Consider the following 112460-nt stretch of genomic DNA (forward strand, 5'->3'; position numbering starts at 1 on the left):
TATGCTAGTTCTCACGAGAACCAAGTTTTGTTTTGCTCTATCCTCAGCGCTTCTGCGTTCGTCACTGGAACTTACGCTACGCCTGCATCCGTATGGCAGCGGAAGTTAGAGATTACAGTTTGTAAAGTTTTAAATATGGATATTTTTCTTACACAAAAGCATCGCCTCACTTCAGAAGGCCGTTATTAACCCCCCGGAGCCGTATGGATTACTTTTATGATGGATAGATGCACTTTTATGGATTTCAAAACAGAAACAGCCATTCACTGCATTTATAAAGCTTGGAGGAGCCAGGACATTTCTTTTTATATAGCTCCGATTGTATTCGTCTGAAAGAAGAATGTCAGATACACCTAGGATGACTTGAGGGTGAGTAAATCATGGGCTAATTTTCATTATTGAGTGAACTATCCCTTTAAGACATACTTTGTGATATTTCTGTCTCTCTCACGTGTGAGTTGGAAAATATCTATGATGACAGATAAGTAACAGTATAAGCAATTAGGTGTGTATGGCATGAATGATGTGCGTGCCATGAATGCCTCCGACTCCTCAGGTGAGGCCAGACCTGTCAGTTCTGTGGTCGTCTGACTGGTCAAACTGTGTGAGGAGAGATTGATGACATGGGGATTCGAGAACTGGGCTGTGGTGTGGTGATGTCATAGCTGAAGGGATAGTGTGACATGGTAAATGAGAGACAGAGAAAAAAAAGAGAGAGAGAGCCTGACTGTGTGTGAGGGATCTCAGGTTCACTATCCATTAGGCAGTAGAATACAATCTGCCTCAAAGCATTGTGACGTATAGCATTCTGGGATCTATGAATAAAAAAAAACTTAGGCTTTGTCACACACGAACAGAACAGAAGCAGGACATAGGCATGTATCCACACAGCATTTAGAGTTGGGATGGGACAGGATGGTCAACTAGTCATTAAACAGCTAATGAGTCAATTAGTGATTAGTGCAGATGACTTTCTTTTTTCTTCTTTGGTGATTGTAGTGTTTCAAAGTACTATGCTAAGTCTTTGCTGAGTGACAGTCTCCAGAACCATCTGGGGAAAAAAGTGCTGCTTGGGCAAATTACTACAAGGTGGAAAGGGGTTTGTACAATGGAATATTGCAGCAAGATTACGTCTCCTTATCAAACCAATTTACAGCCATCAAAGTGCCGCATCTGTAATAAATTCTCTGCTTCGGTATATTTCAAGACAATTACTGTCAGGCTTCAAATGCTATTATTATGCATAATTAGTTTTGTAGCTAACTGACTACTTAATTTTTTTAATCTCTCCTTAATTTCTCTAATTTAATTCCTCTAAAGTCAATCATTTTTCCTAATTTAATTTCCTTAAAGCTGCAGTCCGTAACTTTTTGCGCTCTAGCGGTTAATAAACAGAACTGCATGCGTCTTGCAGAAGAACATTGCAGCCGGAGCTACTTCTCTCTGTTTATGTCTATGGCGAGTCACGCAGGGACTGTGCTCCTACGCAGCAGTTCCTACCAGACCGGTATGAAATAGTCCCAATATAAACACTTATTATAAGTGTACCATAATGATTCAGGGTAAGACAAAAACACGGTTTGGAAAATGGATTCATGTTGTACATTCTCATTATATAATTTTTGTCAATCTTGAACACAAAAAAAGTTACGGACAGAAGCTTTAAAATCAATATTAATAACATTTATTTTACTATATTTAATTGGGGATAAATATTGTACATTTGTTTCATTTTAGTTCTTTGTTTTTCTTCTGATCTCATTTTTCTCTACATAGTAAAATATTAAGGATGAATCATATGTTTATAATCCTGGGAAACTAATAATTTTCTTTAATTTCCCTAAAATGCTCAATTTAGAAGCATCAACAGTCTTCCCTTTAGTAGTGTGCTCTGCACTCCACATGTCTCTGATGTGAAGGTACAAGAAAACCTCTACGAGATGCTGTGCACACGCAAAGGCACATACGGATTTCTCCAACATTTGAACAGTGTTCCCAGAAGAAGAAGTTCCGAGTTTAAACACCTGTTTGTGTAGGCTAAATTAAAAGGCAAATAGGCAACTCTTTATGGGTCTGTAAAAGAGAGATAAAGCGAGAGGAGAACAAGATGGAGAGACAACCATTAGGCAGCAGATGAATGGGCAGGGAAATGCGATCAGTGCAGTCCTGCGATCAGTGAGAACTTAAAATCAATGCAGACACAGAAATCCTTAAGTGAAGGACACATCAATCTACTCAATCAGCTGTGCATTAGCTCACTCTTTTCAAACAACAGAGGCCTGATCTAATTGCACAGCACAAGATCCTGTGAATCTGTAGTCATTGCAGCCACTGGTCTCTTCATTTAGTAACTGTGTAGTAAGCTTGAACCAGTCACAGGGACGTAATCCTTGTTTAGTATGTCTCCTCTTTTATTGCCCTGTGCCGCATCTTCGAAAGAAGTAAAGAATGTTTCATGTGGTCTAGTCTCAATGTATTGCCTACATCATATTCATGTTGTCAACGTGTTTATTGTGCCCTATAAGGCCATACAGTACTGGTCCAAAACTGTGCCACAAGTTGTTTTTCCTTACATTTATTCAATCTGAGAAAATGCACCTGTCAAAACTGATTTTATTTGGCACATTTTGCAAGGATTATGCAAAATGTGTTCTTCACAACATTGGGTTTGTTCAAGTTATATTTTTGGCCTTTTTCAGCTTTGTTGGGATAGGACAGAATTGGATAGGAGAGCAGGGAACAGGAATGGGAAAGGACTACGAGCTGAGACTCGAACACAGGTCGACCGAGGTGCAAATGCGCAAGATATCGGAGCGCTTCCCACATGGCTATGGCTTCGGTGAGAACACGGTGTTCTGAAGAAAAAAAATCTGAAACATCAATCAATTTCTGATGGTAATATTTTTGTGTGCCTTTGATTATAATCACACAACTTACATCGGCGAGAATGAGACTATTGTCCTAAATATTTACCATTCAAGTTGAAAGCATTTAATTCTAGATCATCCGTACATCCGTACACACACACACACACGCAGACTTGTGTGCATGTCAGGGAAGAGAGAAGGAAACAGCCAGCACTTGATAATGTTATAATGTCCAACAAAGATTCTCTACCATCTGATCCATGATCCTATTCTCCTATTCCTTTCATCTCTCAGTGACCATTCTCTCTCTCTCTCTCTCTCTCTCTCTCTCTCTCTCTCTCTCTTGGACTATCCCTTTCTTTTATTACAATCTCTCTCTGTCGCTGAAAAAGAATAAATGAGTCCCTATATGCTTTGTGAGACAATAGAGCGATAATCTACTGTACACAATCTGTGCCCTTGGTGATTTCTGACATGATTACTAAAGGAAAATGGGCCAAAGTCATGATTTATTAGCACTATTATGTGCATCACTCACATAACATAGACATATTCAGCCTGACCCTTCTCACACAGACACACACACCAACCATCCAACTGCACACTCATCTCTTTGTTTCCAGGCTGTAGATTCTATTCATTATAGAGCATACAGACCCACAGACATGGGAATAAAATCAGAGTAATGTACTGTAGATGGGGGATGAGAAAGAAGGATAGATAGAGAAATAGATAGAGCACATTTATGACAGTCCTTAGGGAACCTTCTAATCAGCTGTGAAGGGGGAAATAGGGCTGTACCTACATAAATCTTGGGTCAGGGGAAAGGGGGAAGGCAAACAGTAGTGTAGCACCCCACAAACACAATAAACAAAGACAAAGAGTCCCATTGTGTTCACATCCAATGAAATCCTCAAATAAACCTCAAAAAATTACATTAAAAGAAAAATAATATTTAAAAGAAAGTCCTGTACCATAGTTGGCGCATATCTGTTGGCGCACTAACTGTATAATACTTAATCCATATACGAGTTAGGTGACTGTGGCAAGCATAATTATGCTCTAATGAGTGTTTGCTGTTTCAACATTCCATGACATCAATTATCTAACAACATTATTAGTGTGTATTAGTCTAATTATACCTTTACATTATGTGCACATAGGCGTAGCTGGGTGGATAAAATTGGACTTTTTTTGCTCAGGGTGCATCACAATATTGTCCTGCACATTCTGCTGTCAGAGGTGTGTCGACAAAAGTCACAACAAAAGTCAAAGGGCATAAATGACCCTGTATAAATAGTTTTTGTTTTTTATAACATATGGCCAAGATTGCAATTTTTCCTGAATATCAGCATGGTTGTAAATGTGATACTTACACAAAAAAAATTAATTTTAGACACAATACTGTCAATATTGTCTGTTTCGCAACAAAAATATTTCCAAAGAAAGATACACCAATGCTGTATCCATATAAACTCCGACCAAAACACACTGGTGTTTTGATACTGAACGAATCTGTGTTTTCAAATGAATCGGTTGAGTAAATGATTCAATAACGCATTCATAAAGGCAGTTACTTGCTTCGGTCATGAATGAATAAACTGTTTTGAACAAATCAGTTGAATGAATGATCAATGACTCACACATTAAAACAGTGATTTGCAGCGACCTATTGGCAGTTTCAGTTTCATATTCCCAAAAATTATTAAATTTTTCTATAATCAAAATTTTATTTAAAGGAACACGCCAACTTTTTGGGGACTTTAGCTTATTCACCGTATCCCCCAGAGTTAGAAAAGTCCATACATACCATTCTCATCTCTGTGCGTGCCATAACTCTGTCCGACGCACACACCGCTAGCCTAGCTTAGCACAAAGACTGGAGGTAAACCAGCTAGCCTACTGCTCCATAAGTGACAAAATAACGCCAACATTTTCCTATTTACATGTTGTGATGTGTATAGTTACATTGTGTACTAAGACCGACGGAAAATGAAAATTTGCGATTTTCTAGACCGATATGGCTAGGAACTATACTCTCATTCATACGTAATAATCATGGAACTTTGCTGCCGTACCATGAGTGCAGAGGCACAATGATATTACGCAGCAGATAGGAAAATGTTGGCGTTATTTTGTCACTTACTGAGCAGTAGGCTAGCTGGAGCCATTTACCTCCAGTCTCTTGTGCTAAGCTAGGCTAGCGGTGGGTGCATCAGACAGAGTTATGGCACGCACGGAGATGAGAATGGTATGTATGGACTATGTATGTATTTAAATGCCTTTTCAGATGCAGATTCTGTGCCAACTTTGCAGTGCAAAAATGGATTGGTAACAGCCCTATAATAATCTTTTTATTGTAACTGAATTTGTTGATTACATTTAAGAATTGGACAAACAAAAAATAAAAAGATTCATACATTTAAAAATGCCCTTGGAAATCAGTTTAAGGGGGTACATATCGCCCCTTAATAGAAAAGTACATTTCTGTCACTGCTATCATCACTATATTCTACCTCAAATTCCATCCCATCACCCTTCACCCACCTCATCTTGTGCAACCGGAACTGGATTTTGAAATATATAGAACCCCACTCAGAGCTCACAGAAGAGAGAAAGAGTGGGTGGCTGGCATTTCTGGACAGCACTGTAAGCAGATGAGTCAATCAGCAGTCTGTCGTCACTGGGTCATAAAAAAAGCCACTCTGTTAGAAAAGAAAATGGCAATGTCAGCCGCTTGCCTTGTTCTCACTATTTTTCTCTCAGCAAATACCACATATAAGTATGTTAGATGGAAGAGACAAATGTTTCTCAACACAACATGGAACTCATCTATATTTATGTTCACGTTAATATATACATAGGTTCATTTACATCAGGTTTATATATACCTACATACACGCAGAGATCCATTCCACCATTGGTCAGAGCACTCCCCACAAGGTTATGGCTCCAACAGCAATGCCATTTTTATCCAAACAATCTATCCTGGCTTAGTGTACATGCTTGACCGTGTGTTTTTATTTAAGCTGAGCAGGCTAAAACATGTATGGTACACCACAGGTATATTTATTTATGTCAAGCAAGGTGGAAGAAGTGATTGAGTATGCTGGGAAGTGGGAAGAGACAATGACAGCAATGTATTCAGGTATTTGGTTACTTGTACCACTGAGGCATGACAATCTGAACAGTCTCCAGCTTGGAAGTGACATTTCCAGCCACGTTTGTTGTCCTCTATCCTACATTCACGGATCAAACACAGATAAAGAGGCTAAGCACAGTAAGCAGCATATGATCTACAACAGCCAGTGAGTTAAACAGGCCTACAAGTGACAGACCTTAATTATCCCATTAAAGTCGGCATGAAATGGAAGTCGAGATCTTCCTTTCTTCCTTTCTTCCATATTGTGACATATATCAGAGTGAAACAAATAAATAATGTATAATAATAAACACTGCAAAATTCCATAAAAATAAGAATCGTCAAATTTGATTTCATGGTATCCTCAATTAAATATAGCATAGTTCCTATTAGAGCGTTAGTTCACCCAAAAATTAAAATTAGCCCATTATTTACTCACCCTCAAGTCATCCTAGGTGTATATGACATTCTCTCTTACACAAACGCATCAATTCGCTTCATAAGGCCTTTGTGAACCCCCCGGAGCTGTGTGGAGCAGTTATATGATGGATAGATGCACTTTTATGGACTTCAAAAAATAAGCAACATTCACTGCCATTATAAAGCTTGGAAGAGCCAGGACATTTTTTTATATAACTCTGATTGTGTTCATCTGAAAGAAGAATGTCATATACACCTAGAATGACTTGAGGGTGAGTAAATCATGGGCGAATTTCAAGCGGAAACCTCCCGCAGTTTCTCTTGAAGCCAATACGGAAGTGACATATACTGCAATTCATCGACTGGCCGCTAGGGACAGGCTCCAGAAGGGAGCAGAATCTCATTGAGCCCCATGTTAAAATGGCCAACTTTACAGCAGATTAAAACACAGCCTGGTACAAATTGTGGTTTTGGTCTATACGGCTAATTTTGCCCTTCATGACAACTGTGAGGGGGTGAATTTTTTTATAACTCATTCGTTTACATTATATAAAGCATTAATGTTCTGCATAATTAAGGGTGTGGCCACTTTGAGTGACAGGTGGATAGCCATTTATCTGCTGTCTGACTTAGTCAAGGCGTCACTTCAGCTCTGCCCACGTCCCGCCTCTTTGCCCATTTTCTCTTATCCGGGAGGGAGGCGTGATGACGCGCTGCCAAGATGGCAACGGCCATCTCGTCCATACTTTGCACTTCAGAACGGCTCATCAGAATCCTATGGGTGACGTCACGGACACTACGTCCATATTTTTTTACAGTCTATGGCTAATTTTTATGTTTGGGTGAACTATCCCTTTAAGTCTGCAAGAAAGCAAATGTTGAAATCTCTTTGTGCATGGCCAAAACAAAAACTGTAGTGCTTCTTGACCACATGTTGACACAAGCTCAAAGTGTTTGACAGTTCTTACTTTGTGTAAAGTCTAAGCAAGCACATTGCTTAACCTCCTCATCATACATTCGTGAGCCATCAGGAGGTGATGGTTCTCCTTATCACCAGGGGCCTCATTTATAAAACTTTGCGTAGGATTTGCGTCAGAAGTGGCGTACGGATGAAACATAGGATGTGCGTACGCACAGAAATATTCGGATTTATAAAACCGTGCGCACGCACATCCTACGCAGTTTTCCCTTAATAAATCACAATCCATTCTAAATGTAGCGCAGCTTTTGCGGCTTCATGTCACGCCCATAGTTGCCCATAAATAGTCCGTGAAACGCCCACAAGTTAATATTCATAATTTGCGAAATCATGGCAAATACAGAGAGGAAATAAAAAAAACGTAACTTCACTCAATGTGAAGTAGAAATTATCGTTGGCGAGGTGGAAAAGAGGAGAAAAATATTTTTTGGAGGGCACAGTGTGGGCATTATAATGCCAAAAAGGCACTTGAATGGCAAAAGGTTGCAGACGCCGTAAATGCTGTAGCCTCACAACCTCGGACCGTGGCCGAAAAAAAAAGAGAGAAATGGTCGGACATCAAAGTCGAGGCAAAAAAGCGTCTAACGCTCCATCGCCAGAGTGTATCTGCCACGGGTGGGGAAAGGGGACACCGGAGCGGACCCCTCTTGATGAGAGACTGCCGGCAATTATTGGGGAATCCCATTTATCCCAGTCCCTATTATCTACGTGGAAATGGGAAATAGTTCAGTGCAAATGTAATTTCTTGCAGCTTTCTGAATGGTTGAGACATAGCCTACGTCATATGTTATTTTATCGAAAATAAAACAAACTAAAGGCATTTGCATGAATACCATGATTCCCTAGCGGATGAAATTTTTTTTACTATGAAAACAACTTTCCCCAGTGGAAAATTAATAAATCTATCTATCTATCTGTCTATCTAATTGCATCTATATCTGCTCCGCCAGACGGACACATTGACGAGAATATCAGTTTTGTACATTATTTCGTTCTGTTTACCATATTATTTATGAGGATGAATTGCATAACATGCCAATATTGTTGCAGAACATATTTCACTTTTTTCTTTTTTTTTGTTGCATTTCTGTTGCAATTTTCGTTTGATTTTGTTTGTTTTACACTGCAGATCGATCAAACGGGTGTTCGTGTAGGCTGTTAATTGTAAGACTTGCTTTGTGAAGTCTTCAAGTTATTTATGAGAGGCAGTATTGCCATTTCTTTTACACAACGTTCTACAGTTTCACACACTTTCACGTGTTTCTTCCATCTGCCGACGGTGTCGCCATTTCTCATTTCACCCGTTTTTGTGCGTACGCCTGGGTCAGAGCTTGCGTGAAGGACCGCACATTTTCCCGTCAAGTTTGCTTTTTATAAATACCAATTATTGCGTAGAGAGCGGCGTACGCCTTCTTTTGTGCGTACGCAACGTTTATAAATGAGGCCCCAGGTGAGGGAGTCAATGCGTGTCCAAAGACTGCCCATAAGGAACGGGTTGCCAAGGAGACAGCAGCCAGAAAAATGATGGTCCTTGCAAAGCAAACCAATTTACCTCAGTGACATAGAAGAGCAGCCAGCATCAGTGGTGTATGTGCGTATGTTTCAAGGTTCACAAGATAATTAAATTTACACCATTCATGCAGCCCTCTAAATACAGATGTGTGCACCTCATATCCAGAATCTGACAGGCAGAAAAAAATGCAGTACACTTTACATAATGTTATCAAAATTGCCATCCTTAGCACCACACTCCCCTAGTGACAATGAAAGAGGGCAACCATATCTATGCAGCCATTGGCCAATGCGCACTCTAGTACTAACTCCTTATTGGCCAGCTCCTCCAATCTCATTACACCAATGAGGCTTCTTGTATCCATGAGAATGAAGCTTGTAGAGTTATTTAAATCTAACCAGAGCCAAAAGATGGCTCATATGTGGGTTTTACTTCATGATGAACAGAGAAATAGGTTTGTATATATAGTGTGTCAGACAAACCATGTCAGTCTTGCTTACAGAGTACAATGTGAGAGGATAATTTCAACATTGCATGAATAAAATGTTCTTATTCCTTCATGTATGTGGATTTTCTTATTAATATTATTAGGGAGTCTAAAACAACATGCCAGTTAAGATGTTTGACGTCTCTAATATATAATTTAGATCCCATAAATGGGTGGACAGATTCTCAGAAGACTTAAATGACAGGACAAGCTCTGTGGGAAATGACTGTTGAAACCACAACAGACAAAATAGATGTCTCAGTTTCAAAAGACAAGCACGTTCTCCACTATTTGCATAATGTATCCTCCATTATAGTCCCTTCAAGAAATTTGAGAGATTTCTGATGGGATGATACTGTCCTCATTTGAACAAAGCTACAAATTTGTTTTCTGTGTCAGAAAATCTTTTATGTGTCATTCTGGGTGGGTAAGTATCAGCTCACTTGTTATGTCTCCTGGGTGGTTACTGTCGCCTCGCGTCTCTGTGGGCCTGAATCTTTGGATTTTGCATTGAACACCGGGCAGATGAGTTTTGGTGAGGAATATAAATGAAGCCTTAATTAACTGTCATTCTAAATAAAAATATATATATATTTTTCGTTACAATAGGACAAAGTTTGAATTGTCTCACCTGTTTTCCCGTTGGAAATATTTTGGTTTCACACAACAAATGCTTCCGTGTGTCACGTGACCATGCGCGTGGCCGTGATTGACTCTGTGGTGTGAGTCCCTCTTTCTGCTGTTATACCCGCTCATCTTTCTGGATTAAAGATGATCTCTTTAAAACAGTGAAACCAAGACTCGTTTGGAAATCAAGGTAAAGGGCAATATAGTTTGTTTGTGCTGTTTACATCACGCACTGCCTAAAAGAACACGTTTTCCGATGAAGTAGGCAGTCAACGCATGATACTAATAGTGTCGTAGATTATTATTGTTTTGTTGGTTAACGTTACCTGAATTTAAGATCACGAATCGAGTTGTTTATTATACGAGTTTGTATCCTTTGGTTTCTTTTTACGGTATATGTTTTTAATGTTTTGTTTTGCTACACCCGAGCTACTGTTACAGCGTTGTGTGTTTCCATGGTGACGGTGCGTGGACGCGCATTCTTGTCTTGCACTGAATGATAGGGTTTATAAACAGTTGAACACGTGTGTGTGATGTGCATTTAAAATTACTTTTAAAAATGTATAAAATATAAAATATTGAAAACTAGTCTTACACGGCAGCAAACCACTGCGAAGACTGAAGTAATATGAGAATGTCAAAAAAAAATATGCAATGTAGTCTGCTATAGATTTCTGGGAAAGCTTAATTTTTATATTTTCAAGAGATAGTTAATGTTGTTCAAAAGATAAATTCTCCTTCTTCCTTTTACCATAGTTATGCATCTTTCCAACCAGTTTTGGTTATAGAATACTGGTCAAGGTCTCAGGCTTTTGATACTGGTACACATCCCTATGGATCAAGCATGTCTGGAATGGAGCTTCAGCAGGACAAAAGTGAGCGTGTCCACATGAGCACTGGCCTCAGGAAACAGACAAGTGCTGAGATTGTGTCTGAGGCTCGTCGCTCTCTCAGAACTCTTCCCACACAGCGACCTTTCACACCTCAGGAGAAGCATCGGCAGCTCTTTGGAGAATCATCTTCTCGTGCACATGATGGACGACCACCATCTGCATTCAGGTAAAACAACAACGGAGATGATAATTTTGTGCTTATCCCTTCTTTTGCATGTATTTAATGCTTATTATAATATTTTGAATGGATTTTTATTATAGAGTGCAACAGTACCCGCCTACGTTTTCAGCGGCCTTGGTTCTAAAATAATTTTTCCTCTAGGGATTTTTTAAAAGTCTTAATTTAAGAGTTATAAGTCATGATCCAAACCAACCAGCTACAAGGTGAATCACTCACAACATTACAAACTTTAATTGAAAGCAAAAAAAGCATTTGAAAATTAGACAAAAAATTAAAAGAGTAGTTAACAGCTTTTATGTGGGAAAGAACTACAGACCCATAAAGCATTGCAAACAAACATCTTTGCAGAATAATGGGTTTACTTAATTTGGGTTACTTATGGGTTTATTGGGTTACTTATGTTTTTTTTTTTTCATAAATTGCTATTAAACACAATAATTTAAAAATGAAGTTATTCTGTATTAATAACCCCTTAATTTGGGTTACTTATGGGTTATTAATAATGGGTTTACTTAAAATAATGTTTAAAAAAAATTATTTAGCTGTTAAACACAATTATTTAAAAATTAAGTTGAAATAATGTAGGCTAATGGCTTTAACAAAAGCATATACTGATTAACAACCTCATAGTTCACAGACAGCTCATATTATCATTATCGATAAAAAAACTATTTTCCTATGGGGAAAATTAATGTTTTTTTTTTTTTTTACTTCCAGAACCCCACTGTTGCACTCTATAAAGTACTTGAATCATATATTAAAGGGTTAGTTCACCCAAAAATGAAAATTCTGTCATTTATTACTTACCCTCATGTCGTTAGAAACCCGTAAGACCTTTGTTCATCTTCGGAACACAAATTAAGATATTTTTGTTGAAATCCGATGGCTCAGAATGGCCTCCATTGGCAGCAATAACAATGTAACAAGACCTATAAAAGGTACTAAAGACGTCGTTACAAAGTCCATCTCACTACAGTGGTTCTACAATCATTTTATGAAGCGACGAGAATAGTTTTTGTGCGCAAAAAAAAAATTATAATAACGACTTTATTCAACAGGTGCTTGTCTTCCGTCTAGGCCTCAGACGTGAACTCACGAAGCACCACGACGCATGCGCAAGAATAGAGCCGGGGTTCTGACACATGACCCGGAAGCGAGGAGCTTTGTTTACAAGCAGAGGAAGAAGCGCCGTATCTAAGCTATTGAATTCTACATTGATCATGCTTTAGGTCTTGGCGTAGTGGTCAAAATGGGGCTAAAGTGTGCATTTCCTGGATGCCCGAACGCCGTCATATTCTCGCGCATGCGTCGTGGTGCTTCGTGACTTCACATCAGAGGCCTAGACGGAAGACAAGCAACTGTTGAATAAAGTCGTTATTTTTTTTTATTTTTTGCGCACAAAAACTATAGCTTCATAAAATTATTGTAGAACCACTGTAGTGAGATGGACTTTGTAACGGTGTCTTTAGTACCTTTTATGGGTCTTGAGAGTGTAAAGTACATTGTGCCAATGGAGGCCTTTTTGAGCCATCGGATTTCAACAAAAATATCTTAATTTGTGTTGCGAAGATGAACAAAGGTCTTGCGTGTGTCGAACGACATGAGGGTAAGTAATTAATGACAGAATTTTCATTTTTGGGTGAACTAACCCTTTAACTGTTTACTTATTCATACTATTAAACTGGTATCCTGGTTTAAATTGCCTTCACAAATGTCTTTTCTAGTCTTCATGGCCGACATTTTGAAGTTCCTGACTCCAGGCCCAGCTCTGGAACTCGTCTCAGCCCACTGGAACATGTAAGAGACTTTTCAAAACTTTATGTCTTACTATACAAATGAAAACAGGAAACCGTAATCGAAGAGTTCTTTCAATCCTAGAAACCCAGGCTGTCCCTGGATGTGGACGGCTGTAACGATGAAGCAACTCTCCCCAAACCCCCAGCTGAACGAGGAAATACCAGGATAGGATCAGGAGGTTCTCGAGCCAGACTGCTTAGAGCATCATCCATCAACCGACTACCACCCATGACACCACACACAAAGAGTAAGAAAATAAATAAAAGTGTTTTATTAATCTATATTAGGTTTTTTTTCACTTTTGAATGAATATTCCAAAGAGTAAATATATTGAATCGCAAGATAGCACAGGGATACTTCATCTTTCAAAAAGTAATAGTGCATATTCACTTGTCAGGCAGAGTGGTAACCCTCTATAACTTCATTGTGTCCTCTGTCAGTGCCTATGAAAAGATGCTAGCTGTTAAAGTGTTTCACACCAAACCGAAATGAATAGACTCTTCCAAAAATCAGATATAAATCAGTTTACAACATCCCTAGGATGTAACTCTGCCATGTGTGCCTTGAGTTTGTCTGCATTGAGAAAACAGAATGTGTAACTGTACGGGGTCAGTAAGACTTTTGAAAGAAATGAATAATTTCGGTATACATTAAATTGATCAAAAGTGAGAACATTTTTCAAATAAATGTTCTTTTGAACTAAATATTTATCAAAGAATCCTGAAAAAAAATTATCACAGACTCCACAAAAATATTAAACAGCACAACTGTTTTCAACATTGATAATAAGAAAAATTTCTTTAGCACCCAATCAGCATATTAAAATGATTTCTGGAGGATCATGTGACTGAAGACTGTGGTAATGGTTGCTTTTAGTATATAAAAATAGAAAACGGGGATTTTGTTAAACAGTAGTTTAAACTGTAATAATATTTTGCAATATTGCTGTATTTTTTATCAAATAAATGCATCATCGTGAGATTTCTTTTAAAAACATTAAAATGTGTGTTGAGTCAATCTATCAATCTATGGGTTTTTGACTGTTTAGTTAAGTTGCATTCTTGTGTGCCTGTTCAGATATATCTCTAGGGGCAAGGATCGGAGTAGACCAACCAGACGACAGAGAAAAGCTACATTGTGCTGATGTTACAGAGCATAAAACAAAATCATCCTCCGAAACTGACCTGCACGCACTTATCAAACACAGGTATGCTTTTTGAGCATAAGAGTTTATTTACTTAAAGGTTACACATCAATTTAATGTATTCTATTTTTTTGTACATTTAGAGTTTTTGAAACCTCTGTAATTGGGTTCCCTTTTTCTATTTTTTGCTCTGTGCCTAAGAACCGCAATAAACCATTTTTATGTGTTGTTGACTCACAGGACACCAAGTTCAGAGAATGGACTTGTTTATTGTTAACTATTTTGAGGATCAGCAGCATTAATCCTTTCGTTACCAATGTTTTCTGAGTTTGATATCCTCTTTTGTGTACATCACAGAATTGTGTAATCTATCAGTAAGACCACATTTAAAGGTTCGCTTATTCAGATCCAAGTGCTCTCATTAATACATTGCCCAGAATGCCCACTTATGAAAATCGTAATGCAATGCATCCAATTTGGATCCATTTACGGACACTCTGGAATTTAATAGTAAGTTAAAGTCAAGCAGCAAGCCTCTCTCTCCTTCTTTCTCTACCATATCCTTGTTATAGTTGCTAATGGAGCGATATTAGATTATGCTGGCCGTTTGTGGCTGGCCGGCTCACTGGTCTGTTGACCACCAATACAGTCTCATTTGAGATTCACACGATGAGATCACGTCTCGGCCGAGGCATCCCATCAACAATGAGGCATTATCGAGACAGTACAAAGCCCAAACATGATCGATGCCACAAAAATGCCTCGCCGTACCATCACTTCTTCACAATCCTTAGGAAATACCCATTCGATATATGATAAAGATGAATGATTATGAATTTTAAGCACATTTAAGACATGCGTTACATTTAAGAGTGCGTTTAATCTGCTATTTATGATAGCACAGACTGAAACCCTGCAAACGGATATCTTGATTTTTGAGATAAAATTTACTGTGACAGTGCATGACAAGCTCTGAGACAATCACGTGAACCTGTGGTTTCCTGTCTGTTGCAGTAGCCCTCAAATACACGCATGTTTTAATGAACATTTACACAAGCACATTTTGAAAGATATCTATTTCCCACCAGTGACTGGTTTTGACACAACTGACAGTAAAAGAGATAATCAAACAAAAAAATTAGAAATAAAATTCTGCATCAGGATATCACAACAGTGACCTCTTGTGTCTGCCAGGAAAATTCCATGAGAATACTTTACTGAAAGCCATGTGTTTAAAAAGTACCCACATTTATATCTGCATAAATGCCATCAAGACTTTGTTAGTTCATCTAACCACTGTTTCAAACACAATTATGTCATTTATGCTGTTTGTCTGCTCTGTATGTACATGTTTACTGTATGTTTGTGATTAGCAGGATACCGCGAACTGATGTATCCAGTGAAAGAGAATCGAAACCAGGTATATTGCTATTTCTGTACACTTGAAACCGCTAACTTGCAGTCAAACACGTGATAAACAAAGCAAAGTTCTCACAACCTTGTACATCTTGCTCCTGACACAATCTTGCCAGTGGCCGCAAACATCTGATCGGATTGGAAACCTTAACCACTTTTGCTGCAGCAGTTTCTCAAGGTTCTTCTGTAGCCAGATGTTAGTTGATCGTTTGATCTGTTGTTTTCGCAACCCACTGCTTCCTGCAGCTCGTCCACAATGCAAATGCTCACAGAGGCATTTGAACAGAACAGACAGTAATGAAAAGGCGTGTGGGTGTGAAGCTTTGACCTTTTCATGCTTTGTTGAACATCCTGTATTACATTCATATGCTTTAAGAACTGCTGGGGTGAACTGTCTGAATTTCCTTTCCACTAGGATCAATAAAGAACATCTACCTGTCTATTTAAATATTTATCTGTCAGTCTGTCTAACACCTCCTCAATGTCTTTCTGCTGTAGAAGCCAGGCTTGAGTATGGAGACACAGGCGATGACAACATGGATGAATCTGTGTTCTGGAACACTAAGGTCCTTCCTGTCCTTCAAGAATTTGAATCCTTTGCACCAGGTGATGATAAAATTACTTATGTATGTGCTTAATATACACAAGTAATGATCTGATGACCTTAAAGAGCAAAGGGCCACATTCTGTTTGGCTGTACATCAAAAACCAACAATACGTTTAGTCATTTCAAATGAACATGGCTTTTCATTATCTTATGAGAACTTTATGAGTATGATTTTCTGCAGTAAACCGCTAGCAGAATATTTTTAAATAATTTCAAGAGAAATAATAAAGCAATTCCATTTTTTTTAATACATGCAAACACCCAAATAGTCAATCCCAATATAACAGCTCCGCTTTGTATTTTCCATTCACCCTAGTACTGATTCTTTTAGTTTATTCCCTCTATTACTGACTTTAAATTTAGAAAGATAGTCCTAATTCTGTGGTTATTGGATTGTGCTTATGCAAGTTCCTACTAAGGAGCGGCAGTTCTGCGCTTGAATGTGTCCCAGAGTGAAAGCAAAACTGCAGGGAGAAAGAAAACACAATATCTGAATGCAGAGGAATATAAACAAAGCTTGTGTTGAGCTTGGCTCGGTTTACGCTTTTAAAGTCAAAGCATGTGGGAGAAAAGAACCGTGAAATGCAATCTAATAGCAGTAAATATTTAAGCACTTTGAAAATTCAATAGAAATTCATTTGAAAGATAAATATCAAATATTTATTGTGCCAGGAGCCTCTCGCTTCATGCATAAAATACCATTCATATTCTCCATGGCATCTTCAGAGGGTGCCGTTGGGGAGAATGCCAACCATCTTGGAAACAGATTTGAGAAACATTTGTTTTAGCAAAAATAGCTTTGGAAAAATGCAGCCCCTGCCTTATCCCCTAAAGGCAAGTTAGATCCAGCAAGAATAAGGCATTGCCAGTGCACAGAATGGTTAAAAAGCATGTAGAAATGGATAATTATTTGATATGCAACAGCTAGTCTAAGATGCAAAGATGAATAGAAAACAAAATGATTAAAATTGAGCTCAGGAGAATTTGGAGATATTGATACTCTAGTGAAGTCTAATACAACTTAAAACTGGTGCCAAAACTCGTGTTGTCATGCCAGAGCCAGAGCATACAGAAAGACAGTAAAGTGCTATTATATACGCACTAATGATGCATACCATAGAGAGGGAGAATTTGCAGCCATGTTAACCACGCAGTGGGTGTTGACATGTGGGTCAAATGTCACTGAAATGTCAGTAAGCCTACTCTGTGTACACATCAGTTCAGCTGAATGAAAGAGTCTGTGTATCCCACAGACTACTTATCTTTCACTGTCCTTCACAGGGACAGTTGAAGGGTGACAATGCTGCAGTTAATACTGTACGAGACATTCGGTTTGAAATGCGACCATGACACTGTTACAAATTGTGTGTTCTGGAACATACAGAATACTGATTGGATTTTGTCTTTTTCCAAAAAAAAAAAACTATCCTTTTAGGTGATGGCGTGTCAGAGGAGATTGTGGGACGGCTGTGTAACTCATGCAATGGTCTCCATGACGCATTAGCAGAGAAAGACATGCTGGGAAGGCAGTGTAAAAAGAGGTCTGCCATCCTTAGAATACTCTTCAGACTTATAGATGCGGGATCGGACCAACTTAACCTAACATTAGCCAAACTTATTCTGGCAGTGAGTATATGGACACACACACACACACACACACACACACACACACACACACACACACACACACACACACAATATGGCCCTTAAACCTTGTATTTGGTTAAAAGTCTGGATATGATTGTTATGGTCTGGGTCAAATTTACCCTGATTGATTTCAATACACTTACCTATGAAAAGCTAACAAATAAATCAGATAAAAACAGAACTTCCTTAAAAACATTAATACTTTGTGCACATTACAAAAAGTAAACATAAGAAAAGAACACATTTTTTAAAACTGTATTTAACAAAACATTTTTAATTGAACATTTTTTTTCATCATTGTTCGCTTTCCAGTGAACTAACATCTGAGCACACATAAATGTGTACGCCTTCAATGCAGTGTAAGTTTCTCTAGAGCATGCATAAATGCAAATGCCTTCAGAGGGGCATTGACAAGTTGACATATTTTATATTTTAGTTCTGTGCCTTTAACAATGAATTAACAATGGTCAAACATAGTTTGCATATTCCGCAACACATTAGAGTATCAACACTTTGCATGCATGTTCATGACCCTAAAAGAGAAAAAGTCACAAAATGTCAAGAAAAATATCATGGTTAACCTATTTCAGACATCCCAAAAATCGAAATAGGTCAAACTGACCCACAACATAATCTTTTACATGGTCTGATCTTAAACAGCCTCTACTTTATAAGATAAGTGTCGGAATGTGAAATAGTTTACAGTATCTTATTGCTGTTGTCTATATTACAAGCTCAATGTGAGTGGAAACAACTTGCTGAACATCTGCAAACTCGTCTTCAAAATCAGCCGGAACGCTAGTAACGACGCCCTGTTCCTCACCGACTCCATCCTAGGTTAGACCTGATTATTGTATAACTTACCCAGACTCTCTAAGCTCAATCAGGCATTATCTCTAACATCAGCCCATTGTGTGTTTGTGCTTCCACACAGACTCCATTCTGTCTCTGCTACAGTGTGAGGATGTGTGGAGTAAAGGTGAGGCCGTGCTGTACTGTGTCGGCTCACTGAAGCTCCTCTCAGGAAACAGTGCCATCTCCAGGCTGCTGCTGGCTAAAGGCTTCATCGGCATACTGCTGCAGCTGTCCAAGAGACTGATGCATGGTCCATCTACAACGTCAGCTAATGTAACTACTCAGAGTTCAGAGGAAGAAGGCCAGCGTGCCATCGCAGGACACATACTGGTACAGGTGGGTGGTTCTTTATGGTTGCCTTGTTTGGGCAGGTGTTAAAGGTCAAAGTTGCCTTATTGTCATCTCTATTGTCATCTTTTAGTATGCCAATCATGTTCGCAATCATACACATACCCAGAGCTGGCAACCCACAAACAAACTGAAGCATTTCAGTGGATCAAATGTGACATCTTAAAGGGATACTTCACCCAAAAAATGACCTTTATGGCTTTCTTTCATCTGTGGAACAAGAGAAGATATTTTGAAGAACAGTAGTTTTGGTTAACATTTGGTGCGTCCCAATTCGCATACTATCCATCCTAAATAGTATTCGAAAATAGAATTAGTATGTCCCAAATCGTAGTATGTTGAAAAGAGTATTCCAAAGATACCCGGATGGTCTAATTTTTCTGAGATCGACACGCACTCTAACGGCTGATATTGCCCACAACCTTTGCGAGTTGAACGAGGATTCGATTAGAACTACAAAGTGTTAAAAAACTACAAACATGACGGATGTGCGAGTCTGACGGTTAAGTAGAGAGGTATAGATAAAGGGGTTTGAGTGATTATCAGTATTTAACCTGACAAAAAAAGATTTTTTTTCCACATTATATTTCACCTGCAACAGTATTGTGAACTTTTCTGATACATTTGGTCATTAACTTTTAAATGCATCATTATATTTAAACTGCAAACACATGAGGAGAGCATTAGAGACCCACAAATGGCAGATCGACTTGCTACTAACTACATTTCTCTCCGATGCGGTGGAAAATGAGGAATGTGGAGGATTTTAACTGTGACGATGATTGACGGGGCAGTTTAAACAGTGACGGGATGCACGTAACTAAGCGACAGAGTCTGTTAAAGATGACGAAGTAGTATGTCCCAAAGCTTGCATAATCTTCTGTTACACACTCAAAAGTGTGTACTTTTTCTTCACAAAAAGAGTACATACTTTTAGGTCATAGTATATGTAGAATTGGGACGCAGCACTAGTCTTTCATTGTATGGACCAAAAAAACAGAGACATTTCTTTTGTTCCGCAGATGAAAGAAAGTCGTAGTTTTGAAGTGACATGAAGTTGAGTAAGTAATGACAGAATTTTAATTTTTAGGTGAACTATCCCTTTAAAAAACGCAGAGAGACTTTAATGTAGGATAATATGTCTTCCTTCTCAAAAACACATAAGATCCCATCATACATTTCCACAGTGACCGAGGACATGTGCTTCCCATATGTGCTGGAATAGTGCTTTGTGCAGCACACTTACACCACCATAGATACATACCAATAGGTTTGCATTGCAAACATGGTAAATCTGTGTCTTTAAGACTTAAAAAAAGGAGGAATAGAACATGCTTAAACCCCACCCGAACATTTCTCAGAACTCTGCTCTGGGAGCGAAACGGAACAAAATGTGAGCGCTTCACAAGGGTGGAGTTGCATAGGGTCGAAAAAAAGGGTGGATTTGAATGTGCTTTTCCTCTGCTTTTGTTTTTGCTTTTGTCTGGGAGGATGCCCTTTTTCCACTTCTCTGTGTCCATATTTTACTTTATGCACCTTTTTTACTTATATACACAAAGGAGAATTATTTAACTCTGCCCAAACAAACTTCCTGAACTCGGCACGCATGGTTTGATGTTCAGCGCCAATTGCCATGGCACTCATTAGCCTGTTGGCAGACGGAAATGAGGGTTTTTATGAAAGCACAGCCTGATGGGCCAAGAAGCTCTAGCAGGCACCCTCCATGTACCCTAATCAGTGTCCTAAGCTCTTGATGGAGAGATTTATGAGGCCACTTTTTATAAGCCATCTTTTATTTCTTCTTGATTATAAGTGTTTCCTCTTTTATATGCATCTCTACTCATTATGCAATAATAAACACACACGCACACCTGCTGCATAGTACCTCATTCTCACTTAGTGAGTTAACAAACACACATACAGTTGCACACAGTCTTTACCTCTTCCCCCTTTCTAGGTCACAGCAGCTTTGAGAAATATAGCTGACCAGTCTGAGTCTCGGCCTTCCTTCCTGTCCAACAAGGCATTCTTTACTCTTTGCTTGATTCTGGAGAACCATCGTAATGACCTCGACATCTGCATTAATGTGGCCCGAATATTCAGGTGAGGATCGAAGTAAGTTTTTAGAGCAGTGGTTCTCAGCCTTTTTGACTCTCCCATTGGTAAAAATATAATTTTATCTACATGATAAAATATGGTAGAGCTTGACATAACTACAACCCCAAATCAGAAAAAGTTGGGACAGTATGGAAAACGCAAAAAAAAAGAAAGAAGTGATTTCTAAATTTACTTTGACTTGTATTTCATTGCAGACAATATGAACAAAAAATATTTCATGTTTTGTCTGGTCAATTTCATGTCATTTGTAAATATGCATCCTTTCCTGTCATTCAGACCTGCAACACATTTAAAAAAAAGTTGGGACAGTAAAGCATTTACCACTTTGTAATGTTGCCATTCCTTTTCACAACACTTAAAAGACGTTTAGGGACTGAAGACACCAAGTGATGAAGTGTTTCAGGTGTAATTTTGTCCCATTCTTCCTGCAAACAAGTCTTAAGGTGGGCAACAGTACGGGGTCTTCGTTGTTGCATTTTGCGCTTCAAAATGCGCCACACATTCTCTATTGGAGACAGGTCGGGACTGCAGACAGGCCAGTCAAGTACCCGTACCCTCTTCCTCCGCAGCCAGGACTTTGTAATGTGTGCAGAATGTGGTTTTGCATTGTCTTGTTGAAATATGCATGGACGTCCCTGGAAAAGATGTCTTCTTGAAGTCTCAAGTACATCTCTATGTACTTTTCAGCATTAATGGTGCCTTCACAGAAGTGCAAGTTACCTTTGCCAAGGGCACTGACACAACCCCATACCATGACAGAACCTGGCTTTTGGACTTGTTGCTGGTAACAGTCTGGATGATCCTTTTCTTCTTTGGTCCAGAGCACATGGCGTCCATTACTCCCAAAAAATACCTGAAATACTGATTCATCTGACCACAGTACACGTTTCCACTGTGTGATGGTCCATCCCAGATGCCTCCGAGCTCAGGGAAGTCGACGGCGCTTCTGGACACTGTTAACATAGGGCTTCCTTTTGGCACAGTACAGTTTTAACTGGCATTTGTGGATGTAACTACGTATTGTGGTACTTGACAAAGGTTTGCCAAAGTAGTCCTGAGCCCATGTGGTGATATCGCTTATAGATGAATGACGATTCTTGATGCAGTGCCGCCTGAGGGATCGGAGATCACGGTTGTTCAGCTTAGGCTTGCGCCCTTGTCCTTTACGCACTGAAATTCCTCCAGATTCCTTGAATCTTTTAATTATGTTATGCACTGTTGAATGTGAAATATCCAAATCTCTTCCTATCTTTCTTTGAGGAACATTGTTTTTAAACATTTCAATAATTTTCTCACGTATTTGTTGGCAAACTGGCGATCCTCGGCCCATCTTTGCTCCTAAAGGATTAGACCTTTCTTGGATGCTGCTTTTGTACCAAATCATAATTACAATCACCTGTTGACATCACGTGTTTCAAATCACATGATTATTTAACCATTTTACCTCATTACTAGCCCTAAATTGCTCCTGTCCCAACTTTTTTTGAAATGTGTTGCAGGTCTGAATGACAGGAAAGGATGCATATTTACAAATGACATGAAGTTGACCAGACAAAACATGAAATATTTTGTGTTCATATTGTCTGCAATGAAATACAAATACAAAGTCAAAGTATTTGACTGTTTGTAGAAAATTTGGGGTTGTAGAAAACGTGAATGCATATTCATTATAAAAATGAGCCATGGAGTTATAAGATTTTATTCATTTACAGTACTTTTCCAGGTCTAGAAATCTTTTTTTTTTATTAAGTAAACTACCTATATATCCAAGTTTTACAAGACCGTGGGAACAAAAAACACACACACACAAAAAAACAGTTGAATTAAAATAATACATATCTTGATTTTAGTAGTTTAGTTGTAGTAGTAGTAGTAGTAATAGTTGAGAACCACCGGTTTAGTGTTTTATAATGCACTGGTATAAAATGCATGAACCCATCATTTGATTTAATTAGAGCTTTCTGATTACTGTTGGTAAAGTTGTGCCATGTGATGTGTGAGAATATGTTTGTGTGTCTCCAGCAAGCTGTCCACCTACACTGAATGCTGTCATGCACTAGCTGAGATGCCACGCTGCTGCAGCCTATTTTTGGACCTTCTAGGCAAACACAGCAGGAAACAGGTGAATTTAGCTCAAGAATATGTGCGGTGTCCACGCACACTTTGATGAAACAAGCACACGCATGCAGGCATATAGGCTGCTGTTCCGCTTTCTGCTCTCAAGTGAAACTTGAGCAATGGTCTATGAAGGTGTGTGCGTGTTGCTGTTCATTTTATTTCGGTACAGACCGTTCAGATGTTCTTCTCTCGCTTTCCTTCTGGCACTGAGAGTAATGAGATCATGTGCTCCTAATCTCATAAAGAATAAACACGGTTCACACTGTGTACTAGGTATCATAAACAGAGTCTCACACACACTGTGCTTCAAATAGGGACATACTGTCCACTAGACTACTGGCTGCACCCTGCTTTTTTTCATACATTCTACATGAAAACAGAAAAGAGTTGTCTGAAAGTGTCTGAAAAAATAAAGTTCCCTTTCAGTCGGTCACTACGACGTACGTCGGTAATACCGACGAATCGGGATCACTTCAGAGAGCCCCTATCAGCTTCGAGAACTTAAGAACAGGCCAATGAACAATTGGCGTGCGAGATTTGCATCTCGCGCTCCGCCCCGCGCCGCGGGTATAAACAGGAAGCGAGAGCATCGCACTGACGTCATTCACTTCGGAGCCGAACCGGCGTTTGAAGTACAGACTGCTTTCCTGATTGAATTCAGCAAGTATCAGAGAACGAAGAGGATCGTGTGTTGGTGTGACGGCACTCTCCAGCGGGACCGCGAACTCAAGCTGCAAAGAAGGAACAACTGCTGTTATCACAGCACCCTTTTGGTTTCGGTGGGTGTTCCATTTTTTGAGAGCAAACACAGGCTGCACTATCCCCTGTGTGTTGCCGCGGTTTCCCTGGGTGCTTCAGCACTCTCTAAAAGAGCGTTTCCTCACAAAAAGAGCAACACGGGTGTGACTGCGTCTTTCTCAAGATGTCATTCCACCCGTGCGTTTCTGGATGCGGTCGTTCCCTCTCGCCCGCTGACGGCCACACTCACTGCATCACGTGCCTGGGCTTACAGCACGCTGAGGCAGCATTTGTGAATAGCTCGTGTTCTCACTGCGGGAACATGACTATTGCGGTGCTTAGATCCAGACTCTCCTACCTCCGGGAAGGCGGAGTCCCCCTCCCCATACCTCGATCTAGAGCTATCCCTAACCAGGATAGACCTACTTCGACGGATGACCGGGGTGATCTGAGGATAACGTTCAGGACAAACCCGCCTAGTGTCCCTACGCAGGTCCCTGAACCCTCACAAGCACCGCTGCCGGTGGCGCCACCGGAAGAGATCGCTGGTCCCGCCCACGGGCGCCCAGTCATCTCTTTCGGAGCGCCCGCGGACGAGCAGATGTCGATCGCAGCATCGGAGGGGGAGTTCCAGTCCTCGGAGGATGAGGACTCAGTTGTACTGCCTCCCTCTGGGAGAGTGGCAACGGTTGAGTCGGACCCCGAGTTGACGGCTATGCTTTCCCGGGCCGCCGAAAAGGTCGGGCTTGTGTGGAACCCTCCACCATGTCCCGAACCTTCTAGGTTAGATGATTGGTTCCTGGGGGGGGGGTCGCGCTGGTTCTCAGCGTCCCGCCCCAGTGCCATTCTTCCCGGAGGTGCATGAGGAGCTTTCCAGGTCGTGGACGACACCCTTCAGTGCCAGAAACAGACCTGGAGGCTCCTCCCTCCTCACTACCCTTGACGGTGGACAGGCCAAGGGTTACGAGAGGATCCCGCCAGTCGAACGTGCCGTCGCGATGCAGCTGCGTCCGGCGACCGCCTCCGAGTGGCGTGGTGATCCTCGTCTCCCGTCCAAAGCCTGTAGACTTTCGTCCAGTCTGACTGCGAAGGCCTACAGGTCCTGCGGACAGGCCGCGTCTGCCTTGCATGCCATGGCGTTGCTCCAGGTGCACCAGGCCCAGGCACTCATGGACATGCACGAGGGTAGGTCTGACCCAGAGCTCCTCCGGGAGCTCCGGGCGGCGACGGACCTCGCCCTCCGGGCGACGAAAGTTACCGCCCGTTTCGTGGGTCAGGCGATGTCCACCTTAGTGGTCCAGGAACGGCATCTCTGGCTCAACCTGGCCAACATGAGGGAGACTGACAAGAACTGGTTCCTGGACTCCCCCATATCGTCGGCCGGGTTGTTCGGCGACGCGGTCGAGAATTTCGCCCAGCAATTCTCGGTCGCCCAGAAGCAGACGGAGGCCATAAAACATATCCTGCACCGGCGGCCCGCTGCTGCCTCCACCCAGCCGCCGGCTGCAGCACCTCCGCCTGCCCGTCGCCGAGGACGTCCTCCTGCGGCCGCCCCCGCTCCCGCCCCAGCCCAGCAGCAGCCTTCCACCGGCCGTGGGCGTGGAGCCGGTCGCGGGAAGAACGTCCAGCCCGCTCAGGCCGCTGCCAAGCCAGGTGGCAAGCGTCGTCGGAAGAGACCCTGAGACGGGCCGCCCAGAGATGGAGGAAACTGCTCTTCAGGAGATGGCTGCAGCACCACTCCTTCCCCCGGTGGAGGGCCGGGGGAACACTATTTGTTTGTCTGTTCCGCCACTGGCCTCAGTGCCAGTGGCACCCAAATTTTCAATAAAAGAGCAGTTTCCAACATCTCTGGGTGCCAAGAGAGCGCGTCTGGCGGTATGCGACGCTACCATGCCTCGTACCCCTCAGACACCTCTCTCCTCGCCAACAGGGGGCGTCGGTTGTGCGGACGCACACAATGTGCCACCCCACGCTGTGCCGTCCCCTCAGCGGATGCAGGTCGTGTGTCAGACCCAGACCCCTGCACGGACCACTCCCATGTCGTCCTGGGGCCCCTGCGTTCCGCTGCGCTGCCCCGCTCCGGGTACGTCCGTGGTGCCGATGATCCCGCTTGCTCGGTCTCTGGGGACTGGCTAGCGCTCCCCAGCCCGTCTCGCTGGATCATCCGCACCATCAGACTCGGCTATGCGATTCAGTTTGCCCGGCGTCCCCCGAAGTTCAGGGGTGTCCACTTCACATCTATACCGAAGGAGGGCGCCCCGGTGCTTCAGGCGGAGATCGCTGTCCTATTGGCGAAGGACGCGATAGAGGATGCCGTTCCGAATGCTAACGCAGAAACGCATCTTCAGGTGCATCCGTCCCCAGGATTGGTTTGCGGCGATTGACCTGAAGGACGCGTACTTTCATGTCTCGATTCTCCCTCGACACAGACCGTTTCTACGCTTTGCTTTCGACGGACGGGCATACCAGTACAAAGTCCTGCCCTTCGGGCTGTCCCTGTCGCCCCGTGTCTTCACGAAAGTCGCGGAGGCGGCCATTGCTCCCATGAGAGAGCGTGGTGTTCGCATCCTCAACTATCTCGACGACTGGCTGATTCTTGCCCAGTCGCGGGAGCAGTTGTGCGAACACAGGGACATGGTGCTCCGGCACCTCAGCCAGTTGGGTCTTCGGGTCAACTGGGAGAAGAGCAAACTCTGTCCCGTACAGAGGATCTCTTTTCTCGGGATGGAGATCGCTCGGTCGCAATGACTGCGCGCCTCACAGAGGAGCGCTTCCAGTCGGTGCTGAGCTGCTTGAGTACGCTCAAACGCAGTACAGCGGTTCCACTGAAACATTTTCAGAGGCTCCTGGGGCATATGGCAGCAGCAGCTGCAGTAACGCCGCTAGGGCTGCTCCATATGAGACCGCTTCAGCACTGGCTACACGACCGAGTCCCGAGACAGCGGGTCCCTCCGTGTCCAAGTGACGCCGAGATGCCGCCAAACCCTCACCCCGTGGTCGGACCCTTCATTTCTACGGGCAGGAGTTTCTCTAGAAGAAGTGTCCAGGCATCATGTTGTCTCCACGGATGCCTCACCCACGGGTTGGGGTGCCACGTACAACGGGCTTGCAGTATCGGGTCTGTGGACGGGGCCCCAACTGCAATGGCATATCAATTGCCTAGAGTTGCTGGCAGTTCGTCTTGCTCTCAGCCGCCTCAAGGGGTCGCTCAAAGACAAGCACGTTCTGGTCCGGACGGACAGCACGACGGCCGTTGCGTACATCAACAAACAAGGTGGTCTACGCTCCCGCCGTTTGTCCCAACTCGCCCGCCATCTCCTCCTGTGGAGTCAGAAGCATCTGAGGTCCCTTCGTGCTATTCACATTCCGGGCCTGCTCAATCGTGCGGCCGACGAGCTGTCACGGTTGCCAGTGCTCCCCGGAGAGTGGCGACTCCACCCCCAGGTGGTCCAGCTGATTTGGAGTCGCTTTGGGGCCGCACAGATCGATCTGTTTGCCGCCCACGACACGACCCACTGCCAGTTGTTTTATTCCCTGACCGAGGGGACCCTCGGCACGGATGCACTGGCACACAGCTGGCCCCGGGCCCTGCGCAAATATGCGTTTCCCCCAGTGAGCCTTCTTGCACAAACACTGTGCAAGGTCAGGGAGGACGAGGAGCAACTCCTCTTGGTAGCTCCGTACTGGCCCAACAGGACGTGGTTCCCGGAACTAGTGCTCCTTGCGACAGCACCTCCTTGGCCCATTCCTCTGAGGCAGGACCTCCTGTCTCAGAGACGGGGCACCCTATGGCACCCGCGTCCAGACCTCTGGAAACTCCATGTCTGGTCCCTGGACGGGACGCGGAGGTTCTAGGTGACCTACCGCAAGCGGTAGTCGACACCATCGCTTCCGCCAGAGCCTCCTCTACGAGACGGCTATATTATATATGCGTTGAAGTGGAACCTGTTCGTCGACTGGTGCTCTTCTCGCCGAGAAGACCCCCGGAAGTGTTCGATCAGATCTGTGCTATCTTTTCTTCAAGACGGGTTGGAGCGAAGGCTGTCTCCCTCCACCCTCAAGGTATATGTTGCCGCTATCGCTGCAAGCCATGACCTCATTAATGGTGAGTCCTTAGGCAAGCATGATCTGATCGTCAGGTTCCTGAGGGGAGCGAGGAGACTAAATCCTCCTCGCCCCTCCTCTATACCCTCTTGGGACTTGACTCTGGTGCTGACCGCACTGCAGAGGGCGCCCTTCGAGCCTTTACAGTCAGTAGAGCTTAAGATCTTGTCTCTAAAGACAATCCTCCTGCATTGGCCTCAGTTAAGAGGGTAGGGGACCTGCAGGCATTTTCGGTCGACGAATCGTGCCTGGAATTCGGGCCGGGTGATTCTCAGGTGACCCTGAGACCCCGGCCTGGATACGTGCCCAAGGTTCCCACTACTCCCTTCCGGGACCAAGTGGTGAGCCTGCAAGCGCTGCCTTCGGAGGAGGCAGACCCAGCCCTGGCTTTTCTCTGTCCAGTTCGCGCTCTGCGCGTCTATGTTGACAGAACGCAAAGCTTTAGGACCTCAGAGCAGCTCTTCGTCTGTTACGGAGGACAGCAGAAGGGAAAGGCTGTCTCCAAGCAGAGGATGGCCCACTGGATAGTGGATGCCATCGTCTTGGCGTATGAATCCCAAGACGTGCCCTGCCCGCTCGGGGTTAGAGCTCACTCCACCAGGGGTGTAGCTTCTTCCTGGGCGCTGGCTCGTGGCGCCTCGCTGACAGACATTTGTAGAGCTGCGGGCTGGGCGACACCTAACACGTTCGCTAGGTTTTATAGCCTGCGTGTAGAGCCGGTGGCTTCTCGTGTGCTCGCTTCCCATAGTCAGCTTCACTGAAGTGCCCGTTCTAGTGTCAGCTTGCTGCGCCATTCCCTTCCCCTGGAACGGATACGTGCGCTTATTTTCTCCAGTCGAGTTCCCCAGGATTGGCGAACCCTGTTGAGTCCTCCGCACCCCTCGGCAGTCGGATGTTGCGGAGCGTCCGACGCCAGGTCTGGCACTCGTATGCATTGGTGGAACTTGTGTCAGACTGGGTTCCGTATGTCGTGACCCCCACGGCGGTCCCATACGTGTATTTCCACGGTACAGCTCCCTACGGCGAGCTTGTGTCTTTCCCTTGGCAGAGTTCCTCTGCCGTCTCAGTACGGTGTCGTCCCCCGCCTGCATTAGGCCGGGGCCACCCCTGGGACTTTCGTATGTCGAGCTGCCCACGGCCAGCCCATACGTTTCTTTCCACATGGTAACTCCCTCTGGGCATGATGTGGCTCCCGCAGCGTCCTTCGGGCACGCTTTCCCAGCGTTATCCAATCAGTCTGCTGAATGGGTCTTGCGGAACAGCAGTATGACTCTCCTGGCGTGAATCTCCCCGCCCGCTTCAGAACGGGGTCTGAGGGGCTCTCGCTGGGCGCTGGTAGTGGTAGTAACTGTGGCGCTTTCCATAGGGATCCCAATTCGTCGGTATTACCGACGTACGTCGTAGTGACCGACTGAAAGGGAACGTCTCGGTTACGTATTGTAACCCTCGTTCCCTGAAGGAGGGAACGGAGACGTACGTCCCGTCGCCACAGTTCCTTCCATCACTGCATGGCCGAGTCACTGGTTCGGCTCCTCAGTGAAAAACGTCAGTGCGATGCTCTCGCTTCCTGTTTATACCCGCGGCGCGGGGCGGAGCGCGAGATGCAAATCTCGCACGCCAATTGTTCATTGGCCTGTTCTTAAGTTCTCAAAGCTGATAGGGGCTCTCTGAAGTGATCCCGATTCGTCGGTATTACCGACGTACGTCTCCGTTCCCTCCTTCAGGGAACGAGGGTTACCATACGTAACCGAGACGTTCACCAAAGGCTGCTGGATTCACAGGAATGTTTTAGTGGACCATCAAAGCACTAAACACTAGGCCTGTCAATTAATTTAAATATTTAATGAAAACTAATCTTGTAATTTTTTCATAGTTAACATTATCATATTAATTTTATTAATTAGTCTGTGTTTAATTATAAGGTTTAAGGAGTTTTTTACTTTTTTTTATTTCTCAAACTGCTTCACAATGCACAAGAAATACAACATGGGGCTGAAAAGGAAAATATGCAATGAAGAAATAAAATATTCCCCCAATTTTTTGGTACACATTTTCAATATTTATGACTCTGGCCTGCTCTGCAGTCCTGGTGTTTGCATTAATATTTATATGAGTGATGGTGCTTTGCTTATGGGTGCCCCATCCACATGGAGACTCGTTTAGCTTGATACGTAAAAAATTTTGTATCGTATCGGCGTTTTGTCCTCACGGATCTGGCGTTTTGGGAGCCTGAAACCGATATTTTTTTAAACTGGGTCCCAGAGTGGATAAATCTGAAACCAACACGTTTATTTTGTGCACGGTGATGTAATCACACCACGTCCCGCACGGTAAAGACTAGAAGGGATACAACTACAGCCACTGGGCATGCGCACATCAATATTGCCTCATTTAATTACTATTAAATGTTTTTGCATTATTGTAAGGGTAGGTTTAGGGTTGGGGTAGGTGTAGGTGTTAATAAAACACAATCCTGCAAGTAGCAAATACATTTATTGTTATTTTATCGTGAGATTTTGCTTCACTTCCTACCATTGCTGTACCCCTTCTAGCCACGTCTCTTCTTCTCGGTTTTTTGTGTATTTCTGAGGCAGAATTACAGTGCCACATACTGGTCTGGCATGTATACTACATCGTTTTGAGTTGGTTTCAGTGGTTTCGTGTGTATGCAGATATTTCTTGAGACGAGGGGGAAAAAAAGATCGGATAGGGAAAGCTCTGGCTTTGTGTGGATGTGGCCTAAAATGTGCATTTTTACTGTATTGGGGGGGGGGGGAAACCAGTCAGTATCTGGTGTGACCACCATTTGCCTCACGCAGTGCAACACATCTCCTTCGCATAGAGTTGATCAGGTTGTTGATTGTGGCCTGTGGAATGTTGGTCCACTCCTCTTCAATGGCTGTGCGAAGTAGCTGGATATTGGGAGGAACTGGAACACACTGTTGTATACGCCGATCCAGAGCATCCCAAACATGCTCAATGGGTGACATGTCCGGTGAGTTTGCTGGCCATGCAAGAGAAATTGTGTACAGATCCTTGCAACATGGGGCCGTGCATTATCATGCTGCAACATGAGGTGATGGTCGTGGATGAATGGCACAACAATAGGCCTCAGGATCTCGTCATTGTATCTCTGTGCATTCAAAATGCCATCAATAAAATGCACCTGTGTTCGTTGTGTATAACATACGCCTGCCCATACCATAACCCCACTGCCACCATGGGCCACTCGATCCACAATGTTGACATCAGCAAACCGCTCACCCACACGACGCCATACCTGCTGTCTGCCATCTGCCCTGTACAGTGAAAACCGCGGGATTCATCCGTGTAGAGAACACCTCTCCAAAGTTTCAGACGGCATCGAATGTGAGCATTTGCCCACTCAAGTCGGTTATGACGACGAACTGCAGTCAGGGTCGAGACCCCGATGAGGACGACGAGCATGCAGATGAGCTTCCCTGAGACGGTTTCTTACAGTTTGTGCAGAAATTCTTTGGTTATGCAAACCGATTGTTGCAGCAGCTGTGGCTGGTCTCAAACGATCTTGGAGGTAAAGATGCTGGATGTGGAGGTCCTGGGCTGGTGTGGTTACATGTGGTCTGCAGTTGTGAGGGCGGTTGGATGTACTGCCAAATTCTCTGAAACGCCTTTGGAGAAGACTTAGAGAAATTAACATTCAATTCATGGGCAACAGCTCTGGTGGACATTCCTGCAGTCAGCATGCCAATTGACCGTTCGCAAAGACCCGCCCCCTTTAGTTACTGTTGCTATGCCCGACAAGCCATGGTGCTCTCATACCACACACACGTTCTCACGTAGAGAAAATACATCACTGAAGAGGACACTGACAACATGCCGACAGACAGGATAGAGCAAGTTACTTTTGATATGAAAAAAAGTCTCAACTTTAAAATGTTGTCATTTTTTAAAGAAATGTAAACAACAAATACCGTTTTGTGACTCTTTAATTTGTTGTGATTGCTGTAGCGCCTCAGTTAAAGCTGCTCGAGAACCGATCATCTCTTCCTTCTAGTTCATTGATAAGCATAAAATTAACATGAATGAACACTAAAAGAAATGTAGTTTAAACTGCGGAAAGACGTCAGTAAACACCGTTTTTCAAGCTCAAGTCCACCAACATTAATCTACCAACTCTCCTGACTGCTTTGTCGGACAAACCGCCAGATTCTGCGATGTGATTGGTCAGATCGCCTTTCAATCAAATTTGCGGCGAAGGGTGAATCGCATGCTCCCTCAAAACTTGCGACATCTGTGGAATTGTGCTGTGTGATAAAACTGAACTTTTTAGGCCACGTACAAGTTTATTTTTATAAAGAGTTTTTCCCTCCTCGGTTTAAAAAAAAAAAAGCGTCCACATGAAAACACAAAACACACTATGATGCGCTGTCAAGAGCATGCCAACCCAACAGGTGGCAATATAGCCCTAACCGTAAAGCCATGTTGGCCAATCAGAAGCCTGGAGAAAAAAAAGGTTATTTCCGGTTCTGACGCAACAAGCCAAAATCTCCGGTTTCACTGTCCACACGACACCACTGCAACTGGAGTTTTTTTTTTAATTTTCACCCTGGCAGGAGTTTTCAAAAAAGTTTTGTTTCAGTGTCCGGATACTGCTTTTGCGTGTGGACGAACGGCCAAACCGCATAGAAAAAGCTGCGGTTTTGAAAATACCCATGTTTGTGTGGACAGGGCCTTAGAGTGGCCCTTTATTGTGGCCAGCCTAAGGCACACCTGTGCAATAATCATGCTGTCTAATCAGCATCTTGATATGCCACACCTGTGAGGTGGATGGATTATCTCGGCAAAGGAGAAGTGCTCACTAACACAGATTTAGAAAGATTTGAGAGAAATAGGCCTTTTGTGTACAAAGAAAAAGACTTAGATCTTTGAGTTCAACTCATGAAAAAGTGTTGCGTTTATAATTTTGTTCAAATATATGTAAATAATTGCATGTGTTAGCACTTTAACTTACAACGAACTACTAAACACACTTGTCCTCTTTCCTTATGTGCAGGATCTAGTAGTGCGTCTCCTGTTCACACTTGGAAATCTGACAGCCAAGAGCATTGAAGCCAGAGAGAGAGTTTATGAAGAGGAAGGAGGGATAGATGTCCTCTTAGATCTTTTCCGGGCCTACCAGGAAACACTATCGCCACCTGAGAAATGTCATGAGAGAGAGGACGTCCTGGTCAAACTGATCAGACTGCTGGCCAACCTGGCCATCCACCCTACCGTGGGCACGGCACTAGCTGCCAACACATTGTGTGTGCAGCTGTTACTGGAGCTACTGGGTAAAAAAGACATAATCATATTATATACACACCCACTCTTTTGAGCACTTAATTCGTTCAGTTTTACATTCTACTACCATTCAACAAGTCATATTTACAAAAATCCCACACGTAATATACTTTATAGGTACTGTAGTGTATTCACTCATGCATTTAAATGCGATCATCACTCTCAAAGCATTGTACGTGTGACCAGTGGTTATCAGAAGTGATGTGACTTTAAACACAGCAACACAGATGTTTACTTCCTTGAACTTGAATGCATGTGCACTGTACAAATCACATGCTGTTCTCTTCACGTCAGTTACTGGCACAGACCCTCAAGTTTCTGCATCCTCTCCAATGACGAGAACAGCCAGACTGTAAACTGTTTGTTTTTCTTATGCCTAGCTCTTTATTTGAGCAGCCTGGTGCTCTCAGAGATGTTGTTGCAGTGTGGTTTGCTGGTGATAGTTGCAAGCTCTGTTTTGGTTCTGCATGTGGAAGTTTCAGAAGCAGGCATGTTAGGGTGAAAAGGTGGTTATGTATTTCCTTTTTGAAATAGAGAAGGAGATTTTTGTCCTGTGGAAATATCTGTCCTATATAATTTTTAGAATGTGAGAAGATAAAATGAAACCTTACTGTTAGATTCCTACAGAAATGACGGTTAGTTAGAGGATGCTGTCGTTTTTTAGATCAGATATGTGGACCGTTGGAGAGGAAATGGGTGGGAGATTTATTCTTTCTCACTGATCTACCTTATGTCTGCTATATTAAAATTACATCCTGTTATGATGAAAATAAAAATCAAGAAGGAAAAGAAACTGAGAAATCAAGGGTAACAATGACAGAGCATTCGCCACAACAAAAGGTGTTTCGAAACAATCTCACATTATGCAGCGTGACGCACAAAAACTGACAGAGCAAACCGCACTTTGCAAGGGAAATACAGGATATTACTACAGTTACAGGCACTTGTCAGATTCTGACTACCTCAAATTCGAATTTATCATGAAGTTCTCTGAAATTCACACGAATGGTTTTGAAACTTCTAGAGGTGGAAGTGATACCTTATTAACACTCTGTGCAATCTTATCTTCAATACCAAGAAGTGAATCATCTGGCATCTGCTATATTGTATCTTGCCTAGTCCGGTAAATGTGTAAAGTTTTTTCATAAAGTAAATAACCTACTTTTAAATAGTCTTATTACTAAAGTGAATAGGTCGACTTAAGTAGACAGAATTTTTAATTTCACACATACGGATACGTGAAAACTGACGCATTTGTTTCACGTTAAATGTGCCAGGACAGTGGGATGTAAATAAAAGGATTTAGTTACTCTCTGTTTTTGTTCTGCCAGCTAAGATAAAGTTAAAACAAAGCCACAGCAGATCTGCTGGAACACACAGAGCCATTTGTTTTTGAATGAACCGGTTGAATGATTCAATGACTCATTCATAAAGATAGTCACTTGTTTCGTTCCTGATTGAACGAATCATTTAAATTAATGATTCAAGGCCATAAAGTCAATCATGTGTCGCCCTCTACTCTCATAACGATGTATCCTGCTGAACAGGGGGCTACGAACGAAGACAAGCAAAGTGATTTTTTGTATGAATGGCCGATATTAATGTTCTATCCCATCTTGTCTAAATAAATAAAAAATAAAACTCTACAAACCAAAATCAATTGTTTAAATCCTACAAGTAAATTTTAATGTGTAATATGAAAAATTAGAAAAATATTTATTTATTTGTTTTCATTTTAATGTTAGTCATTTTTTAGTTTTTTTCAAATAAATGAACATTTTTCATTTATTTGAACGATGTAGGCTACTAAAATAACTAAAAGTGAAATAAAAATGAATGATATAGACCCTTTATAAACCATAAAGGGTCTATATCATTCATTTTTATTTCACTTTTAGTTATTTTAGTAGCCTACATCGTTCAAATAAATGAAAAATGTTGCCTTGTCAGTTATCTGAAATAAAATTCCATTTCAAATAATTTTTGTTTTGTTTTTGGTTGCTAGATTTAAGTGTTATTAAATTATTAGTGTTTTTGTAAAGAGTAGGTTTAGTAGCCTAGATGATGGCAAATGTAATAAAAAATGAATGAAATGGACATGGATAATAAATTATTCATAATCATAATGGTGCATCTCTAATCTGTAATATGTCATTCTATCAGTTCTAAATTAGATGTCCTGTAACTGATCAAGTTTTCTGTGTCCTTTGCCCTTTTCTCTTAGAGTGCAGGTGTGTGAAGACGAGTGAAGAGTTGGTGATTAATGCTGTGGCCACCATCAACAACCTGTCTTTCTACCAGGGCGAAAGCTCAGTGGTCCGTTCCCAGCACACACACATCTCACAATGTAAGATGAGTTGGTGTGTGTGTGTGTGAACACAGCCTGCATGTTGTATCTGTCTTTGTCCTTCAGTCATTTCCCCTTCCTGTCTGTCCTTCTGTCATTGCAGTGCTACTAAAGCTCTTGCTGGGCTCCGGTATGGATGCTGTTTTGGAGGCCACACGTGTTTTTGGAAATCTGTCGCAGATCAAAGACGTGAGACACTTCATCATGCTTCACAAAGGTGTGAGAAGTTCTCTCTGCTACTTTGTCTGTCTCAAATTCCCCGGAGGCTGACGTTGTGCTTGTGTTTTGTGTGCCAGTGGATCAGTTTGTGGTAACCCTCCTGGACTCCAAGACCCCTGATGTGTGTTTCTCAGCATGTGGAGTTCTCATCAACTTATCTGCAGACCCAGACAACAGGGCCGTACTGAGGGTCGAGGGAACCGTTCAGAAGTAACTTAACTCTCTCTTCAGTGTGCTCTCCTCTTTTGACTGTACTGTGTAATGTATAGGTATTGTGCTTTCTCTGACTCTCCTTACTGCAGGCTTATTGACTGTCTGCGTGATTTCGGGCCTCAGGACTGGCATCTGGCCGCTGTGGTGTGTCAGACCCTGTGGAACTGCTCTTTAGATGGAGAGCTGCAACACTCTCAAAAGCTGCTGGAGATCTTACGGCTCTACACAGGTACATATAAACAACACACAATCACTAACTGGACTATATATATATATAAGTATTTGATACACTGCCAATTTTGCAGGTTTTCCTACTTACAGAGCATGTAGATGTCTGTAATTTTTATCATAGGTACTCTTCAACTGTGAGAGACGGCAAAAAAACAGAAAATCACATTATATGATTTTTAAATAATTAATTTGCATTTTATTGCATGACATAAGTATTTGATCACCTACCAACCAGTAAGAATCCCAGCTCTCACAGCCCTGTTAGTTTTTCTTTAAGAAGCCCTCCTGTTCTCTACTTATTACCTGTATCAACTGCACCTGTTTTAACTCGTTACCTGTATAAAAGACACCTGTCCACACACTCAGTCAAACAGACTCCAACCTCTCCACAATGGCCAAGACCAGAGAGCTGTGTAAGGACATCAGGGATAAAATTGTAGACCTGCACAAGGCTGGGATGGGCTACAGGACAATAGGCAAGCAGCTTGGTGAGAAGGCAACAACTGTTGCCGCAATTATTAGTAAATGAAAGAAGTTCAAGATGACGGTCAATCTCCCTCGGTCTGGGGCATCATCCAAGATCTCACCTCGTGGGGTATCAATGATCATTAGGAAGGTGAGGGATCAGCCCAGAACTACACGGCAGGACCTGGTCAATGACCTGAAGAGAGCTGGGACCACAGCCTCAAAGAAAACCATTAAACCATTAAAATCCTGAAGCGCACGCAAGGTCCCCCTGCTCAAGCCAGCGCATGTCCAGTTCCGTCTGAAGTTTGCCCATGACCAGAGGAGGAATGGGAGAAGGACATGTGGTCTGATGAGACAAAAATAGAGCTTTTTGGTCTAAACTCCACTCGCCGTATTTGGAGGAAGAAGAAGGATGAGTACAACCCCAAGAACACCATCCCAACCGTGAATTGACTGCACTGTATTGAGGGGAGGATGGATGGGACCATGTATCGCGAGATCTTGGCCAACAACCTCCTTCCCTCAGTAAGAGCATTGAAGATGGGTCGTGGTTAGGTCTTCCAGCATGGCAACGACCCGAAACACACAGCCAGGGCAACTAAGGAGTGGCTCCTTAAGAAGCATCTCAAGGTCCTGGAGTGGCCTAACCCAACAGAAAATCTTTGGAGGGAGCTAAAAGTCCATATTGCCCAGCGACAGCCCTGAAACCTGAAGGATCTGGAGAAGGTCTGTATGGAGGAGTGGGCCAAAATCCCTGCAGTGTATGCAAACCTGGTCAAGAACTACGGGAAACGTCTGATCTCTGTAATTGCAAACAAAGGTTTCTGTACCAAATATTAAGTTCTGCTTTTCTGATGTATCAAATACTTATGTCATGCAATAACATGCAAATGAATTGCTTAAAAATCATACAATGTGATTTTCTGGATTTTTGTTTTAGATTCCGTCACTCACAGTTGAAGAGTACCTATGATAAAAAAATTACAGATTCTACATGCTTTGTAAGTGGGCAAACCTGCAAAATCGGCAGTGCATCAAATACTCGTTCTCCCAACTGTATATATACAGACATGCTCAAATTTGTTGGTACCCCTCCACAAAAAAATGAAGAATGCACAATTTTCTCTGAAATAACTTGAAACTGACAAAAGTAAGTGGCCTCAACCATTGTTTATTCCATATTTAATAGAAATCAGACTTTGTTTTTGATTTTTTTTTTATTCAACATAATACAAATGAAAATAGCATGGACAAAAATGATGGGACCCCTAACCTAATATTTAGTTGCACAACCTTTAGAGGCAATTAAACATTTTCTGAAGCTCTCAATGAAACTTTCTGCACCTGTTAACAGGTAGTTTGGCCCACTCTTCCTGAGCAAACTGCTCCAGCTGTCTCAGTTTTGATGGGTGCCTTCTCCAGACTGCAAGTTTCAGCTCTTTCCATAGATGTTCTATAGGATTCAGATCAGGACTCATAGAAGGCCACTTCAGAATAGTCCAATATTTTGTTCTGATCCATTCTGTGATTTTAGCTGTGATTATCCTGTTGGAGGAACCACGACCTGCGACTGAGAGAGAGCTTTCTGACACTGGGTAGTACGTTTTACTCCAGAATGCCTTGATAGTATTGAGATTTCATTGTGCCCTGCACAGATTCAATGTGCAACAAAGCAGCCCCAAAACATAACCGAGCCTCCTCCATGTTTCACTGTTTTCACATGTTCTTTTCTTTGAAAGCTTGATTTTTTTGGTCTGTGAACATAGAGCTGATAATGACTTGCCAAAAACTCCAGTTTTGGACTCTCTCAAAGGACATTCTCCCAGAATGATTGTGGCTTGTCAGTATGCATTTTAGCAAATTCCTTCTTCCATGGAGCCCACTTTTGCTCAAAAAGCGACGGATGGTGTGATCAGAAACTGATGTACCTTGGAGTTCAGCTTGTATCTCTTTGACAGTTATCCTTGGTTCTTTTTCTACCATTCGCACTATCCTCCTGTTCAATCTAGGGTCGATGTTCCTCTTGCGTCCGCGCCCAGGGAGGTTGGCTACAGTTCCATCGTTGGACCTAAAACTTCTTAATAATGTTTGCAACTGTTGTCACAGGAACATCAATCTGCTTGGAGATGGTCTTGTAGCCTTTACGTTTACCATGCTTGTCTATTATTTTCTTTCTGAGCTCCTCAGAGAACTCTCTCCTTTGCTTTCACTGGTCCATGTTCAGTGTGGTGCACACAATGATACCAAACAGCACAGTGACTACTTTTCTCCATTTAAATAGGCTGAATGACTGATTACAAAACTGGAGACATGTGTTGAGAAATCATTGAGAATTCATTGAGAAATCAATATTAAGTGGTCTCTTATTTTTTCCAGAGCTGTATATGTAGATACTGTATATAATTAATATATATTGTATTAAATGTATTGTGTAAACTTGTAAACTAGTAAAATAGTTTAATTAATAATCAAATTGTAATCACATATACATTTTTGTGTGTGTGTGTGTGTGTGTGTGTGTGTGTGTGTGTGTGTGTGTGTGTGTGTGTGTGTGTGTGTGTGTGTGTGTGTGTGTGTGTGTGTGTGTGTGTGTGTGTGTGTGTGTGTGTGTGTGTGTGTGTGTGTGTGTGTGTGTGTGTGTGTGTGTGTGTGTGTGTGTGTGTGTGTGTGTGTGTGTGTGTGTGTGTGTGTGTGTGTGTGTGTGTGTGTGTGTGTGTGTATATATGTGTTTTTTTTTTATTAAATTTTTTTTTTTTTTTTTATAATAACTTAATCTAGAGGAACGTTCCCATTTATGTGTTTATTTTCTATTCTGTCTTTTTTAACCGGACACGGGTTACTTCCTTAATGGAAATGTGTTCTGTTTTTTTTTACACTTCATTCACTCAGTTGCAGCTTTAATTAGATGCCGGATGGGGAGGTCAGACTCCAAAGTTGGATGACAAAATGACATAAAATGTATACACTAGATGGTAGTGTGCATAGTAAAAGTGCATAGTGTATAGTGCGTCAATTGAGTCACAAATTAAATGTTTTGTCTTCTGTTTTGGGCAGACAGAGGAGCTTTGCAATGGCCTTCTGATGACGGATTCAGACAGGTTCAGGAAGCATGCTGGGAGCTGCTCTTTTTGCCTGTTGCTGAGAGGCTAAGACAACGTTTACATATTGAAGACGCTACTGGAATCATTACGTAAACTCCACTGGTGTCTGTATGTACACATTTTGGCTGAGGAGTGTGTATATTGCACTTTACTACAATATCCTTTATGATGTTGTGAACAAATTTGTTGTGAATGGCGATAAGGAATCTGACAATTACGACCAACATATTTTTTTAATAAAATACATTGCAGATGTTTATTATTCAACCTGATGCTGCTGTATTTACAGTAGCTAATATGGGAAAAAGCATGAATTGTGTCCGACACAAATGTACAAATCACTCATGAGCATCTCAGTGATCTCAAAGACTTTATTAAACAGACACTTCCAGAAAAGTCTGTAAAGAGCACAGAATAGAAACACTGTCATACTTACTTAATACAATCACATCAAACTGATATAATATGGCACTGGCTTCCCTCCTCTTATCCCGACGGTTACACTTCACAGCTACAGTCTATACATTAATATTGTTTACACAGCTTCCCTAGAGGTGACATGCTTAAAAACCAATGACCAAACCATAATTTTGTGAATTTTATTTAATTATGTACTGTGATTTTTTTTTTACTTGTTCCTCTCAATCTTCAGTGTGTAAAGACGGAAGCAATTTAACTCCTGCGCAATCACTAAGGGACTTTTTCAGAAAAGAGCAGTTTACAAGACGGGCACCCGACTTCTCACGTTATTATTTATGGTGATTTCCATGTAATGATCCTTTACTGGCACTGAATGGCTACCAGCCTCACAACCACAGATAAAACAGGGAAATTGCCAGCAACACAAGGGAAAATTTCATTATTTATGCAAACAGGGATTGTTCTCAGGTCAACAATGTTACTTCCTTTAATCCTCGCTGTGAGAAGACAAATTGCTGCCTTCAACACTGTGTGTTTAAGTCATTAGTGCACAGCAGGAGATGCTTTTCTATAGGCCTAGTGTCTCTGTGGTGATGCATTGTGGTGTGTGTGCAAGGGTCTTTGGAGATGAGTGGATGTTTATGGACATGAAAACATTGATTATGTGACCTAAAAGCTACATCGATGATATTTTAAAGTGTGTTATTCTTAAGAAACACAAAGATGAGTGGATGTTTATGGACATGAAAACATTATGTGACCTAAAAGCTACATTGATGATATTTTAAAGTGTGTTATTCTTAATAAGCACAAAAATAAGAAGACCTTTAATTTCTGTGGTATGAGGTGTTTAGACTGCTCAAATCTTTTAATACTGAATAACAATGTTTGTTTGGTGTAATGTATCGTCTTAATGCGACTTTATGAGAAGAAAGAAAACTTTTGATTAAATTACAAATCATACAACCAGTGAAATACCATGTTTTATTTTTTTAATCAAATATTTTCTTATAAAAGTGTCAGTAACTGACATCAGTCTCTCAAGTCTGACTTAAAACCTCCTCATTTCCAAAGGAAAAAGTACCATCCCTCTAGTCCTGCCATCATCAGAATGCAGTACTGGTTTTAGTAAACAAAAAAAAAGACAGCAGAGAATCCACCCCGCTTGAAAAGAAACACACACACACGCACACACACACACACACACACACTCGAAACAAAACTGCTTAGTTACACTGGTTAAAGTTCTGAGAATGAGAACAAGCATCGTTTAACCCCACAACCGTGAAGTCGTGCGGGTTGCCTGGTTCTTAGCGTCTAGGTCTGTACAGGCAGCCACGTAAGACAAAGTTCTGCTCACCAGACAGCACTTAGATATTTAAGGATACATGACAGGAGGTATTTAGTTATAATAAACCTCAAAATAAAAACAACAAAAAGCTTGAGGACTTAAGATGACCGTGCATTAAAAGGAAGACAGATAAGGCGGATGGTTCAGAGCAACAGGAAGCACGTCACAAAAGGAAGACCTTTTCACTAACACAAATAAAAAAAGATAGAAAACAGTCATTGAAACAAAATGGCTACATAACAGCTGAAGCTTAACATTTTTTTTAAAAAGTGCTTTGATATTTGTAATTCATGAAAACCCAAAAAGAGCCAATGGATTTTTTTTCCTATCCCCTCCCCCCATTCACACATTGAAAATGTCAGAGACAAAGTGGTGTCTTACAGTAAACTCTAACAAGGGCTCAGGCAGCGATTAATTTTGAATTGCGCTCTTACTCTCTCTCTCTCTCTCTCTCTCTCTCTCTCACTCACACTAACACAATCGTTCCTGGATTAGCTTATACAAATGGGTGATGGTTTGGGTGTCTTGAGGCCTCTCAGTTGAGAAAAGCAGCATGAACAGACGGCACCTCAGCATCTGTTGCCAGTGCTGCGCATGACTAGGCACGCGTTAATGCAAAATCAGTAATGCTTCTATCTCTAGCCAATGCTGGAAATAAAATATAAACAATAAAAAACGATATGGGGGAAAAAAAAAACACTAGTAGATAGGCATATCAGTGCAGTCTATCTGCACCGGTGCTGGAGTTGCTATTTGTGTGTGTGTGTGTTTTTTTTTTTAATCTCATCTCACAAAAAGAAGATATGATTATATGGCATCTTATCGCAGATGCATTTAAAATACTAAAAGAGGTCTGGCCTCCAGAAGCTCGCAGTCTCAGCTTGACCTCTCGCACACTTGAGGGATTGAGTCTGCTCAGACGACCCTCAGTGGCCAGTTTTGGCACTGCAGGCTGAGCAGCCACAAGTTATGCAGCAAGTAGGTTGAGTTGACAGTTGTTTTTGTCCTTCTTTTAACAAAACAATCTTCTCGTCCTCCACCGCCGATCCTCAGTTTTCTTTTTCCTCTTGTTTTTTTTTTATTTTTTACATTTATTGAAGTGTCCCACTGTAGCAACATCAACAACAGTAAAAAAAAAATGATAAAAAAGGTCGACAAGAACAGCACTTCATGTCATGTAGCGAGTGATAGCTCTCAGAGCGTAGAGCAGTTCTGCCTGCATGCGCGCTTCCATAAGAAGCAAATTAACGTGGACCTGAAAGACAGAATAAAAGAATCCTCATTAACACATTTGACCTTTAACCAATCCATTTCTGTTCATTTTTGTGTTATCGAAGTGCTTCGTACTTTCTCAGAGTGCCGAAACTGCCTCCAGAAGCTCTCGTACATCCTCTTGGTGATCTTCTCCGGACTGCACACCATGGTTTTGATGTAGACTTTAAAACTGCGGTCTAACAGTTGGTTAATTTCTCCATAATCGTAATCATCATACCTGCCATGACAGAGAGGGAAAGATACCTTAGCACTTTGATTTAATAACTGGAGAGGAAAAACTAAATAATAACAAAAATCGAAATACAAAATTAGTGACATTACATAAATAGAATGACAAACAATAAACTATATTTTAAAGCACAAATGAACAAATGTGAAACAGCGAGCTGTGGAGAGACTGACCGTATTCCGAACATGCAGTGGATGTAGTTCCAGATGGCTCTACGGAGCATGGAAGTGTCCACGCCCTGGTGTGTCGCCATTGTATTGTATGTCAAATTGTATGCGATCTGGAACTTTTCATCCAGAAGCTGTCCAAAATCCGGATACAGCCGATTCACAAGGGAAAAGCCATGGTCTTCCCAACTGTAGTCCTGTCGAGGGCAGAAAACATACCGCTGTTATTTTAATCCTCCATTTCCTTTGACTACCATAGCCGACAAGCAAGAAATCTTCACTTCGTTCTCACCTGCACTCTGAGGGTGGGTACATGTTCTCCTCTCCTGGAGAAGTCTTTGTAGCCGTAACTAGGGTCTTCGAAGTGCCGTGAAACATCTCTGGATGGTACACACTCTTCATCTTCTGTTGACCAAACATAGTGATTTAATACACGTCATCCTGCTGTCGCATTTTTACATAATAATCGTAAACTCGCTTACCAGAGGTGACCACCAGCATGCTCTCGGACTTTTCCCTCTCAAAACGAGTGGCCATTTCCTCCTGACTGGCTTCCTCTTCGTCACGGCATTCCTGGAGTTGCTTCATTCTCTCCATCAGCACTTCCACCTCGCCAGACGACTCTGACACCTAAACACACACGTACAGGAAACTAGGTTATTACACACTTTATGTACACTGTATGGTCTGGAATCTAAAACTTGCACTCCCTTTTCAGGACAAATATCATAAAATCACAATCATTTTCTCACCTGCTGGTTCCCAAAAATCTCCTCTAAGGTGCCGTTGCCATTGGCAATGTCACAAACGCAGTAACCGCTGAGCGAGGGCGGCCTGAATGTATGTCCTCCATCTGTTTGGATGTCAGGGGTGATGCCGCAACCAAACGTAAAGGAGGCCAGAGAGTGATAGTGTGTGAGTAGCACCACAACGTGGATCAGTTCGGCCAGGGACCAGCTGTGCTCCTCTGCCTTCAGTAGACGCTGTTATTTAAAAGAAAGAACAGCAACATTTATAAGGGTCAATGACATAAGAGTGTCTCTGTCTAAAATCTAGGTTAAAATGTGCTAGGTTCATTGAAATGTACTCTTAATATTCACGGAATAAAAAAGCGTTTCATTTTCAAGTTTCATTTAATGACTCATGTCATGTGGTGTAACCATCAAGTAAAAGTAATCAAATTGTCCTTGCACCTTTAATGCACGCGTCTTATTTATTTAAATACTTTTATTAAGGTAAAGGCTTTTCATTACAAATATCATAAATTATGAATTCATAAATATCCCCATTTTTAATACGGCTTCCTTTTCAAGAATTTCATTCTTTTAATTATGAAATTAGGACTGTTGAATCAGCCTAAAATATAAAAACTCTTAATTTATTTAATTATTATGCTTCAAACAAATTAACAAATTATAATAACTTAACATGCTCATCATCGAAGCGGTGCACTCAAATCACTGTATTTTTTAATAAATGAATAGATTTGTGACAAAAAAAAAAGTAGTGCCATGTCATTGGCACATACATTATTATGAAATCTCCATTAAAGCTAATTAACTTCATATCTAGTGAAACCAGCCTGACCTAATAGCCCACAGCATTATAAAACTTCTCTGCGTTCATTACAGTTGCATAACAGTTGTGGGCGAGTGTCCATGAGTGACTGAGGTTGAAGTCATACCTCAATGTGTTCTTTGGTGAGCAGCCAGGGGCGGTGGGCCAGGATCTTATTGAGCTCCCCAAGAGCCTGCAGCTTCTGTGGGGCTTCTCCCAGACCATTCAACCACTTGGGATCACCTCCGACCTGCAGGAAGTCATTCACGTGCAGGTTGACCAGATACGTGCACTGGTGCCTGGCGGCAGCCTGTTGGACGCGAATGTGCTTTTAGAACAATCTTGCACAGTGTTTTTTGGAATGGCATGCAAAAATATAGTCTGCCATCTCACCATTATCCCTATATAATGTCTGCAGTGCAGAGACAAGGGACCGTCAATCTGAAGCAGGTAATGCTGTGTCTTAAGAAAGGTCTCCAGATACTGAGGATGGAACCCAATCACCAAGGAAATGTTGTCAAGGCGACCGAGCACTGCAAAGGCGTCCTCAAAAATCGACTGTGTTCTTTCATCCAATTTACTGACTTGAAGTATCTGGGACAACAGGGGAATAAAGATGAGGTAAACCTGGGGAATTCAGTGCCGGTAAAATACCTTCACTAGACTGTGATGATAAACGTTAATGCAAAAAAACAGAAGTGCAATTTGTTGGTTAAATCGGTTAGAGTAAGATTCAGCAGGGTAGATGATAACACTAACCTCTTTCTCTGGTATGAATCTACTTGGTCCATTTCCCATCGTTCTGGGGATTCGCACTCCAACATCCTGAGAAAGAAATCAAAACCAATAACATGATTACATGATTGACAAACATGTCAAAACCTGAGAGAAGCACTTGGCATGAAACTTTGATTATATCAAAGACATTCTGGCATCAGACCCAGAGCTCTTAAAAACAACATCCTTCCTCAGCTCAAATATCAATGGCTGGTTCTAGATTTTTCTCTGCTTTGGCTTTAAATTCTAAAATTCATAACTCAATGCAATCAGCAGGTAGCAACAGTCAGAGCTTGAACATCATTCATTGATCCTATAGAAGCTGTCAAATGCACAAAGAGAATGATTCAAAACAACCTAGATTGCCTAGGAACACAAAGGGTTGCCCGAGTTAGCAATACACCAGTGACATAAAAATGCCAAAACAGCTGACTTAGGAATATGCAAGAAATGGTGTAAAAAGATATTATTAAACGCTAATAAACCTGACACAGTGAGCAATGCAATGTCCCTTTGCCGAAGCATACAGCAGTTCTACACAATGGCAATCTTGCATATATTATTTCTGAGCGATGATTGAAAAAAAAAAAAAAAAAAAAACCCAACAAGATCTTTTAGACAATGTCACACTAACTTCATACTGTCAGTTATTGTTTAAAGACGAATGTCTATTGATCTGATGACAACAGGCTGAGAAACAAACAAGCTAGCAGTGTTTATGGTGCGAGTACAAAGAACTGACTGCACTGCAGCAGACGAGCTAAATGAACGGATATTATTTAAAATCAATGAAAAAAAGTACACTAACGAAACAGGCTAACGAAAAATACATCTGTCATTAGTTAAACTCGGCGTCAAGCTCTTATCCGCTTTCTTACCTTTTTACTAAGCCGCTCGCAGTTTGTGCAAATTTTACACAAGTCTGTCATGGTGAGAGAGGAGTTTTCAATAGTTTCATTAGATGCCGATGCGTGCCTCATATTGCTCTTTTCTGCTTCTAATTTTTCAAAAAATAGAGCGACTATCTTGTATTTGCTTTAACTCCCGTTGTTCCTTGAGGCATTGGGTTACACTACCCGTTCATATCAGCTGTTGAAGCTCCCGAGCAGAATACCAACTCTTTACTAGCCCTCTTGTGGTAAATAACAGGCTGTAAACATAACTGACGCGCCCAAGAGCCAATCGCGTTGCGAAAACAACCTACGTTGTCCAATCAGTGGCAAGTGGGCGGGGCTAAAGGAGCGACTTGCTCCGAGAGTGGACTTAAAACGGGTAGTTCACGCAAAAAAGAAAATTCTGGCATCATTCATACATCCTCATAACGATTTGACTGATTATATTGTGAAAATTTTACGTTTTAGGTAGAACGACAGCCATTTTCTTTGTGTGGGGAAAATGGAAAGACCGTGAATAGTTCCTCAGATTCTGCCTGTTTCCTTAGTGTTTCACAGAAGAGTACAGGTACTACAGTAAGCTACATGTGTACAAGTAAATTATGACAAATTTTATTTTTTGGGTGAACATTTAAAGCTTCTATTTGTTTGTTTATCTATTTTATTGATTAATATGCAAACTGTCTATGAATGGTTGCTATCCAACATACATAGATCTCAATGCGCTTTTGATCGGAAGCTTTTTTGTGGGGGCTTTCAAATGCATGCCTGGAAAAGCTTTCTAACATTGGTTAATACTTAACAGACTTTTAACTTTGTCTTCCAATAACCCTATTTACATAATCATGATTTGTCTAGTAGTCTATATATGACATTGTTACCTCCTGCACTTCCAATTGCCCAAGTAGCCCTAGCAAGTGGGAGGGGATGTTTTTCCTTGAGCAAATGAGAACTGCAGTAAACAAGCCCTGCAACCTGAATGAGGATGACGGCATGGACTACAGTGAAAAACAAGCCAAGATCAATTCCTGCCCTCAGCTTAAAATCCCCCACAGGGGACAAGTCAAGGCACCTAATAGATAAAGTGACGCTTTTGGCTTAGAGATTGATCATTTTAGGGGGGCGAGGGGAGGGTAGTTGGTCAAGATGATGCAATGCAGTGCACTTCAGAATTTTGTTCACAATGTTGAGTTTCAATTGCAATCTTACCAACATATTCACAACCCGCATACATAATGTCTTATTTTTCCCTCTGAAATGCATGATGGAGTACTGTGGAGTAATAAAGTCCAACGAACATGAATTAAATATTAGTTTTCTAATAATTATTAGGCATCGCTCATGAGATGAATAGTAGCTATTCAGCATGTTCATTGTGTCTGAAGGGACCGTCCTACATCGGGGGGCTGAGGGGGGTGTAAACAGACCAGAGCAGGAGTCAGCACTCTCTCTGGTGATAGGGGGTGGTCAACCAGGCCCACTGAGCCCTATGGCTCAGCAAACCTACAGAAGAGAATGGTCAGCGTTTGCCTTGCGCCCACCTCCCCCAGGGCACCCTTTCCTCTCTTTATTAAAAAGAGCCATAACTCTTATAGGAGAACAAACTTCAGGCTTTACTGTACCCACTATCATAACACTGGGCTCGAATGCTTAGTTAGACCAGTGCACTAATGTCACTGTGGAAATAGAATGCAAAAAAGGGGTTACTATAGTACGCAGTCATATGCAAAATACAAACAATTACTAAAAAAAGCTTTCGAAATAGCTGACAGACACTTAAATCCTACTTTTAGAGGTTTTTTTTAAAGTCATTTTTCTGTTGTATTAAGAGGAACATGTATGGACATATGCATCACATCTACTTAGAAGTAGATGTGATGCATTTTTTTGCATTTTGTTTTTGTTTTTTGGGCACCAGTAACACGTCAATCATTTAACAGCTGCAAGCTTTTGAACTTTTAAGGATTATTTTATTAAAAAATATTTTCATATTCTTTATTGAACAGATAAAACTTCAAAACTTAATTTAATCTAAGTCTAAAATAGAGACTGCAATTCCAGCTGGGGAAATCTCTTTAGTATTTCCTCAAGTGTTAAAGTCCAGGTTTAAGCCATGTTCATGTAAGACTATATGTGTGAGTTAGATTAAACAGGCGATTTCTTGGAGCTGTGAGGAAAAACAGCCAACATCTTCCAATAACTCTGTCTCTGTTCGTGACCTTATGCTGGTGAACATTTTTTCATTATGTGTGAACGCTTTCTGAGTAACGGTGTGTTTGTAGAAGTGCTTCTCTGTGTGAATGTGTGTCTCTGCGCTGTTGTTTTTCTTGCGCTGAACGAGCAGCCACGCTAAAACCACAAGCCTTCGGATGTTCAACAAGTGGCAGAAAAGTTGCCTGACACAGCCCTAGTCTGAACCAGTTCTATCCTGACCTATCAGAGAACAGGGGGAAGAAAGACTGAAAAAAAAAACACAAAAGACCAGCCTAGCAACAGGAGTCAGCCAATCAGAAAGCAGAACAACAGTTTCAGGGTCCAATCTGTTTTTTTCAACCTCACTCCCCCACCGTAGTGCCTCTGAAAGAAAAAAAGAAGTCTAACTTCAAAATGAAGTTGTTTCTCAGTCTACTCAATGTCTAGGAGTGATATGTTTTTATGGCCGAATGTATCTGCTGTTTTGTATGCAGAAAAAGTGTTGCAAGTCGACTAAAGTCTTTGCAGCCTTGAACTTTAGACCATATGGTGTGACAATAACCACAATGTAAAAAAAATTAATAAAAAAATGTGCTTTCCGTGACCCACACTGAGCATTTATTGTTTTTGCAATTTGTCTCATTCACTCTGACATTGATTAAAGTCTAATTCTGTCACTTTTAGAGTTAATATTACAGCAAGAAAGAGGAACGCAAATAAACACCAATTCTGCATTATTCTGGGGTCTTTCTTTTTCTCACTTTGTGTAATGATTATCTTTTCACTGTAAATGCATGTGCAAATGAAGCAGTCGTGACCTGCCCGGGCATGTCCCCATTGTTCCAGAGATCAATGCAAGTATCCTACTGTATGTGTGACCCATAAGAACTGCAAAAAGGTAGATCAATATGTTTATTAAGAAAATGTCTTAAGAAATAGCCTTAAACTCATTAATTACTCACCTTCATGTTGTTTCAAACCCGTAAGACTTTTGTTCATCTTTAAAACAGAAAAGATCTTTTTAATGAAATTTGAGAGCTTCCTGTCCCTCCATTGACAGCCTGCGCAACTACTCTACCACTTTCAAGCCCCAGAAAGATAGTAAAGACATCATTAAAGTAATATGTGACCCAAGTGGTTTAACCTCAATTTTATGAAGCAACGCGAGTGCTTTGTTTGCAAGAAGAAAAAAAATCAGCTCTCAAATTTCATTAAAAAGATATTCATTTGTGTTCTGAAGATGAACGAATGTCTTACGGGTTTGGAACGACATGAGGGTGTGTAATATTGTTTGGGTAAACTATCCCTTTCAAAATTCACTGCCATTCTAATTCGTCAGACAAACTATTACAGACTAGTCGAATATTTGCTTGCAGGGTTCAAAATAAACCATGGCGAGTGAATAAAATATTATAAATATATGTATTTAAATGATAATGTCATTTGTATTTCAATGTATTATATATGCCGCATATATACAGTGTATCAGATTATTTACGTAATGGTGCAGGTAACTGTGTCAACATCAAAAACATCATAATCAAACAGCACCTGGCATAAAACCATTAAAGGGTTAGTTCACCCAAAAATGAAAATAATGTAATTAATTACTCACCTTCATGCCGTTCCACACCCGTAAGACCTCCGTTCATCTTCGCAACACAATTAAGATATTTTTGTTGAAATCCGATGGCTCAGTGAGGCCTGCATAGCCAGCAATGACATTTCCTCTCTCAAGATCCATTAATGTACTAAAAACATATTTAAATCAGTTAATGTGAGTACAGTGGTTCAATATTAATATTATAAAGCGACAAGAATATTTTTGGTGCGCCAAAAAAACCTAAATAACGACTTATATAGTGATGGCCGATTTAAAAACACTGCTTCATATCGAATCGGCGGTTCGGAGCGCCAAAGTCACGTGATTTCAGCAGTTTGGCGGTATGGCACGTTATGCGAATCATGATTCGACACGCTGATTCATAACGCTCCGAAGCTATGGCCTCACTGAGCCATTGGATTTCAACAAAAATATCTTAATTTGTGTTCTGAAGATGAACGGAGGTCTTACGGGTGTGGAACGGAATGAGGGTGAGTAATAAATTACATTATTTTCATTTTTGGGTGAACTAACCCTTTAAGATGACACACCGTGACTCCTAATATAGCCTCTTTACTTTGGTTAATTCAAGAAATATTCCACATCATTTTCCAGTAAGGTAAAGATCTTAAGAAGATGCAGAACAGAAGCTGGGACATAATCTTTATTTTTATTATAGTAGACTTTGATTTGAATCAACATGTGTCAAACTATCATTCGTACAGTTAAATCATTTACCCCCGGTTTCTCAGACAAGGCTAGTCCCAGACTAAAATGCATGTTTGAGCTGTTTTAACTTAAAGCAACTTGCACTGGCATATCTTAAAATATATCAGTGGCATTGTTTTGTCTCAAGATGCACACCAGTAATGTTTAAGGGACGTTTCTAAAAGCTAAACTAATCCTGTGAAACCAGGCCATACAGAATTTTATTGCTGTTCCATTTTATAACATTGCCATTTCAGCATTAATTTTGAACCTTGTTTATGTCTTCTGAGTGAGCGTCTTTTGCCTGGTGGAGGTCAATGAACTTGCAATACAGTGAGAGTTCAATGACTGTGAGAAGCTGCTCAGGCTCAATAGCTCTTTTCATGACACTGAACATATAACCATTCAACAGCGTTTTCCTCCATTATCAGATCCACCTTTCCTCTCACTCTTTCATCCTTATATCCTCTATGTCACTGGTCATTTCTCCTACTCGACTTCCCTTGTTCCTCTCTCTCAGTCTACTCGGGAATTCTGAGAACTGGGCTGATTGGAGCAACTCAGTCTTGCATCTGTCTTCCTGAAAGAGGTGCGGTCCACTAAGAACACCGACACAAATGTACACACATACACATCCAGACAGTCAGAGGAAATGGCACTCCCAAAGCACAAACTACAGAGCATGTTAGCACGCATAAGCATACACTCAGGATTCAACAATAAGGATTGTTTCTACCGGCCAGGCCAACAGTTCAGATTTTTACCTTCCCTATGGCAATATATAGTAATAACGAAATATTATTAAAAAACGTAAATGATGATGCAAAGAAAACAACATGCACTGGTTGTCACGACAGCAGCAACTTTTAAGAGGGGTGTACACAAAGGACGCGCTCCTGCATTCCTGTGTTATTTTCTATCTATCATCCATATTGGAAAGCAATCAGATGACATCTTTGGCCATTATAATGTGCCTCTCTAGTGTGCTCTCACACCATGAACAACTTAAGATTAGTACCAACCTGTTGCATGCAACTTCGTCTAGCTGTTTTTGAATGCAAGAATGAGTCATATATGTACACTACCATTTAAAAGTTTGGGTCATTAAGAAATTGTATACTTTTTTATTCACTGGATGGATTAAATTCATCAGAAGTGACAGTAAAGACATTGGAAATGTTACAAAAGATTTCTATTTCAAATAAATGCTGTTCTTTTGCAATTTCTATTCATCAAATCAGCCAAAAATGTATCATTGTTTCCACAAAAAAAATATATTAAGCAGCACCACTGTTTTCGACATTGATAATAATAAGAAATGTTTCTTGAGCACCAAATCAGCATATTAGGATTTCTGGAGGATCATGTGACTGAAGACATAAAATATGTTCAAACAGTTACTTGAAATTGTAATAATATTTCACAACATTACTGTTTTTACTGTATTTTTGATCAAATAAATGCAGCCAAAACAAAAAAATTTGAACGCTACACTCTCTCACAAGCAACACAAATAAATGCAGTGTCCCTAAAACGTGTCTGGAGTCACACATTTAAATGTCTGAAAGAAACTGCATTAGATACATCTTTTTCTCAGAACTTACTGTACTTCTGTTAGTCACTATTGTAATGATTTTTAGCTTGTAACAAGGTCAAATAATAATAATGTTTAAAACAATGACATTTAGATATTTTTTTATTTGAACCAAAACCATTTTGAGACCATTGTTATACATTAAAAACATTTGAAAAAAAATCTCTTTTTTTGTTCTCTTTCTATGTCCTGCTCCCTCCCGCTTGCTGTATAGCTGCAGATCTGCTGCTCGCTTTGCGCGTGAGGAAGCAAAAGTTCCCGTGGATGTTATGTTAACAGGGAGTGCTCACAGCTGTTAAAATACACGGGGCACAGCGCTCACACACAAAATTGAATACGTATATCTAACATAAATAAAGGCAAGAACCTCCTCTTCAGCTATCTTTAGCAAAACACGAACCACAGTGCCACAGAATTAATGACTGTCTCTTATCATTTGATGTGAAACCCAAGCAGACTTTGCTTTATAACAGTGACGATCAATACATAAGGTTTAGTGGTCATGACTGATAAAGATGTGTGGTTTGCCATCACTGAATGTTACCCTGCATGAGCTCTTGACTGAACTGTCATATAAATATGATTGTTTATTAAAATCGGTCCACTATATGCCAAGTTATTACCATACCTTGGACATTCTGTACAGACTGCTTGCTTATGTCGCGCAGTGGTGTGACAGGCTCAACAAACAACACTTCCTCATGCAGACCGCAGAACACGGTTCCTCAAAACAAAAATAAATATCTAACAAAGTCAGAGACTTATCGTTTTTATCATCCTTTTTATAACCACAGTTCCTAGCTGTGGAAAGGTAACATGATCTTTTGAATGCCTGTCTGTTCAGTCAACCTATCACGCCTTACATAACCAGTCTTGGAACAAAACAATAATGATGTCAGTGAACTTGTTTTCAATTCAGAATCTGTATCATACAACATCATACCTGGGGAGAGAGACTCTAAACAAGACGTTCACAGCCACTCGATTCACTGGGCACTAGGGCAGGGCAGAAGATAAAGAAAATGATAGGATGAACTCGAGACATATTCTAATATAATCTAATAAATATAAATTCAACTGCTCCTATATGAGTTTACGATTTTAATGAAAAAATATACAAGAATGTTACCTGCATGAATCCCAAGAACATGTCATGAAAACTATTTTACATTCAGAATATCTTAATGGTTGTATAAATAAGCTTAATTGTCTTTTATTTCGACAATATATGAAAAGCATCAATACTGAAATACTAAAGAAGTTTGTTTTTATTAATGACAATCAACAAAAAGGACTACTTCACCCCAAATATGTGTGTGCTATGCTATGTATGTTTATGCATATTAGAGTATTGCATCATTCCTCTTCCGTCACCACTAATTAAATCAAACAAATATTCCAAAATTGTATTACTTCCTTCTGTGGAAGATATTTTGGAAAAAATTTAGTGTTTATTTGGTCCATACAATGGCAGTCAATGGTCACCGAAACAGTCATACAGGTTTAGAACAGCATGAGGGTGTGTAAAAGTTTTTATTTTTGGGTGAAAGTATCTGTCCATGTAGAATGTTTCAAATAAGTCATTTATGACGTTCCATTTCAGTTAGAATACTGCCTCAGAGGGCAGCTGCCTGTAGGTCCTGTTTTGGAATAGGGCCATTGTTTGTGACTGATATAGATCATCTGAAATTCTAAAGAACTGTGCAGTGGTGAAGAGGAAATGCATTTGCAGCCCAATAACATCGCAGCATCATAAGCTCCTGTTAACAAATTTTACTCACCGTGTCCTCTTTCTTCATCAATATAAGATGAGGCCCGAGCACAACTGGATGGCCAAACAAAACCGCCCAGGCCTGGGCCTCGGGCCATGCCACAGTCAGAATGAAACCTCTTAATATTTCATTTTTTATGAAAGGCCTGTACGGGCAAGCAGAGACTGAATACTCCTAGATTTCCCCTGCCCAGTAGTAGAAATTTCCATCCTTGAAAGACGGAAATCATTTACAAGCACTAAAACCTCTGCACACGGCCCTTTCTCTCTTTCCTCGAAAAGTAATGTAATTCGGATTTGTTTAATGCACTCAGGTGGAAAGCTTTACATGATAACACACAAATAAACAGCCCCTCTCTCTTCCCCATGATTCAGAATGTCACGGCACGATTACAGTGCAAATGACACAAGAACACTGTGAGATCCTCAGAACACACCGTACAGTTTGAGCACATTTGCATAGAAACTGTACGTGTGAACAAACATACATACTAGCAGTTATACTGCAAGTCAGTCGCTTATATGTAAACAATTCAAGGTGAGCAGGTTCACAGTCTTTGCTTATTATGCATGTTTTTTTTAATGATCCTATACATTCTGTATGTTCTAGAGACACACCCAAACAGGATCACTTGTGCAATATTTTTCGCTGAGCAGTTAATTAATAATGGAGCTGCAAGGAGTCTTTAGAAAATCTCAAAGTGAATACCAATTTTTCATTCTGCACATTATAGCCTTTTGTGTCCAGTTTTATTTTTAGCATTTCAAATTGTTGCTTTGATTTTTTATTTATTCATACAAAAGGGTATTTTAATATCTATTTTCTTCCATTTATCAGTTAATAAATAAATGAATTATTATACATAAATAATAAAAACAATTCTAGATCATACTAATAAAACATTCTCACCCTTCCATAACAAACACTGACTTCTAGAAACTGACTTCATCTTGACTACAGAATGATTCTGTAAGATTATTTTATTCCCAGACACACTCAAACTCACATATTCTAGTCAAAGGTTTCGAAACCACTTCTTAAGTTCTTCTCTTTTTTAGTATAGCAGAATCACTGTTGTTCCACTAGTATAACTTGCAAAAGAGAGAAGAAGGTAAGGAAAACTGTTATTTATGAAGACAAAATGAGGAAGTGTGCCAAAAATTCCCCCTAAGCCAGCCCCCCGCCCAGCTCATTCTTTTTTATCCTTCCATCCGAGAGAAGAGGAGAAACAGGTTCTACAGACTAGCAGCTCGCTGACTGAATAACATGTTGCAAAACTAAGGCAGATTGGGGGGGGATAAATGAGCATGATAAATCATTGACAGACTCATAAACTGAACAACATGTGGAAATTACTATAAACTATTCAAATTACATGTAACTGCTGTGCACTGGTATGTTGGTTATACTAAACCGGACAAAGGGTGAAATGTACACGTGAGCCAAAAACTCTGAATGCTAGAGAAGTGTTTAACTTGGTTTTGGACATGCTTTCGCAATGAATTTAATGAGAACAAATGATGCCCAACTCTCCTTTATGAATTCACTGGCTTCATATACATGGCCGTCTGTTAGGGAGCCCATTTAGGGGAGCCATATGGTCAGCAGCAGGAAAGACTAGACCTGTCGAGCAACGGCCAAATTAAACTATATACAAACACAGCGCCTCTACAGAAGATACAGAATCTGTGAGAAAGCAAATCAAGCTGCCATGGAAGAAAACAAGAAGCAGCAGTGTAAAATACACACCCATTATATAGTTATTATATAGAATTTTAGTGTGGAAAATGATAAAGATGAAAAAGAAAAGAAAAAATGGTCCAAGCAGATTGAAAAAAGGACCATAGTTGTCAAAGAGAACAGATATATAAACTAATATTGTAACAATTTTCCACGGCACACTTTTGAATGGTAGTGTAAATATGCGTATTATTAGAGCTAATTTGTATGTATCTGCAATTTATGGTTGCTGGCAGTTTAAAAATGTATCGCAAAAAAAACAAAACAAGAAAAAGAAAAAGAAAATCAGGACTATAGGGGTCGCACAATAGCTTCGCTGCTTGAACCTCTAAAAACAACAGATAAGATTTGCAGATAAGCGCAATAAAACAAGCAGGTCAATAAATATGCCCATCATGAAGGGCTGTGTTTGGATTTCCGAATATTTTGTTATCTCCTCAAACGTCTCCTCCACAGCTTGAAGAATAGAAATGATAGGGTGAAACATTCATTGCTCTTTTCATAATCTTTGTGTTGAGCTCAAGCAACCAGACTGTCCTCGGTCCCGTACTGTCTAGGGGGGAGACAAAACTGTCCTATGGGATTCTCAAAGGAAATAATCAGACAATGCAAACCCCCCTTTACAAGGGCCACAACCTCTTTTCACAATGAGCAATGACCATGGTCAATGAACAAACACACACACACACACACACACACACACACACACACACACACACACACACACACACACACACACACACACACACACACACACACACACACACACACACACACACACACACACACACACACACACACACACACACACACACACACTCATACACAAACAAATACACATGCGTATTTATTTATTGATCCACTTGCACAAGGGTATTCAATGAAAGTTCCAAAAGGTCTGGGGCCGTATTCACAAAACATCTTAAAGCTAAAAGTAGCTCCTAACTTGCCGATTTAGGAGAAACTCTTAAAAATAATGGCCGTGTCAGTCCTAATTTTAGGACTCCTAATTTTTTGCTCTAAGAGGATTTCACAAAACATTTTAGCTCCTAAATCACTAGTCATAGTCATAGTCAAGAGGACTCCGAAGTCACTAACACCAAATCACAAACAATCCTGATGACTGTTGCGGACATTTCTCCCCTTTCTAACTTCCATTTCGCTTCCTGTCTACTCACTGTCCTATCATAAGAAAAAGGCAAAAATGGCACAAATAATATTTATTTATTAAATAAGTAAATGAAAAAAATAAATAAAAAAAATTTCTGATTACTTGTGGCAGTTGTTTCACGAGTTCACAAATGATCAGATAGAGTAAAAGAGTAAAATAAGCCTATTTGGGGTGCTGTCCGAGGGGTTCGAGGGCTCCGAGCTCTGAATTTAGCCCAAACCCAGAGTTCTCCCCCGAATCTCCAGCTGGGCCGAGAGTGAGGAGTCGGGGTGGCAGAGGGATGCAGAAAGCTGTCGAGGTAGGTGAGCTGGCTGTGTATACTGTATATACTCGAGCTGATTAGATAGTGCTCCTCCCGAACTTTGTTTTATAAAATATAATTTGTCGCTTCAATTCTGCTATCTCTCAGACATGTAAGAGGCTGACAATTAGCTGAATATATACTTGTTTAATTAGTGACACTTAGACTACTTTTTAAAATCTTTATTTGAATATGGCAAAATGAAACCTCATTCTACATTATTTTTAGAATTAAATCACTGACAGAGACTCTTCCCCTATTAGTCAATTACTATGGCCATAGTTAGTAAGCATGATGACATCATCCATTGCAACGACCCCGCCCTTACTCATAGCTTAAGACTTCTCTCTATTCTTAATAGTTGGTCTCAGCAGCTTTGCGAATAGGATTTAAGAGAAAACTCTTAGCTAAGAACTTTTACTGCTATTTAGGAGAACTCCTAGTGGTCCCATGTCTCTATATTTCCTTCCCAGCAGAGGTCCGGACAACACTTTTTTTTGGAAAAGTTCAATCGGGGCAGCCGTAGTACACTCAAATTAGAATTATTTCTGGGCCCCCTAGAGACAAAGCAGTGAAGTCTAAGAATTTTTACCAATATTTACTAAAATATAAATATAAAAAGGTTAGATCAGATGTTTTATCAGGCTATTATTATTATAATAATTTTTTACATGTATGGCACATAGAAAGCCTTGGGACTGAGAAAACACACTGGGGGTGCAGGGTTTACTTCTTAAGAATAGTATGGACCATTTTTATATTTTCAAAGTAATAAACTACCAAAAACAAACAACGTACATAATCTAGCAAAAAAAAAAAACTCTCATCATGAGCACAAAACAAAGTTAGTCATTTCTATAAAAAAAAAAAAAAAAAAATAAGTCCAACATTTTTTATTATGAAATGCTCTTAATATGCTGCTTAATAATGCTATATGTATGGAGAGAAAAAAATAAAACGTTAACTTGTCACAAACCTAGTTTAGTCAAACAGTCGAGTCATCTGTAAAAATAACTGTATTTGCTGCATTCTGTTTTTCTGCAGTTTTCTGGCAAAAGTAGGCCTGTCTATTTTTCTGCTCACTGTGTTTCTGCTACTGTTGTTAAAGTAACCTTGTCATCTGTAGCTCTTAATGTGGCGCTTTACGTCTTTAGCAGGAGAAAGAAGCAACTCACATGGTATGGAAAGGGCTTAAATGAAGCGTGTTTGGCTCAAGATATAAATATTAGATGATGTAGCGCCGAAAGATCATTACCATAAACGACCATGAGCACTTGTGGTGTGGACCGCTCTGTTGTTTTGATACGCTGCTCACTTTAAACTGTAGAAAAGGTAAAATGGTAAAACGCAATTATGTCCCACGGTCCGGATGGAACCGGTATGCCATTTGAATACCACTGCAACAGCATAACGCTTTGAGCAAGTGCCACTATCCATTCGAAGGACACCTATGACAGCAAACACCTGACTGCCCAGCAGCTAGCACCCCAAAGGCTCATGGGAAGTTCAAATTAAAGCCAAACTACTAAATCGAGCTTTCTGACCAAAAACATGCAGCAGCAATTCCACTGAGAGCAAGAAAACTTAAAAAAGAAAACTAGGTGAAAGGTCGACAAAAGAAGACGACCGAAGAAAGGTTGAGATAGAAAGAGGGAAAGAAAACAACTTAATCTCCTGTTTATAAGCAAAATCCTTAAAGAGTGTGAAAGCTTGGATTAGTTTGGAAAAGTGGGGCTTGTCCAGCGTTATTTATCTGACACTTTTCTAGATAATGACCCTTATTAGTGGACACAACAAAGCACAAGGGTTATCAAAAAACATCTAATTTTTATTAGGCAATGCTTACAAATGTACACACACATGGGTGTGAGAGTATGAATGGATGCACTGTCTATAAAAAGTTTCCTGCTGAAAAACATGTTTTGTACAAGACGAAAAAAAACAAAACATGAGGTCTGTGGTGTGTGAAGAGAGAGAGAGAGAGAGAGCGCGAGACCAAATCGTTATTTTAAGGCAAGGCAGAATGAATGTTTGACACTTTCTTTTTTATTAATTTTCACCTCTCAACCTTTCACCCTGCACACTTCCTGCACACTTGAGGTGTGTTTGCTCCAGCTGCTTAATCAATTCTAATATCTTGTTCTTGTTCTGCCAATGGGACAATAGTTGGAATGTGACGTGCAGAAGGCTAAATATTAGTCAATGTACGGTATAATATTCTTAGTATTGTTCAGTCATCCTGTGTTGTATAGTTTTGTAATGTTAACATGTTATCTCGATGCCAAAAGCATAAACAGCTACTGTACACATATTATTTCTGGCCAAATATATATATTTCAATACACTCTAAATATATTTTGTAAACAGAAAGGCTTAAGTAAATATATCTTTTAAATTTAAAATGTATTTTGTTTGAACAAGGGACATATTTTTGGGTATTTTTTAAATACATTTTGGATTATATAGATGTATTTAGATTGAAAATACTTTTAAAAATGGGCAAACAATGAGCAAATATAAGTAACTAAATACATAAAACAATCAAACTAAAACCATTATAATAAAATATACCTATAAAAATGTGGCTATTTGTTGCATATATTTACAGTATATATATATTTAAAAATATGAGTTCATATACTTTAATATATTGTAATTTAATTTAATATAGTCATATAAACATATAAAAAATATGGGCATGAATACACCGTATTTCCCACACTTAAAAAGAAAATTTCGTTGAATCTATATATTTGGTTTAAAATGTGTAATTTGTTTAAAGTGAATTTTGTCCATTTTATAGAGTACACTAGGATAAACAGTGTCTCAATGCTACATGGACTAAAAAACACAAAGTGCAAATTACATTTTACAGGGTCTTTGAACTTTTCTACAGTATTGTACACGTGTGTGTGTTTACATACAGTAGCTCCGGCTGTGGTGGGTTTTGCCCTTGTAGAAAACAAACACTGATCACATTACCAGCAGATAAACTGTGTGCGCATGTCAGCACAAATCCACACTGCATCAATTCTGGTCCTTTTCTGACATTCCACCATGGACATTCCTTTAAAGATCATCAGCTGACAGAGGACCTTTCAAAGCAAATTCAGGAAAATCACTGGATTCCCATTAACATAATGTAATAATATGTTGTTTTAAGAAGCCAAACAAGGGCTTAACTTTATTCTGCTCCTCTCTCCCGCCTTCGCTGCCTGGGTTTTTTTTTTACAAACTGTGCTACATACAGAGTTGTAAAAGCCTCTCAAATACAGTGGGGCTATTGAAGAGTTAAACTTGTATGTGTACCTACCCAAAGCTCAATAATAAGGATGATCACTTGCCTTGTTGGTACATTAGCTGCATCATGTGTTTTTATGCAGACTTAAACATTTTATGGTTTTATGTGATGCACTGAACCACGATTGTTGCAGATTCTGATGATTTAAATATGCCACAAAGGTAACCTTATCTGGATGGCTGGTATAAATGTTTTTTTTTTTAATGAAAAAATAGGCAGGGCAAGAACAAATCTGAACCCAGAAAAAAAAATTATTGTTGAGCCCTGCTCCCTTTCATAACCCCCCCCCCCCCTTTCTGTCTCCATGTTTTTTTTCCTCTATGATCCTTTCTTTGTTCCACTGTCTCCCTGATGTCCCATCTTCCTGCCTTTTAGTCTCTCTCAGTGGGCCTGTGTTGCGCTTGATATATGATGGCCAGCAACAGATGCATGAAGGCCTAATTATCCATAAGTAAATACCACATTACCACGGAGACAGAGAGAAAGCAAAGAAAAAACAAAGATTGTGATGGACAAGGACATCAATTGTCTCTAATTTGGCTTAACCCCTATTGTCTGACTTAAACACACTTACAGTCTCATGCTAAAATATTCTGTATTTACTGCTTATATTTGACTGATAACATTCCCTCTAAACTAACTGAGCCTAAAAGCAAGGTCCTAAACCTAAAACTTAACATTACCCACATTAGCTAATGATTCAATAGCACAAACTGATTGCAATATCTCGCCGTCACAGTGACTCAAGTAGTTTGTTTGTGCAATGGCAGAAAAAGCATGTAACAACCTTTCACCTGAATGGCAGTTTTATTTATTTATTTTTAAGTGAGTATATTTATGTGGAAATGCCATATTCATAATGACAGTTTTAAGTTTGACCTTGATGACCCCAATGAACAACAATCTACAACTTCCGTTCAAGCCAAATTTCACCTCAGACAACAGATAACACAGACCAGATATTCCCGGATTCCCAAAAGACAGACCTGCTAATACACAAACAAGGACAAAACACAGTTTCACACAAATAAAAATGAATTGTACCAGCTAAAAGTATTGTTTATCTATCTACGTTGGTTTAACACTCCTGACTACCACGATCTGGCTTATTTTGCTGGGACGGCACAACGTTTTAAACCAGACTCCTCAATTGGCTCTTTAAAATATCAAAAGTGTGCTCAACCACACAGCATGTCTGAATAATATACACTGTTCAAAAGTTTGCTCAAACGTGACAGTAAAGACATTTATAATTTAAAGAAAAAGTTATTTTTCAAATAAATGCTGTTCAGTCATGACAACTCTCTGAGTAGTTTGAAACAATATTTTATTAATGAGAAATATTGATGTAAATAGGTTTGGATTTGGCAGACTAGATCTGCTACGGTGCTGTTGCTGCAGGCAAGTACACACACTCGCTATGCTAGACCACGATAACACAAACAGAAAACTTGCCGCTGCTACAGAGCAAGTACGAAGACTTCAGACAGCAGATCAAGACAGGTGGTGCTGGGGAGGAGGAGGTTTGAGGCTGATTTATATTTCTACGTCAGACCTGCGCCGTAGCCTCTACGCCGTGGGCTATGCATCGATTTTCATTAATAATTCTGCGTCATTGTCCGCACCAACATGCAATTGACCTATCGGTAAGCCCCGCCCCCCTTAGTTACTGTTGCTAACTCGGACAAACAAACGGAGTTGCTATATCTTACAATGACAGCTGTCAGTGTGAAAATCTTATCCCAAGATGTTTTTGGACACAGAATGTAGCGTATATCCCGTCCGAATGATGTCCAAACTTTACTGATGGTTTATCAAGTTTATTATGCCCTTTTTAACTCCAAAAAAATCATCGTAAGAGCTGAACAAACAAAGCATAAGAAGTGCGCATTAACGTCTCATTCACAAACTATCTCTCTCCGTTGCATTACCATTAACATACACAGCAAATTACACAAAAACACTCATACAACTAACAGTAAACAAACATATACATAGAGCTTATGCCTTTTTGAGGGTGCAGCTAATAACTGGTAAACTTTGTATCTGCAAAACAACTCCGATAAACAGAGTGCGAGCTCTCCCTTTCACTACCCGGAGACTATAATACCCATCAAAATAGGAGTCCTTAAACATATCTAAAATTAAATTAATTTAAATACAACCAGTTTAATATGGAGAGGCACTGAAATGTAGACCTTCGTGTTTTTGACCTACAGCGTTACATGACGTGAGAACAGTTAGTTATTACGGTTTGTATGTCAGCAGGGACTTTAATAGTAACTTAACGAGAGAATGACAAACAGAAAATCCTCTCGGGATCCCTGGAATCAGTGTTACAGTACCTCAGGCACGACATTTTAGCATTTTTGTAGCATAAACACCATCAAACCGATGACAGCTTCGGATTTTCCAATGTTTCTCTATGCCGCTGACACCTATAGATGTCAGAGTTCCGGTCCCAGCGCAACTGATACTCAACTGCTATTGGTTCATCTGCGTTCAAGGGGAGGGGCTTACCGATAGGTCAATTACACATGCAGAGGGAGCATGATAACCCCTGAGGGAGGGGTTCTGGCAGACCAATCACAGCACTTGCGGTCCACGTAGAATTGATGCGTTGTTACATTTTTGGAGCGGTGCATGTCAGGTTACGCTGTAGGCTGCACATGCTACACACAGTAGCACACGCCTACGACGTAGCTACGGCGTACACTCGACGCAGAAGTACAGTAGCCCTAAATGGACAAACTGCTCTACAGAGCGCTAGCTACTCTCTGCTGTCTCAGACGACGACATCTTTGTCCTATGCGCTTAGAAAGGGAGGGGTGCGTGGTGGGCGGTTGCAATTCGCAACCTCACTGCTAGATGCAGCTAAAATGTACACAGTGCACCTTAAAAAGGAGTTTAATATTAACCCACACAATTGTTTTCAACATTGATAATAAGAAATGTTTCTTTAACACCAAATCAGCATATTAAAATGATTTCTGAAGGATCATGTGACACGTGAAGAGTGGAGTAACTGCTGCTGAAAATTCAGCTTTGCTTTTAAAATGTTTCCGATTTTTGAGCAACTATTCATTAAATTTGCCCCAGAGAATATTAATATTTAACTGCCTTATGTTACAGGGATAAAGGAAAGACAGAGAGAGAGAATTGCAGAAGTGCACGTCAATAAAGGCCTTGATCTTGCAGAAACCGACACGTCTGCTACACTCTTACTTTTTTCTCACACACATGTGCTTGAACCTCCACCAGCTGTGGTCTGGCCAGAGTCCGTGAGAGTGAGGTCAAGTGACATCATAGCCCACTGACTACACTCGCAAGCCTCTCGTTTGACCTTCTCATTTCTCAAAATGCAAGATTAGATTTGTTATTTCCAAAAAAGCCAATAATTGACACATGGTCAATAATTGATAAAAAAAGAGAGGAGGAGAAGGAAGGAAGAAAGTTAATGAGATGAGAGAAGAGGAGGGCTTGCTGTCTCGCAGCAGGAAGTCCGGAGACAAAGAGAACATGTTGCACCAGCTGCCGTGATGACATCACTGCGGTAGTGACAGAGCTGTAGGGCGGCCTTTAGAGCTCTGGAGGGCCACTGGAGCGGAACCCAGAACGCCCTGTCCTCTTCTCTCTCTCTGTTTTCCATCGAAAAAGCACACAAAGCAATAAATCTTCTATTCTATTCCCATGGTAGAGAAAACATAATTATATCCAAGTCTCAATGGTAACGGCACCTGTCACAAAAAATGTGGAGACACAATGTGATTAACTATTTGGTGGTTTATGTGAGGAATGTTCCACAAATATGTTGCCAAATGGAGTTCTGGATTAGGCATCCAAAACAAAAGGTTAAGAAGACATCATGACTGTCAATGATTTTTACTGAAGTGAGTAGTTTGAATGCTTTTGATTTGAATTTCACACATCACTACATTAAAATGGTCAGATTCCCATCCTTGAAATGTTATTTAAAAAATAATGTATTTTAACGTGGTCTGCTTAAGAGAAAAAAATATTATGTAATATTACAAATGCTAGGTGTCTTTAAAAATCCTATTCAGTTCAGTTATTTCCCTTTATTGTCACTTACAAATATGCAATTATGCAATTATGTTTTGTATGTGTTAAAGACACCGAAACAGTAGTAGAGCAGCTATGCTATCATTCAAAAGTTTCAGTAGGTTTTGTTTTTTTGGAAAGAAATTAATACTTTTATTCATTAAGGATGCATTAAATTAATCATAAATAAGACCGGGTGTGTTTAGTTTGTATAACAGATATTGACGTGTGTACAGTATGTGTGAGTATGTTAGAGTGATGGATGAACATATCAGCAATGCCAAAGCATACCCCAACAAAGGTTTGACTTACCTTACCTCCAATCCATCACACACACATTTATTTAGTAAATGAGTACATATTATAATTGTATTTTTGAATGAATTATTATATCATTATTATTGGATTATTTTATGCATTGTTTTTAGTGGCCCACAGTGGTTTGTAAGAAGAACATGTTCTCTCAGTATCATGCTGACAGATTGACTTACAAACAGAAACACACTGATCTCTACATAACAGACAGTGGTGAGTTCCTGCTGGTGAGTCTCTCAACACAAAAGCCCTTTATATGCAACATTACAGTAAATGCAAGAGGAATCCCTTTGGCAAGGTTAGATAAAACATCAAGCAGTGCTGAAACAGCCGCACACACATATGCGCATACCACAGAACACTTGCACACACAACTGTGCACAAACAGGCTCCAAAAGGATGAGAACATGTTGAAATGTTTTAGAAATATGTAGATAATTATTTAATATATATTAACTAAAATATTATTTATGTTCATCAATATTTCACAATTTTTTTCATCAAATATTGTTATATATATTTGTACAAACAGCCAGTTGTTATTGCTTCTATTGAAGTACAAGATGCTCTTTGGATCACTCTGCTGGATAATCAGGCTGTCATTAAAACAAAATGGGAACATACCAAATATAAAATATACACTACTTTGCCAAAAGTTTTGGGACGCCTGCCTTTACATGCACATAAACTTCAATGGCATCCCATTCTTAATATGTAGTGTTTAATATGGAGTTGGCCCACCATTTGCAGCTATAACAGTTTCAACTTGTCTGGGAAGGCTTTCCACAAGGTTAAGGAGTGTGTTAATGGAAAATTTTGACCATTCTTCAAGAAGCGCATTTGTGAGGTCAGGCACTGATGTTGGACGAGAAGGCCTGTCCCAGTCTTCGCTCTAATTCATCCCAAAGGTGTTCTAATGGGTTGAGGTCAGGACAGCGTGCAGGCCAGTCAAGTTCCTCCACACCAAACTCGCTCATTCATGTCTTTATGGACCTTGCTTTGTGCACTAGTGTGCAGTCATGTTGGAACAGGAAGGGGCCATCCCCAAACTGTTCCTACAAAGTTGGAAGCATGAAATTGTCCAACATGTCTTGGTATGATGAAGCATTTAGAGTTCCTTTCACTAGAACTAAGGAGCCAATCCCAAACCCTGAAAAACAGCCCCACACTAGAAACCTAGACTCGTCTATCAGATTGCCAGACAAAGAAGCATGATTCGTCACTCCAGAGAACACGTCTCCACTGCTCTAGAGTCCAGTGGCGGCGTACTTTACACCACTGCATCCGACGCTTTGCATTGCACTTGGTGAAGTAAAGCTTGGCTGCAGCTGCTCGACCATGGAAACCCACTCCATGAAGCTCTCTACGCACTGTTCTTGAGCTAATCTGAAGGCCACACGAAGTTTGGAGGTCTGTAGCTATTGACTCTGCAGAAAGTTGGCGACTTCTGTGCACTTCTGTGCCTTAGGATGCGCTGACCCCGCACTGTGATTTTACGTGGCCTACCATTTCGTGGCTGAATTGCTGTTGTACCCAATTGCTTCCACTTTGTTATAATACCACTAACAGTTGACCGTGGAATATTTAGTGAGGAAATTTCACGAATGAACTTATTGCACAGGTGGCAACCTATCACGGTACCATGCTTGAATTCACTGAGCTTGTTTGTAGAAGCAGTCTGCATGCCTAGGTACTTGATTTTATAGACCTTTGGCCATGTAAGTGACTGGAACACCTGAATTCAATGATTTGGAGGGGTGTCCCAGTACTTTTGGCCATAGTGTATGAGAGGAGCTGCAAAGTAACTGGGCACTTCAGAAATGAAAGTTATTTTTCTTTCAGCCTGGAGGAAAACTACCTCCACATGCAAACTACAGGATGAAGAATGTCACACTTTGATGCAAGAGCTCAAAAAAAAAGCCTCTCTGTGGGTGCCACATACAAAGTCGTAAGGGCAAGAGTGAGCGTCAGGTGTGCAACCTTGAGCACATGATGAAAAGCGACTGTCAGCAAAGTGTCATAACTCAGGAACCTGGGAAGGCATGTCTATGTCTATTCTCACTGCAGCTCACACAAATACAAACCCAAAACACAATAGTAATGAATAGTTCATGATATCATTGAATGACTATGGCTCCTAAAGCAGAAATCAAAGAGAAATGTAGGATGGAAAGTTATGGTTTAAGAGCTGTGATGTAACAAAGGGCGTGAGAATGTATGTGTGTGTGTGTGTGTGATGGGGAACAGGAAGATCTGATGTTTTGGGGGCACAGGGTATGGGATGATCTCTTCCCTTTATCCTGCCAGACCTCGCTCTCTCACAGACTCACTCTTTCCCTTGCATGCAAACACATTCACACACAGCTCTCAGCCTGTATCTCTGCTACCTCAGCATTTGTGTGTTTTGACAGGAAAGACCAGAGCCAGCTACCCTCAGTAACAATGATCCCTCTGTCACTGCCTATCTGTATGTACAGAGGTAGCTGTTGAGCTGCCGTACATTGATAAGAAACTGTTCAAAATCAAGCAGTGTTTTAATAGAAGATGCAGGCATTTTAGTCAATTCTCTAACATTTACACTATTATTCAAAATGTTTTTGAAAGAAGTCTCCTATACTAATAATTATTTGATAAAACATATTAAATTATTATTTAAATCTTTAAAATAACAGCTTTCAACTTTAATATATTTTAAAATGTCATTTATTCCTGTGATGGCAAAGCTGAATTTTCGCATTATTACTCCAGTCTTCAGTGTCACATGATCCCTCAGACATCATCGCATTTAGTTATGAGGTCTGAATGGGTAATTTTTTTGGACATTTTTGTGGTCTATGCTCGATGAAGAAAAGATAACATCTCTGAACAAAATTATGACTTTTGTAGTCACATTGTGACAAAAAAATACAGTAACGTTCTTTGTCATTGGATGTACATTCAATGTTATGTTTCGGTTTGTGTGCTACAAGGGTGCTAGCTGTGGTAAGTGATAAGAGTAAGGTAGTATTTAAGATACTAGCGTTCGGTCTTTAAAAGCGTGAGAAAATTGTGCATGTGAACTTTTGTGGTTTTAAGAGTGTCTTTGCATGTTTTGTTTTATGTATCTATCCGTTATCTCCAACATTATTTTTGTGGCTAACTGTTGTAGATATGGTGTGTGTGTGTGTGTGTGTGTGTGTGTGTGTGTGTGTGTGTGTGTGTGTGTGTGTGTGTGTGTGTGTGTGTGTGTGTGTGTGTGTGTGTGTGTGTGTGTGTGTGTGTGTGTGTGTGTGTGTGTGTGTGTGTGTGTGTGTGTGGACTGGTAATCATCACGTTATGGGGACAAAATGTCCCCACAAAGATAGCAATATCCGAAATCCTCATCCTTGTGGGGACATTTTTAGGTCCCCATGAGGAAAACATCTTATAAATCAGACTAAGTGATTTTTTTTGAAAATGTAAAATTGCAGAATGTCTCCTGTGAGGGTTAGGTTTAGGGGCAGGGGCAGTGTAGGGGGATAGAATATACGGTATGTACGGTATAAAAACCATTACGCCTATGGAAAGTCCCCATAAAAGATGAAAACACTACATGTGTGTGTGTGTGTGTGTGTGTGTGTGTGTGTGTGTGTGTGTGTGTGTGTGTGTGTGTGTGTGTGTGTGTGTGTGTGTGTGTGTGTGTGTGTGTGTGTGTATGTATGTATGTGTGGTCCTAGTAAACCCTATGTTATGGGGACAAGGATGGGACTGGGAGTATTCGAAGTCCTTGTCCTTATGGTTTTCTTTGATGGGTAGGTTTAGGGTTAGGGTTAGGGGTTATAAGAACAGTATAAAATTTATTTAGTGCTTGTCCCCATAAAACATGAAAACCCAACTTGTGTGTGTGTGTGTGTGTGTGTGTGTGTGTGTGTGTGTGTGTGTGTGTGTGTGTGTGTGTGTGTGTGTGTGTGTGTGTGTGTGTGTGTGTGTGTGTGTGTGTGTGTGTGTGTGTGTGTGTGAATATATCAGGGTGCAGGAAAACTTCCCCAAGGTAAAGACAACCTCTGATTTGCAGCATAGCATCCTGTGAGAGCCATCACACTTTTCTGCACTTCCTGTGGTTATGCACTTCTAACTTGTTTCTTCAGGACGCAGTCACACTCAGACTGAAGCACTCAGACTGTTAATATTTCCCATCTTTGTTAGCAGCTCTACCTCTATCTGGCCTAAAACATAAAACGCTATAGTAGACAGCCTGAGTGACATGATATTTGCTAGACATTTGATATACGCTGAGCCATTGGAAAATTGTAGATGCATAAAGGATGAGAGAACTGTTCTAAGGCCAAAAACATCCAAACATATAGGAAACTGTTAAAAACACACATTCAAACCAACCCAGACGCTACTGAAATGTTACGAACAGCTTGCTCATGCATCATGCATCTTAGACAAAAGATCAAAAGACAAACGATACGGTCACCCCTAACACTCTCAGGCACATACACATACACACTTCCTGTTTTATAAAAAGAAACAGAACATGCTGTTCTACCGAAAGAAGAATCCCTGAACCACAGCCTCTTCTACACCAGTGAAGCAAAACCTGCAAACATAACCACCTACCCACCCACACACACACACACACACACGCACACGCGCACACGCGCACACGCGCACACACACACACACACACACACACACACACACACACACACACACACACACACACACACACACACACACACACACACACACACACACACACACACACACACACACACACACACACACACACACACACACACACACACACACACACACACACACACACACACAAACAGTACTTCCTAGAACTTAAATCACTGCATATATTTGTGAGAGGTCATAGGTCAAAGCTAAACTTCCCAAAACCTGCCAAAGAAATGTTTTGCAAATGTTTTAACACAGTGTGAATAATAATGTTTTATCCAATGTATTAGCTGCCCTTACGAAAAAGAAGTTTATTCAAGTGTGCACTTAACTATACTTGACAGAAAAATATATTTGGCCCATACTTGTACTCAATCTTTTGATCAATATACTTAAAAGTATTCTAAGTATACTTGGCTTGTAGTTGTGTTTACTGTTTTGATTGAGTAGCCTATAAATTACTTTTTGTCATATAAACTTACATTGTTTGTAAATATTGACTTAAGAAAAAATATATGTTCATAATTCTGAGTATCCGATTTTTTTGTGTAGGCCTGACCACTGGTAGTGTACATAGGAATTTACTTCAAATATACTCATGGGCGTGGTAGTGGGGGGGAAAGTGGACCTGACTACCCAGGCCCCGTCTAGGGAGAGGGCCCTTTGAAAAGTCTGGAATATATTTTAACATGGAACATGGGGGCCCATCAGGACTGCCTATGCATAGGGCCCAGATTTTGTGCTACACCCCTGAATATACTATACTCTTTCCCTGCCATTGACAGAATTTTCCATCTATCCATGTTTTCACTGTTATACGGTAGGGGGCGCTGTTAGACATCTTCTAAAAAAGTACAGATTCAGAATCTCAGAATCAAAACACAGGTGAAGAAGAAGCAGAACCAAGTGATAGAAGATTGCTTAAGAAATGTAAAATAACGCGATCATCAACAATAAACAGCATGTAAAATCAAAAGTGCCTAATGTTACTGAATTAAATGTCGCTATAGCACTGTGAAGCTTTGGGGGTGTTTGTTGGACTCGATCGACTCCATCTGTGTTTTGATCATCGTTCTGAATGCAGTTTCCTCAGCTTTTTGTTTAAAATGTTTTTTTTTCTTAATAAAACTTACCTACATTCAAGTGTTGATAAAAAGGATGCATGAAGCTACAATGAAATGGAAAGAGGTTAAGTACAGTTAAAGGTATATTTTAAGTATAAAAAAGTGAATACCTAAATAGGCACATAGAGTAATATACAAAAATAATATATAAATAGTAAGCTGTAAGTATGATGTTTTGTTAACTTAAAGAAAACTTATATACTTGTAGTGTAAAACTACTAAACTAGTAGTTTACTGAGAGTACACTTCAAAGTGTACATTCATAAACAAAAAAATTTGCTACAAGTATTAAAATAGTAAACTACTAGTATACTTATACGTTCACTTGTAGTACAGATGCAGTACAAAGTAGTTGTGCTCTTACTGTTACACTTATAGTACACTAAAACATATACTGTTATTTACAAAAAAATGGGCCAATTTAGTCCCAAGCAGTATTGAAATAGTACACTTACAAGTTTACTACTAGTACATTACTATTAGTATACTAGTATACTATATAAAATTAACTTGAAGTTTACTTCTTTTTGTAAGGGTGGTTAGGAATTAGCTTGCTGTTTTCTTCATAGATCAGCTCCAGTATCTGTATAGCTTGTATTGTATTAAAATGATTGCCCTTTCATGGACATCTTATATACGTTTTATCTGAAGTATTACCTTGTTAAATGTAAAAGCTTTTATGAGAGTGTTAAATATTTGTCTTCTCTCAAGATGTTCTTTATTAATGCTCATAATTAATCATAATTAATATGGCCAGAGTTTCTTTTTTTTAAAGAAATTAATAGTTTTATTCAGCAAGAATGCATTCAATTTATCAAAAGTTACAGTTGAGACATTTATAATGTTAAAAAAGAACATTCTATTCATCAAAGAATCTCCAAAAAAATGTATCATGGTTTCCATAAAAATATTAAGCAGCGCAACTGTTTTCAACATTGATAATAAAAAGAAATGTTTCTTAAGGCAAATCGGTAACTGCTTTTATAGTATTTTTTTATCAAATAAATGCAGACTTGGGAAGAGACTCAATAACATTCAAAAATCTAACCGAACCCAAATGTTTGGTCCAAATGCTAAAAACAGGTTAAAAAAAAAAACGCAGAAAAATAACAAAAATGGTAAGAACCCGAAAAACAACTGCAATCCAAACATGTCTAAACATGTCTACTTACAGGTAGGCCTGAAAAACACAGTACAGAGCTGAGTTTAAGGGGGGAAGGGAAGTGAGCGCTCACAAACATTCATATATCCACACACAGAGGCTTGCATTCAGCCGTGAGGCTCAGGGCCTTTTAGACCTAATGAGGTCTAATCATAGTCTTTGCCGTTTCTCAAAACAGTATTCCTTCACTTCTCTCTCTCTCTCTCTCTCTCTCTCTCTCTCTCTCTCTCTCTCTCATCGAATTGCTCAACTAGAGCTGTTTGTCTCCACAGCTACTTAACAGATTGACTTAAATATGAGAATGAGCGCTGAGTTGCTACACAAACATGTGAGGGGTGGGGTGAGGGGATTCAGAGAGATAACACACATAGAACACATACTGAAAAGAACGAGATTGTGAGGAAGTTTGTATGTGTCAACAGTGTAATGTCTGCAAACAAGAAGTGCAAAGGGTTAAACGTATGTCAAGTTTCCAATAAAACATTTTTTACAGTAGCAGCACATTTACTTTGTGTAAAACTTTGTGTATTATATGGAACTATCGGGAGGCATTTTATGATAAAAGTTTGTGACTTTGCCCGGCCTGTCCTTTAGTTACCCTTTTAAAAGCTAGATGATGGGGTGATTGAGTTGCAATAGGCATTTGAGGTCTGAATCATGCTCACACACACTTCCACTACCTCTCATTGAGAATGCGAGCCCCCTCTCCCTGTTCATCCTATTGTGTTACACTCGCAGACAAACTCCCCTCAGCTCATAAGCTCCTCCAGCTTTGTCCTGAGATGGTAAACAAGCCGAGATATGGGTAAAGAAAAGGGGGTGGGGAGAGAAAGTGCAACTTATTCATTTCTAGGGCTGGTCCGAATACCATTTTTTGAGCTTCGAAACTTCGGCAGTAATCAACACCGAATATTCGAAACTTCGGAGGGAGGGGGCCGCTGAACATATATCATATTTATTTCTAATAAAGGCAGGAATATCGAGATTTCTCAGTGGCGCGCCTCACACGGGCAGGGCTTATATACTCCAAGAACGGACACTGCACTAGTGATACAAAACACAGGTCTGTTACGTCCCAGTAACAAGCTCCTATATTTCGCGGTAGATTCATTTAGATTGATAATAATGGATAATATTAGGCTTGCTGCGATAGTGGGTGTTACCGGTGTAACGGCTGAGCTCAGTATGTTGACTGAATAATACGGTTTAGGCTATTTCTCGCAAAATCTTATAGTGTGCCTCCTGAACCCTTTCCATATATGGCGCACATCTCATTGTATCATTGCGTGATACTTTTGTATATTTTTTGTAATGTTTTAACCTGGTCGCTATCCACTGCCATTATAGGAAGGAGCACGTGCAGGGCTATTTTTAAAATTTCTACTTTTGAGGTCCGAAAAAGATAGAAGGACTTAGAACAACAGCAGGGTGAGTAAAAAGATGGCTTTATTTTCATTTCAGGTAGAACTATCCCTTTAACAAAGTTTTGCAAAAAACTCTCTTTGGAAAGTAGTGAATCAATTAATTCAGATAATTTAAATAAATGAGCTCACCGATTCCTTTGAATCCCTTATTTAATCATCTTATTTCATATTTAAAGGTCACTTTTTGCATGTTTTCAGGATATATAAAAATATTTCATAATTTAATCATAATTTAATCTAGCTACTTTGTGTTAATAGCTGCTTTTAATTATATGAGTAACTTTGAAAGTTTCAAGGTAGCTTCCCAAACACGTTAATAAAATGTCTTCAGTGAAATGTGTGCTGACAGGTGGCAGGTGAATCTGGACCGTCATATCGCATGTCTAAACAACTAGCAGCTGACCACACAAAGACAAAGAGACAATACAAAATGTGTCCTCATAAGCCACAGGCTCTCACTGGGACTTGAGATTCACAAAAATGTTCCTCTTTTGGTTTTTGCTATTGTTATGTGGCCAGTAAAACTGTAGTTTGTTGTCATATGATCAGACTTGCTTCTTTATTTGTTCCTATTAGCACATAATGACTAAGATTAGGGCTATCAGTTAGATAGCAGCAATACAAAACACTCAAGTGCCTTGGCCATGGTCTGCGATAAATGTGGAATATCAGCATGAGCCTTCTTCAACTCGGTTCAACTTGACTGCTAACATACTAACAGATCATGATACTCCATAGTCTGAACAGTTTAAACATACCTTCTCAGGGGCCATTCACACAGAACACGTTTTTGTGTTCCACTGCGCTACTTTTACATTTAAAACATCAAAAATAATTATTGTTTTATTGGCTAGAATTTTAAAATTCTGCATCCCTACAAATATACCATCAATTGGAGTGCAATTACGTATCTCAGTGAAGTGAGAGAACACCATAATTGTGTTGTTTTACAAATTAATTTGTATACTTGTCTTTAATAACACTCTGTGGAATCCCTTTTTGTCATGTTTATCAGTCAAAAATATGGCAGCAATGCAGAGTGCAAGAGACCTGTTTCTCATTTGCGCTGTGCTAGAAAATACTGCACCAAAGAAGGTCATACAGAGTGCAAGGCATATGCTTCGAAAGCAACACCATTTATAAGCAGCACCAAGACATGCACACTGCCTGCTGTTACAGACACCTATGTTTGTCTTGTTTCCTTCATAATGAAGGGTCCCGTGCCTTCTATTGCAGATTGTTTCCTTTTAGTGCTTGAAAATCTGCACATTTTATTCAGTCAACATCTCTGTTTACTAGAACGACCAATTGGCTTTATTTAATTTCATGCATTAGCTAATCTAATTAGGTAAATTGACGTCCAATAAGAGGAAAAACAAGCGTGACACTAAAATAGAACCTTACTTTGAACAAGCAATCCGACTCCCTCATGATGAAATACACAAATCAAAAGTAGATGTACCTTGAAGGCATGTTTTGCTAGTTTGGAGGATTTTAAGTTGAGAAAAACATGTTTTTTTTGGGGGGGGGAATGTGAGCTACTTGGGATAGGATTCTAGGAATGCCTAAAAAGGCGCAATAAAGGGAGTAGTTAAAGATGCAGAAGAATCAGTGGTTTAATATGAGTCAACTCCTTTTGTCTCCCAGGCATCACCGCAAACAAACAGTTCTCCGCTTTCCTAGAAATTTCTGGGACATCTCCAAACATATGGTCCACACTCCCTTTTCCAAGCCCCCTTTCCGTTTTCTACATGCTTCTGTCTCACTCTCTTTTTTCAGCTAGCAATGTTCTTTTTACACAGGACACAAATACATTCTAGGATTCTGGAGGTGTGTTTCCTCTCAGCCAATCACAAATCGCTCATGCTGTGCGTATCAACCAATGACAGAGGGGTGGGGGTGGAGCCACCAAGCGTCTATGTACTAGTTGTTTTTCACTGTACCCCCTCTCTTTCTTTTATCATCTCTCTCTAACCTTATGATCCGCTCTCTCTCCCTCTCTATTGATTTATTATACTAATGAAGCAGAGCTCAGGATCTGGCATAAATAGACTAACTGCCTATATTGGGAAGGTATTTATTCAGGAACCCACCACCCCCACACATACTGATAACAGTTATTGAGTAAATTGGTCGGAGGGTGGGCCTGGCCCATAACTCCAACTGAAAGCACTATCTATTCCGAACAGAAGCAATAACACCTGGCCATTAGTTCTACTGATGGAGTCAAAACACGCACAAACACTCAAAAGCCAGCCTGTCATTATCACAAAATAAACCCAGACAGAATGATAAACCCAGGGCCCTGATACAAACAGAACGTGAAGTGATATGAGAGACATTAAATTGGCACGCTATGTAAGAGATGGGTTTCCAGGGACAACAGTCAATTATACAGTTTAACAGTCATTATATAAAAATATTTGACCAGTGAATGCTGCAATTGACCGACCAGAATCAAGTTTTTAGCAACTAAAATTAAAATAAAACATAAATAAATGTAATTTTCAACAGAAATCTGTTGGTGTAAAATTAAATTGACCTTGTAATAATTGTATAATGTTTTTATTATATGTATTGAAGTGAAGTGAAGTGAAGTGAAGTGACATCTGGCCAAGTATGGTTATGGTACCCATACTTGGAATTTGTGCTCTGCATTTAACCCATCCAAGTGCACACACAGCTCAAGGGTCTCACCTCAGTCGTGGTATTGAGGGTGGAGGAGGGCGCTTATTCACTCCCCCCACGACAATTCCTGCCGGACCTGAGACTCGAACCCGCAACCTTCCGGTTACAAGTCCGACTCTCTAACCATTAGGCCACGACTGCTCCAAAGGGGCATATTTGTGTAATATGTCTATTACAACAATATTGCTTCAACTGCATACATAAAGTGAGGAAGGATTTTTTTTTTTTTTTTAAAGAAGTCTCGTGCTCACAAGGCTACATTTATTTGTTAAAATTACAGTAAAGACAGTAATATTGTGAAATATGACAATTTAAAAAACAATTTTCTATTTATCTATTTATTTTTGTAACATTATAAAAGTCTTTACTGTCGCTTTAAATCAATTTAATGCATTCCTGCTGAATAATTATATTTATCTTTAAAAGTTTTACTGACCCTGAACATTTGAACAGAACTGTATATGGTTAGAGAACATGAATTCATTTTTTTATTTAAATTACAAATCCAGACACCAGAAAACTATTTGATGGTGGGCCTAACCGTGATAAGCTTTTAAATAGTTAATTATCACAAAAATATTAAAGGGTTAGTTCACCCAAAAATTAAAATTCTGTCATTATTTACTCACCCTCATGACGTTCCAAATCTGTAAGACATTCGTTCATCTTCGGAGCACAAATTAGGATATTTTCAATGAAATTGGAGAGCTTTCTGACCTCACATAGAGAATACTTTTTGTTCACAAAAAATAAACAAAAATAATGACTTTATTCAACAATTTCTTCATTCCTGTTGACATAGTAAATCCAGCGCAGCGCTTCCGAGTTCTGCGTCAGAATGTCGGCTTACCATTGGCTGACGTTGTTAACGTGAGCAGCCCGGCGCATGCGTGTGATGCTGACGACGCAGGAGCTAGCCAATGGTGAGCCGGCATTCTGACGTAGAACTCAGAAGCACTTTTGATGTATTTACTATGTCAACAGCATAGGAGAATGACACAGACAAGAAGAAATTGTTGAACACAGTTGTTATTTTTGTTTGTTTTTTGCACACAAAAAGTATTCTCGTCACTTCATAAAATTAAGGTTGAACCACTGTAGTCACATGGACTATTTTAACGGTGCCTTTACTACCTTTCTGGACCTTGAAATTTGCAATAACATTTCTCCCTATTGAGGGGTCAGAAAGCTCTCAGATTTCATTAAAAATATCTTAATTAATTTATGTTCCGAAGATGAATGGGTTATGGGTTTGGAACGACATGAGGGTAAGTAATTAATGACACACATATTCATTTTTGGGTGAACTAACCCTTTAATAGCAAAGAGCTACCCATATGTGCGTATTATTAGTAAATAAAATGGTTTTATTTTAGGGAAATGGGAAAAATAATAATTAGTAGTTCACTTTTACAATTTGACATGTCACAAAGCTTATGTATCTGGTGTAAGGTCATTCTAGTTCAAGTTGTAAAACATGAACACGTGTGCATCTAAAACTGTTCCACACACATGCTCCAATGAGTTCACAAAAGGTTATAGACATGCTATGAAGCCTATAATAGTCAAAAGCAAGCTAACAGTCTTGGCTGCTTATCACACAACACCATACTTAACAAAGGTTATTGCATAACACAATTCATAGCTGACTTTTTGTCAGCTATGAATTGTGTTATGCAATAACCTTTGTTAAGTATGGTGTTGTGTGATAAGCAGCCAAGACTGTTAGCTTGCTAACCAGCCAAGCCTTTGGCTAACAGACTAGGTACCTACCCAACTAACAAAAATATGTTCTTAGAATGTTTTGCTAACATTCCCATTAAGTAATGAAAACGTTATTTCTGAAGGTTTTCTGAACGTTCAAAACATCCAGTTAAAAAAAAAAAAATTGTATTATTGGCTATGCAAAAATCCTCCAGGAACATTGCTCTAAGTCATCCATCCAGTCTCCACACCACTTATCCTCTCTTGGGTCATGAGGTTGCTGGAGCCTATCCCACCATCTCAGGCCACAGGAGGGGAAACACCCTGGGCAGATGGCCAGTCCATCACAGGGCTCACACACAGACAATTTAGCCAATTCACCTATGTTGCATGTCTTGGAATTGTGAGGAAATTTAGGGTACCTGGAGGAAACCCACACTGACAACATGGAAACTCCCCACAGAGAGGCCTCTTGGCTCAGCCGGGACTTGAACCGGTGACCTTTTCGCTGTGAGGTGACAGTGATACCCACTGAGCTACTGTGCTGCCCTGCTTATATTTATGTTTATATTGTAAAAATAGATAAAATGTACGCAATTCATTTCTTACAGCCACAGGTACTTCAAATTAAGTACCAAAAATTGTGTTAAGACATATTTCCCAGAGTATAAAAGTTTCTAAGTGCATTAAATATTTGAATTACAAAAATAAAAGATTTTACTTTACGATTCATATATTACTGTAGTAGTCCTCTAAACCTCTGGGAAGTACACAGTCCAAAACAACACAGTCCATCGTAAAGAGCAAAGCTTACATTTTCTAAACCAAAAACACAACCCCACCAAGTTAAACAGTTAATTGAAATAAGAGAACAAATGTGTGGAAAAAGGTTGTGCCTTTTTTAAATAAAAAATAGCAACACACAATATATTTTAGCAACGCTAACTTGCCAAAACAATCAATGTAAGGCAGACTGTGTGGCCATGGATATTAACCATCAATTGTTAAATAAATATGAAAAATGTTACATTGAAAAATATTGAACATCTCAAGACTGTCAGACAGAGAGGACGGCGGCAGGTGACACTGCTGTGGAAACCTCAACTAAAAATACAAGCATATCCAGACATACTGATAATAAAGTCATGGACTGGCGTCTTCAAAATGGTTTTGTCTGCCTAAAAAAACCCACAAAACAATACGTGCACACACACAGACACACAAACCAGACTGCTGTTCGTGAGAGAGACAAATATTGTGTGATTGTTTTTTTATGCTCTTCCCTAAATGTGCACAACGTGTTAGCGAGTGACTCAGTGCCAGCACATGTGTTGCTAAATCAGAGTTAGAGGTGGGTCACTGATTCAAACCTGTCCTAAAAGCCACCCGCTTGGCAGAGCAATCCAGCAATACCTTGACAAGCTCAACATTCAAAATGCCATTTCAGGTTTTATTTTGTGTGCTTAAACACAAGGCAGGCCTGTCAAGCTAATGCCAGATGAGAGCCTGAGGTAAAAAAAAAAAAACTCTGTGCTGTCTCGACAAATAATTGTTGGCCAAAACATATCAACATCCAGAAACAAAATTCAGTACTTTATTTTACCTAAAAAAAATATTTTTTTATTATTTTAAAACAGTAAACACAAATATGCTACTTAACATCCTAATTTATTAGAATATATATATATATATATATATATATATATATATATATATATATATATATATATATATATATATATATATATATATATATATATATATATATATATATATATATATATATATATATATATATATATATATATATATATATATAGAATGCAAAAGCCTCTAAGTCCGTTTGACGGTTTTCTTTAAAATAAGCATTTTTGTCAGGCTTCTATGTATAGGTTTCTACCTAAGTACCAGTACGTACGTCTGAATGGGTTGAGGCTGGGATTTAGTGGGTTTGAAGTGAAAATATTTTATGAACATATACTATTTGCGGAGAGCATTCACTCAGTATTGTTATCTCAATTTTGACCGAAGTGGCTTTTAGAGGCTTTTGCATCTGACCTCTTCATATATATATTGATTATGTATTGATGTTTTATTAAATTATTAATATTAACAAGAAAACTTTATACATACATCAATTATTAATATTGCTAATAATTAAATTTTTTAATTAAATGTTTAATTTCATTATGGATATTACATAAGTTTAATTTAGTTATGGATACAGCCGAAAGACTGGCTCATTCTAAGGAAATAAAAACATAACGGTACATTATTTAAGGTCTTTCTACACCACTGAAAACATAGTTATGTATATTATATTGCATTTCTGTCAGTAAATACTACACACTGCACCTTTAAGTATCAACTTCGTACCGTAGTACCAGAATTCTGATATCCCTAGTATCTACTTTAAGAATGTGTGTGTGTTTGATCAGGGAGGTGGAAAATGCCATGGCTCCAGAGGGAGACATAAACATGGCTAACATTCAGGTAATGAAATTGATAGCTCTGTTTTCTGTTCTTCCTTTCACTCCTCACTGTTTCTCCCAATCGCTCTCTAGATGTAACTCATCTCTCACTCCTTTCAGAACTTTTATTCAGCTTCTAAACATTCCACCTCTCAAAGTTTACTTATGAATGAGATTTTCCTTTCATCTCTGTTGAATTTTTTTTTTTTTTTTTTTTTTAACTTCTCACTGCCTCAGTCATCAAATGACTGCTTCAAGACATGCCAAGCTGTTGGGGTTCCAATCCAACTTATGAAAAAAAAATAAAAAATTACCTGAGAAAAGCTAAGTGTGACATAACCATCAAAGAAAGCTTTTCAAGCTTTCCACAGCATCCATTAGAAGACCCCCTGAGATGCTTAAACAGTGAGAACTGAGTGATGTTGAATGCACAAGCATGAAAAGCCTGTTACGCTGTTGCATTAATTGGAGACTCATACTAACCCCAATACACAATGTAAACACTGAAATGTAATCCCAGCATTCCTCAAGAGGCATGTTCCTTTGGCCAAGGATTGTGCCTCATGTCTCTATGTCAACTTTTAGAACATAGTGTTACTGCAAAAAGTGACGTCTCAATGACTGTGGCAACTCTTTCCGCCTACCCAGAGGAAAATGATGCACATTTATAGGGGGGCTTCATTACAATGAAGAGGGTTTTCCATCCTACACCTGCCATTGTCTTTTTTCTGTTATTTTCCCATGAAAATAAAATAACACAGGGAACAGAAATTGCTTCCATAAAGGAAGCTATGTCTAGAGATCAAATAATGGGATCAAGGCAGATGTTACTTTTTTTTTTTTAAGTGATGCTATGGAGAGAATGCTTCATGGACACTACTATGCAATAAAGTTTAATGGTCAATTTGATCATTTTCAAGCTTTGACTCAAAGACCTTGCAATCTATAACAGATTTCTTCTTCTACTTTGCCTGACAACAGTTTAATTCTGTTCTCTATTTCACATCTCTCTGATTTCCGTTATTTTTTACCCTATGACATTCTTATGCTCTATAACAACAGGGAAAAAAAACAGTTTATTTCAGCAGGAGTAATGCCACTTCCTCTTTGTGTCTGGTTAAACGTGGGTTCTGTGGCACGTGTGGCTCAAGTCGCACCTTTTTCTTTGCAGAACTCCAGCATATAAAATGTAATATTACATACATTCTATATGCCCCTTCACACACATATGCGCAAAAAAGGGAAAAAAAAGAATAAAAGAAAACACTTTTGGTGCCCCGGATGTGGCCATAATCGAAGCTGAGAAATTCTCAAGGTGGTTTGCTTAATCAGGTTTGTGGTCATTTAACAGATGATGCATCAAAATGTCCTGTAATGATGAGATTAAGCAGCCTCCATTTTCAAGGTATTTACATCTTTAAGAAAGAATGTTTATTTCAATAAACTGAATCAATTACTCTCATAGAGACTCAAAAGGACACTTTAAATGGGAACAATTCATTGAGAAGCATTGAGATGACAGAGATTACTTACATCTATAAAAAATAAATTACACCTGTCTGGGTTTAATGTGCACTTCACAGATCATAGGAAACACTTCATTTGTGGTTTTATGGATGGGTGGCTAATCACAGTGAGGTACTTCTCAGCAGTCAGCACAATAAAAGTGTCCAGAACCTGTTGATGATCTTTTCTCTTCTAAATGCAGGAACAGTTGTGAAAGCTCTCATTTAGCCCTTTATAGAGTACACACACACACTCCACATAAAACTTTTATAGTATTAAAAAAACAAAATCAAAGCTGAAACTAAGGGTACGTTTACACGATAACAATGTACTAAAAAAGGATGTTTTTCCTTTTCGCATAGGACGACAACGCTGTCAAAACGATCCCCATTCGCACAAATCTACGTAAACGACAAAAAAGCAGTATTATGCATGTCAGGCCAGTAGCTGGCGATGTCCCTTTATAAAGCGGCTATAGACTGAACACGTAGTACATGACGTCATGCACATGGCGTAACCGTTTTCACAATTTCGTGTTTTTGTAGTTTAAACAGAAACGATAACGGTATAGTTTTCAAAAACTTGCACTCTGAATCCCATTTTAAAAAGTTTGTATTTACAGGCCCCCAAAACTCTGTTGACGTGTAAATGAACGGTCAAAACGCATAAAACGTTTTTAATTTTGAGTGGAAAACGGTGTCTTGTAAACAACCACTTAGTCGATCTTTATACTTTTAACACACTCACATTCACTTCTACCTGTTTAGCCCATGGGTTCAAAGTTTGGCTGGATAAATGGTCCCAATAGTCCCTGCTGGTAGATGCTGTAACAACCATTCAAAGTTTGCTGTGTATTCAGACCAAAAAAACACCTGCAAGCATAATATTACATAATACAATAGATGCTTTACCAATGTCCATTTCTTGTTTGGAAGGCTCTTAAAAGCATTGAATGGATATATTTTTTTCACTTGCCTTTGACATTTGACAGGCCTGGCCTTGCCAATCAATGTTATTATGACGTCATTTTCCTGCACGTCATGGGCAGCTAAAAAGCAACTGCTTTTGAGATGGCTGGGAATGCTAGACATGCATTTAGAAACCTAATCCTAATTCTTGTCTTAACACCTGGAGTAAAGAAATAAAAAAATTCTGCAAGCATTTAGGTCAAATGGTGGAAATTTCCGCTGTAACAAGCTCAAGACAGTTGAGTTATTATGTGGCTTTATAATGAGGTAATGGCGCCCTCTGTTGTTCATCATTTTACTCTATGGGAAAAACCTGGTTTTGTGGTAACTCACCAGATTACCACAGTATTGTCACAAAGTGTCCAATTGCCAAACACAGGTTTTATATAACATTCATGACGTGATTTCCATGTAATTTTGAGTAAAAGTCAACATTGTTGCACACATTTGACGTAACCTAAAAAAAACAGGTCTCCTCCCTGACTATGGATCCAAAACTAACTATAATATGTAAAAGTTTGAAATGATTCCCAAATCATATCCTGTATGGGTCCGTGTGCACAGCTTTACATGCATTCATCCATATTAATCAACAACAGATGGGCTGTAATCTGATCCTTATACGCAACATAACATCTAACACACTCAAAAATGTTGTTCCCTTGCTTTGTCCTCATCTTTCTGCTGTCTCCAACTTTCACATTGGCAGCTTTGCCATCAACAGATTCTGCATTTCATCTGCAGCACTTTCCTCATCCGACTTATTTCATGAGGTGTTTGTGCAGATCAACAGAAAAGGCATTAACAGCACTCTCATAAAAGCATTAACAACGCTCACAACACTCCCAGACCGAACCAGCAGGGGAGAGAAAATGTCACATACACACACCATCTTAGAAGCCAATGTGTTAACTGTGTGATGTTATGTTGTGTACTGAGTGTTTGGGGTGTGTGTGTGTGTGTGTGTGTGTGTGTGTGTGTGTGTGTGTGTGTGTGTGTTTCATACCATTTTCCATCCAAATAAGACTTGTTTTTTTGGAACCAGGCCATTTTTCACATCCAAATAGGCGTCATACCTCTAGGTCAGTTCCATTCCTCAATTCCTAGAGTTGAGAGAGGATTCTAAGGATTTCACCCTCCCCTCAGCGCAGTTACCACAAACAAGTTCCCCTCCCCAATCGTGGGGTTGTTGTTCTCAAGAGCTCTATGCTGTCATGATAGCCCCCTTTCATAGGGGTGAAAACAGTCTGCAGATAGTTTTCCACTCATTTTCTTTCGATCTCTCTATGGTAAAGTACAAATAAAGTGCCTATTTATTCTTTTCTCCACACTTAACCCACTATTGCACAATGCTGCCTCAGGGAAACCCATTTTCTTCAGTCACATAGTGCATATAAATGGCAATAAAATGGTTAATCATGAAGGGATGACTTATAATAAAAAGCTTTTTTTTTCTGGCATGGTACACTGTTAAAGGGGAAGCTTTTGCTTCAAGCCCTTTTTTCAACCATCGGTATTATGATTTACATTTTTTAGCACTAAAAAAACTTAGTTAAGTAAACTTAATTTTAAAACATTTAAAGTCATATAAATTATTTCTATTTTACACAGAAATGTGTTTGTTTCATAGTAGCAACCGTGCAAAAGTGGAATGGATATGAAAAATATCCTTTCAGTATCTATATGCCTTTTAGTATTAAATTAACATTTAAATAAAATGTTAAATTATGAGCCAATACTATTAGTTTCCATCATGTAGCATTAAAGCCCATTCACATCAAGGATGATAACTATAACAATGACTATACATTTTAATTATCATTTTAATTGTATGCAACTAGGGAAGTCCACACCACAACTATAATGATAACAGCACAGAGGAACAATATCATTGGAATAACTTTCAGAACTATTTTTCCCAGCTGATAAACAATAAAGTCAATTACATTTCAAAATACTGTATATTAAAATACAAACTTGTAATAATATTTCACAGTAATACTGTTTTTACTGTATTTTTACATTTAAAAAAAGGAAGCTTTGGTGAGCATAAAAGACTTTCAAAAACCTTCTAAACTTTTGAATGGCAGTATACCTAAAATTATTTTAGTAATGAGGCTTAGTTCATACAAGACAACTGAAATTTTTAAATATTGCTTTCATAATGTGTGCAACAATAAGAGTTTCTCATCTTGGAATGCAGACTGCAGATATGTACACTCCTGGGCAAAAACAAAAAGGGCCATGCCAAAAAAACAGAAAAATATTTAGTGGGCTTAACCATTTTAATCACAAATCACTGGTCAGGAAATTAGCAAGAATTGCACAAATACTGTAGCTAAAGTAACTTAGCATGGAATAGCCTTCCCCAACTTGCAGACAGTTGTTTACAGGAAGAACAGTCAGTGTTGTTCCACTCAATGTGAATGGCTTCAAACAGTTCATGAGTAGTTGAAAAATGTCTCCCAGTTCGTTTGCCTGTAACATGAGACCAATATTCACTATAGGGTTCAGATCTGGACTCTGACCAGGCCAAAACATGAGCCTGATGGACTTGTTCTCAAGCCACAACTTGGTTGTCTTTGTGATTTGGGCAGGAGCCTTGTCTTGTTGGAAAATAACATTGATCATTCCTCTCTAGATAATAACTTTTCATTTGTGGGAAGTAAGCCATTCTGCAATATCCTCCTGTACTGCAAAGCATTAAATGACTTTTCACAGTGAAGTAGCTCACCAATATCAGCAGCTAAAAAGGCTCCCCACACAATGACAGCTCGTTCTCCATGCTTCACTGTGGTAGAGATGCATTTATTATTATATTTCTCCGCAGATTTTCAAAGACACCACTCTGGAGCATCACCATGCAATTTGTGATTCATCACTCCACACACAACTTCTCATATTCTGCCAAAAAGTTCAGTCTGTCTCTGATGTTTTTCTGAGAAAGCAATAGCTTAAGTATTAGCTTACATTTAGCTAATTTCCTGACCAATAATTTGTGGTTAAGACAATTATAAGCAGTGTTTAGTCCTCTTTTTTGCCCAGGAGTATAGACTTAACATTACTACCACTCAGCTCACTGATCTGGTGCCAGTGCCATGGTGACACCCAGCTTCCATACACATACCAACACACACACAAACACACGCACGCACACACACACACACACATCCAATCCACATGACCCTCACAAGGCCCAGAGCTAATTTAAGACCCAAGGGAAGGAATCATTTTCAAAGCCTGGGTGGGCCAAAAAATACACTCCTTTACAGCTTTCTATAACATGTCTTAATGTCGATATAATGAAGAATTACAGCCTGTAGTACACTGTTACACTGTTAATATTATTCTAGGAGGTCTGGAGTCTTTCTTTCAGGCTCATATCTAATGGGGTAAAACACCTTTACTTGAAAATGCCCTTTTAAGATTTAAAATATGAAATATGGGAACAAATATATAAATATTATTCGGAAAAAAAATCCTCTTTGTGTACATCATTTGCAAAGTTGAGTATTTGTAGATTTCTCATTCACAACTAGCATTAGTTCTGAATGAGAAATGTGACACGATGAGCCATAACGAACAAAACACAGGCCTTAGGAAATTTGGGCATCTTACATAATTTCTAAACTCCTTTCAGAGCAGTGGACTGTCACTGACCTAGATCTGTCTCTCTATCCACAGCTTCTCAAGGCTTATCACAGCAGAAACATGCATTAGTGCACACACACATAAACACACCCTCACCACGAACAATACCCAAGTCACTCAGGTGCGATGCACAACCAGAGGGCCCATCCTGTTAAGTGTGCTATCAAGCAAGTGGGTTGCACCATCCACAATGACAATAAAGATGCTGTGCTACATCATTAATCATTTTTTTCTTGGATTACTGCTTTCTGAGGTCACATCCTGAGTGTCTACGCCTGCCGGCATCTGTGTGGTGCTCACTGGATCAAAGGTCAATTTTAATTTTTTTTCTCCACTGCTGTGGCCTCATTTATCACAGCCCCTTGAATCCCATAATTCCTGATATCAGAGCAGACGGCTTACTGCTGATACAGTAAGCAGAAAGGGTCAAAAGGTCAACACAGAACAAGGGAGGAACATCCTGTCATCTAGCTAGCAAACCACAACACAAAACAAGGCTTTTTAAACAGAATAGGAAGAGATTATGTTCAGACATGAAACTCTAGAAGGCGCAGGCTGATAGGTCCTTATCACATCAGATTGCATATATTCTGTCCTTATAATATACATTAAACCAAACTGATTCATCGTCATTTTGACCCGAAATGAATTTTCGAGTGTTCATCGAAGTGGTCCAAGACCTTAGGACTTTTGTTGCACTTAAACATGAATACACACAGAAAAATTGACTGGATCAGAAGAGCTTGTGTGGTTGAAATAAAAAAAAGAGTAACAAATCAGTCCCTCGTGGGTCAATATGACCCCTTTAGGAATGCAGTATACATAGAAAAGACAAAAAAAATGCTCAAAATTAAACTTTAGCAAAAAACTATTTTATAATGTCTATACGTGTATCTGAATGCAAACTGAAGAGATAAACTCAAGAACTAATTTTAGGACCCAGCGGAGCAGCTCATTTGCTCCATAGAGCTATAAGGCCATCTACTGGCAAAAGGTCATGAAATATATTTTTAATTAAAAGAAATGTCAGCAGAGACACCTTAAGATATTCTTAGCTGAATTAACAGGGTTATGCATTATTTGTCCAGTTATTTATAATGTAAGTTGAAAGAATGTGAAGAATGTGCTTAAATTATATTATTTATTGATAAAATCTAGTAGTTGTAAGGTAAATCAAGTAAAACAAAATAATAATAAAAAATCTCCCAAAAATGTCATTAAAAAATAGAAAACATATTATACAAATGAAATTATATAAACTTTCTGGACCAAAAATATTGTAATTTTAGGGCTTTGGGTCATTTTAACCAACAAGGGACGGATTTGTAACAGTGCAAGGGATGGATGAAGGATTTAATAATATATCATCATACTCAGAACCATTCAGTCAGAATATCCTTGATCTAAAATCTTGATCTGTATCCATGTGTATGTGTCTTTGCATATTTCTGGCCATAGACACAGTGGAGCGACATTCTGGGTTAATTAATCACACATCTGTGTTAATTATCAAAGTTGCTGATCCTGAAAAAACAACATCAACAAAGCAAACTGCAACAACTACATGCTAATATTCTGACATCAAAAGATTCCTCTCTGTTTTTCTAATGAAAAACTTTCGAGAAAACGATATTCTCCATCTCTCTTTAGGATTACAGAAAAATAAATAGCGATAGCAAAATACAGATTCAATGTACAGACATAGGCCAAATGGATTTACATGTTCTGGTAAATCTTTCAGCATCCTCTACGAGTGAGGAGAGTCCTTGATCCTCTCTGACCCCTCCACTGAACTCAGTGACACTAAAAGCCTTAAATACTGTAAGAAATGACCCACTCCCCTAGCTCCCTTAACCCGGGCAGAGCTATTTAAAGCTGTGGCGCACATACAATCCCGCATAAAACACACACATACTTGTGTAAACAACAAACATAGTAACTGCTACACCTCACCTCATCATATCTACCTATCGGCAATCTCAAAATATCTTGCTTCAGTTCTCTTCAGTCTTTACTTACAAACTACAGGCTTATATAATAATGTTAGAATGGTGTGAAATTAAATGAACAACATAGGAAGGAACACAGGGGAACATTACTAATGGCAGAGCCAAACCCACAAAATCCCATTTCTTTATTACTTGCAAGCTGCCTTTTAAGAATAAATGGTCCTTCATGGATTCCCACACTTTCATGATTTTCCCATCATTTTCTATTTTTTGTTTGTGATAACTGGATAAGGATTAAAAATAAATAAATAAATAACATTTTATAGAGATCCCACTAACAATGAGTAAATAGTTGGAATTGAGCATAAATAAAAATAATTATATTAACTATCAAAATAGCCATGACTTGTCAAGGCCTGGAAATCACACTTTTAAAATTCCCTGATAATTGTACAGTAGCAAGTCTGCAGCAGCAATACTCACCAGCAGCAGCACAGCAGATCTACTCCACCAAGACCAAATACATTAACATTGCCATATTCAATAACATGCTAACACTATTCAAAGAGTTGTCATGATTTGAAATATCTATATACATTTTTTTTCACTAGTAGAGTTTCAATTACGTCACAGATTTCATATATTCTGTCCTTATAATATACATTAAACCAAACTGATTTGACAGACCATTTTAATCCTCGTCTGTCCCTCTGGTCATTTTGACCCAAAATGAAGTTTGAAAAAATAATAATAAATTGTGTTCATCTGACTTTTAAAATTCCCTTATAATTCCATGTTTTCCATGACATGGGAACTCTGGTCATGATATTTGTTTAATATATATATTTTAAATATTGTATATGAAAGATTAAATGATTATATTTGTTATCTGAGCAACTTTATAAATTAATTTAGATTTTTTTAGAGAGGCTAAAGAAACTCTAAAAAGAAGACTCCCTTTCCAACATTTTCCACCCATATCATTCATACAGCAGGTTATACAGTAAATGCATGGGGCTTGTTCTGCATAGATATGGTACAATTATACACCAACATATTATTTGCAAGGGTGTTTTCTTCTTTTTCAAAAGACACATAGAATATGTAGAGCGTAGTGTATTGTTGAACATATAATTAATATAATCTTAACTATTAACTCGATAATTACTATAATACCTACCTGAACCATCTGGAGCAAACATATGCATTTCTTTCTGACGTCTTCATAAGGACACCTTTTGGAGAGCATCAGGACATGGGCAAGAAGAGAGTTGAGATCACTGGACAGGCCGTCATTAATGGCAGGGGAGGAGGAGGACTGTGGGTCCAGTATCGGCCCGATGTTCTCTATTCTCTTCATCACCTCCTGGTGAATGAGCTCCATCGCTGCGTGTCTGGAGCTCGAGTCTCTACTGGCCAGAGCATCCCACCTTCCCACAGAGTCTCTTACATCCATCATATATAGTCTACTATTCTTCAGTTATACACCTGACAGACTGAGCCATGCATAAGACAAAAAAGGTGTGCAAATTATTTATATAGCCAAAACAATCTTAAACCAATCTTAGCAAGATGGCAAAGGATTTCTGCAAATCCCTCTAAAAATGTTCCATATTCTGCTCATGTAAACAGACTTGCAAATGCGTGGGCATGTCTTAGCAGGCATTGTGTGTATATAATCAATGTGCTGAATTAAACAAAAGTTGTGAGGGTTTTTGTGTTTTTTTGTCGTTTAAACAAAAGAACTGACACAACTTCAAAAGCTCTAGTATAATAATTATCCATAGTATTCTAAACAAATTCCAAACCAAAAAACAGCGAGCAGAATATTATACAGTAAACACATTGTAAGAATACCGTTGAATGACGTTCAATCAAGTTCTGTTATTAGGCAACTTCCAAATATATAAGGTTAAACAATTAATAAAATCACATGTATGGTAAGTAATTATTAAGCGCGTACTATTTATATTTTTACAAAACATGTCAGAAGAAAATACTTACTAAATTCACATTCTCTCTAGTCGCCTCTGCAGCCGTTGAATGAGACCTTCCTGCGCTCTAGCTCTTCGGTCGATTTCAGTCCTTTGCACAGCGGCTTGAGTTAACATTTGATTGACAGGTACCACAGTCCAATAGTGTTCTAGAAAAAAAACGGATGGGTGGAGACATACTCACAGCGCACCAATTAAATGATTAGAAGGCGTTCCTGCCATGCCGCCCCTTTCAGTGATAATAAAACGGGAATTGTAGTTCAGACGCTCGTTAATCTCAGCGTTCTCATGGTGGCGCAAATGCAACATAGAACTACAAATACCAATATCCACAAAAAAACATCGGTAACTGCAGGGGCCCCGCCACCACTTGTTTATCTCAAAAACCCTTATGATTAATGCAAAGCTTTCACCAGATATTTCATCTATCTTATTCAATGAAAATATGTTAACTTATCTATTAAAACTATGACTATGGCATTATGTTCCTGGGTATGAAGGTATTCTCAGTAAAAATAGAACTAGAAAACAAGTAGAATATTTTTGTTGTTGTCAGCCTGACTGATCCAGAAATAATAGTAAAATAAGTGTCCATTTATGTATTTATATTTCTGGGCCTGTAGAATTCCAGCATTGTCAATTCTATCTATCTATCTATCTATCTATCTATCTATCTATCTATCTATCTATCTATCTATCTATCTATCTATCTATCTATCTATCTATCTATCTATCTATCTATCTATCTATCTATCTATCTATCTATCTATCTATCTATCTATCTATCTATCTATCTATCTATCTATCTGTCTGTCTGTCTGTCTGTTGTTTTTACCAGTATTTGTCTTGAATGTAGAAGCTGTGGTCATTGTGTGCCTGCGGAACCACTGAGGGCGGTAAAAGAAGAGGGAAATTTGAAACTGGGCGGCGCTCTGGGCTACAGCTGTTAACATGACACTCACACAGCTAATTCATATGTAGCTAGATGAATACATAATTTATTCTTGTGTAACGAAGAAACCGATTCATAATGGATCACTTAGGAGAAAAGGTATATATACTTTATGTATGATATATTGTCTTACCGAGGCTGTTATTGTTCTTAGTGATGTTTACGTTGACGTTTCACAGTCGTTAGCCTTATTAGCTTATGTTTGTATTGAGCAGCCTCGAGCAGCAGTTTAAACGGGGCTTCGTTGCGCGTTGATGCAGCCTAGAATAATATAGCTCTGTAGGTTTTGACACTGACATTCAATTATTTATCCTGGAAATGTATCTCATTTGACTGTACTATGTCTGTGTATTCAACAGTGTGGCTAACATGTTGTATTGTCAATGATTTTGGCTATTTGGTTGATTTTGTTTCTAGAAAGATGTTGACTCGGTATATATAGCGTATTGTTATCTTTCACTGATGCAACGTGTTTGGTCTTTGCTAATCTGCAAATTATTTACGATTTTCAGAGTTTTAATTTGGACTCCCCATCTAAACAAAGTTATGTTGGAAGTTATTACCAGCCTCCAGATAAGCTGTCAAGGCCCCTGTACACGAACACAGTCACAGATCCACTGGACAGAAAGAGTTCAGGTGTACAGAGCATCAGCCCACAGCTTTATCAAAGAGTACCTGATGCCGGAAGTAGAGGTATATTAGAGTTTAATAGATGCTGTATCCAAATATTTAAGACCAAAATTAAGTTTCCAAACAACTTTTCCTGCACTCGAGCAGCAGTGATAGCAGCCCTGAAAACACTGCAGGAGAAGATGCGACGCCTGGAGCTGGAGAGAGTTCAGGCAGCGAGGAACATCCAACAATTCTCTCATGCTGCTCGACACCAGACAGATGCTTCTGCTCAGAGAGAACCGGAGAACGGCACACGAGAGAATCACTCCACACAGAGGAAAGGTAACAAAGTGTTGAGCAGCAGTTATTGATCTATTCTCAGAGCGCTCAGAAAGTCAATTACTAAAGTCAAATGCAAAATTAGTAAGTACTAAGTAGTCTCTGTTTCTTTTCTTTTCAGAGCTGGTTTCTAAGCTTCATTCTGCAGAAAAGCGTTGCTCTCTGCTAGAAAAACAACTCGACTATATGAGGAAAATGGTGGAGTGTGCAGAGAAAGACAGAATCACTCACACAGACAGACTGGTGAGCAGGCAGACACAAGCAAAAGTGTTTGTGCAATATATTCAAAGAGCTTCAATATGCTGTTAATTCTCATCTGGAAAATGCATTTTGTGTTCAAACTTAAGATTTTTCAGAATCCCTCTTTATCTCTCTTTTTCTTCAACTCTAATTGGTATTTAGGACTCTCTTTGTAAGGAGAGCAAACATACAGACCCACAAATGCAGGCACAGCTCAATAAATTGGAAAAACTGGAAAATGAGTATCTCAAACTCACCAGTACACAGTGTATGGCTGAGGTACGCACGTATACCTAGACTTTATATATTATTTTCATGATATAATGATACATGATATATGTTTGGAAACAGTTTCTTATGCTCACTAAGGCTACATTTATTTAATTAAAAATACAGTAAAAAAGTTATAATTTGAAATATTATTACAATTTAAGATAATTGTTTTCTATTTTAATGCATTAAAAATGTAATTTATTCTAGTGACGGCAAAGCTGGATTTTCAGCAGCCATTACTCCAGTCTTCAGCGTCTTCACATGATCCTTCAGAAATCATTCTAATATGATTTTCTGCTCAAGAAACATTTCTTATTATCAATGTTGAAAACATTTTTGCTGCTTAAAATTCTTGTGAAAACTATACCATTCAAACATTTGTGATAAGATAAAAAAGAGAACATTAATTAAATTCATCAAAAGTGACATTGAAGACATTCATAATGTTACAATAGATTTCCATTTAATAAATGCTGTTCATTGAACTTTCTATTCATCAAAGATTCCTGAAAAAAGTTTCAACATTTCCACAAAAATATTAAGCAGCGCAACTATTTTCAATATTGATAATGATAAGAAGAAATGTTACCTGAGCAGCAAATCAGCAAAGAATAATTTCTGAAGAATCATGTGGCATTGAATACTAGAGTAATTATGGCATTTTAAAATTTATTAAAATAGAACACTTTTTCATTTGTAATATTTCACAATATTACTGTTTTTATTGTATTTTTTTGACTCAACAAATGCTGCCTTGGTGAGCATAAGAGGCTTCTTTCAAAAACATAAAAAAAAATTGTAATGTCTCTTTTGACATGTACTGTATATAGGACATGGTTTTCTTTTTCTTTTTTTTACCTGTTGTGATGTCTTTCGTCTACAGAGGAAGATTGAGCTCTTAGAACAGAAACTTTTAGAGGAGGAACATGAACGCAAACTTGTGCAGGAGAAAGCAGAGGAGGTAAAACCTAAAAGTCATGTAAACATTATCAAAAAATAGATTTATGAATCATGTTAACTTTTCCCTTAGAAAAACACCTTTTAATTAAAAAACATTCATGTCGTCTCTTTGATTTTCATCAGTTGCAACGAGAGCTTGAAAACAATCTCCTCTCACTTACTGCTGCAACTAAACCTAAAGCCAAGAAAAAGAAAGGCAAGGCCTCTTGCAAGGTAAAAAAAAAAGAAGCTCTGCAGTAATGTATTGTGAGCACTAGGTGGCAGTATATTTACAGAACAGAAAACTACCAATGTATTCTTTAGTGAGTGGTGTTAATGATTTAATGAATTTTTCTTTCATATCATGGCAGAAGTCCCCCTCAGTGAAGGTGAAAACTGCACACACCCCTAAAGCTAAACACCTCCCATTTGTGGCTGGAACAGTGAGTATGACCTCACCCCCTGACACATTAACTGGTTCTGATTTACAGTTTTAATCATATACAGTGGTCTTAAACGTCTAAAATTACTGATGAAAATGTGTGTATGTGTATATATATATATATATATATATATATATATATATATAGGGAGAGAGAGGGGTCAGTATGGTGACAGTGAAGACATCTGTAATATAATGTTACAAAAGATTTACAAAAAAAATTATTTATACTTGTTCATTAAGGAATCTTGAAAATAATGTATCATGATTTCCACAAAAGTGTTAAGCAGCACAACTGTTTTCAACATTGATAATAAAAATAAATGTTTCTTGAACCGCAAATCAGCATATCAGAATAATTTCTGAAGGATCATGTGACATTGAAGGAGTAATGATGCTGAAAATGCAGCTTTGCCATCACAGGAATAAATTATATTAAAATAGAAATAAATGTAGCTTTGGTTAGCATAAGCATATCAAAAAATATAAAGAGTCTTACTGATGTATAATTGTAATTAATGTTTTCTCTCTTTCAGTCGACCAGTCCCAGCCACTCAGTCAATGCCAATGTTCAGAGTGTGTTGCACATGATGAAGCACAGAAACCCGCAGCTGTGTGAGAGAGTGAGTGCACTGCAGAAGTCAGGTTCTGAGAACCAGCGGGTCCATCGCAGGCCTCCGTCCTCCCCCGGCAAGGCAGCTTCCCCAATGGGCAGCCTCTCTGAACTTTTGCTCTCCCTTCAGGATGAACTGGGACAGATGAGCTTGTGAGTAACACCATCCTGACCATGACAGGTCAGCTGTTGAAATGTGTTGGCGCGGATAAGAAGACATGATTTAAATATTGATTGTTTGTGTGTGTGTGTTTGTTTGAGACAGTGAACACCAGGAGCTGGTCAAGCAGATAGATGAGACCATTAAACGAGAGCTTCGTGACGATCTGGAGCGAGAGCTAGACTGTCTGGTCAAGAGAATGGAAGAGAAAGCAGCTCAAATCTCTAAACTGCGCAAACATCAGCAAACAGTGAGTTTGTACTTTGTTTTTTGCTTTTTACTAATTATAGTTACACATTACACATTCAACAGTATTTATATAAGAACCTTCTACAGGACATTGGTTCCCAACCCTTGTCCTAGAGTACCCCCAACACTGCACATTTTATGCCGGGAATACTCCACGATTTTCAAAGTCGTCGGATCGCTGTTCTTCTCACGCTACCATTTATGGCTCGTTTCCACCGAGCGGTACAGTACAGTACAGTGTACTTATTTCCGTTTCGATTGTCAGAAGTTGTGAATGGTACCAAAATGACAAACCGTACCACTTTTTTGGGACCCTTCCGTTGGGGTACTTAGCACAGTTGACCGGTACCTGAAGGGTGGTGCTAAACTCACTGCAGAACGTTGATTGGTTGACAGAGAATTGTCACTTGCGCATGCTACAAGGGGAATGACAACACAAGAGCCTTTGCTCAAACAAAGCTTGTCTTTTTGTGACAAACAGCCACATGCCAAGAAGCAAGAACAAGATATGTTGTATGTCCTCCATTGTTTACTGTGTCACTTTCTTCTTTGCGTGAGAATGATGTTGATCGCTGCACTATGCCTATAAAGTAAGGGTGCTTTTGGCAGTGGAAGTGCAAGCCAGATCAGGGTTTACCATCCCGAATCATACTGTACTGTACATTAGTTGCTGTTGTGTGCGTATTACACGATGGATCAGCGACAGTGGGTCACGCATTATACAACATTTGAATAGAATGAATCGCAGACAACTCTGTCTGGTCTACAAACTACGTTTCACAGCCAAACACACGCGAGAAGTGATACAAGAAATAACGTAAAATCGTGTGTGAGACTGCGAGAAAATGCTTGCTTGCTGGTGTGAAAGGTCTATGACTCATCCCCCTGAACTTGCCCTGTACCTTGCCCTCTCATTGGCTTTAGGTTGTCGCTGATGTAATTTCCAGTAAAAACACATTTCACACTGTATGACTCTGCATGAGTCACAGACAGGTCCTGATATTTAGCATGCTAAATATTTCACAGGCATTGGCAATGCATCTGCGCTTCTCTCAGATCACGTGTTTGATCATAAATAGTACGCTATTGTCACTCACATGAACAAGCACATATTTTCCTCAGATTTCGGCCATTTGACTGTGATTTTCACAAAAACTGTCGGCTAGTGAAAATCGGGGCTTAAATTGTGCAGTGTGTACACGGCATTAGATGTCTCCCTGATCAAACACAATGGATTCAACTTATCAGCTCAGTACTAAAGACTCTTAAGACCAGGGTTGGGAACCACTGCTATAGGAAAATGCTAAAATGGTAAATGGACTGCATCTATATAGCGCTTTCAACAGACCCATTGCCATCCAAAGCGCTGTACATATTGCCTCACATTCACCCATTCATACACCAACGGCGTTGTCAGCCATCTAAGGCGCCATCCAGCTCGTCGGGAGCAGCTGGGGTTAGGTGTCTTGCTCACGGACACCTTGACACTTGGTCAGGTGGAACCGGGGATTGAACCACCAACCTTCCAGTTTGTAGACAACCTACATGAACCACTGAGCCACTGCCAACCCACAGGAAATACCAATACATCAAGTTGCTCTGCGTCAAAATGTGTGTTTTTGCTCCTGTAGGTCCAGAAACTCTCCCAGCCATCCTGTAGCCCCAAGCAGAAGCAGCAGAAGTCACATTGGACCGCCAGTGTAGAGGGCAAAACCAGGGCACAGAGTGGGGTACAACCATTGCCACCGTCCCCTGTCAAAGCCTCAACCAGCACGGGACAGAAACAGAGCAGGAGCAGTCAGGAGTCCCTAAAGCTCCTCAGAGAGACACAGAAACTGTGTTCTAGCCTCCGCAGACAGGACATCACATGGGACACGTAGTTACATATCCTGAAACACACACCCAGAAGAGTCACTACAGTTCAAGAGGACGCCCTCAGAAGATCACAAAACACTGATTCATCTGCGTCCAAATCCAGGAAGTCTTTATAACTTTCAATGACTTAAATGAGCTGAATTGATTTTTATTTCTGTTTTGTTTGAATAACAAGTTGTAAATAAATAAAATATCTACGTATGTTTTAAAGTGCAGACCAACTTGGCTTTTTAATCTGCAGTTATATTTATTAGCAAGCTGATCTCAGATCACTTTTCTCAATCCAATTAATTTTCGAAGGATCAAATTAAATCCCATCCTACATTTTCTGGTTTCACCCAAAAATAAGACACAAAATAGAAGTAATAATTAACACTTATTTTATATAATCAGTAAAAAAGAAAAAAAAATTAAGCTTTTTATTTATTTCACCCACTCAAAGTGAGAAAATAACACCAGGAAAGGTAGCGATGGTCACAAGGGAAAACGAGCATCCTTGCATTATCAGCTTTTCTGTGCTTTCTTTCTTATGAGATTTACAATCAGCTGACACATTGTTTCCTCCACTGTTTCCAAAACAAACTGATCTCATTCTCCGACACATGATCTTATTTCAACCACGCTGTATACCTTCAGAAACCACAAATGTAAAAAAATATAAAAGAATAGAGCAGATGATGTAAATTAATATGTAAAATGGGGGACAAACGCATTCTAGATGTAACCAGGCAGAAAAGATGGACTCTTGTTCAGACGGTTTTATTGGATTACACTCTGTGACACAGTACAGATTAAATCAGTATTGCATAAACTCATTTGAATACAGGAAACACTGGCAAACACACACAAACTGCAAGATGATGTCATCTGCATGTTTTTTTGTGAAATTTTGACTGGTTGTTACTGTGCATCATGCACCCTCATGGTCATCTTTTCAGTAGTGTGTGGTATGGGGAAAACATTGAATCACAATGCATGCACATCCTGTCCAGAGAAGAAATTTGAGGATTTAATGCAGACTAAGCAGGAATGGAGCTGACCCTCAGGGTGAGCGCATATCCTGTTAAACATTACAGAGTGTGTTTTGAGGACTGTTTTCTAGGACGCAGTTACATTGAAATATATTAAACATAGTCCAGGGATTAAAAGACGTTTTAATGAAAATCCTCACTGGACTTTTGTTGTAAACTTAATTATCTTAAGGCTCTTTATTCCAAATAATATCAGAGCTAACCCACCCCACCCCACGTTCCCTTATCTGTTCTCTAAGGTCCTCTGGGGCTGGTCTGATTGTTATTCCCTGAAACATTCAGATTGTTTCGGATTTTAAACTGTATTTGTTTATTATGCTCGGTCTGTGAGTGACCTTGGCTTCTAGCAAGGTTATACTTTATTATATATAACCCTTTTTTGCTTGCTTAACACAAGTGCATGAAATCTTGTTCAGTTTTATGGTTTGTAAGTCCATTTCCATCTCAGACTACAAAAAAAGTAATGAGATCAAATAAGATATAAAGTCAGCCAAGTTACAATTTGGAGACAAAGTCACAATTAAAAAAAAATAAACAGTCACAGTTGCCAGATTTAATGGTGCATTGGGACAATCGCAATTCATTTGATTTATTTTAGTCTTGATTCTGCCACTGTAAAAGTGTTAGTCAAAAAGGAAACATAAAACGACACCCACAACTGTTTTACAACACTCAAACTTTAATTAATTGATCACATTTTCAACCTAATTGCGAATGCAGATCTGAAACGAGGGAAAACACAAGAACAAAAGAAAGATGCCTGAGTTCCAGAGAAATAAAACCAACATTACAGAGCATAAAACAATTAAGGCAGACTTTCTGGAAACAGACACAAATGTAATCGCCGAGAGCGTGTGTGGGGCGTGTGCAGTTTCATGAGAAACATTTTTAAAAAATGCACTACTGGACAATAGGCCAAAGGTAATTACAGTTACTTAAAAAAAAAGACATTATTAACCCATTGTAATTAGATAACTGAATGTTGGCGCAGGCAAGATGCAATACTCCATGTTTCTCTCATTAACCAAGCACAACTTCAATAATTCAAACCTTCACTCTAAAAGTCCCTTTTAGTACAAGTCTTCATGACAATAGTAATCTTCATCTTTTAATATCTTAAATAATTAAGGCACTTTTTCTTCAAAAGGTGCAGAAAGGAATGCAACACTAGCTCAGGGAGCGATGGCATTGTTATGGCTGTTTCTATGGAAAACTGATGCATGCACACAAACATAATGGCAAAAGAAAACAAGGCCACAGACTAATTAAAGTTAGGTTGAATTCTCTGAGTGTGCGAGAGTCGTTTAACTATAAACATTAACATCCTTCAATGAGCTCTGAATCTGGAACTAAAATGGACAGTTCACCCCAAAAATTCATTCCAAACCTGTATGACGATATTCTTCAGTGTACACAACTTACAGTGTTAAGTGTTTTGTCCATATAATGACCATTTTTACTAAAGGAAGAAATGCATACAGGTTTGAAATGACAATTGTAATTTTTGTGTGTACTCTCCCTTTACATCCATACATGTAACATACCCTTTCCAGCCCTTTGCATGCACAGCTATAATCCATTTGCAACTAAGTGGGATCTTTGGATGTAGCCTGATGCTATACAGACAATACTGTGATGAGTTGTGTAATTATGCTCATTATTAAAATAAATGACAAATCGAAACACTTTGCAGTCTGAACCTTTCTTAAGTAGCCAGCGTTTTTAATTTGGCAAAGCTGAAGAGAAATGGCAAACAGTAGGATTTTAACGGACTACAATATGGGCAAGATGAAGCTTGTGAAGCATTATAGCAGCTTTTTAGTGACTCATGCTAAAATAGACACCTTTGGCATTTAAGCACCGTGATATGACAATGCACAAGCAATTAGAGTGGTTCAATAAAGAGTGAGGCCTTAACAGTCATCCTTTGAGAAACATGCAGTTGACACAATGGTGGGAACATTTCGACGTTGGGATGTCAGAGAAGCAGATGAAACTAAAGCACGCACCAAACAAATCAATTCATTCTTACAAAATTTGCAACCCAAATAACATGAATCACTTCCTAAGCCAACAACATTACAACTCACAGAGGAAGTTATTAGCAGCAAGCTAATCGAGATTACTACATTTCAAATTTTAGAATACAGGAATGGAAAGGGGGGAAAATATACACGTACCAGCACACTAGCCAGACAAATGCATTTATGAACAGAATACTAACCAAACATGCTGAACAAGGCAGGAATTAGTCTAGGTCAATTCCGCTTTTGAAACAAATCTACTCAAACTCAATTATTATATTCAAGAAATCAAACCCAAGCATTAAATTGTGAGTCTGACAGCTCTATTCTAAGTCTCCAACAAAATCTGCAGATGAATGTCGCAATACAAAACATATCCTGAATGCACTTTTCTAGGGCACATTTCAGTTCTCTTTAAGGGTATTTACTCCTAGAAAAACATCAGGATTTGCGTTTTAACGGTCCTGAAGTATTTACACCTCAGCTTAAGACATTCAGTGCCTTGTATAAAATTATATTGATTTCAGTTCATGGTCAGAGAGTTTAGATTATGTACAACTATCGATCTGCTTTTGAATGGGTGTACTAGAATCGGACGTTTTTGTACTAGCAAAAAAAATGACCCTTGAGAACTGAGAGCTTTTGGGAAACATGACATATTAATCCATAAACAGCAAACAAATGAATTAACCTTTTAATTATCTACTCTGTATAATATAGCGATCAGTCCAGCTGGCAGACACTAGATCTACTTCATCGATACAAGCACGCATGCGTGTCTATAAACACACTGACATACAGGCAGACACACTAACACAGAGCCTGGCCTCGACGGCGGCCCGCCACGAACGCATTCACACTTTTAAGGCTCACTTTTAAGGCAGCAAGCCACTGCCTCCACCTAAAGGCACTTTGACTCAAATGTCAATCATTCAGAATGGGATCCTCTGATCTCACATAGTGCCTCATTCCGTTCTCATGTCCAGCAGAATTTTATAATTCTAATAGAGACTCGTTTCAGCTGTTAAGTAGAACTGGATTGGCCAGGCCTCTATTGTTTCAAATCCCCATAAGCACGCAAAAGTACAACTTAAAATGGCCGATATGCTGACAAGTCCTTCACAATGAACCCCAATGAGGTCATGGGATGTTAACTAAGGCTATATAACGCATCTCTAATATTACCCAGCAATCCACTGTCAAAATTGGGGGGAAATTGGAGCATGATGCCAGGTTTAACTGATGTCTACTGGTTCTCTAACTGTAGATGGTTAACAGTGAGGGACTAAGAAGAGGAATGTAATTTATTGCAAACACTTTGGCTCTCTTGGTTGGTATGAATGAGAGCAATGGCCAAAAAAGGGTTTTAAAAACACCACAACACAGGCAGACACAAACCAAAAGACGATGTGATGAAAATGAAAACCGGGGGGGGGGGGGGGGGGGGGGGGTAATAACTGTAATAATAACTATACAGATATTATTTTTCCACTTGTTGAAGATGAAGGTAAAATATAAAGAACCAGTCATGGCAACTGAATAAAACACTTTTCTAGTGAAGATACCTGACCATTGTGAAATCAACACTGGAAATGGGGAAGTATTGCCACAGGCATGATGAGAAGATTCCATCTCATGTGCCTTTCAGAGGAAACACCATGATATTGAGGAGTCAAATAATTGTGTTGTCATCAAAAAAATGAAATTTACAGACATGACTTAATTTAGAAAGTTGTGGCTGTTCATGAAAGATTTTGCATACCCCATAATTCCACCGATCGAAAAAAAAAAACGTAGGGCATCACTCTGTGTGTTGTGGGAGTTTGTGTTAATGAACTTGAGTGCTTGTGAGAGCTCTAACAAATTAAATATAAAGCTCCAATCACAGGCATCAAATGTCATCAAATGAGGCTAAACATAGGGGAGTCAAAAGAGTGTTTAAGAAATATCATAGAATCTGTGTACGTGTCTCTCTCTCTCTTTTGGGGTCGGAGTGTAGGTTTTGTGGTGCCTTCAGGTGGCAGAGTGTTACAGGGTGTGGTAGTTGCGATCCTTGGATTTGCAGAACTTGTAAAGGAAAAAGATGACAGCTTGAAGGCCAAGGACTAACACTATTCCCCCAATGAAACTGGCGGCATCGAATGTGGACGTCTTAGATGGAGAAGCTGTAGGTGACATGGTTGAGGTTGTGTCTGTAGAAAAAAACAAAACAAATTTGCAGTCAAACCTAACAGGGTGAAGATTCCCTAAGAGGTGTAGACATCAGAGAGAGCTTTACTTACTTGTGGCCGTCGCGTTTGTAGGAGCTGAAGTGGAGGTGATTGTCGAGGAAGGGATTGTCGAGGAAGCGATTGTCGTAGCTAAACAGAAATAAGTGCTGTTCAGATTCATTTTTATATTTCAACAGTAAACACTAAAAATGCCAATACATCACATTTTACAGACTGCTCTGTTATAAACTGATGTTGGTGTATTTTTTTATGCATTTTAAAAGTCATCGTGAGACTGGTTCGAAGCAAATACATGTGATAAAATGCTCTGTGCGAGTGTTTGTTCAGGTCTGTATCTATATTGGAATGTAATAAAGGAGGTGTCATAGCTTATTTCATAGTGCGTAGGGGCCTGAATCATTGAGATGTAAGTGGGCTTTAATTCTTATTAATCAATTAATGAAATTATTTTACATTTGAGGATTTTATTGTTTACTTTTTTATTCATTATTGTTATCTGTCATTCTATTTTAAGATTAATATATTTTATGGCTCTTTATTTATATTGCATGGTCAACCAATATTGTTTTTAAATGTGCTCTGAATAAAACTTGCATTGGGCTTTGAATTGGGTAGGTATGTGTTCTGAGGTGTGTATGAATGCAAATGAGGCAAGTCTGGAAGGTCGTACCATTGGTAATGTTCGTGGGGCTGGTGGGGCTCACTGTCACGTTCTGCGTTTGTTCTGCAATCCAGAGAAAAGAGTCATCATCCAAACATAAAGCTGGTCAAGTCACAGAACATTCATATCATAGCTAATGACCCAATTGCTTATGTTTTGCAGTTGATAAATGCTACAACCAAGCACTGTTTTAGTCATTATAAAAAGGAGCTTGAGATAGTGGGACAGGACTTACCAGGGCAGTTCGTACTGATGCAGTTGGCTGTTTGGTTCACACCACTGCTATTAACGCACTTAGATGTGTAATTTGTCATGGCATCATCTGAAAAAAAGACAAGACCATATAAAGTCATTGTGCATTTGAACTGCAAGAGAGAGAAATTTGAAACTCAAATGTGGGCATCTAAATCTCAACTGATTGGCTGAAATATTTTAGCTGCACTAATTAAAATGGCATGTTTTTATTATTTGTGGTATGGACGATTTAAAAATAATCCTTGTACACTGGAGGTGGAGGAAAAAGGCACTTTTCTTTACTTGTTATGAAACGCAGTAAGACATACCATATTGCTTAAATCCATACTTAATATATATTAATAAATACATTTTGTGTGTGTGTGTGTGTGTGTGTGTGTGTGTGTGTGTGTGTGTTTATATTACAGGATAGTAAAACCTGAGATCACCTACATTGTGGGGACCAGATAGCGATTTATTGTTTTTTTTGTTTATTGGTATGTTTTTTTTTGAAAATGTAAAAATGCTAAATGTTTCCTGTGATGGGTAGGTTTAGGGGCAGGGGCAGTGTAGGGGGACAGAATGTACAGTATGTACGGTATAAAAACCATTACGCCTATGGAATGTCCCCACAATTCACAAAAACACAACGTGCAAACACACACACTCATATATATATATATATATATATATAAAGTGGAAAGAACTGGGGTGATTTTTATATATATATATATATATATATATATATAAATAAAAAGTGGAAAGAACTGGGGTGATTGGATCGATTTAACCGGGTGATTTTTTCGTTTAACCTTACTTATAAAAATGTTATTGATCCAGAAATAACGAGGATAAAAAGATAAAGAGAAACAGGAGGAGGAATCAAGAATGATTTTCCAGAAACTTCTGTGCCACTATCAGCTGGTTTCCATTTAGAATATCCTCCTGTGTCACACATGAATAGCCTTGTATGCAAGTATGACAGACAGCTCAGCGCTCAAATTCCTACTGATAGCAATAATTCAATTTTTACACATTGTTTCGTAATCCACTTTACCAACTGTTGTCTTCCTCATGTTTGTTATTGACATAAGTTCAGAAAGTCCTGTCACAATGGACTCATTGACTAACTAACACACAATATGAGCTTAAAACATGTGAACATTGTCACAAATAAATCATGTTCCTTTATTATTTTGTACTTAAAAATATCTAGAAACGTAAAACCATTTTAAAATCACACACAAATAACTAAAACCATCATTAAAAAAAACATTTATATGATATTATTATTATATAAAATAACCAGGTTCTCAAGGCTTGAGAAATAATCTTGGGTAGTCTTAGTCTAGGCCCGTATAAAAGATTTTGGCTGTTGCTACAACTTGCTGTTTTGTGACTGTAAATCAAGTTTGACGAGTCAAGCACAGCAGGCTTCTCTTTTAGTTTGAGTGTTCTTAACCGTCACGGACTATTTTATTTCAAAACAATGTGCTTCTTGAGAGTGAACTGAGCCCCAAGAAAAAGCCTTAACAGGTGGCTGAATGTATGAAGTACATTGTGTTCTTTATAGCCTCAAGACAGCATACACAGAGAAAGAAATGTCACATGCTTTTGTGAAAGGTACAACTCTCATGTTGAAATTCCACGATGACAACATCAAGATGTTTTCAATTCCTTGCTTTCTGAATAAGTGCTTGACAAGCAAAAATGTCCACACATTCCACACTGCTTCCCACCCTCAGCAGTTTGTATGGACAGCAAAACAAATTCAGCTACCCGGCTCAAGTAATGATTGAAGGGATATGTATACAAGTTCATTACTTTAAAAGGACTGCACAGGCACTTTCTGGAGCAATAAGTTGAATGAATATGATGCCAATCACCCCGCTTTTACTGGTTTTCACAGATTATACTGCAAAACCTGCTGTTGAGATTCTATTCTTAACAGAACATAGTGAACATCTGTGCAATCTCATTACTCGTGTGTCTGGCAGGAATTGTCGGTGGGGGGAGTGAATAACCAGCGCTCTCCTCCACCCTCAATACCACGACTGAGGTGAGACCCTTGAGCAAGGCACCGAACCCCAACTGCTTCCCGGGCGCCGCAGCAATGTGGCTGCCCACTGCTCTGGGTGTGTGTTCACGGTGTGTGTGTGTGTGTGTGTTCACTACTGTGTGTGTGCACTTGGATGGGTTAAATGCAGAGCACAAATTCCAAGTATGGGTCACCATACTTGGCCACACCTCACTTCACTAAATATATCTAAACTATATTTTTATGAAAAAAATAAAGGTTATTTTAGCTTTAAGTGTCAGATGGATGGATGGATACACACTACTATAGTATGGAAGTCAGCAACTGTTTGGTTACCAACATTCTTCAAAATATCTTTTTTTGTATTCAACAGATGAAAGAAACTCATACAGGTTTAGAACAACTTGAGGGCAAGTAAATGATGACGCAGTTCTTATTTAGGGTGAACTATCCCTTTAAATGATATTCAATAATTGTGTTTTAATTGTACGTTGACAGTAATAATAACTACATTCACTACAACAATAAAAACGTACGATACCGGTACCGGTATTATGTATAATTTGTAATAAATATCAATAATTATAACAGAAAAACAATGAAATTAATATTATTATTAAAGACTGTTTCAACAGTCCAATCTGTAATAGAAGTAGTGAATGAAACACTACATATAGTCTACAGAGGTGTGTGATTTTGGTAAGTTTACATACAGTATGCTACAAAGTTATGATTATGTCAGATCACATCAGCAAACAGGTATTGATATTTAATGTAATGAAACATTTCAATATTTGTTACGCAAACACTGCGCCTTCCAGTTCGTCTCACCTTCCTTCTACACCCACACAGAGCCATATGTCAATAATTCAAATGAGTGCATTTACAGTCATGTTGCAACACAGTTTTAGCCTGAACATTGTCTCAAACAGGTCACTGGAAACCATGGCTTTGTGGAAACGCCCTCCATTTATTAAAAAAAAAAAAAGTCCCGTCTTGAAAACAGAACACCTGCTTTTACCCCATATTTTAAACCTAGACACAATAAAGAGTAAATATAAATACTCAAACCTATTTCTAATTATCAAAAGAACCCGTTTATACTAGCCACTACTAGTTTGCACTACAGTAGGAAAGACCCAGATATTTCCAGTCTGTTGTTTGACTGAATGAGTGTAAACCGATCCCATCATCTCTAGGGGGCCGATAGCACAATGCTAATGCTACTGGCTTTGTTATAGGGGGAGGTGCGGTTACAGACACAACACCTGCTCGGGCCCATCAGACCACTTCTCCTTGCTGTCAAGCATAGTCTCATACTTTAAGACACAATACAGATTCACAGAGTGTGGAGAAAGACAGCTGACTTTTAATTTAAGATAGAGAACAAAGCCTGTGAAAGTGCTCCTTCAAGGAAGTGGTTTATAACCATATTGTTGCAGGTAGTGTAATATAAATTCTGTTTAACTATTAACCAATAGACAGATTTCAAAAAGTGAAAAAAGTATTTAAAAATAAATAGGTTTTTCCACATTTTTACAGGAATTGTCATTACTGTAATACAAAACTCTTGCCCTGTACTACAATATTGAACAAAATACTATGCATCAAGCATAATAGTAAACACTACAAAACTATCAATCACGGCCTCTACCTACTTTATATGGTTTACCATGAATCTTAGAATAGCCAAGGATCTAGTAGCAGGCATCTCTCCTACTATGTTAATGCAAACTCAAATCTGGGGAGAAGTTTAAGATCAGTGATGTCTTTAAAGTCCTAATTTAATTCAATTTGAATCAATATATGAAATATATTTCATTCTTACTCATTCATTTCTGTTGTCATTTGAATTTTACACTCCCTTTCATCCATGATATGGCCACTTTCTTTCTGCTTACTTTGTGTCCTTTTTTTTCCTTCTTTTTCTGAAGAGCCTTGAGCGCCATAGCAACAGTGTGTGCGTTTCATTAGTATATTTACTCTCTCTGATTCAATTCACGTCATCCATTAGCAAAGCGGCATGGAGAAGGACTCCAGGGATAAAAGGGCAGTTACCTCAGTTACTACAGTTACTGACCGAAACCAGCATTAAGCACTGAATGAACTGCCAAACACAGGTTATTATCTGTACACCACATCAGGGACACTTTAGACAGTTACAGGGATCTGTGTTTAGATGCAACTTATGAGCAGACCCACTAATGTAATCTGGGAACTACAGGTTATGCTTAGATTTTTTTCTTCGGGTAATGGGAAAAAAATAAGGCTTTCCGTTAATATGAGCAAACTGGTTTATTCATCCCACTTGTAAAGTAGTCTTAATAGGAAACATCTATCTCTCTCTCTCCCTCTCTCTCTAATAATTTCACAGTTACTCTCAAAATTAATGTAGAAACAACTTATAGACAGTATATTTTTCAATATTTGTTGCAATGGCATCTTTTTAATGAATGAAGGCCAGTATCGCTGATACTTAATACTACTGATGTCTCTAAGAAATTGTATAAACAAAAATGTTAAACATTAATGATAGACATTCAACATAATATAATTGAAAGCTATCAATTTCAACATTTATTAGGCTTTAAAAATATTAACAACTTTTAATTTAAGTGAACTTAAAACAATCTTCACATAAACCCATTATAATAAATGTAATTTGCTTGTGGCCTTCCTACCTGTTAGAATTGAATAAAGTGATCAAACACTTTACAGTCTCAACTGCATAAATAATAGATTAAATATAGGATAATCCTTTTTAAAGCTACAATTTTCTCTGTTCTTTTTTCTTTGATTAACATTAATGACAGCTATCACAGCAACTGGTTTATTAGGCTGCTGTGACTTTAAGATCTGCCGCTGCCAAACATGACGCACTGCCACACGCATCTCATTTTCTCACAACTCTTTAAATTAATTTAAGATGTTATTTAAATCAGTTAAGACTGCTCTTATGAGAATACTTGACAAAACTGACCTTGTTCGTTCACGCGCAAAAGAGAACTCGATGCTTGTGCGGGCGATACTGGCGCGTGTCTTTCTGTTCGTCGTGTGTGTCAGGACATTCACAGAAAAGCGCAACCTCTTTTGTCTTGTGCTTAAATGGTTTAAAAGCATTTGCATGAATAAGAGCGTGATCATATAATGTAATGCAAAAACGGATGCTGAGTTAATTGTGTTAAATATTTTTAACGTGTTAAACGGAAAAGACTTATTGCATGGGTTAACGCGCTTTTGACAGCACTAATATATGCGTGTGTGTGTGTGTGTGTGTAGCTTTTCATTTCTTAAACAACCATGTAGGAAGACACATAATGGCCATATTCCTGGATGACAATGTCAAGATTAATTAGGCTCAAATTGTAAAAGAATGGTTAACATCACTACATATATTTCCATTAAGAAGTGCATCAATTTTTGGTCAAGATCTTGTACCACGCAAGAGTCCAACACCCTGTAAAGTCTCCTCCAGCACATGCCAAAGACTTTCAATGAATTTAATGTCTGGACTCAGAGGTGCCAATTCATGTGTGAAAATGTTTCTTCATGCTCCCTCCCAACCATTCTTCCACAATTTGAGCCTGATGAATCCTGACATTGTCATCCCGGAATATGGCCGTGATGTGTCTTCCAACATGGTTGTTTAAGAAATGAAAAACTACACACTCCAAGGATAAGGGTTAGAAGAACTGTTGCCAAACATATATATAGAAACATAATAATCACTGCAATAATAATCAAATGAAAGACACTTTAGCATATATATAAACCACGATTAAGCAGCCTTGGAAAGAGTTTGGAAAACAGAACCTTGTCAGCATTATACTGTTTTGAGGTCAGTTAATGGTTGTCATGTGAGCTTTGAATTTGACATGGAGGAGGGACTGACCTGTGCAGTTCATCCAATGGCAGGAAGTCACATTTTCACATGCATCACAAGACCCCAATGAACTACAGTCTTCATCTGCAAAAGAAACCAACCATTAAATTTACAACAATCATGTCATTGGCAACACATTGGCATATCTAATACAAGTTTACTCCATTGTTGACCTAGATATACTGGCAGAGTAAGTGTCAGTGTCATCTCTTGGCCTTTAAACCTGAAAACAAGGAATACTATGTAACCACAAAATATTTCAATCAGTAAACCATTTTCCAAGTCTCTAGGTGAAAGATAACAGAGCCATGCTTACAATATGCCAATCTAGAATCTTCTCTGCTAGTGAAAGGACACATTTAATCTTAAATAGTGTAGATGAGGAGTAGCTGAACAGATAAACTGGGAAGAGGGCCAATGAATCTTGTGACCAGTGAACATGATCTGATATCTCTGGCAAAAACCAAACAAAGGTTGTTTAAAACCCTAGTGACACTCAAGTCACAATGAAATAGAAGTAACGACAGATCTTTCCGTTTACCCACGTGAGCTGGAACTTCATTAAAAATAAATGTCAACCATGCATTCCTAATATTGGAATCCGAATTAAGTTTATGCTGCGTTTATTGCTTAGAAGTTCGATCCGGTTTAGCTCCACGTAGACCTATGTTATTTATCTATGTCAGGCACGAATCGGTGGGTGGGACTACAGAACCAGGCGTGCGTCTTGAGGTGAAGTTTCACTGCACTCTGACGTCACGGGGACGCACATTCACAGATCGATCGTTTGCTGAGCCAGCTGTCAAAAAACTTTTCTTGACTAACAAGCAAGTTTCAGCTCTGAAACTTACAGCATATTCTTATATTACCAATACCATGACCTTTTATATATCAAAGCTCAAGGAAAGTTGAGCAGTCTTGCATACATAAAATTAAACATATACATTCACAATAAGATCAATAACGTGTAGGTAGAGAGAAAAAAGTGCCCAAAACTGCTATCAATGTAGGCAGCCCACTAGATTTTAAGACAGTCCAAGTGAACATGTCTTTGTCCCAACAGAGACAGAGACAGAGATGAGAGAGAGAGAGAGAGAGAGAGAGAGAGAGAGAGAGAGAGAGAGAGAGAGAGAGAGAGAGAGAGAGAGAGAGAGAGAGAGAGAGAGAGAGAGAGAGAGAGAGAGAGAGAGAGAGAGAGAGAGAGAGAGAGAGAGAGAGAGAGAGAGAGAGAGACAGCCCAACATGTGATTCTCTGGATAAATATAGATCCTCACATCGCAGTAGATCTAATGGAAGCAAAGCCACAAAACAACAACATAGAAAACCTGATATATTTGATTACATAACAGCGGCACCACAGTGACCGTTTTGTGTAAGACTAAAAGTGATTAATTATTTCAGTTTGGGGAAAAACTATACTGTTTTAGTTCCACGTTACAATCACGTTAGTTTGCGGAGAGAGGCAAAAGTACTTCAACCGCCTTAAACTAGGTTTGGAATCAAGAACCGGTTCTTTAAAACAATTCAGTCAAAGTACCGGCAAAGATTTTTTTTTTAATTCCTTAACGACAATTGAACGTTCATAACTTCCGCCGGTATGGAATGGACAGCGTAGTTTCCTGTACTACGCCACTACTGAATCTACAGCGCAAAACCTATACATCACGACCAGGATGGACATTTCTCGAACAGTTGATTCTTACGAGTCGATTCTTGAAGTGAATCAAAAACACACAGGGCGACCAGAGAAGTTGAAGTCCTGAATAAACGACTCTTTGGAATCGGTTCCTTTAGTGTATTAAAACACGCAGAGCAAAAAGTGTAGTCAGATTACAGTGCGTGGCTCTTATTAGGCAGTTCTTTAAACATCTCTATGTAGATATATAGTTTTTAATGTATTTCTAAATTTGATCTGCTCTGTTGAAATCTGAAATGACCTCGTCATTTGCCAACAGACTGACGAGGGCAGTTGATGCAATAAGAACTGAATCATTGCCCAATGTTTATTCCTCAAAAGTGCTAAAAGAATCATTAATGGAATGGAACCGTTGTGGAACAGGAATCGCAACCACCCCTAATTAAAATCACAGTTAAGGTGTAGTGTAGGCGTGTAGCCGATGGCGTGATAGAGACTGTTTTGGTTTGCGTTGTGCCAACACGACACGCTGTTACATTAAAGATGATAAATTTTCTCACCCGTCACAAATTCCTGTCTTGTCATTGATCCCAAGAGGGTTAGTAATAATGTCACGAAGAAAAATCTCCAAAACATGATGTCTAATTGGTCTATTCTCAGTCCTCGTTCGGGCGTTCAGGTCGAGCTGTCTGCAGTTTCACTAGTGCTGCTGTGTGGATGTGGCTGCGCTTCCTGCTTTCAAGATCACGTGACCGTGTATTTTCATCATTGGATGGAAAATGTCTCTTGAAAGCGTGTGGCAAAAACCTTTTTTTCCTGCAGGGGGCGCTTGGGGGCTCACAAAGTAAAAAAAAATACATTGAGCCGCAAAAAGAACATCTCAGGGCCGTTTGTGTTTGATTGGTGCCATTTGTGTTTTTAGAAAGTGTAAACGTTTAAAGCTGTTAATTACTTGAACTTGTACCTGACATTTAAATAGAAACATGCTCTGACCCTGGCTATAAAACAAGTTTAATAATAGTAATCAACAAACAACTGTGATTGACCCATCCTGACAGGCGCTGAAAAAAGTAACATCTACCACGTGATAACACAGCGCCACTTTAACAGTAATATTGACGTAAACCTTTAACTGTATTTGAATGGAAAATAAACACTGAAAAGTTACGAAGTTATGAATAAAATAATATAATTTAAATCTCATCGTATTTTACGTTAACTAGCGTTTTGGCCCTCTGCCTTATTTCAGACCTCTTTTCCTGCTGATAACCATTCCAATCTCTTATTGCCACGTGTTTCCCTAACACTTCCTACAAATGTTCCCTTGCCATGTATAACAATAAACCTCAACTGGCGAAATCATGCGTGCAATATTTGTTTAGCTCATTAATAATTTGTAAAACGAC

The 112460-nt window shown here is 39.4% G+C and overlaps 4 protein-coding genes across 6 annotated transcripts; 2 read left to right on the forward strand and 2 right to left on the reverse strand.

Annotated features, from left to right (window-relative positions):
* Positions 1-10879: 10879 nt before the first annotated feature.
* On the forward strand, positions 10880-41288 carry armc2 (armadillo repeat containing 2; the record flags this gene model as incomplete). The annotated part of the gene is made up of 17 exons (XM_079831234.1): positions 10880-11094; positions 12834-12906; positions 12988-13153; positions 13960-14113; positions 15427-15470; positions 15965-16072; positions 17509-17699; positions 18455-18557; positions 18655-18911; positions 20881-21026; positions 23064-23163; positions 33037-33313; positions 35548-35670; positions 35774-35887; positions 35967-36099; positions 36192-36331; positions 39856-41288. 17 exons carry the CDS (start codon positions 10880-10882, stop codon positions 39993-39995), a joined length of 2484 nt encoding a protein of 827 aa, XP_079687360.1. The 3' UTR covers positions 39996-41288.
* On the reverse strand, positions 40260-90721 carry sesn1 (sestrin 1). 3 transcript variants are annotated; one of them, XM_079831232.1, is made up of 11 exons: positions 90633-90721; positions 89809-90124; positions 45661-45726; positions 45295-45495; positions 45029-45211; positions 44097-44327; positions 43827-43974; positions 43637-43749; positions 43351-43541; positions 43021-43165; positions 40260-42928 (listed from the first exon to the last, which is right to left on the reverse strand). In XM_079831232.1, the coding sequence occupies exons 2-11, from the start codon at positions 90085-90087 to the stop codon at positions 42842-42844; spliced, it is 1644 nt and encodes a 547-aa protein (XP_079687358.1). In that variant the 5' UTR covers positions 90088-90124; positions 90633-90721; the 3' UTR covers positions 40260-42841. The 3 variants fall into 3 exon arrangements, with proteins under 3 accessions (XP_079687358.1, XP_079687357.1, XP_079687359.1); XM_079831231.1 differs by having other exon boundaries at positions 43637-43746; positions 90633-90712; XM_079831233.1 differs by lacking the exons at positions 89809-90124; positions 90633-90721 and adding an exon at positions 46557-46805.
* An 824-nt stretch (positions 90722-91545) lies between these two features.
* Positions 91546-97530, forward strand: cep57l1 (centrosomal protein 57, like 1). Its single transcript, XM_079831274.1, has 11 exons — positions 91546-91673; positions 92087-92267; positions 92352-92528; positions 92647-92768; positions 92928-93044; positions 93922-93999; positions 94122-94211; positions 94349-94420; positions 94956-95185; positions 95298-95442; positions 97073-97530. The coding sequence occupies exons 1-11, from the start codon at positions 91653-91655 to the stop codon at positions 97319-97321; spliced, it is 1482 nt and encodes a 493-aa protein (XP_079687400.1). The 5' UTR covers positions 91546-91652; the 3' UTR covers positions 97322-97530.
* A 536-nt stretch (positions 97531-98066) lies between these two features.
* On the reverse strand, positions 98067-111781 carry cd164 (CD164 molecule, sialomucin). Its single transcript, XM_079831167.1, has 6 exons — positions 111615-111781; positions 109428-109502; positions 103499-103585; positions 103273-103326; positions 102654-102731; positions 98067-102563 (listed from the first exon to the last, which is right to left on the reverse strand). Exons 1-6 carry the CDS (start codon positions 111688-111690, stop codon positions 102400-102402), a joined length of 534 nt encoding a protein of 177 aa, XP_079687293.1. The 5' UTR covers positions 111691-111781; the 3' UTR covers positions 98067-102399.
* Positions 111782-112460: the final 679 nt, after the last annotated feature.

The sequence above is a fragment of the Gobio gobio genome (genome assembly GCF_949357685.1).
Source record: "Gobio gobio genome assembly, chromosome: 12".
Lineage (NCBI taxonomy): Eukaryota > Metazoa > Chordata > Actinopteri > Cypriniformes > Gobionidae > Gobio > Gobio gobio.

Bases quoted from the DNA above. Each gene is read 5' to 3' on its own strand.
- cep57l1 (XM_079831274.1), top strand. From the start codon at position 91,653: ATGGATCACTTAGGAGAAAAG. The intron at 93,045-93,921 runs GTACGCACGTAT...TTTCGTCTACAG, and splicing joins GTACACAGTGTATGGCTGAG to AGGAAGATTGAGCTCTTAGA. The intron at 95,186-95,297 runs GTGAGTAACACC...TGTTTGAGACAG, and splicing joins GAACTGGGACAGATGAGCTT to TGAACACCAGGAGCTGGTCA.
- cd164 (XM_079831167.1), bottom strand. From the start codon at position 111,690: ATGTTTTGGAGATTTTTCTTCGTGACATTATTACTAACCCTCTTGGGA. The intron at 103,327-103,498 runs GTAAGTCCTGTC...TCTGGATTGCAG, and splicing joins CATCAGTACGAACTGCCCTG to AACAAACGCAGAACGTGACA. The intron at 102,564-102,653 runs GTAAGTAAAGCT...TTTTTTCTACAG, and splicing joins TACAAACGCGACGGCCACAA to ACACAACCTCAACCATGTCA.
- sesn1 (XM_079831232.1), bottom strand. From the start codon at position 90,087: ATGATGGATGTAAGAGACTCTGTGGGAAGGTGGGATGCTCTGGCCAGT. The intron at 43,975-44,096 runs GTGAGAAAATGA...GTGTGTGTTTAG, and splicing joins AGATTTTTGGGAACCAGCAG to GTGTCAGAGTCGTCTGGCGA. The intron at 43,542-43,636 runs GTGAGAACGAAG...TGCCCTCGACAG, and splicing joins TACCCACCCTCAGAGTGCAG to GACTACAGTTGGGAAGACCA.